At 38.0% G+C, this 144179-nt stretch overlaps 5 protein-coding genes across 5 annotated transcripts; 2 read left to right on the plus strand and 3 right to left on the minus strand.

The window, feature by feature from the left end:
- Positions 1-1222: 1222 nt before the first annotated feature.
- On the minus strand, positions 1223-65722 carry LOC139731827 (dual specificity mitogen-activated protein kinase kinase 1-like). Its single transcript, XM_071642703.1, has 12 exons — positions 65673-65722; positions 64949-65074; positions 58338-58572; positions 54191-54337; positions 47603-47686; positions 46122-46173; positions 11830-11954; positions 9078-9291; positions 8067-8140; positions 6457-6518; positions 5247-5292; positions 1223-3468 (listed from the first exon to the last, which is right to left on the minus strand). The coding sequence occupies exons 1-12, from the start codon at positions 65720-65722 to the stop codon at positions 3346-3348; spliced, it is 1338 nt and encodes a 445-aa protein (XP_071498804.1). The 3' UTR covers positions 1223-3345.
- Positions 65723-74986: 9264 nt separating this feature from the next.
- Positions 74987-81729, plus strand: LOC139731877 (large ribosomal subunit protein uL24m-like). The gene is made up of 5 exons (XM_071642752.1): positions 74987-75233; positions 76504-76599; positions 78710-78813; positions 79758-79894; positions 80278-81729. The coding sequence occupies exons 1-5, from the start codon at positions 75039-75041 to the stop codon at positions 80412-80414; spliced, it is 669 nt and encodes a 222-aa protein (XP_071498853.1). The 5' UTR covers positions 74987-75038; the 3' UTR covers positions 80415-81729.
- Positions 81730-93264: 11535 nt separating this feature from the next.
- LOC139731878 (uncharacterized) lies at positions 93265-99901 on the minus strand. Its single transcript, XM_071642754.1, has 3 exons — positions 99807-99901; positions 94856-94962; positions 93265-94009 (listed from the first exon to the last, which is right to left on the minus strand). Exons 1-3 carry the CDS (start codon positions 99841-99843, stop codon positions 93443-93445), a joined length of 711 nt encoding a protein of 236 aa, XP_071498855.1. The 5' UTR covers positions 99844-99901; the 3' UTR covers positions 93265-93442.
- A 3151-nt stretch (positions 99902-103052) lies between these two features.
- Positions 103053-114187, minus strand: LOC139731879 (DNA-directed RNA polymerase III subunit RPC3-like). The gene is made up of 10 exons (XM_071642755.1): positions 114041-114187; positions 111178-111433; positions 110181-110375; positions 109308-109405; positions 108007-108111; positions 106879-107052; positions 105513-105692; positions 104563-104798; positions 104063-104212; positions 103053-103445 (listed from the first exon to the last, which is right to left on the minus strand). The coding sequence occupies exons 1-10, from the start codon at positions 114185-114187 to the stop codon at positions 103361-103363; spliced, it is 1626 nt and encodes a 541-aa protein (XP_071498856.1). The 3' UTR covers positions 103053-103360.
- Positions 114188-114523: 336 nt separating this feature from the next.
- LOC139731828 (nucleoside diphosphate-linked moiety X motif 17-like) lies at positions 114524-121174 on the plus strand. The gene is made up of 6 exons (XM_071642704.1): positions 114524-114610; positions 115810-115932; positions 116543-116752; positions 118540-118632; positions 119823-120067; positions 120975-121174. Exons 1-6 carry the CDS (start codon positions 114524-114526, stop codon positions 121135-121137), a joined length of 921 nt encoding a protein of 306 aa, XP_071498805.1. The 3' UTR covers positions 121138-121174.
- Positions 121175-144179: the final 23005 nt, after the last annotated feature.

The following is a 144179-nucleotide window of genomic DNA, read 5'->3' on the forward strand; positions in this document are numbered from 1 at the left end:
CTGGCAAAACATATAGGAATGATGGACTTCTTCAATACAACATCAAATCAATCTGCCAAAAGTCTGCTCCACTAAACTCTAACTTTCTTATAAAATAAGCATTCCATCATATCAGTTTTATGTATATGACACAACAGCATACAATATGGGAATTAAAATATTCATAATTATATATATACAAAAATAGCCAAATATTCCCTTTTTGTCTGTGAAACCTCCATACATTTCTCACTCCTGCCTAATCCTGAAAACAGATTTATCAAAGTAACATTAAATGCAAAATTGAGGAAAATGTGTAAACACAAATTTTTGATGCAAAACAAATAAAATGTACAACACAACATTCAGAAATGTCTAACAGTCACATAATTTCACAAATAATATTGGTTGTTTTTTTTTCCTTGTTTCTTATTTGTTTGGCAGTGCCTCTTCAATATTACAAAGTTCTTCCATTTTTTTTCACAAAACAGTTCCAACAGCATTTAATTGACAATACTGCACTAGAAATAAATAAAACCAACAATTTTTTTTTTCTTCACGGCAAGAAATGTGAATTGGCTTGTGGAGCACAAAGATGAAGCACTACAAAAGATGTGTTAAGTTCACTGATAGAAGGCTTTGAGTCTGGGACTTCAACATTATGATATCTCTTGCAAATCGTATGTTGGATTATTAGCAGTCACTTTACTACTTTCACACTAATCCAGATAAAGAAATGGTGTGCATTACCTACGGGTTCCCCCCCCCCCCCTACTACTACTTTATATGATGATACATTCTGAATGCCACAAAGGCCACAAGAATGTGTATGTGATGTTACAGTGTTTCCACAGCAACTCAACTCTCGATTCCTCAGCAGTATCGATTGCCCACATTGACACATACCAGTATATTGTGAATTGTGAGGATCATGAGAGCATGAAGTAACATTAAATATCTTGTTACTTTCTTTTATTTTCTCCTAAGCTTTCAAGAGATTTAGAAAAAGGGGTCCAATGAGAAAGAATCTTCACAAACTTCAGGCAAATTCTACTCCTCTTATCTTGTACAGGCCATTTTTCTTATAACATCACTTCTTTGCACTCTGTGCTACCGTTGTGGGTGCAGTGGTGGTGAAACTTGGTATCCAATCAATAATGCACTTGACTGCTTTTACTTCTGAAATGTGGTCGCCAAATAACGACAGTGCTGGACAGAGCTGTGTAATAAAACATCTCAGCTTTCTAAATCGATGCATGCTCAATCATGCTCACAATTAATGTCATCAAAGAGTTGCCCTGCAAGCTGTTGTTGTTAGACAATCATCTCTGAATCTGGCCCATTTTCCCAGCTTGCACTGTATGCCATTGATTGAGGAACATGTCTTGACTTTTCTTGTCATTACATCACACTAATTGCACATAAGCTTACAAAAAAAAAAGAAGAAAAAAACAAAGGAAAAAAGAATCACTGGCTCCACAAATGCTAGAACGGACAAAAGATACTATCACTACGTAATGCCACGGGGAGGAAAGGAGAAAACTAAACTGAATGCATAAAGACAGCAGACAGATCTTCACATCAGGTCACAATGATTTGTGCATCTCATCAGCACTCTTGGCACCGAGCCATGGTGTGAGGGCTTGATATGATGTCTCAAGACGTGCCACCAGAAAGGTATCACCTGGATTTTATGTACTGACTGAAACTTGTGTCTGAGGTCCCGTCTACTTCTTGGTACATTTCTGAATTGCACACACACACACACACACGCATCGAGATCTCATTACGAGACTACGACAACGACAGAGTCCCGCTTAACGAGGCTTAATGGTGGAGTAAGGGCCTCTCATCACAGAGGAAAAGGAGAACAATGATGGCTTCAACAATCTTCACTTCTTAATCAATGGCCAAAAATAAAAAAAAAAAAATTACACACTCATGATAGTAGTTTCACAATGCTTGGCCATGCAATACATTGTGTGCTCATGACGTGAAGTGAGGTTTACACACATACACACACACACACTCACATACACGGGTGTACCAAGTCTGTGACACACAGATTTTGAACAGAGAGGTGTGGCTCGACGTACACGGTACTCTTGTCTACAGCGACTTCTAAGGCTGCACATGAAAGGTGGGGGCGCTGTACAGTGAGGGCTTACAAATAATTGTAAGTTTCTGAAATATTAGCTTCTGACTTATAATTGATAGCAATCTCATTGTCATATACAAGTTCTTAACCCTTTCGCATCTGATCCATCTGTGGCCACCCTAACATGAGTGTGCAATTATGAGTCTGTGCACAAATACCTGTTGCTAGTTTGTGTGTGTGTGTGTGTGTGTAATGCATGTTTCTTTGCCTGCATCATAGCATATCTACAGCACTCTCACGTGCAACTTAAAATCTCCAGAAATACAAGATCGGTATATCCAGACCCATGCAAACATAATGTGAAGACAGCTGCATCCTTCGAAAGAGGCTCAGAATGCAAGAAATCTCTAGGTGCCATTAAAGGGTGGGTATATTGGCTTCATAGTCTTCAGGTGTGGGAGATATTGACTGAACCTAAATACAATCAGTCAACAATAATACATATTGCATGAGGGGTTTCACATTTTGTTTCTTCATGATCAAATGGCGGTAGAATTTTTTGTAACCATTCGAGGACACTATTTTACTTGTAAACAAAACAGAGGAAAAAAAAATTATATACCGCGCTACCACAAAAAAAAAACAACAAAGCCTGATAATATACTTTAAATATTAACTACGTGTCGCTAATGAGATCTGCTAAGGGAAATTCATGATGTCGTGAATATTGGCAAGTCCGTGAATGTACAGTGTGGCACATATAAAGGGCCAGGCGACGTCACAGAACATGACCTAAATCACTTCTGTGAGGCTGTACATGCTCATATTTGGGACTGGAAGATGAGGAAATGACCACAAACATGGTGTCACCTTGTTCGCATCACTTTGTCTTTTACCGAGAAATGCGCTGGGAAAGGTCATATCAAATTCTCATTTACACACGCCCCAGTCCTACAGCCACTATTAGACACACGAAGCAACGACACATGGTACAGACGGAAAACTTGCATCCTGACGGTGGCTGTTGCGTGAAGTCGGTAAGTGCCTCTCGTAGCATCACATCATTCACCCATCAATCGTTTCTGCCATATGTTACAATGGGGAAGGGGCGTGGTGTCCAACATCACGTAAAGCTTGATCTACAGTGAGTTACATGCATTTTCTTCTTTGCATTTCAATAGATAGTTGATATTCTTCTGCTGTTTTTTGTTGTTTTTTTTCCTTCTTTTGTCTTCTTCTTCTCCTTTCTCCCATGCAGGTGCTATGTCCTAGACAGTGGTCTGCACAGCTGGCGTGGAGTCTGGGGGAGGGGGGTCGAGGCCCATCGTTGAGCAGATCCAGCCGGCAAAGTCCACCTTGGCTTCCTCCGACATCTTGGCAAACTTGTGTTTCTGTTGCACCGCAAATGAGAAATCCAAAGTGAAAAGAAATAGTCACGTGTGATGGGCATGCAATGCACACTAAAGCATGATTCAATGCAATTTTATTGTCCGTTTCTGGAAATTTCTTTTGTTTGCATGCAACCCCATTACATCGATACATTATACATATACAAAGCACACGTATAACATAGATACACAGACATGATAGACATACAAGAGATATATAGCAATACAATATCACTATCATTGTCAAAATACATACTGTAAAACGAGAAATGTTCGCGTGCATTTTAATTTCGCGAATTTCACGAGCGCCAAGATTCGCGAAATTAAAACGCACACGAAATTTCTTATCTACACTATATACATTGAACGCAAGAGGCAATTCGCGAAAATTTCTTGTCACGAAAAAGGCCGTCGGCTCCATTTCGCGAAAATTTTGTGCCGCGAATATATCATGTTTTACAGTAACATTAAAGAAGTATTAATCTGTATGAGTCAACATTGGATTGGATGTGGTGTGCATATGATATATACGGGTGTATAAATATATGTCAATTAATAATAACAGCATGGTCGACAGCGTGATCTTTATAAGTGCATTCAGATCACGTGAACTCTTGACTATCAGATGTACCGTTCACACACGCTGCATTTAATCTTCGTTTTTGGTAAGTTGTGAATTGTGTATGTCAATATCGATAACATGCTCTATGAAGTCTCATTAATGGAGATTGTCTTTAATGAGTTTAAAGTCTGGTGGCCCCTGGCTGTGGGCCCCTGGCCGTGGGCCCTTGGCCTCCTGGGCCCCTCGCCTCGCCTCGGGGCCCGGACTTAGGCCCCTGGCCTTGGGTCCAGCCATTGGCCCTAAGCCCTACTGTACATTGTATGTGTAATCAAACTTGTCTGTACCTGGTACCTTTCATTATTTGTGATTATTGATATTAGTCCCTAGAGTGGCTTGCCTCTCCGTATTTACTCAAAGATTAAAACTGAACGAGCAAAACATGTGCAAAACCTTCACTGAAGAAAGTGAAGAAAGAAACATAAGAAAGTTTAAAAGTTTTATATGTACCATGACATTGATCACAATCATATTATATTCACGGACATTAGGTCATGTGCTCTCTGACCAGTAAAGAAGATTTGATGCATAAAAAATATGCTTCCAAAAGATAAATAAATAAATAAATAAATAGATACAGAATACTGACTGATATCATTTACCTCAAAGTATTGTTGAGTTTTTGTGGGGATGGGGTTATCAGTAGCAAAAAGTGCTAACCCAAAGATACATGTATGATTGTTATGCCGTCATATTTCCTGACATTGTCATTTCTTCTACAAACCACAGGTAGAGCAGATAGCGCTACGAGGTACCATCAGATTTATGCTTTCTGTTTGGCTATATTCTGTGCATTTTTAAATTTAACTTGAACGTGGATGGGAGCTCCACTGAACTCTATTGTTCCTCACTACAGTTAACAGGAAGCACTCTATTCACACATCTTAACAATTACACACACGGAAATGTTCATGTTTTCAGTCTCGTCTTGAAATGTGTGTATCTGTACGAGTTTTCTGTACTGGTTCATTTTCTAAGAAGCAATGAATATCATCTGAGTCATATATAAATACACCTGTAAGCCTTGAATTTCACACAGATAAGGCCAGTCACCTATTCTAAGCGGAATAAAAGATACAATATGTTCAGTTTTTTTTTATCTGCCTGCACTGAAACATATAACACATGTTCAGAGACGGCCAGTTTGAAACGGCAATCTTACCCGTAGATTCTTGAGATCAGCTCTCTCACCAGGATTCTTTATGAGACTGCAAAGCAAGAACAAAGTTTTAAAAAGCAATGAATACTAATTAACCCTTTGTGTGCTTTGGCACAGAAAACCCCATAGCACTGTAGACACTGTCACAGAAATCACAAAAGTCTAAGTCAAGATTCATCCCCTTGTGGACTACCACTTCAAACATCTATAGACATTCTGTGCACACAGGCCTTCAGTGGTAATTATAGAGTTAAACTGCTACTAGAGCTATATTACATTACTCCTTATGTAGCTTGCCTAACCGAGTTTGCAAGCAAAGACCCTTGTTGGTTGTACAGGAGTCTGTGCCAAGACTACTACATGCACCACTACTGGCACTGCAGCCTCTCCCAACAAGGCTACAATACAGGGTCTATGGGACAGTGCCAGTGGTGCGAGTAGAAGTCTTGGCGCAGACTTACGACCAACAAGGGTTTGTACCTACAAACTAACCCTACCCCTCCTGTTGGGAGGGAGGTGACACACATTGAAACAAAGCTCATCTCCCTCAGTTCTGGCTTCCCTCTCACCCCTTCAAACCCATTGAGTACTGTCATGCAGCGTGACGTCAGAGCACACTGCTCGGGTTACAAGCTTACACAGGACCCTTCAGGTTAGGTTACCACTGTGGCATGCGGTAATTGGCAACAGGGGGATAATAAAAAAGAGTGGCAGCGCACAACATGATGCGCACATTGTACTTCATGAGCTCTGGTTGCAAGACAGATGTGACATCTTGATCTGCCAAAAGCCTTTCATTTCATAATGGGGAGCTGGTTGTGTCATTTCAATCATACTGACAAGTGTCCTTAACCTTCTTTTGGAATAATGTTTGCCAGTGACTCATACTTTGCCCCTCTTATTGCAGCATCAGCTGAGAATCCCTAAGCATGATCATTTTCTCAAAAAATTCTCCAGTACTCTGCAACTTTTAAAGAAATATTTCAGTGCTCCTATCTAATCAAGTGAAAACCCCACTGGTGATCATCATTTAGCCCACTTAAACAGCATCACTGTCCATTCGCTGGAAGTTGTAATCTTAGCCTTGAAAAAGGAAATAAAAGAAGTTGAGCCTATCCCTCAAAATGCTATCAACATTGTCCACAGGCATGTAACCCCCGGCAAAGGCAGATTTCAATTTTAAAAGAAGATTTAGACACTATGAACAACTTACCATTGGTCAACGAAGTCTACAAACTCAGCAGAAAATACCCTGCTGGGTAACCTGGGTGGTTGCTGTGCACATTAAAAGAGAAAAAGAAAAAGGGTAAGAAAATAATTCTCAAAGTGTACCCGCAGGGTCTGTTGTTATCATTACCTACATCCAGCTACTACAATTGTATTGACTTTCTATTTCATGTTGGCTAAAAGCTGTGTAAAGGTTACAGACAAAAACAAAACAAACAAACAAAATGAGAGAAAGGACATTTCATTTATAACTCCTCTATCACTTCACAACAGCACAAACAATACCAGTAGAGTTGTATGAGAAAGAGAGGTTTGCCATAACCCATGTAACCCCTAACCTCTCTTCCTCATTAACATCACAACGCACTCTTTCATACAACACCACCAGAGTTTTATTATTGTATGAATTGTATTGGGAAGGAATTTCTTAACTGCAAGATTAATAGATTCATTATAAGAAGTGATTTCTGTCATTCAAGTGAATATACTTACAAACACCTTGTCCCATACACTCATATTTTTGTTAGTAATTCTTGGTGTTCATGGTCTCCAAGCATGCTGATCTTTTTTTCTACTTTTCTTCTTTTTTCCAAATCTTCTCCACTTTCCTGGACAATATATACAATTTGATGAATTCAAATAGCTACACATTGGCATTTTAGAAAACAAAGGACATTAATGCCAAAAAAAAAGGAAAAAAAGAGAAAGAAACAACCTGCTGCTACAAATATTCATTCACAACAACATGGTGAAAATACTAAACATGCCAGATATGTGACATTTTCTTGGAACAGAAACTTTCGAATCTCACAAGGCACTGTTATGTGCCTTGCAGTTTAATATCATTTGATCTGATTTCCCTTTTCTTCTGCATTTCAAAATATGTATGAACCTTAAGTCCTCTTTGCTCAAAAAAATATTTAGAAAAAAAAAACACACTAAACAAACTTCTATGCATCACACTAAACAACATTATCATTGGATATATGTGGTGGAATTCATGGCCAGAACACAGCATTTCAACTTAAATTTGGTAGTCCTTGACCTTGATTATTGACCTTTCACCCCTGTCATATCAGGCAAGTACCCGATCACTTATTTCTAATCTTCTCATCAGATATTACCTAGGACATTTCTGGCTGCAGTTATGGCTGAAAATTATATCTGCAATATACATATGTGGTTTATACAATGTTGGAAAAGCAGTACTTTCCATGAAACCTGGAAAATCTTTGGCAAAACAAGTGCAGAATACTGAAAAAAAGTATCAGTTGGCATCTCTGTAATTTCTACCATGTCCCCCAATTTACATCACCACTGTCCACTGGCCATTCCTAGCTGGAGCTATGGCTGGAAATGACTTTTTTTGTTTTGTTTTGGTGCTAAAGTACAGTGATCTTTGATCTCGACCTTTTGCCACCATTAGGTTCATGCAATTAATTGTCTATGTTGTATGCTGTCTATGCTGTTGTATGCATAACTGTGAGTGACGTGCAATCCATTGCATCCAGACCGTTACACGGTGGCAAAAATTACAAGTCCATTGAAGGCGGTAAATTGCCAATGCACATTCCCTCTCGACTCAGGAGTACGCACCTCTTCTACGATGTAGTTGAGTAATTCGAAGATCGCCATTGGCCTGGGAGAGTCTGAAAACACGCCACCGACCCCTGGAAAGGAAGAGGTGAAGTCGTCATATGAGATGACAAAACTACAACGCTAATGTATCCAAAACACAACCTACCAACAATCATAACCACAGACAACCCTTACACAAATTAACCCTACACCTGGTGATCTCAAATGTTTGGCCCCAGTGTTTATTCTTCAGTTTTAGATTGCTGCCATGCATAATGTGTGGTTCCTCGTTTCCACCTTCTTGTTAAGTTTTTTTTTTTTTTTTTTTTTTTCCCAGCAGCAGAAGACAGAGAGGCAAAAGGAATGCTATGAACCCCACTTTCATACTCATTTTGGGCAACTCAAAATCACTGCTGGGCTACTAAAAAATAGGGACATACAGTATGTCTATTTTACTCCTTGCATGCTTGCCAAGTTCTTTCTTTCTTTCATTCATTCATTCATTCATTCATTCATTCATTCATTCATTCATTCATTCATTCATTCATTCATTCATTCATTCATTCATTCATTCATTCATTCATTCATTCATTCATTCATTCATTCATTCATTCATTCATTCATTCATTCATTCATTCATTCATTCATTCATCTTTATTGGTCTATGTCAGACATAGGCAAATAAGAAAAAAAGGAAAAGTTTCATCTGTATTTTATTTTGAAATCATAACAAGGAGTGGAATGTATTGTAAGAAGAAGGGGATTATTAGCTACTAACATCCGCCTATGGAAGCTGGACATTCATGAAATTTTAACATATTACCATTGTGAGGATATTAGCTATTTTTCAAGACTTTGCATATTTGGCTATTGGCAGTGGATCACTTTTTCATGAAATTCAGACATGTCAGTGAAGTCATGATGATGAAAGTTTTATACCTGTGACACAACAGAAATCTTCTGAGAAATACATGTACCATCCATCCCCCCCCCCCCCCAATCTTAAAAATGAGTTGTGATAACCCTCACCACTGATGGGTCTCGTTCCAACCCGGCCCCCGGACTGACTGGTTTTCCTGCTCTTGCCCTCTCCTGCCTGCAGCTCGTAGCCGAAGAGGGTTGCTAGCGTGGCCTCATCCGGTGCTGGGATGGGATATCTGCCGATGGCCATCTCCACTAACGATAGGCCCAGACTCCAGATGTCTGACAGTACTGTGTAGTGTGTGCCTTGCAACCGCTCCGGCTGCACAGGGGGAGCAAAGCATGGATAATGCAGTCCATCAATAGTCATATGATATAAATCAAAAGTAAATTTGCCATCTTGTTCACATGTATCAATACACATAATCTCTGTTTGTATACACTTTCTAGAGGCAGCACATGCAGCAACCAATAATATTCGAATAATTTATGAGTTGTGAGTGCATAGGGCACGAATATCGCACGAGGCGCGAGATAAGCCACTGGTCTATTCAACAAGACGCGTAGCGCCGCGTTGAATAGACCAGTGGCGAATCTCACGCCGAGTGCGGTATTACGTGCCCCAATGCACGAACAAAATCATAAATTATTCGTTTTATACAACACCTTGTCCACAATCACAGTACTAAATTAGTGACCGCTAACTCAGGAAGGCCCAAAAATAAATGTAACAATTAGGCCGAGAATTGTAAACCACCCTGTGTACTGCTTTCAAACACTCGTCATGATTCGACCACACAGTCACAGGAATCACAAACTCCGCAGGGTCTATACCCATTCTACGCTAACGTTAGATCGAGTTAGGCCTGACTGTTAAGCCTACCTGAGATGTCGGTAGATCTAGTAGTAGGTCTAGACTTTCTCTATTTCCGAAAATGATTTTGTATAAAAACACAGAAAAATAATCAAATTACGGTTTCTCAACTTGAAATGAAGTCTTGATTTTGGGATCACTGTGGTCCACATAGCAGATCAGAGTCAAAACTAAAAACACAGCAGTAGGTAACTAGGTAGGCCGCAATACATGCAACTAGCTAGGTAAAGTAGCTGCGCGTACACGTTAACGTTGCAGTACTCCGCCGCGACTGGTCTGTTTACCGGCAGCGCATCGCAGTGCAGCCGGCCAGCACGTACAATGTAGTTTGCTGGCGCTTTGCTGCTGTGAGCCACAGAACTCTGTGAGCGGCCATGCATTAGTAGCCCCCCACGAAGCCGTGCTATAGTACCTTCGAGCCATGCAATAGGCCCATGCCGGGGGCCTATTGTATGGCTGTCACTCTCAATGAGTTTGGTAGGTATTTTCTATTGAATGTCATGTGACATGTTCTTGGCCAATCACAATTCGACATCATTCTGAGGTGTTGTATAATATACAAATAATGAATGTTTATGAGTGCAATGGACCGAATATTTCATGAGGTGAAAGATGAAATGATCAAACATTTCATCTTTCACCGAATGAAATATTCTGTCCATTGCACGAATGAAAAACATTTATTATTTGTTTTATATAACGCCTAAAATAGATCATTGTCACTTGATGTTTTGTTAATTTAGAAACAAAAGAAAATCTGAGATTGCGAGAGTGCTCACTGAGCGCTTGACGCTATATAGCGCGCTGTCGCATACACACACTGCAAACGCAAGCGTTTTACACGTGTAGTGTGCAGGGCTCTCAGCGAGCGTGCAATGGAGCAAATCGTATGGATCCAAAATTGCACGGTAAATGGAGCCACAATTGCACGGATGATGACGTCATAGTGAAATGGGCTGAATAATCAATGTCAAACAACCAATCAAATGACAAGGATCTCTTCAGGCGTTATATAATAGCAAATATACACCTTAGAGCAAGCTCCAATGGGTCATAGCATGGAATTAAGATCCTTCAAGGCAATGATATCAACAATGCCCTGAAAAGCAGTTCATATCTGTATCATACAAGTTGGGTTTACCAGGGAGGTGAGACCTCCCTGGGTTTACTCACATCTACATGTACATACATTTCAAATGTTACAATACCACCTTCAAATAGGCTGTGGTGTCCCCAAGCTGCAGCTCCTCTCAGGCTAACAATGATTCCCTCTGACTAACAACGATTCTTTCCAACGAGCCCACACACCTTTCACACGGGCCACAGCTCCTGATGACATACATCACTGACTGGCCTTGTCACTTACATTTGTACCATATTATTATTAGCCCTGTTGCCCCAATACTTGCCCTTTTGCTTTCGAGCCCAGCCCTGCCATCTTCCTCACTTGCCCTGGTACCTCCACAAGAAGCATGGGTGCCTCACCAGTTCAGACAGGTACCTCATCGACTGGCTTTTCAGCCATTCCCACTTAAAAACCCTAGTACCTCTGCTGTAAGCTAAGACGCCTCACCGACTGACACTTGGTACTCCACTGACTGGCCATGCTATCTTGTGACTTGTTTGACCCTATGTCATCCTTGACCGGCCAAAGCACAACCCTGACCACTACCCACGCTTCCAACTACATGCTGTATCACCCACATAGCTAGCACTCATTCTCGACCACTGGCCCCTGCTACCTCTCCAGGACCAAGATATTACTGAACTTGCCTATGTGGGTCTCCCCATGGTCCTTAGAATGATGTTGTCCTTTCTGTAGAACTTCCTTCCATAGTCGAGTAAAATCCTACCTTCCTCCAGAGGTCCCCTTCACTGGCCTGGCTATTACACTTCTGTCGGCAACCTCATACATACAAATTGACTGCTCCTAAAGCCACTAAAATGTTCACAATGTATTTTGGTCCTGTTTAGCACACTACTTACCGACATGTATGACCTTGTTCCTACAAACGAGTTTGCCATTGAGTCAATGAGTTGACCGCTCACACCGAAATCGCACAGCTTAATTTCTCCTCTAGAGTTGACTAAGATGTTGGAGGGTTTGACATCTGGATGAGATAGGAAAACAGAGATAACAAAAACATAAGAAAACATGCACATAATGCTTTATGTCATTTACGACTTGAAGAAAGAGTAGCACAACCTGCGAAAAGAGATGAGATATGCACACAATTAAAAATCAAAATGCAACCAGTAGCCTTTACAATGGTCATCTGTTTCCAATCAATGCTGCCATCAAATCTGACTTCCAGTCAAGATTTGAATTAAGTCATCTGTAATTAGAAACTACGAACTTGCTTTGGCATTTTGTGTCTTTTGTGTTTTAACACTAAACAAATCTTGCACAAGCTAACCACACTTTCATCAAACCCATCAACCATCTGATATTTAATTTATCTCATTAAATAAGATTCTTTTGTATTGAATATATCCATGTACACTGTATCATCGGTCTGTTTACCACCTGGTTACTTTGTCATTTACGTCATACTGCTGTTGTTGACATTTATTACGAAATAAATGCTGGAAAGTATCTGCACACAAACAAAACAGAAGTACCATTTGCAGATTGCACTGTTACATTTCAGCATGAACTAATACTGGTACACAAAGTGTTTTTCTTTGTGATGCTTGTGGTACCTTATCTGCCCCTCTATCCCTGTTCATAATACTGTTTTTTTTTCTCAAACTTATATACGATTTTCAGAGTATTAACAGATTAGAAAGAACAGTTTTACATCAAGTTATGAATAACATCATTATTACTCAACATTCCATTGATTGATATGAAGTTCACAACATTCAACTGCCACCCAAGATGCGTAACACATCAATGCTGGGGTGTTTAATCTGACACATGTGAAATACATTTGTAGATGATATGAAATAAAGCATAAAGAAATTAAACACAAGGTTGAATAAACATGTGCTATAATTGATCCAATCATGATGCGCTGTATACACAACAGAATCCCATCAAAACTTCACAATGCAGAAAAACTGGCTTGTAACCATCATCCCATACAAACATTGGGGGGGGGGGGGGGGGGGAGCGGGGCAGTATCAATGCTGAACAATCTTCGACATCCATGTCATATAGTTCCACACACAACCAGGGCCCTGTTTCATAAAGCTGTTCGCAAAGTTACATGTACACATGATTTTACGAACGACTGGCATACAAAGTGCCAATATGTGTGCCCATAATTTTTTTCTTACATTTCAACAAAGAACAACTGTATGTCAATATTTCATTTACATTGGGGTAAAAATACACTCTGAACTACAAACAAGTGTTAAAATGTAAGAACAATCATTATCATTTGCAAATTTCAATGTCAGCTATTGAAATTAACAATGATTAGGAAACCGATTTGGCTTGCCAGATTTAAGTTGTTCGTAAAGTTGTGCGTAACTTTACGAACAGTCTTATACAACCGGGCCCAGGACATATTCCCCAATAATATACTGGGTTAAGGCATCTTCATTTTAAATACCACAGATTGCATAGATATAGATACTCTCTTTAAAATCCCTTAAAAATTTCATCCTTCGTTTTCTTGTACACAATAGAACAGATCAGGATATATTCCCTGCTAATATTCTGGGTTGAGGCATCTCCATTTACCACAGATTGCGTAGATATCGGAGACTCTCTTCAAAACCTGCTTTAAAATTTCATCCTTCGTTTCCTTGTATACACAATAGAACAGATCACGTCACAGTCAGATGCAACAAAAGTAAATGATTTTCCTCCATAATCTCTTATATCATAAAGACTGAAGACTTCTGTAGATCCATTCGAAGGACATATCAATACTTGAGATGATGGGTTGGGGATGAAAGTAAGTAAGGCCATTTGTGCACTACCTGGTATCTACAAGACTATCCTTGAGCATGAAGAAAAAAAGAAAGTTGTCAAAGAAAGATAAAAAAAAAAAAGACATGTCGCATACAATTTTATTTGATATAAACCTGACTGTTTTCAGCTGAATGAGCAATCAAGATTTTTATAAAGCTGATTACCTTGTAATTCTGATGCTTAAAGGTAATCACCTGCCCTTCATTTCCCTGAAAGACCGCAAGATGTTTTATATAGTTATGATGTCAAAATCATTCCAAAATTTATTGGTGGAATATTGGTGGTAGGGAGGTAGGGTTTCACTCGATCATAATTTTTAGTGCTGTGGAGTAATGAAGGAACAAAGAGACACTCACCTTCACTCCTACGATTCTCACTTTTTGAGGAGGCATACATGGCATGCAGCATATTTAAATAAAATTGAGCATGAAGAAATTTCCTTTCTACGGATGAATCATGTATGGTAAGTATGATCTCATGGCTACCATACAAGTATCTTGGGTGGGGTGAATATAATGTCTGCATCTTTTTTTTTTTTATGCACAGGCTTTTGTGCCCTTTTTCACATCACTTCATGTGCCAGTTGGCAGAGATGCCAGTGGCTGATTGTAGATAACCCAGATCTTGCGGAAAAATGTCTGCAAAATAGGCCGCCAATGAAAAGATTGTGGTCAGGTTAAAGGGACTGCATTGAAGGAAGGGGAAGGGGTTTCACTTTCACCAATCCCATTTGCGGCCTTCATTTTTCTTCTTCCACGAGTCAATAATCTACTTAATCTGAGCACACATGGGAAATAGTGGAATTATGTTGGAGAGATCTGCATGTCTCTAACTCTACCGCATCTATTTTAGCTAAATATCATGTGGGCTTGGTTTCTTTTAATGCTTGGATAAGAGAGCCATTCTAAGAATGATGGACTAGAATTTTAAGACAACTTGTATTGATTTCTGTTTATATTGCACATTCATATCAATGCCACTTGTTTTCCCTTGCATGCTCTAACAACTCTTGTGCATAATAGGCCTTATATTGCCTATGTCATTCCCTTTCACTACATGTATATAACATGTCAAACACAAATACATCAATCATTAACTTGTTCTAGTACCTTAATGATTTTTTTTTTTTTACAACATATCTTTTCTAACTAAATATTTTTCCCATTTCATATTGACTAAGAACCAGAATGAAGTCCACACAGGCCAAATCAAGTGTCCAAGCTTATAGCTTGCTTTTTTCTCTCTCTCGTCTCCTTGAAACTGCCCATTTCCTTGATCTTCAACTCTCTCTCTCCCTCTATTAACGAACGAACACACAGTCTCACACACAAATACACTCCTACACAAACCCCGCACCAATGTATAGGTGTCTTCAGTGACAATTCCTGCTGCTTTAATTCAGTTAGACTTCATACAGTGCACATACATGTATTCACTGACATTGAGGGCAAATGAAGGGAGGCCAAGAGTAGACCATTGAGTACCATACAAGACACCCATTCTGAAGGACACTTCCGCACATGGTATGCATGCAATTCATTGAATCAATTCTTCCTCTACTTCCTGTACCTAGTTGATGCCAGAACATAGTGGAAGAGGTCATCCCTCCCCCCCCCCCCCCACCTCTTCCTTGTTCACCAGCTTCCATTAAACTTGATTTCATGGAAATGGATATTGGTGCGAGAAAATTATAGTGAAGGTCATGCTTCCGTGAAATATACCATCAACACATAAGCTTTTGTCATCCAGGATGTTCAGACTGATGGCTAAACAGTATGCACATTATCATATTTAAAGCTTGCTTTTTAGTGTATAGGCCTACTACTATTACTAGGAACTACTAATAATGGACTACAGACATCTTAGATCCTATTGGTGATTTATGTTCACAAAGAAATCTGATAACAATATCTGGATTGGACAAACAGACAGCCAAACCGAAAACATAATTCCATCGACAACCCTGGGGGTGGGGATTATAGGAACATACATGATGATACAAGTGCATACCACATTAGCAAGCAACCTGAGACACAAGCTGACTTTGAATGCTGCAAAATCGTTTCATGCATATATCCTTCCTAAAGGAGACAATCTGCTCCATGTGAGAATGTCATGGATAATTTACCGCTCCTAATTTGTGGAAACTCTGAACACGTTACAGTTTCAGTTACTCTCGGAACTTTTTTTTTTCACATTACACTTGCCATGAACAACCGCCCTCATATCAGGTGAGTCAAAAGCGTGCCACCTGGGACTACCTGTACTAAAGATTAACAATTAAAACTGAAAGCAAGCCTTAGATGATCTATATATGCCCTATATACAATAAGAAAGACCGCTGAGCAACTCGCATGGCTCCCAAATAGCTCAACACATGAGTCACATTGTCTCTGACAGTGCCGACAATCTATGGTCACAGGATTCTTAGTGTGGAAACATTGAAAATGGACCAATTCAACTGCAGTGACTCACATGTCTATTGTGTGACCCGAAGAGAGTGGGCTGGCTCCACTTTCAGAGAAAACTTAAAGAGCATTTTCTTGTGGAACACACACTCTCACGACAAGCTGGGTGGATCTGGGAAAATATTTCATATGGGCAGCACACCTACTCACTTCGTGTACCTTTTTTTCTCTTTTTTAAAAGTCAATTTTGAGAAGAGAAGAGTGCTAATATTGAAACTTGAAAGAACACAGTTTGCATTCTAAATATAGATGAAATGAGATGTAAAAGGCCCCACCTTCTCCCCCCCCCCCCAAAAAAAAAAAAAAAAAAAAAAATCTGTGATGGAGTGGTAATCACAAAGTTTATTAATGAAGATTTAGATGATAATTCACAACTTCTGTTAGTGTTACAGACATGGTACTGTATCGACGTTTAAATATGAATTCATCTCTCATTCAATGCTTATACCTTCTTCTTGCATTATATATTGAAGGTGTGATCTACTGCAGCAAGACCTTTTTCAGAGTTGTTATTACAACATGTACTGCCTTTAAGAAAACATTGTTATGCATTTTTTTTTAAAGGGGACTATTTTCTCATCATATACCAGTAGTATAGACACACAAAAAAGGAAAACAAATGTGATATTAATAATCATGTCTGAAAATGAAAAATCTTACTTAAATACCAGTTATCTTCTCCTAAAGACCTGCTATAGTTTTGATATTCCATCTAAACCTTGTTTTGAATAGGCAGGTATGAACACCATCCCATCAATGATTTTGCCCTTGTGTTTTATCAAGTACTCTATCACCAATTCATTATGGAACAAACATGAATATTTGCTTTTTCTCTAGAACTGGTCCCAAATCATGTAGGCCCTACTAGCCAAACTCACATATTTTGACTAATCTGCCAGAGCAGTCTTTTTTCTTTACAGCAGGAGCAGCTCCTTGACCCACAAAAGAGCCATGCCTCTCATTCACAAACCCAGTGCGTGCCAAGGCACTTACATATGTTGTACCTTAACTTGCTGGACTTCTTCATCACCATTCAGTAATTTGTCCAGACTTGACCTTATGGTATATCACATTCACAAGGTTCCATGACATTTCTTCCTGCGACAATTGCTCCCATGAAATATCTGCACGCTAAGCCAAATATACATTCCACCCACAAAACATAAACCAAACCCTAATGCCAATCCTCACATCAAACTTACAACCCCAACCCTAACCACACATCCTTGGAGAAAATAAGACTGGAGCATTTTTAGAAGTGTAAAACAATAATTCTTCAACACTGCCAAATCTTGATCATTTGCAAAACTGCATGCGTATGCCTTCTGCTCAATACTTTGGCCAAATCCCCAGAGGAAACAGTTACCATAAAAGAAGATGAATGTCACAGACATAAAGATACTGAAAACAGAAAGTTTAAATGTCATCAGAATAAAGGTTGGAATGCACTGCCTGTCCTCCCACACAGTATTGGTCTAAAAACCCATGCCATCCCGCCTTTTGGTTGAATAAGACACCTGCATCCCAATATAGTTCTGCATCAACACCTTTAATTACTCTAGTCTGAATTCGGGCTAGAGAGGAAACATTTGGCTTTGAAGCAAGTAAATGTGATCTGAGAATTTGTTGAATTTCGAGATTCCCATCGGGGGGGGGGGGGGGGGGGGGGGGGGGGATGCACGTTTCTTTTAGCCCAAATGTCAACGTTGGGAGGAAGGAAGGGAGTTGTGGCAGACACAACAGTCCACGCCCACAAGATCACAGCAAACGCCGGCTTCAAGAAACCCCTGTCTGTCTTGGGCGGGGTACAGCCGCTTTACATGGAAACCTTCATCCTACAAGCATATTTCATACCGCCCACTGATTGCACTTTTGAAAGCAAGTTGCTTTCACTTTTATTCTTCCCCCTCTCAAAGGATAAAAACTGTGTGTGTGTAAATGGAACAATTCATACCGCAAATATGCAGGGGTCAAGATGGACTAAGGCTGCATCATAGAGGGAGGTTATACACATAATTCACACCCCTACTCCCACTGGTGGAGTCACATTCAATTTGCTCACACCCTATTGCATATTTTCGCTCAACAACAGAAAAGGTAAAATACACACATAACAATTCCAAATGAACAATTTCACCAATTAAATCAGCAAAAAAGAGACTCATTATTGAGAAAAACCAGTAATTTTGATAGGAAGCGATGAAAAAAACTATATCTTTGATATTCAGTCAACAGTCTTAGTTGATTAAGATGAGATGTGAACAAGGTAGGGTGAACAAGAGAATCACAGGACTCTTGAATCCAGCCAAAAGTTGTTTTTTTTTTTTTGACCCCCTTCCCAAGGTTGGCAAGAAATTGCAGAGATTTGCTGGAAACTCTTCAAGAAAAAAAAAGAAGAGGAAAATTAAGAACCAAACATGAATATAATTGAGAAGATTGGTTACTTAGGCTGCGTTCATGCGAAACTAGAATTGCATTTCTAAACACGTTTAGTCGCTAAACGTGTTTAGTTGCGTTGCGTTCATGCGATTTTTCCATTTAAACGCGTTTCAAAACGCCAATCTGAAACGCGGAAAAAAGGGCATTTTGAATCATGATTCTGCCAGAATCACGATCGCAGAAGCCGCATGAACGCAACCGTGATTTCAATCATGATTCTATGACGTCATTGTGCGCTGTGCGCATGCGTGTCTAATAGGGTATCCCACAGCTTCTTGTTCCGTTCGCGCGCTTGTGTACATCTTATGAATCGTGTGTTTCGGTATCAAACTTGCATTTGTTGGTTTACATCAACGCCACACACCGATTCTATGCTAGTATATAGCTGTTTAATATAATAATACATGTAATTACTCTCCGATTGAGTTGAAAATAGCAGTGGCTGCAGCGCTGTGTCTACCAAGGGAAGCAATTGGAGAGACGAAGAATTAAGATTTTTCGATCTGTGGGCAGAGCCTGAATGCCACATCTTATTGAAAAGTATTCACCGAAATAGAAACGTAAAGGCCTATAATAAGCTGACTGATCAGTTGGCATAAGGTGGTCTGGCTCGAGTTGCAGAGACAAGGTCAAACTGCGTAGTATGCTGCGCAATGGCAAAGAATGAGCAGAGCCAGAATCAGCGTCGCGAATGTCCGCATGAACGCTCTTCCGCTGAGACCGTGATTTGAAACGCCGTTTTGAATCATGATTTATGTTTGTGATTCTGGCTACGAAATTCGCATGAACGCGGCCTTAGTACAACACAGTTACACCACAGTTACACCACGCTTTATCAATCAAAAAAGCTCTGAAGTGGAACTTGCAGTGAAGTTGGAAAACAGTGCTGTCAGATGGCTATATCAAATAATTCAGACTTCAAACTTAGAAATGCCACACACACCCTTTACAGTCAAAGATCTCTTCTTGTCAACGTATTTCTTTTTTTGGGGTGGATGGAAAAAAAACACAAAACAAAGGGGTCAGTCATTCTCTCCACCAAGTGGTGACAGGAATGATGATACTCACATTCATTTTGATTTCATAACCACTTGACCAAAAGAGTTCCAGCTCAACGATAAAAGTTCTTTAGAGTCACTCTGAAATGCATCATTAGCTGGGACACAACTAGGGAGACTATAACTCTGTTTATCATAATATCCTCTTGTTTGTTTTTTTTTGTAATTTTTTGTGTGGCTATTGTCTTACACTGTAAGTGCATGATGTGCATCATGTATGCATTTGGCCCTATATGTATGTGTACATACATTTCTATAGATGTCTATGTGTGTGACACACATATACATACATTACTGTGTGTGTGTCTCATATATATAAAGATGTGTGTTGATTGTCTATGAATGGTCTTTCAAAATTATCTTTCAAAACAAGATTTTTAATCACAGCTCTGTTGTAAAGATAGAAATATTTTCTGACGTCATTATCATCATCAATGATGAAAAAAGTAGCCTGTCTGCATCTATGATCATACATATTATGATATCATTATAATCATTATAAATTTTTGAATGGTATCTTTATTTTCATGTATTCAATAAAAATAATTCTTTGCAGTTTGATGTACGTAGATATATACATGCATGTTGTAATGTATGGAACGAGACAATTTATGATGGAATCTAATCTATATACTGTATAATGTAACAAAGTATCATTTCAGGATCCTTAATTTCTATGAAGACAGCTTTTGTGCAGTAGTATGTGTGATTAATATTTGCATTTACAGAGTTTGAATACCCAGTACTGTACTGTCCATACACTTGTTTCATTTTAATACCCATAAATCTTATTGGTCTCACTATTGATCCCACATTATTTGTTACAAAGTCATTCAAATTGTAAACACAGACATTGAAGCATCACACATTTCACTACATGTGTCAGTATACTTTTCTCCTATTTCTTCATTTCTAACACAAAATTCCTGCAGCCCCATATTTTATCTGTGGATAAATAAATCATATTAATAAACTCAAAAACTGAATTGAACCATAATATTCTTCTTCAGCATACAATTGTTGATGGACTCTTGACTAAAAGATCTTACTTTGTGAAAATATGAAGATTTCGTTTTGATGTCACATCTGACTTCAACAACCGGTAATCTCCTTATGAATCACTCCTCGATATATAATGAATCTTTTAAGAATAAATCTGAAAAAAAGAAAATCTCAAGTTAAAGCTCTTTAATCCCAAGCACAAATCCCATGTAACAATTACACTGTCACCACCTATCACAGCGAGTCCCTGTCAGGACTGAAGTGGCGCATGCTTCCATTTCATCGTTTGCAGTAAGACTCTGGAACAACATCACGTTCATGAATATGGCGAGTACGAAGATTGACAGGCTCAATTGCACCTTTCAACCAGACAATGTGGCACTCAGCGGTTCCTTGTCCCGGTGGCTGCCCAACTTGGACCTCCTGTCCAAGTGTAAACACAGCCATTGGCACTCCATATATGGCCAGCATGGAGAGGACTAAAGCGTGATTTCTTAGAAGCTGAAATGTCAAGAACTGAGGTATAAGGTAGAGGACTACTAGTAATCATTTTCACAGGATTTCCCACCACTATCCCCCCCCCCCTTCCCTTTGAAGCTCTGCCATATAAATTTGGTTCAATGACAAACATACTCATTCAGTCAGTAACAGTAACATATAACCTCCTGAATTACAATATATACAGAAAGTTCAGGCACTGAGTTTTCATAATAAGGTAATGAAAGTGAAATCTGAACATACGTAACAAATTTATGATCCATGGATGACTGCATACTTATTTCAACCATCTTTACATAGGTTATACAAGGTAGTGATGACATGAGCCAAAAGTGGACAACAAATCTCATTTCTGCTGTTTTAACCTGGCCTGACACTTTTCTTAGTTCACGACATTCACACTTTGTTTGTGCTCCTTAACTACTTTCTTATCAAGCATGTGATATCACACAAGACCAAGATGATTCATTGTTTGTGATCACTTGACTCAGGTGACTGCAGTCAACTGATAATAAGATCTCATGAACGAAAACATCCATCCACTATCATTCTCTGTTGATTTGAAGTCACATGCTTTTCATGTCCTCGTCACTTTATTACAGCAGTAAGGGTATAAAATATGGGATGATGCAAACCAGCGTAGAATTTGCAAACGTTGGCCCTAACAGGTGCATAACCTCTAAATCTCACTGACACTGCCTACAAAGAGGTAACTGATGGTAATATTAGAGTTGAATAAGGATCATTGTATCATGGCTACAGAGAGATCAGCTCTACAGGCAATACAACCAGATGGACCCCTCAGACTCTTGAACTCAGACTTTTACTATCAGGAAAGTGCACCTGTAGTAAAAGTAAAACCTGAAAACTTGGGGTTGAGGTCTGAAAAATTACTGATACACTTTCTTTGACATGGGGTGAGTCAAATCTGCAGAATGTGACATGAAGTCTCAAACGAGGTTCAAGAGGGGGGAAGAACAGAACACAGCAGTGCAGATCAGACTGTAATATATGTCACTCACATGGTGGTGGTCTGCTTCTGTAAGGAACAATGGGTGACATACGGAAGTGAGTTTAACACAGCCTGAACTGGGATTGACTCATTAAGTAAACATACCCTAGAATTCAATTTCTCGTCATGTCGTAGTTAAAAAAAGAAGAAGAAGAAGAAAAGCAGTTGATACCAAGAAAGAATGGAAGAAAGAAAGGGGGAGGGGAGGTAGAGAATCATGAAAAACTCTCACTTCTACTATAGTCCTGGAGAAGAATCTGGCATATTACGCCGACGGAGGCTTTAAAAAAAATGAAAACCTTCCTAGAGACAGTACGTAAGATTTCTGTGTAGCTGCTAGCTTTGGTCCATTGGAGTGTTTAGCAAGTAACCTTTTTAGCTGGAAGGTAACAGGGAGTATCATACTCCCATAAACATAAATTGTAGCAAAATTTGTTTTACAAAACATGCAATTGTATATATTTATCTAAGTTGCGCACCCACATGAACCAAGGATACTCTGAGCAGCAGCTCATTTAGGGTGTGCTAATGCTCAATTTGAGTAGGGCAGAATCAGCGTTTTGAAACGCTGATTCAAAATGCCGCTCACAGGGGTGTACTGTTTGTGCTCAATTTTTCTGAGCTCAAGAAAGAGCTGCAACCATGCACTGTGCATGGCTGAAATACAATGTACTTTAAACCCCTATTCTAGCAGAGTGTTCAGCATACACTACTTCATGTGAACTGGAAAGGCATTCAGATGACATCATTATAAAGTCTTTGTATGTGTTTTGCACTTATGCTTCCCCTGCGAATGTGATTAGAGCAACATGCTGATCATAAATGCACGAATTTTTGCACTTGGAATCAGCATTTTGAATCGCTGCTTATTTCGAGGTGAGTCGGGACGCAACCATATTTCACTCGGTTTTAGGGCAATTACCCCAGACCCTTCCCCTGACCTTAACCCTAATCTTAATCCTGAACCTAATCCTAACCCTTTATCTCTGCTCTAACCTTATCACTTACCAGTATTGGGGGGGGGGGGGGGGTAATTGCCCTCGGGGGATAATTGCCCTGATACGGTTTTGCTCTGATCACGTTTCAAAATGCTGATTCCCGTCCCAAAAAAAGTTGAGCATTAACACACACTCAGTTGCTTAAAAAGATTTATTTACACTGTCATGTACCATTTGAGTCTCATAGTAATTTACCTCTTTCAAGTCTCTTCCCATCCCAAGAGTATAAAAGAAGAAATGAGTACAGGCATGAGAAAAATATAATACACAGAACTTGTTGTCAAGATCAGGAAAAAAGTATGAAATCATCACAAATGTCTTCCAAACATGAAGGACACCACCACCACTATAGAAAAATGAATAAATAAACATATGTATATATATATATATATATATATATATATATATATATATATTTATATATACACATATATACTTTTAAGGTTTCTTGGGCATATTTCTGCAACTCTACAGTACATGTATAAAGTATTTTTCCACTTTACTAAAATATTTCACATTTCTGTTTAAGAACAAGTTGATCTCAAAATGCTTGAGATATGACTGAAAAACTAATTCTCATTTGCTTGTCCTTCATGAAAGATGTTAATTTTGGCAAAGTGAAACTAAATGAACTCATTTTGGGCAGTTTACAGCCATAAAAAACTCACACATATTGAAAGAGACTTTAAAAATTAACCAGGCCTGCTGCTATTTCAAGCACTGACATGATGCCACATTTAATTATTTACAAACAGAGCAACTAACATTCATTACTACTTTCTATGCACTCTTAACTTTCACTAATCTTATAATACAATCCATTCACTTAAATGCACTACACTTTGCTGCTTGCTCTTTCTATGATTCTTCTTTGAGACAAATCTCCTTAATAATTGCAAGTACCTGTGGAAAAGTACCAAAATTTTCCATATCAAAGTGGGCTGATTTGTTGGGTCCCCTTCTACAGGCTTCATACTGAGGAAGATAACGCTGAATACTGTATAAATGTAGCAATCGCTGCCCAGAATAGATCCAGAGCATCATGACATAAAGGGCAAAAACAATGCAGTGGCCCACACAAACAGGATCTTTTTAATTTTTGTCACGATAACATGATGGTCTTGGTTTTGCATTAGTCTTTAAGAAGAGAACTTGACACTGTTTTCCTTACTCTATGTAGTATGGCTTACAAGCCATGTAGCTCACCAGGATTGAAAAAAAAGAAGAAGTTATTTAAAAAGGGGGGGGGGGGAGGAGGAGAGATATACAGTGTAAGTGGTTTCTGAATATCAGTTGACCGATCCTGTAGATTCAGCAAAGTGTATTCCCTTCAAGCAGAAAATGAACACCCATGCCCACCATCATGAAAGTTGTGATAGAGGTTAAGGATAGTTTACATTTCAGCTGCTTTATAGCTGATGCCCGGTCTTTACAAAACTTCCTGAGTTTGTTGATTATACAAGAAAATGATCTCCCCAACCCCCCATTTAAAAACAGAAATCATAATTACCCTCGTTCAAGACCAAATACATGCAATGGGTGACATGAATTACTTTTCTCCTCTCCGGTGTCTAACATTTTCTGGCTTGGTCTTTATTTTCTTCTTTTTTCTTTGGAGGGGGGGGGGGGGGGAGGGGAGTCCATGGTCTGTTAAACAGGTATAGTGAGCAATGTCTGAACAAAAGTCAGTAAAATTACTATAAAACCAGATACATTAGCAGCATGAAACTTTTACAAATTGCTGACCATGACAGTGTACAGCATTGTAGTACAGACAAAAACTTTCAAGGGCACCTTATTTTCACGAATCTTGGCTCCATGCGAAATTCACGAAAGTTTCATGCACAAGATAATTTTGAGTCTTACAGTACAGGGAAATATTTAGCAACTAAATACAATGATTGTTTTAGCCAATCAGAATGCCAGCAAATCATCCTTTACCAAGTACTGTTAAAAACCAGAAATGTTCATGTGCATTTTAATTTTGTAAATTCCACGAAGAGTCAAGATTCGCGAAATTGAAATGCACTTGAAAGTTCTGGTCAACACTATATGCAATGAATGCCAAATGGTAGCAATTTGCAAAAATTTCATGCTGCAAATATTTCTGGTTTTACAGTATTCAGAGGTTACCTGCAAGTGGTCTTCTTGATCATGCCACTATATCATTGTGTTGAGAGGGGGGAAAAGAGGTTATTGGTTTCACATTTCTTCAGTCTTTCCTAAATGACTCAGCTGCAGTATTTCCAGGATACTAGACCATCTCATAACCTTACTTTATACGAGGTAGAGGACACCAGCTCCTTTGTCAATACATTTTAGCAAACCCTTTGGTGTTATTCTGTGAACAAAGGAGGATTTTCATAGGCTAGGAGTATTTCACATTCACATGACCAGGATGGTCGCTTATAAACCCCTAAATAATGATTTCTTTTTTCCAATTTATTTGCATTTACACTGTAAAGAATTTCTCAATACTGATCCAGTTTCATTTCACAAGTACAAGTTGTATTTTACTCACTTAATGAGCTGAAGCACCAGGTGATGCGATATTTGGGGAGGACTTGTTGAAATTTCCCTTTTCATAATCCCATTTTCATCTATGTACATGTACTGTAGTTTTGTAAATATTTTTCTATAACTCACAAATATGAATTTGCTAGGATTTCCTCTGTACGATAAGATGGATATTATCATTGTACTGTTTTCAAGTTCGGCTTTCATTTCCTAAGAAGTACACCTTTGTAGGTAACACCTTGAACTTTACAAATTACTTCATAGAACTTTGTGTCAAATAATCCTGAACTCACTGAAGGCCCGAGTATGAATTTTACAGCAGAATGTACCTTGAAGAGGAAAAGATTATATTTTGATCCAAATAATTGAAAATTATTTAGGATTTCTGGACACTTTTGATTGCACAAATCAGCATATGTATAATTAATCCATTTCAAAAGTTTGATAAAGGCCATACATACTAAAAGGTACAGATGGGTATGTGAGATAGCCACAATATCTTTCAAAAAAAAAAAATAGAATTTGAAAGAAGAGCACACTATATCTGAAATTTGATTGCGAAAACGAGTTCTCTTCAGGAATATTCCCTTCAATCCCGACTTATTCCCAACTGTGAAGGGATATTTCACAATTTTCCCACGTCAACCTGTTTTCTTGTGGTTTCCCTGCAGCTAAACATCTGGTCTGGAGTCCCCTTGTTAATGCAAGTCTAGCAAACAGTGAAATTTTACATTGCTGTCTCTCTATCCATTCAAGCTGTTGGTTCTGATTTGTCTTATCCATCCATGATTCATGTGTAATTCATACATTCTGACAATATCAAGGTACTGTTTAATAATGTTTCCAGTTTAAAAATCTGAGCTGCATGTTACTAGATATTGGGAGTATCATGAATCTATGAAAAAAATGGGATTTAAAATGAAAGCTAAATGCTTCCAAACAGTGAGCGACTGGATCGACTATATTAAGTATTTCTTGAAGACAGTAAATGTTAGAGTAAACCCCAAAATAGCAGGATGACATCTACCTCTTCAAAGATCTCTCGATTGTGACAGTATTACTCCATTAACTTTTGCATGTGTATTGTTTTTCATTGCATTTGAAAATAATTATTATACAGTTCAGTCAACAAAGCTTGACCACTTTTGACACAGAACCACCACTACAGAGATATAAACCTAGGAATCTGTTGGGCTCATGGTGAGTCATTATTACCTTCATCAAGAAGGTTATCTTTTTGTTGCAGTTGGTATGTCTGTTTGTTTGTTTGTTTGTTTTTTATTTGTTTGTCTGTCTGCAAAATAGCTCAAAAGTTATGAACAGATCTGAATGAAATTTTCAGGAAAAGTTGATAATGACACAAGGAACAGATAACATTTTGGTAGTGATCTAGATCACCGTCTAGATCTAGATCTTTTTATATTTCATTTTTGAAGGATTCTCTATCGTTGGGGAAATAGGGTCAACAAACGAGGGAATTCATGCTGCGTGTATCTGAGGCACACATAAGCGCACTGAACGCACACTCGAGGTGCGAAAAGAAGCTGAGGTACTTAGAGACACTAGAAAGGCTTCTTCATCTTCTCCTTCTACTTCTACTGTGCTTCTCATCAAAGCCTGTTCAGCAACTGGACGAGGGTTTGTGGTGTAGTGTTTTTTGACAGTGGATGCAATTTGTGATTTGTGCCCTTTTGAGTTCATTGGGAAATAGGGCCATTTTCAGCATGTGTGTATTGGTGGAAATGAGCTGCTTGGAGGAGGTCTGCGCTCTCTCAGTGTTTTTCTAGTTTTTAGCAATCTCCTTCCCTCCTGCCCACTAGGCTCTACAGTGGTTGCTTAAAAGACTAGATTCCTGCTTGCAGGCATTGTCAACATATTTGTTTTATAACAAATTGACAAACATACAACTGTACCATCAATACACAAATTTATTCTTTCTTAAATATGTTGCCATCTACAATTGTATTCATATTGTGACTATTGAGTTTTTTCAATGTATTTGTTTTCATATCATATGATAGATCAATAGATCTGTTATTCATAGAACTCTATGGTTTCATGGAGATTGTAAGAATATACATATCTGACTGTATGATATCTTGATAGTTTGATGCAAAAGTATGTATCAAACATTAACATTACATTACAAGACACAAACTACATATCGCACACAACTTCAGTTCAAGGTCATCTAATACAAGGTTCAAAATTCCTTAACAATTTCGTTCAGTTTAGAATAATCTTAAAAGTACAAAATTTAATAATGAATTGGATATGAATCAATGTGATACTGCTACAAAGATTACACAAATCATTATTGGTAGAAGTTTGATGAAATCAATACAAAATTCATACACTTGCTTTTCAGATCATATCAATGAAACTTGTACATGTAATGCTTCTGTACATGACAATCTGAATAAGGAATTAACTTTACTGACACAGTCTGCTCAACAAAACATTATAGGAATCAATTCTTAGTGTCCTCACTTTCTTTGAAATAACAATATCAATAAATGACAAAATAGCATACCAAGGCACCTCTAAATGAATGCAATATTCCTAAAATCACTGCTGGAATGGATGATGATAGTAATTATGACAACATATGAGCACACATATTTTCTTTTTAGGTTTGGTATTTATCAAACTTGACACATCTTTCATCCAAAACAGCTGCATGCATAACTTTGCATCCAGCGCAAACATGAATGACTGTTAGGCAGCAAACTGTGGTCCATAGCAGCCCGTGTGATCACATGGACTACACGTGCTGCTATGAGTTGCAGAATTAGTTCACCAGACTGGTAATCAATTACCGAATCAATAAACTTGTGCATATTCCAACCTAGCATGTTGTGTGATAACCTATCTAATGCAAAAGTGCATGCATAGAGGGTTACGGTATGTAGGGAGGGCATACAAACATACATGTAACACAAGAGATTATTACATGCATTGCTATACATGTACATGTATAATGATGATGACAATACAATTGTATATGTGTGTGTGTGTGTGTGTGTGTGTATTACATGTAGGTGAGTTTACATTTGTGAATGCCTGTAACACACTGCACACAGAGAAAGCATACAATGGCACCTTTCATGCTACATAGTAGCAGTGAATATTTCCAGAACAAACGAACACACATAATGATCTCAAACTGATCCAGTCTTGTATATTACAGAGGGTAAAAGGTTTGAAAGTGCATAACAATGATTTTGAAAGTACGCATGTTTATATACACAATTTCAACTCTTCTATCCCCTCCCCCCCCACCCCCCACCCCCCACCCCCAACACACAAACAGACATTTGCATGGTTTGACACTGTAAGCAACAACTACTGCTCTGATTCATGTGAAAGACTTTGGTAAAAACAAATCAGTGTTGTGATATCAATGTGTGCGTTTCTGTCCATCAGTCTGTGTTTGTGTGTGTAAGTGTTGATACTGGGTGAAAAAATTAATTATTTTGTTTTTCTAATTTTTCTAGTTTTTCCTTGCCAAAATTAGACAATCAGCAATTTCTGGGCAGATGTGGAATATAGGGCCTACATAGTGATACAATCACAAGACCAGATCTCTTGAACAAACTTTAACCTACATGTACGTCAATGAAAGATACAGTGTATCTGGCATTATAATAGCAGCAGTACACGACATAAAATGTGGGTGGCTCTGCAGAATGTATGGTATGTCATTCTTGACAAAGGTGTACAAGAAACAACTTAAAGGGCCACACTAGACATGTTTTGGTTAGCATGACCTTTTCAAAAATTGGTATTGGGTTAAACCAAACAAAATCAAATAAAAAAGAACTAGATAAATTCCAGCACCATATTACAGTCACACTATCCCCAGAACATTACAATATCATGTGTAGATTACTAGCTACCATTCTTTCAACATGTTATCTCGTTGTCATATTCTTAACCACAGTGTACAATGTGTGCCTGAATTTCACTAAATATTTCCATCACAATTTTAATTCACAGTGTTATGAACTACAATCATTGTGTTCAGGTAATCTTCTGTAATGGAATGATAGCTGTTGCTATCTATAGGAATCACATAACAATTCAGGTTTTCCAATTCAAGTGTGACATTATCTGGCAATTTAGTGGCCAACCTGGTCTGCCAGAACACGAACATACAAAATGCATTCATGCAAACCTCAGCATATTTGATTACCTCAGTCTGCTGTCACAAGTTCGGGTGATGAGCCATTTTCTCATGGGATACACAACTTATGTAGATTCAGTACGTTTCCGTTCCCATGTATTTCAAATTGCAAGCTGTGAAGTGCAAATCTTTTTGAGTTGCAGAGCCATTCACCCAATATATTTCACAAGGGCTGTCCCGTTTGGCAGAAAGTCCTGTTCATAACATGCAACTCCATCACTGATGAATGACTCATTCTAAAAGTTGGGAGCCAATATTACAGACATTCGTCCCCCCCCCCTCTCTCTCTTTCTGATTCATCCTGTTCATGCCCTTACTAAGAAAGAACACAATCTGAACATTAATTTGTCAGTGGAAAAAAGATTTACGAGACCTTACAGGAGAACTCTGAAAGATTTTCAGATTTTTGCATTTGAACATATATACCTGTAAATTTGTTATACTGGGTACAGAGTTACAAACTAGAATTTATAGTGATTGGAATAAGGAATAGAAACGTTTTCAAAATTCATAACAAATCATAGTGAATGAGGATGATGGCATAGCAACTTCACATAAAGAATGTATGATCAGGTGCTCATGAAAACAGAACAAAAGAAGAAACTTGAAAGCAGGCACAAGTTCTACACTGGTGAACTTGTTTATAAAGCAAGTGGTATTGTAATGGTTGGTTACAATACATCGTTGTATCACTGGAATATATGAACCTCCTATGGCACTGTTGTTGTGTTTTTTTCCAATGTATTTGTTTGGGGGTTTTCGGACTTGGGTATTGGTTTATCCGTTCAAGGACCACAATAAATTAACAACTCTACATCTGTATGCACGGCACCATCGATCTATGAACTAAAACATGTAGTGCATGACGTGAAATTATGAAAACTGTCTGGAATTCCCCTTTAACTTGCATGATCTCCTTCACTACTGTACCAGCACATGTCATTCATGAAGTTTGTGGGTGTTTTGGTGTTGATAGGTTGGCTTTATGACTGCTGTAGGCACCCCTTACCTGTTGATTATTACAGTATGTCATGTAACTTCCTCAACTCCCCCACAAGCACATTATTTTTTTCCCCGCTAAATCTTATTTACGCCAGTATTGTCTGTAAATGACCAATTTACAATATTTTTTCCACTAAGAAAGATAATCTACATCACATAAATTTGTTCAAAGGCTTCTTTCAAGCACAGAGCCTATCTCTTTTTTTTCTCTCTTTTTTTCAGTCCACACAGGATTTGGAAAGAAATTAAGTTTTAATAATCTTAAGAAGAATTTGAATAACATGCTTCCATAGAATTATGCACAAGCCATCATTCAAGCACAGATTCATTTGTTCATGTGCACCTATGTATTGCACTTCAAAGTATGATCTATAGCATTTCAAAGGCAATGAACTTGTGGAATCTAGGTAGAAGCATCAAGAATGTGAGTGAAATTTAGTGCTTGAATCTGACCTTTGCAGTGTGTTACATACCAGCACGATACAGTGGAAATACTATACATATATGGACTGTTTTTATTCGGGCAATAATATCAACCATGCCTGAAAAAAAGCAATTCATCTGTTTTATATACCAATAAAATTTAATGAAAGTCTATAATTGGTTGATCGCCTAGCACGAGCCAATTCACACACTATCATATTATGAACAACAGAACACATTTAAACATTTGCAGTGTAAGCATATCGAACAAGGGTCACCTCTCGCACAATGGAAGTCAAGTGTTCACAGTACAGTACGTGTACATCATGCCACTACGTACCAAAAGTGAGTGACCTGGGACTGTGGGGCAGTTTAGTGCTATGAGGCATTTGGGTACTATAGGGCAGTTCAGTACTATTTTTAAATAATTGAAGGCAGCTGTTGAGTTTATGCTCCCAATATCAACCAATCCGAATCAAGGATGCATCTAATGAGCTATACAAAGCGTAGTGCTTTTAATCACATGTACAATGTAGGTCAATATCAATCAAGGCAAAATAAAACAAAATAAAACCAGACAGGGAGCTGAACTTGAGAATGAAATTCAAAAGGTGATTCTCTGAAAACAAAAGAATAAATGAGTACAGTCAATCCAGTTTTGATTTCATTTGTACTACTGTTTACATGCTGAGAAATTGGGCCTAATCTATTCGGCAGGGGCATAAACAGGATACAACATTCCTACTCTAACAATTTCAGAAAGAAAATTCATCACAAATTCAGACTTTCAAAATGTAACAACAGGCATTGACATGTCTGCAATGAACCCCACACTTACAATGCCACATTGTATCGAGTTCAAGTTGACTCCCACACATTGAGTAAAGTTAAAACAAAAATAGCAGTTTCATAAAAGTGAACAATGTTCAAGTTTCACATTATCTTTATAAATACCCACAAATGGAAAGACTCAATGACATCATAAAATCTGCCTACTGGGGTAGGTGGTTACAAATAATGTCACCGATTCAAAGAAACATGGAAAACTTTGAAGTTCCTAAGCCTCCCTGCTATATGTAGGTTTGATTTTGATCAAACCTTCACAAATCAGTACCATTCTATTTTATCTGATTTTACTATATTCATTAGAGCCAACTTGAAAATCGTTTGGAAATTAAGGCAGTTCAGGTGTCTTCAATGACCTGAAATTCAAAGACAATTGATCATTTACCCACAGCGCACAGCTGGTAAACTGAAGCATTTCTAGATCAGTAGTCAGTCATCAATTCAAGGCCTTGCATACATCCTGTATAGTCACTTCGAAAGATAATCAAGATTATTCTCATACAGGATGGATACGCATCCAACAGAAGTTATGCCCTTCAGACCAAAAGAAAGTACATGTAAACTGCCTTGACCAATAGCCAGTGTCTGCATTTACAGTCTATTTTAATCATCCTTGAACTGGTGGGGGAAAAGTGGGATTTCACCTAAGCAAGTTCCTGGCCTGCCAGTCAGGTAAACGTACCCTGGGCTGATGATATTTTTAAAATGCCTCTCAACAAAGCATCCTATTTATTACTCGTCTCATGTCTGCAATAAATTTAAAAATCCTTTTGCCCAATGTGTTGGTAAATAGCAACACTCACCTTTTCCCCCAAGTGCTTTTACCAAGAAGTGGGTGTTGTAGATGAATGCTACCTCATACTGTAGGTATAAAATACCCCTATGACACCTTACACTCTCCTCAAAATGATAGGGTGTAGGATTTCACCACTGAACACATCAAGGATGTTCACGGTACTGATCAGGAATTAAGACTTGGAAGGTATCATGTGTGCAATCATAAGCTATGAGGTAATAAATCCTAATCCATGTTGAAAACTCGCTTTCTCTTTCCATCAGTTGTGAACTAAATAAATATTCCTGTAAAAGGCTAATTCATAGCAAAACATCCATCCACACAGCTAGAGCTGTATTTTTTTTTCTTTACCCACCCCCCCCCCTTCCTATTTATCTACATGTACATTCATCACTTTCCTCATTACCTGATGCCTTACAGCGATGGAAAATGACCTATTCAGATTTTTGTCAATTCTTTTTCGAAAGTTCTCTCAAATATATACATTTTAACTTCTTAACATACAGTATGTTCACCTTCATGTTTTGTAACTATCATTACATAAAAGAAAGAGTTTTTTTTCAACAAATACATTGTAGACACAAAAATGCAGTGAAACAATGTTAAAATTTTAATCCTCCCCCCCCCCCCCCAAAAAAAAGGACCAACTTACATGTACCACCCCACTCTGTTTAAGTTCTTTTTAAAACTACAACCAACACAAAGCTGAGGAGTAGGAACTTTTTGTAAAAGGAGAGTTTGTTCAATATTGAATTCCTGCAGTGTGCTAGATTTCACACAATTATCTTCTCTTGTTCCATACTCCCAACATCCTACACGTATATTCATGGCCTTGGTGAATCAACTTCCGAAACAAATGCCTAGAATCTTCCAACTGGAATATTATGGTAATTAATAACAGGTAAACTAAACTGCACATATTAGAAGTCTCAGAGAGTAAAAAGAGGTAAGTACTGAAACTCCAAGACTGACTTGACAATCACATGATGACCACTCTCTTATATGACATGGATTTTTTTCATCCAACTATTTTCTTTCACATTGTGGATAAGCCGCAGAAAAGAGAGAGAAAAAAAAGAAAAACTAACTGCATGGTTAATCTACTGTTATTTTCCCCAAGGGAAGATGTTTCTCAATGAATTTGGGGCATTTATTTCCAAAACATACAGCATATCAAAAGCAAATACCAAATAACCCATTAGATTTTTTTTTTTTTTGGGGGGGGGGGGGGTGGGGGTTGTTGACTAATTGTGAAACACAGTACATGGGTGCCTCATTATCCCTCATGAATGACCTTCTTTTGCCCTTTAATCTGCAATTTTCATGCAAAGTGGTTAGACATGTACATATTCAAAAATAAACAACACACTGACATGTTTTGAGTGTTTATAAACAGTACCTGCTTCTTCATATATATGGCAAAATGTGCTAGGCTGGTACTAACTTCTTTTGACAAGGCATGTATAAAGTGTGAACACTGAGGCCTTGTTGAAAGCTTTACGCACGCTCTCGTCACTTTCCCAGCGTTTCACACACTGCTTCACCAGGTTTCCACCCTATTCTGTCCAGGAAATGAAGCAGGAGCTTCCACACGCGTGACTTGCAGCTCTCTAAAAGTGAAGTGGGGCCTTTTACTGACAATACATTGACACATTGTGTTCTCTTTTTTTACATGGTGCATGAATGCAAAGGCCTGTGAAGTTCTGCATTCCAATGTATTATATATACATGACAAGTATCTCGCAAGAAAAGCATAAAACTGAAAGAACAAAATGCAATCACGGATCAAAAAGTCTTTAAAAAATATTTGGCCTTGAAAACAAATTGTCCCACTCAGCACGATATCCTACTTCCTCACTACCTTTCTTGACAATGGACGATCTTGTCAAATAGATTGCATTAATGCTTTCATTGAACATTTAAAGGGACATATACATTTTGTAGTTTTGGTTGAGATGGGACTCCAGGTTCCCAACTTTTTTTTGCAAGATAATAAGAAACCCCTTTACCAATATGAAATATGAAAGAGTATAAAATTCTAAGAAGAATTCAAAGTTTATTCGATGACAAGTGGTTTTGAAATGTCTGAGATATCCACACATATTGATATCAATAAAAGGTGGGGCCCACCTTTTATTACGATCGCTTTGTTGTACCTTGTTTTTGAATATCTCAACCATTTCAAAACCAATTTTCCTAAAATAAATTCCTACTCCAATGGTATGCTCTTTAACATTTTATAAAGTGGTTTTTAAGTATCTCACAAAATGTTAAAGGTGAATCCTCATCTCAACCAATACTCTATCATCCCGTTAAAGCAATCATTAGTTAAAACTGCTAATGTTCCTCAAATTTTCTTGTATTTTCATTTTGATTGCTCACCAGTCTTCTGGTTCTTTCTGGCATTTAAGAATTTTGAAGCATTTTCTTAATTCAACATTTCAACCATAAAACTTCTCAATATTTATTATCTTGGTTTGTTATTCCTTATACATTTCTTTCCCTACACTTGTACAATATAGCTCCCACAAAAGGTGCATTCTGCTGTCAGCTACTTGATCTTGCCCGAGTTATAGTTGACGATTACCCAAGCACCCTTCATGTATCAAGCGCAATTGAACATATAATCATGTTGATGAAGTAGCTGTACACCATGAAGACAAATATTTCAGAGTTGGCATTTTTGGACATTTGGCGTGATGTTGTGACATGTGAGACCAGCGTGAAAGTAAACACATGAAAATATTTCATCCATTCAAATGGCTACAATAACTAAACAATAGTCTATGAAATAACTAGATATATCGCTATGGTGACTGATATGCCTCCGCCATAATGCATGGTTCTCCTAATAGGTCTATAGTACAATGTCTTGACAATGTGTGATGACAGTTTCACACAATTGGCAAAATATTAAAATGACAGGTTTGACACAAATGTGCTGAATGTTCACTTTCCTAGAACTAGGTTCAATTGGATGTATGATTAAAATGTCAGAGTGCAGGTATTTGGGGAACTGATGATTTTTACTTGACTTTTGACCCTTCTATGGGCATTTCCACGGTAACTCACGTTACATTTTGAACTCAAAATTAGGTTGTTGAGATCAATATCCTTAAAACCTAATTAGTGATATGAGTTACTATATGTGAATGAGTATCATGCACCTCCATCCTACCTCACAGCAACATTACATCCACAGACTCTTATGAGAACTATGAGAAAAAACACTACAAATGTCGGTAACTCACGTTACATAATTTGGACATGCGAAAATTTGGCATGTCTTATATTCAAAAGTTTCCTCAAACAAGAAACAGAGAGACTTTAAAGTCTATTGTGTCAAAGTCATGGACTAACAACATACATCACCGAGTATAGTAAAAATTCAAATTGTCTTACATTCTCCAGGTATCGTCATGTGAAGCAGTAACTCACGTTACAGTTTGTCCACATGATCACAAGACGATTTTTTGTCTTAATAATCCAAAGAAAACTTACCAAGACAACCTTTTTTCACAAACAAACTCTGTGAATAAAGAATCTAAATTGATTTGAACATTGATCTGACAGTAATTAATCCCATTTTATCCATGAGATTACCAAAAGGCAGGAAACTTTACATTTAGAATACCAACGTGAAGATAAATTTCATTTTTAATTGAGTCGTTTTCCAAGCTTTCATTTGTACTGAGACAAAAATTGTATTCAACAAAATGATATGAAACAAGTCTATTTCATTAAATTACACTCTTTTCCAGTTAACAAATGCATCAGAAATTGAGGATTTAATTGAGAATTTGATTTGATTGTTTTTTTATTTTACTAGATTTAAATGGATTTCAGGCTATCTAGATAAAACAAGTCATCCATAAACTATTCCATTTAATACACTGAGTCACAAGACTAGAGACCTGTACATGTAGTCTGTGGAGAGTTTAAAGGTTCAGAAATGAAATATTTCAATAAATCTTTTAACTTTTAAACAATGCAATTAATATTCCAATTATTTGATAATTGTTTGAATTACTCAATAATCAATTGTTTGTATGTTTGATTTGTTTACAAATTCTTATATGAAACTGGTACAGAAATTAGACTTGAATTACAGAAACTGCAGATAAATTTTAATTATCTGCTACCAGTATTGATCAGTTTAATAAAACATGTTCATAAATGTTTTAGCCTTAAAAAACAATGGCTTTGGTCTATGAAATGTCAAGTAGCCATTATTTAAATTGTACATACATGTAAAAAATATATACCAGTATTTTCTAGAGTAATCAAGCAGACTGAAGCAGTAAATCCCAATGAAAAACATGAATAGTAAATATTTTGTGATCAGGAGGCTAACTATTAATGTCACAAAATGTTGATAGTTTGCTTTAAGGTACAAATGTACATGACTGTCCACTTCTTAAAGAAAATGTCTGATAATGAGGTTCACATTCAACAAGTTTTTGGTAATAGATCAGCATGTAAAGTAAATTATAGTAAACATGGAAAAGTTTCATTGTAGGATTTTGCAACAATATAGCTAAAACCTCAGAGTAGAATAGTATAAAACACATAAGCATGTCAAATTCACAATATTCAGTTCTCAAAAATCTCAGAAAAAACAGCAGGAAGCGAGCTCCAATCTTAAAATTCTGTTCATACATGTAAATGTTTCAGCCTCATAAACAATGGCTTTGGTCTATACAGGTAGGTATAAACTATGAAATGTCAAATAGTAATCACTTGAATTACAAAAACAAGAACTTTTCAAGAGTAATCATGCAGTGATTATCCCAATCAGGAGGCTATTAATAGTTCTCACAAAATTTTGATAATTTGCTGGAACAAGGTCCATGCAGCTTTAGAAGAAATGTCTTTTAACAACTTTCGTAACAGATCAGTATACATGCACTGTAATATCAAATAGTAAATATGGAACAGTTTCTTTCAGAAGTTAACATGTGATGAACATGTGTAATCAATACATTGTACATGTAGACCAGTTGGTTTGGTGATAGAGAGAGACCAAGAGAATAACAATCTACTGGAAATAGAATCTTAATACAAGAGTTCAGTAATCATGTACACTCATTGGTTACTTACAATCACAACCTTCATATCATTTCTTGGTATTAAAGAAAAATCATGTCGGTAACTCACGTTGCATTGTGGTAACTCACGTTACATGGTAACTCACGTTACAATTTTAAGACCTCTGTTATGAGAATTTGAAGCAAAGACTATAAGTCCCATCATATTTCTTGGATGTGTGCTGCATAGTTATTTGATAATCCAAAATACCATGTCTCAGTTGGGCATAGTAAAATTGCTACAGTACGCGCAATAAGAAACGCCTCCGTCAATTTCGTTTTCCAACGAAAGTTCGTTATCGATCGAGTAGCAACGAAATTTGGACGAAATTTGGACGAAATTTCGTTATCGATCCAGTAGCAACGATTCTGACGCTTTGTGGACGCATTTCACGCACGACCGCCCGCTCAATTTCGTTCGGCAAATGCGTTGCTCGTTCGGAAAATGCGTGTTCGGAGCTCGGCAGTTTCGTCCAAATTTCGTTAAAAGCGTCCGTGATCCAAGGCGCACATGGAATACAGTACACATGTGTGTGTGTAGTGGCCACATCCACAGCCGCTAGCCGGCAAGAATCACTGCAAGATTAGACTCAACAAGTACTAGTAGTAGCACAGCGGTCGGGAATGAGAACAGTAGACAGGCGTGGAATTCACCTGATTCCCATAATACTATTAAGAATGGTAACATGTATACATACATCGATGCCGTTTTCATTGAAGCAATTTGTAAAAGTTTTAGTTTCCCTTACCCTAGCTGTAAGTACGGCACCGTTAGCAGATTATTCACTGCATTTGTAAGTCACCTGATACATCACATGTTGGTATGCGGGCTGCATGTAACCAGGGAATGTGCACGTGTGGGAAAGGCGAGTGCGCCGTATGTGCGTCGCAATTGCCATGGCATGGCTCGCTCGGCTGAACGAAACAGAGATGTACGATACATGACAAGACCCAGTATAAGGCCTACTAATTGTTCACGTGTTGTTTTTTGTTTTTTTACAAGCAGAAAATAAACAACTGTTGATCATGAAATAGACTAAATTACCAATCAGAGATCATTCGGGTTCATAGTATTTAAGAGAAATCACGCAATTTTGGCGAGGGTGAACCCACAGGAACCCACAGGAACCTTATCGTAGAATGCCGACCAAAAAGAAAATGGTTTCACTAAAATTGCGTGTACGTAAAATCCATTTGAGTATAGAAAGAAAATTAACCCCCAAAAAGAGGAAAAAAGAAATTAGAAGGATTTGTTCGCCGTTGTTTGGTCATTAAATATATTTTCTTTCTTCAGCAATTGCGCGTTACATTGCCCGTTTTTTTATTGAATCAGGGCCCTGTTGCATAAAACCCTTACCGCTGGACTTACCGCTCCTTTCTATGCGGTAAGTCTTAAATCAGCGGTAAATTTTATAATCATTGATGCTGACGGTAGTTACTATTGAAATTCAATGGTAAGTTTTATGCAACGGGCCCCAGAAAAGCAAAAAAACAGAGTAATATTCAAAACAAGACAATAAGTTTAATTCTTAGTTTGATATCGTTTATTTCTTTATTGGACAGAGAGATAATTCAGACGGTACGTGGAATTTTCAAAGCGACTAATTCAGACTGATTCTTAGTTTGACTTGGCTCTTTCTTTCTTTCTTTTTTTATTTTATTTTTTTTTTTTGGGGGGGGGGGTTGAGGTTCATGTTCGTTGTACCCATGCACCCATAAGGTTCATTAGGACGAAAATGAAACATTCAGATACACGCGACTTCCCTACACGAAAAATAGATGTTCGTAAATGTGATAGTCAAATTATGATTCATAATTCGAAAATGCACGAATGTTTGTGATTGGATAGGTGCGTTATTGTCGGATTAGCAAACCTTCGGAGTACTGTAGTATCGAGCCTGTTGTATTCAAGGATAAACGAACTTTTGAAATAATGAATTTTATATTCAGAGTAAGACAATAAGTTTAATTCTTATATACCTGTAGTTTGACATCGTTTATTTCCTAGTTGTGAAGCGGGAAGCGAGAGATAATTCTGAAAAGAAGTATATATACAGTCATGCAGACGGAATGTGAAATATTCAAAGCAGCTATGAGATTAAATCTGAAGTTGTTTATTTGTTTGTTTGATTGCTTGTTTGTTGTTATGCTCAAGCGTTGGTGTAATTATATATACATTTTTTTTTTTTGGGGGGGGGGGGAGGCATTTTTGTAGTACCCAATGCACGTAAAGTTCGCTGATGCGAAAGTGATAAAATGTTCCGTAACACGCAAATTCCTTACACCTTGTAGATGTTCGTACCTAGTGTGAAAATAAAATGTATTACTATTATTTTGTTTCCCCCATTGTTCGATGGGTATAGCAAACCTTCGGAGTGTCAATCCTTTCGTTTTCGGATAAACGAACTTCCTTAACTCACAACACCATGTTTCAGAGTAACAAACTAGTCATTATTTTATTCGGGCATTGGGAATAGTTCAGGAATAAAATATAGAAGGGAGGAAAATCTTTAAGGCAAGAATTACGATGGATTCTTAGTTTGAAATCATTTATTCATATCCGTGGTGTTCATTATTCCGAAAAAAAGAAAACGGGTGCGCTATTCCGATGGTTACGGCGTTATTTCGAATCCGAAACACGCATATTCCTTGTGCCTATCCATGTTTGTTGATTCGAAAATGTAATCATGCTGCGGGTAATTGCTATAGGGGGCCATATATTGTTTTATTTCTGTCTATTGTTATATTATTATTATCATTATTATCATTATTATTATTATTATTATTATTATTATCATCATTATTTTTATTATTATTATTATTATCGTCTTTAACATTATTAACCAATGTTTTGATTAACGAGCATTTTGTGGGCTGTTTTTGTTTTGTTTTGTTTTTTGTTTTTTTTTTTTTTGGGGGGGGGGGGGCATTGCCCGATTAGCAAACCTTCGGAGTGTCAATCCTTTTGTTTTCGGACGAACGAACTTCCTTACCTCAGAAGAAGAAATCAGTGTAACAAACTAGTCATTATTTTATTCGGGCATTGGGAATAGTTCAGGAAAGAAATATAGAAGGGAGGAATCCGAAACACGCATATTCCGTGTGCTTATACGTCATGTTTATTGATATGCTGCGGCTAAGGGCCTATTGGAGGTCGTTATACCTTTCGTTTGGTGTACGATTTCTTTCGTTTCATATCACTTTATTTGTTCCTTTCATATTCTGAAATATTTAAAGGTAATCTTTCAATTGCCTCGCACTGTGTATATATACATGCATTTTCGTAACGGCGATTTCGCGCTTTGCTGCAGTATTTCGAAGGGTGTTTGATGCCAGCCGCTTCGGTGTGCTCTGTGGTAATGTTTATGTGGTTGTCAGGGAGGTTGTTGATACTTTGTCTGTTGACATTTATTTTCGTACAGGCATGGGCGGATCCAGGAATTCTGTACAGGAGGGGGGAGGGGCGCAACTAATATTTCTGGTGCCACTTCCGGGTTTCACTTCTATTTTTTTTTCCACGATAAATAAAGGGGGCGTGCGCCTCATGCGCCCCCTCTGGATCTGCCACTGCTACGTGTTTATCTCGAGTGATGGTGATCGTGTTTCTAAATGTTTATAAAAAAAAAGGACAAAATTATCCGAGTGATGCCTGATGATAGTGCAAGTGATGATAATCAACGATGCTGATGTAAAAGACGGCTTGCTGTGGATGCTGAGCGTACGTGCCCTTCGTTTATTTAAATAAGTTTTCCCTCTTTTACTCTTCTTTCCCCTCCCAAGAATGATAAAAAAAGAAAATACCTACACCTCACAACAAAAGGAACCACGTGTGAACAACCATCGTTAAGTTCAATCGAAATGTTCATTATTAGCAAAGAATAAGGGGAAAACACGAGTGACGGAAAATGATAGAAGCGACGAGATTGTCTTCTTGTGTATAATGCGGTCTCTTGGGATTGGAAAAACCCCACCCTCTCCCTTTGTGGAAATTTCCACAAAACCAGGTGCGTGCCAGACCCCAGGTGCCAGACGAAAGAATGCGCGCATTTGGTGTAGTATATCGATCGAAGAAATCGCGGGTGAGTTGAGTTAAAGGAATCATTGCAAAGATGTTCTGATGTTCTGGTTCCCGAACTGTAAAAAGGAATTGATTAATCACTCAAAAATGCAATCACAGATTTATATGAAAAGTCTCATATGCCTAGACAAATTCACTGAGATGTCCTATGTGATGCAGCCACCACCCGAGTAAACGGCAAAATCATGACAATAAAATTTCACGCTCATCAAAACTGCCTATTACTTTTCATATGAATTTTGGTTATCAACACTCGTTCGTGGATTTGTTTGTTTGCATGTTTTGTGTGTATTATTCCTCGATCCTGAAAGACGTAATAATTATTCGCATCGAACGTAAACTGTTTACCGTAACTAAGCCTATGGCGCATTCGATCCATTCAACTTGCAGTAACCTTTAAGGCAGTACAACTGTAAGTAGCACATGGTGCATTCTTTTGAACCACGTGTTTCGCATATCGGCACATCCAAACACATTAGCGATCGTCCTTATGGCAAACTTTCCGATTACAGTCAGGGGAGAAGAAATCGTAATACTGTACATGTACTTACGAAAGTGATTATGCTTAAGATCAAATAAAATGAAGAAGTTTGAAAACAACTTGGCAACACTCAATCAAGTTTTGCATTCTCTCACACAAAAGCTCTCTTGAGAAAATGAAAGCATTCCCTCTCCCCTGCTAGATAATGGAAGTTTTCATTACTAGCCCAGCAAGTTTTGGGAGTGTACATGAATGTTTTTAGGATAGAGTCAAAAGGGACCTAAGTTTTCGATCATAGCAGAATCTTCGTCAGAAGCAAAATGGCAAATAGGCAGAAAAAGCAACCACACACATGTAAAGCGACTTCACACAACAAGAACAGTCAGGAACAGGCAAGGGACAAGGAACAAAGAAAACAAAAGGAGAGGGTAGGATGTCATGGGCAAGGAGCCCAACAGGTAAAGGGAGGGGGATTAGAGCAGGAGGATGGACAGACAAAAGGCAGGGGAAGGTTAGTAATGGTCGTGAGGGCCAGGGGGCAACCATTGAAGGAAAAGGATGAATATGGAGGCAACATCAAACAAGATAAGGAACAACAGAGAGACAAAGAAAGGTAAAGAGTGAAATAGCAACAGCAAAGGGGGGGGGGGGGGTGAGCAAACAGCAAGCCCTAGAAAGGATCTGTACAAGTACCAAGAGGAGGCAACAAAATGAAAGTTAGAGTCAATCAACAAATGCAATTAACCATATCAAAGTATGGTAATATTAATACAGCAATAATGATGATATTGACAAAACAAATTAGAATAATCATTAAAGCACATAAAAAAGGGGGGGGGGACACAAAGTCCATGGGAGAGAAAATGTATACTTGCAAAGCAAGTATCAATAGGCAAATTAAATACGTTTCAAAGAGCTGGTTCATATGAAATCACCTTTGATTTATGATTTTACAAACAAGAATTTTCATCGCTTACTTATTTCTTTTATTACTTTAGTAATGTCATGATATTTCATGATGGTATGTGTTCTGTCTTTACATGGCAAGATAGGGTTTTTTTTTTCATCCAGGGTCAAAAGAAGAAAGTGAAAGAAAGATAACTGAAAGGATAGAATGGAACACCTACTCAGCAGGCAACACTAAAACAGCCCCCAGGGCCAGGCCATGTCGTCAGTGTCACTCTCGTCTTAGATCATTACAGGCCTACATTGTACATGTATAGGCTACTCGTTTCGTACTCGTCATCGCCAACGTCATGATGGTCGGTCACACGAAATAAATTGCATCATCATAAGAGCTCTTATATCAACACCACTAGATAGTGTAGATTCATTATCATTATCACTATCATTCCAGTCGATCTCATCCACCGCGAAACCCTCAAAATCCTCAAAATCATCGTGGTTAATACTCTCACAAAACACATCTGTAAACGATTCAGACATCGCAGACCTAGCTACACATCTTGCACACAAAAATGAAATGGAGGTGGAAAACTACGATGAATACACAAAAAATATCGACGATGGCATTTTACCGTAGCAGAAAATACACAGAGTATCTTGCACCGGAAAAAAAAAATGGATGTGGAAAACTACGATGAGGAAAACTAGGGTGAAAACCCGATGCGTGAAGACGAACGATGAAGACACTTTACGGTAAAAATACTTACACGGAAACAAACGAGTGGGTACGATATTCTCGCACACACGAAGATAATCGACACATCGTTCAATCGAAAAACTCAACAAACACTCGAACAAAAACTCACCCCAAATTGTGGCAAACACGGTAATCACTTAATAAAAATGAGAAAAAATACTCTCTAAAGTATGATTGTACTCTGAAAAGAAAGGGATACAATGATACGAAAGCAAAAGAGAGAAAATGAGAGAAATGGACGGGAAACCTAGAGAACTTCGACGAAAGAAGAGCTAGCAATTCGCGATTAGAGCTAACTTTCCTGTGTGTGTGTGATCGCGTGTAAAGGGTTGAAAGCGTTGAAAGCGCTGAAAGCGTTGAATGCGTCCACAGCTTCGGAAAAGCGTTCGGGGATTTCGTTGAATTCGTTGAATTCGTCCAAAATCCGTCCATGAAGTCTGGACGCAAAAAGCGTTGAAAACGTCCCCGACGAAATCAACAACGAAAAAAGCGTTGGGACGAAATTTGGACGCACTTTCGTCGGGCGTTTTCTATTGCGCGTACTGTAGGTTAAAAAGTTCATGTTTCGGTAACTCACGTTACAGCAGCTTCTCGAGCTATGTAAGAGCACGCTGGTGTCCGAAGTACATATCTTATATCGAGATCTCCACTTTATTTTCTGCTAGATTAATATATTTTTGATTTGTAAAACCAAACAAAGTTTGATTTGAGCCTCAAATATAAAAAATAATCACAAAGAGCAACAAAAATGCATTTTTAGGGATTTTTAGGTCAAAGAAATGCTTTCTGGCTTCAAAAGGTATAAAAATGCACAAAAGGGAACTTTTCTTAAAGGTAAAGTTGGTTTCACACACTTCAAACTATGGCTAACAAAGTAAGATTATCAGTTGTCCTGAAATATGCGGGTAAAATTTTGGTGGTCATGTCGCACAACTCACGGAAATGCCCCTATACGTTTATGCATTGAGTAATTTTCAAGGTATTGAGAAAAAGTATAATTTCAGTATCAAATGGGAATATAGCATTATCTAAACCTGGCCTTTGACCTTTGACCTCACAGTTCCAAAGAGAATCACTGTTAGGTTGAACATGCATAAATATGTAAGTTTCATGATGATACCTTGAGTTACTTTTGAGATATGGAGGAAAAAGTGCAATTCAGCACTTTCACTTGACCTTTGACCTTTAGGCAAGAAACTTCCCACAGAATATATATTGGGTACTACATGTATACATCAAGTTTTAAAAAAAAAAAACCTTCAGGCATTGCATAAATAGGAGAGTAGTGATATTTTGAAGAGTTGATCTTGACCTTTGACCCCCTGACCTTTGAACCATGACCCCCCAACTTCCCTAGATAATCACTGCCCATTGGAACAAGCATATATACTAAGTTCCATGAAGATACCTTGAACCATTTGCGAGATATGGAGAAAAACATGAATTTTCAACCTTTTTTTTCCACAAAATAACCTTTGACCTTTGACCCCATGACCCTAAAATCCAAACAAAGTATTATCCCCCCAGGATATACCCTCATACCAAGTTTGATGTAAAACCACCACACGGTTCTTGAGATATCGACAAAAACAAAACGGGACGGACGTACGTACGGACGGACGGACGACCCGAAAACATAATGCCTCCGGCCACTTCGTTGGCGGAGGCATAAAAACCACACAATATCAATTCTTACTCCCAAACTCACAAATGACTTGCGCGCAGGTATCCTGCATGCAGCTTTTGTGTAACTCATGTATCGTAAACTACTGGAAGAAAAGTTTCATTTATGCACTTACCTCTATGCATGATGTCATGCACATCTCTTAAATAGCTGAGACCTTTCAAAACCTACAGGACAGAAGAAAGAAAATTATTTACTAGTATTATCCACAGCACACTGTATCATTTGCATATGCTTACAAGCTATGCAAAAAGTAAAAAAGTACACACATTTGTTTTCAATGAAATAAGCTCTTACAAATGAAAACACTGACACATACAATGTAGTGACAGTCTCTTTAATTGCCACTGTTCATACACGTGTTGTAGTTTCATAACACTGATTATTTACTGGGGCAACATTAATTATTAGACAAAAGAGGCACAAGTATTATATTCACACATTAACCACACTTTTATTGAATAATCAAAGGGCTATGTATAAAGTCAGTGGGTCTTTTTGTAACCCCCAAAATTAAAATTACTTTCATACAAAGCTGGTTGAGGTAGGTAATACAGACCTTTCCTCAGAATAACAAAACAGTAAACTTCTTAATGATTGGGGGGGGGGGGGGGGGGAATAAACATTATAGATTTCCAGTAAATTTTCTCAGACCCCGAGAAAATTCCAACCATTATTCTCAGTGCAAAGGGGGAGTACATTCTTAAAGGACAAGTTCACCTTCATAGACATATGGATTGAATGAATGCAGCATATCAGCAAGAGTTGAGGATAATCCGACAATCCATTTAAAGTGATAAATTTTTGAAGTTTCTACTCAGTCACTGCTGGATGAGAAGACTACTACAGCTAATGATGTGGCATGTATACAACCATATAAAGGAAATATAAAGAAAATTTAACATATTTTCACTTTTCTTGCATAATAAAAGAAAACTTGACTTTCCTCTTTCAGAAGGCAATGGGGAATAATATTACCCTTAACATACGTCAGTGACAAGTTGAGGAAATGTGCACTTTTTTTCAAAAAGAAAAATTTTGTGAAATTCTCTTTATATTTTCCTTGTAGCGTTGCACACATGTGACATCATACACTCTAGTAGTCTTCTCATCCAGCAGTGACTGTGTAGATACTTTAAAAATTCATAACTTTTGAACGGATTATCCGATTTCCCCATAACTTTCACTGATGTGTTCTACTAACATTGCTGCATTCACTCAATCCACATATATGAAGGTGGACTTGTCTTTTAAGTGACGAGGGTTTTTTTTTTTTTCAAAGTGCTTTCTCAGAAATACTAAGATGTATCATGTGTTCTGATGATATACAATTATGACCCAATGGGAAAAAAGGGGGAAAAATTAGATTTTATACACGATGCTGGGTGACATTATTCTTCAACCATGCAAAAATTTGTGATATTTGGAAAGGGGACACATGATCTTTAAACCATATCAAATCTGTCCCTGGCATTAATCAATTATTCATCTAGGAAATAATTCACTTACCTTCTCCAAAATTCATCTTATCTCTTGGTTCATTTATTCATTTAATTTTTTGAGTCTGGTTATAATTCACTGAACAAATCTACTTACTGAAACTGTGACTTTGCCAAGAATATTTTCCGGAATCCTGCTATTTGGTGCAGATTTCATTACTTGGTCTAGGGAACCTCCATCCTGTATGAACAATAAATAAGACACATACAACAACAAACAGTTATTTGGTAAACTGCCATGAGTCACAAAAGCTTCTGTGGAAGCAAAATAAGCGGTCAGGGGTGTTCAAAAAGTGCAGAAAGTGAATGAGAAGTGTCAGAAATTGTATGTGCTCATGCATTCTGAGAGAGAGAGGAAAAAAAAAACCAACATTCATGCCTTTGGACTTTACCCTTGAAAAAAAAAAAGACACCTTTTCAAACTTGCATTTCACACTTCATCACACAATGCTCATACATGTGCTTTGAGTGGTTTTTCACCAATTGAAAGGGCTCTCTGTGGTTGCCCTAGAAAAGTGCTAAAGCCATAAAGGACACAATAAATTGTTGAATGTTTACCATCATGCTGACATTCAGAGTTTCTTCAATGCATTTGTAGTGTTTTGCAAAATTGAGCCTTAGCAAGTCTTGGGATTCAGGCTTGCTTTGACCTGCAACATCTGATAATACTGCCCTACACACACTTCCCTCTACCAATATTACAATCTAGTAATTTGGCTGAATTCCATCTTGTAAAATGCTTGAACCTGTTTTATGAACACAATTACAAATGTAAGGAAAACTCCAGGAATCACAAGAGTTTGCAGGGAGAACAAATCTTGACCTTTGCATTGGTATGCCAAGTGCTGGGTACACAGAACGATACAGATATCTACAATGTAGCTTTTGATCAACGAGATTGTTTTCAGTGATGGAGTCATGTGTTTTGTGTATATTTGTTTGCGTATTATCATATAAAAGTCTAAACATCTAATAGATTTGGCGTAGAGTTATTTGCAAGCAGGGGGGGGGGGGGGGGGGATAAAGAATGTGATATGTAGCCTGTAAGCTCAAGTAGTTTTTTTTTCTTCTTCTTCTTCTTCTTCTTCTTCTGTATGATTTTGTGTATTATGATGTTTTTGTATTACGTGATGTTAATGTTTTTTATTAAGATGCACGGACTTGAAACAAGTGACCATGTGGAAATAAAATAAATGAATGAATGAATGAATGAATACACTGAATTACATACTGTATCTCACCTGTGCATTACATGCAGTATAACACTATGCAGAGCTCGGTAAAAATCAATAAATAATCACAGTTTTGATTACGCATCACCATCATTTAAAGCAATAAATACACTTTTGGAAATAAATTTATTTTGTAGGAGAAGAAACAAACTTAAAAGTTCAAACTGCAATGCTGAAAGCACTTTGCATCACTTCATTCAAAGTCATAACACTCAAATAACCATAGAGGATTATACAGTGTACCTGTACTTCAAAGTGTGGAAAATTTTGCAAATTTCTACAGATTCTCTATAATGCCTGCGCAACAAGAAAAGAGCCAAGTGCTATACATTGTAGTATTTTGTGTTTTGTGTGTTCTATACGCTTGCGTCCAGAGATTTCTTAATGAGTTGAATATCACCAGTCAGTGAAAGTAAAAGCATGAAAATAGTCTCAAAAGATCAAGCTTGAGAAATCAATCATGCAAAAATATTGCATACATTAAGTGTATGAGTCAGGAAGTACACATGGTGTACAATCACTGTGACAAAAATCTGATGCTAGAATTGCATATTATTCAATAAAATAGCACAAGCGGACACAAAATTTCCCCCATTTCCCCCTGACTCAAACTCAAACCAGATATTTGAGAAATAAACAGACAAGAGCAATTTTGTTGATATCAAACACCTGTAGAACAAGACTAGTATCTGGAGTCTAGACAGGTCAATATTTGCTACCTTGTTCTAAAATACAGTGTAGGTAGGTAGTAGTTTGAAATGAAACAACTACAAACTGTACAAATGTACTTGCCCTGGAGCAAAACATGGCGACAGTGAAGTTCATAAATCCTCAGAACACATGAAAAACTACACTGAAAGCAAACTATATCAACAAAATCTACGGACTTCTTGCGTTAATATTGCAAGTCTTGAGAGCCAACAGGTCATAGTCCATTACAAGAATATGTGATGCATTTGAAAGCACTTTACTTGCCTACAGTGGGGTCAGTTGCACTTGGTACAAAGAGGGTACATGTATGCAGCACCATGTAATGTTCATAATCACTGACACACGCTTACACAATTTACATTGCCTAAGAAAGGAAACTTGAAGGGATTTCCTTCAGAATTCATTGTGAAATTTAATTTTGGTAATTTTTCACCCAAGATGCATTTTACTTGGGTCTGTTTATTTGTAATCACATCATTTGCTTAAACTACAACGTCTGGATGACACAACAGTACAAAGTTCAAAATGTAAAGTTTGCAACCAATTCTGTGTCTAGATTTTACATTAAAATGTTGCATTTTATGACAAAAAACACGACAGAACAACAGTGTCTGCAACTGACATACATACACTTGTCCACTATTCAAACTTTCACATCTCAAAATTATGCATGATGATGAATAGAAGTAAAATGATATTGAAATAGTGTGTCACTGCTATCCTTTTCTGCACTGTATGGGTGGGAAGAGTATACAGTACAATTGTGCATGTCTAGTGTATCAGTAAGAGACACTGTAACACCCTGCAGTTATTTCCTTGTCCTGCCAGCCCTATAGTGTCATACAATAATCTACACTGTGGCTGTACAGCTGTACACATGCACACATACTTGCATTTCTATCCAGGGGTCACTAGAGCTAACAATTATATGTTTTATCATATGAATGTTCATAGAATATACCTACTCTTTATGATACAGGTTACTGCGGTCATTCAGAGCCACAACTATATAGACCTGGACGTCATATGAAGGTCACATTATGATCTGGTCGAAATCAACTTTGAACAGGAGACATATTCATAGCCCCTCTTTCCACGAGACAAACAGTAAAATTCTAACAAATACCACTTTATCTATATGGGTAAAACTATCATCATATGGCATTATAGAATGGGTAGCGAGAATCCTGCGATCTCATTGGTCGAGAGCTATGTGTTTATTTATACTGGCCGCACGCTGAGTCACAATGGTAAACATGTTATCGCGCCCTTGTAGCAAGAGTACGCGCACTTGTAACAAAGGTTCGCGCATTAAGCAAGCGTTCGCGCATTCAGTACGAGACGCCTATTGGCTAAAACAACCATGCATCAGTTTTTACCGATGCATGGTACTGATGCATGGTTCTGAAGAGAAACCATGCATCCACTAAAAACTGATGCATGGTTTTCGGGCTCTCATCTATGGCAAGCCAAAAGGAAATGCACCCAGTAAATTTGTCATAGGGTAACATGATAGAAGAATGGGTTTTTGGCAAGAAAATTACCAATTCTATAAATAAATGATGCACATGTCTTTTCGTGCCTCAGTCGGAATATAGTGTGCATGCGGTTACTATGGAATTTAGCCCAAACCAAAGCATTCCATAGTTACCTTACAAAATGTATGCACACAATTCCGACTGACACACTCAGACCTGTGCGTCATTTGTATAGTAAGATTGTCACATATTGCTTCCTCTAGTCTCATAATCCAACAGCTCAACAGAGAGTGTCCATTAGTGGAATGATTACAAGTACTGTAAAACATGATATATTCGCGGCATGAATTTTTCGGGAATTGGAGCCGACGGCCTTTTTTGCGGCATGAAATTTTCGCGAGCTGCCACTGGCATTCAATGCATATAGTGTAGACAAGAACTTTCGCGCGCATTTTAATTTCGCGAATCTTGCCGCTCGCGAAATTCGCAAAATTAAAATGCACGCGAAAATTCCTCATTTTACAGTATAATGTGATAACAATTTACAATATTTACCTTTATATGACTAATAATGCTATGATCCTTTCGCATACCGTAGAAGGAATATTCAAATCATCTATATTGCATATGGATCAACATCTGTGTTTAAAACTATCAATATTCAGAATGAAAACCTGAGAAATCTGATTTAAATATCATAACATTGGCCATAAATATAGAAAGGTCTCTTCAAACACATGCATACAATTGAATACTCCTCCTGTAAGCGAACACATACATACACACACACACACATCCACACACACATGCACAAACGCACACACACACACACACACACATAAATACACACACACACATACATACACACACACACACATACTCAGCCCCTCCTTGGAAACAATATTAATACACCACCATTGTATTTACTGGGAGCCCTGTTTATTCAAGTGCCTGGGAATTCTAGAAGGTAGTATTCCATCCAGGGCAGTATCGAACAGCAATAATGCCAGCATTACAGGGCAGCGAGTGAGTATCAGACAGTACACCAAGCACTATGACTGCCACTTCTAACCTGGCTGGGCAAGTGAAGGTTACATACAATTTGTATACAAATGAATGTCAAAATACTGCTTGCATTGTCTCTGCAGGGGTTTAGGACACAGAATGAAAATGCTGTACTGAGACAACCACACACAGCTGCACAGTGTGGAATCATCTCTATCATGATGAGACCACTGATATCACCCTATAGAAGCTGTTGAGAACTGAGTGCTCAGGATAACACACATACAGTGTACAGAACCTGAATATATGCACCATGTAGACAAGTATGACTCAGTACTTCCCGTGCAAATGTTGGCGCTAAATGAGGGGAAAAAATTGGGATATACTCCAATACACTACACTGGCTAGTTCATGTCTGCAGACCTCTACACTCAATTTTACACAATTAGCAAGCTGTACATATCTGCACATGTACACAAGCTTAATCATTTCCTGATGGTTGGGGGGGGGGGGGGGGGTTGATTGGTAGTTGCATAGAATGTGTTCATGTTATTCTGTTGTTGACAGCTAAACTGGCTGGCCTTTTCAGTCGAGTTCTTAAAGTATCAAATTTTTTGAATTCCTCTATTGACATCGAACAATGCTCATCTTACCACGCATTTCATGCATCAAGTTTGATGGGGAAAAAAGGTCAAGCAAAGAAACAGGTCATCTGGGCTCAAAAAAATTTTCAATGCTGAAGCAAACGACATTCATAAATGGCATTCATGATTACATGCCGTGACCTCTGCTAGCTATGGCTCTCCTTCCTTTTCAGCAGCAACTCACACGTTTCATCATATATTTAGGTTACTCTAAATTGTTTTGAAGGTCTAATTTCAGCTCCCTTGAAAAGAAAAAATGTTGTTTTCCTGCCAATACTGTCACACACACTCGACTTTGAATGCAATCTTCATAGATGTTCTGTGCCATTATGTATACCGATACGGTTTTGTAGCTAATGGAATGAAGTACTAGTTATTGCACTTGTGATACCTTTCCATGCATCAGCAGCATTGCATAGCTTAATGAACCGCTTGTGCAAAGCTACATGAAAAGAGGTACTGTCTCTATGATCCGCGGCAGAGAAAAATTTCCACCAAAATCTGGACCTCATTTTCTCACTTTTTGGGCTGCACAAATGTACTCTTTGTGAATATGATGCTCTGAGCCAGATTGCGGTTGATCTTTCCGCGCAGGCCGGCGAGATATGATATTACAACATAATTTGCTGTACATGTATGACGAAATGGGCACCGCCGGTTCAACATTGCGAGTTGGGGCGTTTGCCTGTCCCACATAACCAGAGGCAATTGCTAGCATGTGTTTCCCTGGTGCGAGTTATGCACTAACAAGATCACTTGCAGGACAGCAAAGCTATTAACCCTGTCACTGCTAGGCAACCTGTTTGCATTACATGAAGTCAGTGGTACAGTACCTGACATTGTTGGTTCATAGAGGGTTAACTGCAGTAAAAACTCTCATTGGCAATATCTCTGACTGCCAACAATTTCTATGAATTTCTTTGTTGAGGGCATTGGGCATGGGAGGAGCAAGGCTTAATTTTGACCTTTAAACTTTCTCAAAATGCAATAATTATATCTCATAGATGCTCGATTAAAACCAGGGACAATTCAAAGGGCATGCCTTTAAAAAGGACATGAAATCTAATCTCTGAAAAGGTATGGCAATATGACTTTTAATCAAATTCACTGAATAGTTTGAAGAGATACATTTCATCTAATTACAAAATGTACTTGCTCCTCAAAATTTTAGAGATGTAAACTCTACATTGTCGATCTGCCATGCAAATTACTAGTAACTCATTTCAGGATCATCTGAGCTGGATTCACATGTGAAATGGCACACTTATAAGAGATGTTTTCCTCATTAAAGAAACACATTGAACATATAATGTTCTAGGACAAAGAAATGTGTTTATCCTTTTATATCTGATGAATGAAAAATCATTGCTTGGGACCTACAATATCATCATACAGCATGCAATTGTATACCTAGGGTAGGAAAAACAATACATAAATGATAGAAAATAAGTGATGACTCTACAGTAACAAGATATCTTCTATGACAGCTTTTCCATGAAATAAATGTTATAGCCATACATGTACACATGCAGAATAATATAAAATGAAACACTTTTATTTTTGCCCCCCCCCCCAAAAAAAAAAAAAATGCACAGAAAAGAGATGATGAACTTACCATGTGCTCCATACACATGCATATCTCTCCGTCACTGTAGTATGCTCCATAGAAGCCGACAATATACGGTGAATTGCAATCGTGAAGTACTTTCAATTCCCTTATGATCTGATTCCTGATGGCAGCCTTTATTTCCAGTTTGATGAGCTGAAGGGATTAAGGATTACCGTATATGTAAATGAGATTACTTTCATTAGGGCTAGCACACTTGGGAATGCTGGCAATTCAATCAGTGCATATATCAGACCAAGAAATATTCATTGCACATAAAGGCAATAGTTACGTTCAGACGACAAGCCTTAACCTTGAGGTTACATTGTAAGCTTGTAGTTAGGGACCGTGAAGATGCACTCGTAGTTAGCTAACCTCGAGGTTAGCTCGATGTTAAGAGCCAAGACAAATCTTATGGTTAGCGTTCTAACCTCGAGACGCGGGGGGTCCCCACTCGTAGATAAGCACCGTGTGGACACAAAAATCAACGCACTCAAAGGATCAGATACAATGTATTTAACCTCGAGGTTAAGATTCGTCGTGTGGACGCACTTCGAAGTTAGGCGGCAAGAGCTTAACCTCAAGGTTTCCTAACCTCGAGGTTAGGGCTTGTCGTCTGAACGTAACTACTGTCGCCAATTGCCCAATTCTCATTATGATGCACACTCTATTTTAAGCAAAACAAATATTGCTAGAAATTGAAACTATATATTGTATGCAAAAATGAAATCACAGTATCAACAGAAATGCATTTGGCTATCTCACTTCATTTAATGTGCTTGCAGTGACAAGCCTGATCAATCTGTAACTGCCTTTCATGCTCCATTAAGTTAAATATTAAGGCTGATGATTAAAGAATTCATTCAAAAGACCTCAATACAATGTATTACCCATTATCCCTGACCCCAGCAAATTTATAAATTTATCAAATCAATATGTGGTTCTTTCTTCATACACATGCATTTATGAATATCCTTCTCAAAGCTCCTGGCAATTTCCTCCATAGTGTCATCTTCAAATCCTACTAGAGCTTTGAACCCCATCATTTGAACGTCTCACTCAATTTCATAACAATGTCTTTGTAATTTGATTGGTTCATGCAGAGCTCGACATTAACTTGTTTGTCCGTTGGCCCGTTTGGGCCATTAGATTCTTTAAATCTGAAATTTTAGCGACCCCACGTAAAAGCAAAAGTAACAATCCATTTTTACTCAAAGTTGCCCAATCAGGCCACCAAATGATAAACTTGGTGGCCCAACATCAATTCTTAGTGACCCCAGGCCACTGATAATGTCGTGCCCTGTCATACATGTAGGTCCAAAATTTTGAAGAAAATTTGGACTTTCAGACAAAGTTTTAACTTTAGATTGTCCAACATATCTAAATCTAAAGTCAATTGCAGACTTGCTCTGACATAAAAAGAATAGCTTGTCTGGCTAAATCTCATCAACTGACTGTAGGCCCTATATGGAGTGAAAATCTAAAGTTGAACTTTGACTTGTGACCTTTCATCTCAAGGGCCCATTATGACCTTGGCATGACAGGAAAATTCATCTGAAAGGGTAACATGTGTTGAGAATGAGATCGTTGGAATTACAAGCAACAAATCATCAAACAGTAAAATAAGCCCAATAGAATAAGAGTACACAAGCTGGAATGGCAGTACTTTAATCTTCTACCAATGTTTACCAACAAGGACCTTAAAACCAAAGATACCATCTTGGGTCATGGGACCACTACACTATGCACATGATGCAAAGAATCACTAATTTTTTAAAAATGTATCTGTACACAAAAGAACCATTTCTTTTCTGAAATCTGTGTGATGGATACTATCAATTGGTTTGAGGACAAGTGGAAACATGTGATAGCAGAGTCAAACATGCAAACTGCTATAAAAATTTTCTGTAAATGAGAAATAATATGCAGGTGAAATACAGATATATCTGAGGGCAGGTCCAAGCTTTTGTCCCCTCCAGGGGAAAAAAAAATCATCTTTAATAATCATCTCTAATAATGCCAAAATATTTTTTCTTAATCCTTCAAATAAGGAAATGCCATGTGCAGTCATAATCTGAGAAAATAAGTATTAATCATTATGACGTATGGGACATCATGTATAATTATTATTATTTTTTAACTTTGTAACAAGAAGGGCGTTATTAAGTAGTCTTGAACACTATGGGTTTTGTGGCAACTTAACGCCCTTTTCATTCTCAACTGACGATTTGATGCATGTACATAAAGAGCAACATTCAAGTAATATATATGTGAACTACTTCATTAAAGTCATGTTTACACCACACATGTAGTACAAGTGGCTCAAGAATTTACTTATAATGATTTACACTTCAGGCTCAAGAATATTTAATGAAGTAATTCACACAATACTTGGATGTTATTTGTGTGTATGCATCACTTAGGAATTGAAAAAAAAAGTGTACCTTCTAAAAATTGAGCTATAAAACAAAGTGATTACCTATGTGTGTCTTAAATTCACTTAAACTATGAAAAATAGATTAATTTGGTGAATTACTGTACTGCTACAATCACAGGCTACAATTGCCTGATCATTTTCTTTTTCATAAAAACAAATCTGCAATCTGAAAGTGTGAAGCATACAGTATTTTCTTCCAAGTTTTGATCTTTCCTTTTTTTTCTTAAATAAAGCACTGACAGTTTAGCAAGTGTATGATGCTCACTAATGGCATGAAGCATTAATTATCTAAGCTCTGCCACAAACAAAAACATGAGCACTGACGAAAATATTGTGAGGGTCTACAATCAGCAATCAACAGTATGGAACACACTATTTTCAGTAAGAATGGTAATAAACATTTGTTAACATCTAAGTCTGTCAAAGTTAAATCCACTTGCACACATTATAGCAAATGCATGACTAATGTAAAAACCCAATACTTTCAAATAAATCAAATTAGGACAAGATTCACAGCTAAAACCTCTTGACTGATTATGTTGAACACATTGACCAATAGGAGATTAATTTGTGCAAGAGTAGTTATCATCATATTGAACAAACTCTTATTTATAGTCAAACAGTCAACTTTTGAGTGCAACAATATGTTCCTTTCGGACATAGGGTAACAAGCAATTTCATTAATTTCATCTGAGCAACAACAAGTGCCTGCACTGTACAGCTATATAACTTCATATTTTGTTTCTTATTAGGCACCAAATATAAGGTGAGCTTGTAGCTCAGAGTAATTTTATATTGTAGGTCTCTTTGAAATCTCAAAATAGAATGTGCTGGAAATAATTTTGAAGCACTGGACACTAAAATGTATTTTTAGAAAAATACAATGAAACATGTCCACTACATGGAAAAAAACAAACAAACAGATAGGTGCAGAACTACCTGCACTATCTGCAGAGGTGATTCCATGGCTGAAGACTATCTGGAGAATATTATACAAGCTTGTCAGACACCTGTTCATCTTTTGTAGGTTGATGCTACAGCACACGACTATTTCATGGAACTGTTATCTGTAACATGCATTGTTCTGCAGTTACAACTTTTCCACTGACTTTTCCTCGATAACACTATTGTTAGTTTTCACTAGCCCCATCTGCCATGGTAGGTTTGTGTGTGTGTGTGTGTGTGTGTGTGTGTGTACCTGTAAAATGTAACACTGCTGTAATTGTAAAACAATAAATATTTATACACAAAATGTGTGAATAGCTCTGATTCTTCATTTTTTTAAAATCAAAATTGCATGGTATGCAGTCTGTGAGCTCCTTCCTGCAATGTAAAATGGCATGTCATTTCAACTGCATCTTCACCAGCATGGTACCAGAGAGTGCTAAAACAACATTAGTAAGATTACAATCATGACCTAGTAGAGAAGCAATTGTACACTTCTCCAAAATACAAATGTTGGGCTCTTTGCCAAGCTTGAGTTGACTTAATGACCTATCAAATGATTGAAATTTGAGGGGTTGAGAAAATCTGATTATAATCATGGTAGGAGTAAGGCAAGCAGGTAACTAAGGGGGAAAGGGAATAAAATCAAAGAGTTGTAGTTACAAACTTTTTGATAATCACATATGATTACATTACCAAATTATTCCACTTCATCTTAAAATATGTTCCATTTGTTTTACATGCCATTCTTCTTTAGCCATGAATGATACATACCTTTCTCGCCATGACCATTTCACTTGCTTTGTGCTGCACCTTGGTGACCACACCCCCATTGCCGGCTCCAAGTTCCTTCAGTACTTCAAAGTCTTCATTGCACAACTCTCCAATTTCAATGATTTTTCTTTTCATTGTCAGGAACCTGTCCAAACGCTTCCTTTGGTCTTCATCCAGATCTAGATTGTCCAGTCTCTTAGATATCTCGTCAACGTTTGTTCCTGATGCATTTTTACTATAAGGCAATTCACAGATGACAAAATAATACATGTAGTAAAAGTTGTTTATAATATTACCACCGCAGTTAGTTTATCTCAGGATCTGGATTTGGATTTACAAGTAAGGAATACACAGTTCATCAATAAAGTCATTTCTAATGAACTAGACAAAACAAAGTTAAGATTAACACATGCATTCAGAAATCTTTATTATTTTGTATAATGTGTGTACATGTGGGTATGCATACAATGTACATACTGTACACTGTTTCCCTTGACTTACTCACACTGTTTCCCTTGACTTACTCACAATTTGCTTTGTAAGTTAATGTAAAATCAGCATTGGAGCTTGACCTCTAAAGTTCACTAATATTAAAAAAAATGTAAACCTGTTTGAAATGCTTACTTGCAAAAGATCTTTACATCTTAACAATCATAGAATGTCATTAAGACCATTTTTCACATTGTATGGAATTTTAAACTTCACTTTGGAATCATGATAGTTTACCTCTTAATCCTACAGTACATGTATGTATGTTAAGTTTCAAAAAATAAGAACCATTTATATTCATCTTTGTATCCTGGCCAAAAAATGAAACTTTCACTGACCTTACACTGTATATTCATGCTCAGGCTCATAATTACACTGTATATTTAAAATGCATTGCACCTGTTAATCTGTAGGGACAGAGTGGTATAATAGTCATGTTTGATTTACAAATGCAAAAAAAAAAAAACAACCAACAACAACAACTCAAAGACAACATGTTAATCTACCCAAACAAAAAGTGGGAATTACTGCTATACTGTAGGAGCTGTAAATCTAATGTAAACCCTGTTCTGTTTGTCAGCTGTTTTCAATTTTAATTCACTAACCTTTTGCTACTAATTACTACTCACAACTTACAACTTCAAAACAACTTCAAAGCAGTTATCATTCAGTCTGATATTAAACCTCAATTTTCTAAACTTGTTTGTAATAATTTTCCATCCGACTAAAATATAGACCATTTAGGGTCTAGTCAGAATTTTAGAATCCACTGTCCATCATCTCCTAATTACCTACACTGTAGATCTACATATCATTTGTAGATTCTACCCCTTGGCCTATTTTAGTAGTTATGACTTGCTTGTGTGAACAAAGATGAATATTTGCATTTGAGTGAAACTAAAGTCCAGTAGTAAAGGAATTTTCGCCATTTTGACACTTTTATACTGAGGTCCGAATATATCGATCGAAGTGCATTGCATAGGAGCAGACGGTGCAGCGCACAGTATACATTGTACAAAACATGTTCACAGTGAGAGCAGCGATTGATCATAATGTAGCGATCTCATAGCGATCACTGCGAGTTCTATGGTACAACATGTATCTTTAACAAGATAAACCTGTTTTTTTCCGCCTTTCCCTCACCTTGTACTGAGTCTTGCAGTAGCAATTGATTGAGGTTTGGGGTTGTTGTTTGTTTTGTGTGTGTGTGTGTGTGTGTGTGTGTGTGTGTGTGTGTGTGTGAGGGTGTGTGCACATGTGAATGACAAAAGATTTTGAAAAATGTGGTTATAAGACATGGGTGAAATATACAGAGAAAGGATAGGAAAAGGGGGGAAAGGAAATGAATGAAAAGATACTAAAAAGGTAAACCTGGAAAAATTAAACAAGGTTTACAAAGTAGAAAGTACAACTAGAGTCTAGAATAAAAACAAAAGATAATAGAAGGAAAAAAAGAAGAGAAACTTGCATTATAAAGGAAAGCAAGGGAGAGGTGAATATGTTTGCAAAGAAAAGAAGAATACTAAATGTAAAAAAAAAAGATTGACAACAAATAAGTACTAGGTAGGATAATAGAATGAGAGATGAAGCAATACTGGATGAAAGTAAAGATGAATAGGAAAGAAAGAAAGAATCGTACAGGTTGTAAACAAAGTGAAGAAAAGGATATCAGAACGAAACACAAGATTATAAGAAAAAGATATTGAAGAGGAAAGAAAGGAAAGGTAGATGGAGGGAAAGATAATCCATACTGCAGGGCTCGACACTAACGGTGGCCCGGTAGCCCGGGGCCACCAAAAATGCGCGTCGGGCCACCAAAAAGTCGGATAATTGCCTTTACTTTTGTAGATGGACAGAGGTAACAATCGGCTCCGTAAGATGCTAAAATAAATGTCAGATATTTGCTTTTTATTTTGGAAATGAATAACGGTAATATTTGACTCCGTATGATACTAAAATAAGTGTCGGATGTTTGATTTTGCGTTCGGAAATGAATAAGGATAACATTCAGCTCCAGAAGATGATGAAATAAATGTGGAATGTTAGCTTTGACGTTCGGAAATGAATACTAATAACATTCAACTCCGTACGATGAGAAAATAAATGCCGGATGTTTACTTTTTATTTTGGAAATGAATAACGGTAATATTCGGCTCCGTATGACACTAAAAGAAGTGTCAGATGTTTGGTTTTGCGTTCGGAAATGAATAAGGATAACATTCGGCTCCAGAAGATGCTGAAATAAATGTGGAATGTTAGCTTTGACGTTCGGAAATGAATACTAATCATATTCAACTCCGTACGATGAGAAAATAAATGCCTGATGTTTGCTTCTACGTTGGAAAGTAAATAACAACAACATTCAGCTCCAGAAGATGCTAAAGTAAGTGTCGAATGATCCCTTTGACATTCGGAAATGAATAAACATGATATTCAACTCCATATAGATAGTAAAATAAATACAGGATGTTCACGTTCAGGTGAATGATAAGAATAATGTCTCATGTTTGCTTTTATGTTCGAATGTATATAGCAACATTATTCAGCTCCGGAAGATGCTAAAATAGATGTCGGATATTAATTTTGCTCTGACGTTCGGAAATGAACAACAATAATATTCAACTCCATATAGATAGTACAATAAATACCGGATGTTCACGTTCAGGTTAGTATACAAATATCGACTGCTGCAGAGGGAGATGGTAAAACTATTTGCACCGAGGTGATGTCTCAACAGTGCTATGTCCCGAGACGAAGTCGAGGGACATGGCACTGTTGAGACATCACCGAGGTCAAATAGTTTTACCATGGCCCGAAAGAAAGCAGTCGATATTTGTTTTATATCCCTCTCGAGCATTTTACTAGAGTAATGACGGTTCCCTTTTGGAAAAGTGTGCAGGTTTCGTGAACGATAAATCTAACGTTAGGCTGTAGCAGTGCAGCAGCAGTGCGTGCAGCGCGTAGCGAACGACACCGCTGCGCTGTTGTTGATTCCTACACACGAGCTACACTACAGCGTGCAAAACTCCGAAAGATCGAGGTCCAGGGGGGCATTTCATGAAGCGTTTTGTCAGATATTTCGTCTGACAAAATGTTAAAAGCTACTGAAATCCTTGCATCTGATTGGTTGAGAGCAAATTTGTCCGACAAGCTGTCGGACAAAAATGCTTCATGAAATGCCCCCCAGGACTACGTTAGAAGTAGGCCTAAAGCGGCTTCGTTTCCCAAATCATCTTCAAAATCGGTTTTAGTTTATTCCTAATTCGTACCTGATATGGTGTCCTCCTGCGATCATTCTTCCGTTACTGGAAGCAGTCACTTTGTCAATTGAGCTGAATGCATTGATCACGTATCACACGTCCACACGTTACACACCGACCGGCCACGCCATCGCACCACACAGATTTCTGTAATGCTGTCGCACATCACACCGCGCGCTCTCTTAGCGCTAGCTAGCTAGCTACAAGCCACAGGACTGTCGCTCAAAAGTATCGCTACTACGCGCACTGCGTACATTCTTAAGTGAGAAGTGTAGATATCGATCACACGATCACGATGGGTGCAAATCGTGGATTCCCAAAAGTACTATATCACGCTGGCTAGTAACCAATTGCACCGCATCCAGCTGCTCGTAGCTAGCTAGTAAAACTACACCATGTTCGTGCTCTGTACAATCCTATGGCAAGAAGCTCTACATGAGGGATATAATAGTAAATAACAATCAGCTGCGGAAGATGCTAAAATAAATGTTGCATGATCCCTTGCCCTTTGACGTTTGGAAATGAATAACAATGATATTCAACCCCGAATGATGATTAAATAAATGTCGGATGTTTGCTTTTACTTTCGAAAGTTAATATGTAGCAATAACATTCGGCTAAGGAAGATGCTGAAATAAATGTTGGATGATTGCTTTTACATTCGGAAGTGAATACAAAACTGTAGCAGTAATATTCTGCTCCATATGATGCTAAAATGAATGTCGGATATTTGCTATTATGTACATTTCGAAATGAATAACAGTAACTTTCAGCTGCGTTTGATGGTAAAATATTTAATGTCTGATGTTTGCCTTGACGTTCAAAAATGAAAAACAGTAAAATTCGGCTCCGTACAATGCTAAATTGTCAGATAATTCATTTCACTTTCGGAAGTGGACAGCAGTAACATTCGGCTCCGTACGATAATAAAACAAATGTTGGATGTTTGCTTTTTTAATTTTAAGATGAATAACGGCAATATTCTGCTCTGTACGATGCTAAAATGAATAACAGATTATTGCTTTTACGTTTGGAAATGATTAACGGTATCAATCGGCTCAGTTAGATGCTAAAATAAATTGGGGATGTTTGCTTTCACGTCAGAAATGAATAAGGATAACATTCAGCTCCGTAAGATGCTAAAATGAATGTCAGTTCTTTGCTTTTACATTTGAAAAAAAAAAAAAAAATTAATAGTAACATTCGGCTCCGTACGGTGTTAAAATACTAGTAAATGTTGGATAATTGCTTTTACAATCAGAAATGAATAACGGTAACTTCCAGCTCTTTATAATGCCAAAAAAATGTCAGATGTTCACAAATGTCTGCAAATGCTCCCACTCTATCGTTTCAAACGTAAGTTTTGACCACCTAAATAGGCATCAACTTTTATAATAATCTATAGAAGTCTAAGCCTATTTGCTAAATCTTAGAACTCAGAATAACGGTAAAATGATTGAATTTTCTCTTCATTTATTTTAGACATGGGTACATGTATCACTTCAGTAATACTTAATATTTCATTTTCTATGTTCAGTAGGACCGATTTAGTATTTCTTATGTTTTTCTTGATTTTTTTTTTTCGGGCCACCAGATTTTACTTTCGGGCCACAAAAAAATAGAAATTAATGATTTTGGTGGCCCGATCGGGCCACCAAAAATAAAAGTTAGTGTCGAGCCCTGCATACTGGCATAAACAAAGGACAATTCTAAAGGCAGAAAGTAAGATTGAACAGGAAATTTAAAGAAAGTTAGACATGAGGAAACCCAAAGATAGGATTAATAGGGAAGACAGGGAAAGTGTGGATTACCTGAAAATGAAAGAAGAAAAGATAGCAAAGAAAGAGAACATGTAAGGGGCTGCACACACACGCGCACGAACTCAACCGCTTTGTAAAGAAGCTCCAACCTCTACGGAGTCTACCACAAGACTTGGCTAAGGAAAAGGAAAAAACAAATTTTAGCTTTTTAAAGACACCATATTAAAGCTGCTGTGATTGCTACATTCAGATAAAACAATCGTCCCTTACTGCATGCACTGAACGCATTCATACTGTGCATATTGCTTGTGTACGGAGCAGCATTTCAAGCGATCAAGATTTTCCGACACTTGTGAAAGTGTTAAAACTTAACTTTTATTTGACTTAAGGCAATACATTGTAAGGGCTCAGATACAATTATTGTAGGTTACTGAATAACTAATGTTAGGGTGAGTTTGTGCATGTTCCGAAAGCATTTGACGAGGTCCGAAAGTACACTAGCAGTAGCACCGTGTTTGCCCACAAATATGGTAGGCCTCGTTAGGCCTAACTATTTGTTACTTGTTTTAGTTAGCTTCCCTAAAAAAAATAAAAATAAAAAAAAAACTACGACCTGTTGTTAACTCATTAACCTTAGCTGTGAGTTCATGTTCATGTAGGGCTTTGTCGGCATTTTGGTCAGACTCAGTGTGGTGTCAAAAAAATAAAAATAAAAAATACAGAGCAGTGCAGACACAGAGCATGTGAGCATCTCTAACTTTATAAGCATTAAAGAAAGGCTGCACTTTTACCACCGGAGAAGAAGAGTTGTCAAGACGTCTAGACTCTAAAGTTAGTAGCATGCAGTCTCTAGACTCGAGACGTCTTATTATATAGCCAAGCCAAGCAAGGGTCGAACGTGTTAGTCTAACCGATAGTCAACTACAGTCTCGACCTGGCTATTGAGTATGAGTCGACTATGTCGATGAAATAACGTTACAAATCTCTCCAACATTACTCAACACTCCACAGTGCAGTACCTCCACAATCATTTATGATTTGGAGAAGAATCGAAGAAGAATCGGACAAAAATATATAACACTATTAGGCTATAATGGCTTACTCAGTTGTGGTGTTTGCTGTCAGAGGCTTGTGCCCTCCATTGGATTCCGTTGTGGGCTTCAAAGTCAGGTTCTTCAAGTTCTTGTTCCTTCCCTGCGACATTTTGACTGTCTTCAATATGAGAGGACTGATCAATACATTAGTTCAATCAAACACAGCGTCAACCCTCTTTACTCCGTAGGAACCAGCACTTCTCTACGCCGAGCAGGCTAACGTTAGAGGGTTGAAAAATTATTCAGAGAAAAACAACCGAGGCCCTGGCGAAAAAGACACAGCATGAACTCACAGTGAAGAAACACACGTCCACGTACGGATGTAATGTTGGTTGACTATGGCTGGACGTCGACCAAGTCGGCTAGTTATCGTGTGGGTAGACTTTCGTGATCGCGACTAGCAATTCGGCATCATCGCATCGCTAGGCGCACGACAGCAGCTCGCATATAGCACACACAGAGGCTCAAATCGGGATCGTACCGGAACAGAGAACGAGAGTAGCGCATCGCAGCGCGGAGCGTGGTGAAACGTTCGCTGACCGTGCGTGTGTGTCCGCTTTCATGTGTGCACCGTAACCTTGCTGCAGCTGCAGCTGTAGTCTTCGTTCGCAGGAAACTATGTCCCCGAGAATTTTCCTTTATTCATCCCATAATGCTCCACTATTGCAAACTACGCATGCGCAGTGAATTACGGGCCTGATTTAGACTGGTGAATATCCATAGTACCTCTACCGAACCGTCGCCCCCAGCCCACTAGAACCGTGGAGCGTTTTAGGCTCCATGGATGAACTCTGAATGGCGGTAATACTTCGCGGTTGTCGTCGAGTAAGGATGAGGGGGAAGGGCCAAGAAAGAGGACATAATCTTCTGATGCTGAAAAATAATATACAAATATACTTTGCCTTGAGAGTTGTCCTGTTGAAACTATGGGCAGAGGTGACTTCGATTTTACTATTCACTGAGGGGCGCAGCCCCGAAGTGAATAGTTCTTTTGGAGGCACCGAGAAACTCGAAATTAGGCAAAGTATTTTTGTTTTATATTTTGAATAAAAAAATTTAAACAAAAGAAGGGGAAATGGAGGATGCAAAGCAAAAGTCGTATGGTGGATGCAATTTTGTGAAGGGGTCCTATATTTACAATACGAAGCATGTAGCAGCCCACGATGTCACAACTGCTTTGTGATGTGTGTGAAAAAAAAAAAAACCAAAACAATGTTACATTTTACAAGATCGACGGGTTTTTTTTTTAACAAACTCTCAAAGCAAAGTATATTTGTGTAATAACAAGGCACAGGAGAGACACCAGAACGAGTAATCACTTCTATGAGACCTACCGTACACTAGTCTCACGAACATGACCACAACAACAGTACAAACGTAATGATATAATGATCCTATACACGTAGTTATACAGATGAAAAGAATAAGTTCCACTTTTCAGGTTATCTCGTTTTGCTCTTATCTCAGAGTCGAGGGGTATGGAGAAAAACTAGAATGTTGAGGATACAAAATTTATCAGAGACATCAGAGGCATTGGAATTATTTTCTATCGTCAAAATCGGAATTGAAAAAAAAACTGGAAGGAAATTGAAGTTCACGACTTCTGTTATAAAATACTTACAATGAGAAATCGATACTCTAAAGTATTATTCTAAACGTTGACTCCAGCGAATTCGACACAAATTCTTTATTCTTTATCATTCTTTTTGGCTGGCTGCACTGTGTCCTGACTTAAATAGACACTTTATGACATTGAGTGGCCGTGTTTATAAATTGCGTTTTAAAAGATTGCTCATACAACTTGCATTGCCCGATATTTGTAAAATCTCAACAAATGCGTAATTCATTTCCCAAACAAAAAATAAAAACTTTAAAAGAAACTGCATCAGACGTGTTCTCTGCATGTTCTGTCTAAGAAGAAAAAAAAACGTTGATGCTTTACACTTATGGCACTCAATGACAGTGCAATTCAAAATCCGCAGGCATCAATTTTTAATTATCGTCATAGATTTATTGTTCTTTTTTGCGTTGTATGAGCCCAAAACTTGTTTAAGAATTAATGTAACCTGAAGACGTAGTTATACTCCGAGTTAACGATTCATGATTGTATACATCCAGGCCCTATACGCGCGGAACGTGACATGTGTGATAGTGCACGGATAAAGAACACACAAAAGTGGTTCTTTTCAAGTAAAGTCTTTTTCAAAAATCCTATGGTTTGTACAAAAGAAAAATGTGTTTGCTTGTATATTGCGCTTGTCATAAATTTGCAGTAATAGATAAATATGAAATATCAAATAGAAAATAGAAAATGTGAAAATGGAAAAAATTAGGCTCACCCTCAGGTTACGCAATATTTTGATAATCGTCTTTTTTTTTCTTTATAAGCTATACTAGTACAATAATATTGGTATATTCCATTTGATGAATCCTCGATTCTGCATGGTCAAAGGTGCAGTCACAAGTTTTCGCTCTAGATAGAATGCCTGGCAGTCGGCTAGTGGATTTTCATGATGCGCGTATTTATATAAGATCTTGCACGCGTGCAGACCTATGCGCATTGTAAAATTATCCTTACATTGCAGTGCGGTGGGACATTCCAGTAGGCTCCCCACACTTTTTTGCACCCGTGCAGAAGAATACATAGGATGTCATCACTTTGCCCCCCCCCCCCCACACACACACACACTTTTTTTTTTTACCCCGGAAGTGGCTCTTTTGGTTTTTTTTCGTGTCAGCTGAAGAAACCCGGAAGTGGAATGAGAAAGATGCGCTGAAGACCTTTTTTCTTAATTATTTTGCTTGTCAGGTGAAGAAGCACGGAAGTGACACCAAAAGGCTTTTTTTTTTTTTTTTTTTTGCGCGCGCGTCAGCTCATGAAACCCGGAAGTACCCCCACTTTCCGTGTATAGGACATCAAGCTCTTCATTGGCAATTATGTGACGAGGTCCACCATCGGATTCAGCAGAAAGCAAAATGTTTTGTCATCCAGGGCGTCCATGACCACAAAGTCACACACACTGTCGCTCCTTGCCGGAGTTTTTTTTAATTGTTATTACTAAGTGAATGGATAGATGAATGTATGAATTAATCAATTGATGGATGAATGAATGAATGAATTAATGAATGAATGAATGAATGAATGAAAGAATGTATGCATGAATGAATGAATGAATGACGAATGAATGAATATGGAGATAGATAAATTAGATAAATGATAAGTGATTGAACGATTGAAAAAAGAGTGAATACCTATACATGCATAGGGCCTACCAGAGGCGGATCTAAGAATTCCGTAAAGGGGGTGGGGCGCAAAGCAGTTTATATTTGGTGCCACTTCCTGGTTTAATCAGCTGACAAGTAAACAAAAATGACCTCAAATGGATAGTACAGGTTTTGTTGAGATGAAGATTTTGCGAGACGATTACAAAACCATATTAAGGAGCATACAATTTTAAGAGGGATTCGAAGTTTATTTGATGAAAATCGGTTTTGAAATGGCTGAGATGTCCAAAAACAAAGTGAAACAAAGCGATCCTAATAAAAGATAAACAATTATAAATACATCGATAGTTGTTCACTATTCCTATACTCTATATAATCTAAATATAACGGGCAAAAATATCCCTCTTTCATCTGGATAAAGTCAGCGTCATAATTCAGAACAGGGAGGTCACACTAACACGGTGCATTGCTTCTTTGGACTTGCATGGAATGATTAACTCCCCCCCACCCCCCACCCCCCCCCCCCCCCCCCCACCACCACCACCACCACCACCCAACCAGTCTCTCACCGAAGGAAAGAGAGATGAGAACAATCTTCTGAAGATTGCTATAACTTTCGTACACATTGGGCCGCGGGTCGTCGAGTCGCTCACCCAGACGGAGAGCTAACGTTGAAGAAACGGTCGTGAGTAATATGACGATGTTTCTTCTTTGTAAATTTGTATCAATGTAGATTACTCTATTCTATTCGTTTCATGTAATGTAATAAGAGGAAAACGAAAGATATAGCGAAGAAGCATAAATTTCTGAAGAAGTTTTGAAGTGCTCCAAGAATTAGCCCAGTCCCATACATAAACTATTTTGTAAGGAATAACAGGGAAAAAAGGGAAAAAAGTCTAGCGTTAGGCATAAGGGGCTTCTAGAAAAACTCAGAGCCGCCCACTTGGATTGCAGCACGTACAATATCGTCCAAGACATGTACGATGGCATGACAAGCCGAGTCCTCTGGAAAGAGAGAACATCACCACCCTTCCCTATCACCCAGGGAGTACGACAAGGTGGAGTCCTCTCGCCCTCCCTATAGAGTAACTGCGTCAGTAAGCGGCCGTGCAGCCGTTCGCGGCAGGTACAACATACACGGTAATATACAGCTAAACACAGCATTGCACTGTCACATGCACACTACACATATACTAACACACTAGCAATCAACAAAAACCAACCGATAAAATGGGCACGATCTCTGACGAAAGTGAAATTTTCTCACCTAAATGACAACATATCGCATCCAAAATGAAATTTTCGGTACTTCTTAACATAAGAGTTAAGAAACAATGGTCCAAGAAACTGGATTTTTTGTCGTTTTCTCGATGTTCCTGGATTTTGAAAACATATCCTCATGTAAAATAGAATTTTCGCGAGCCGATGTGGGCCGCCATTTTTTTCGGAAAGTGGATGTTACCATCGAAAAAAAATGAGAAAAACACGAGAAAGACATCAACAACACCGCCAGAATTGCGATCTTGTTTGCGGCCAATGCATGTGCGCACGCTATTTTCATGTGCTTTCGCAATGGGAATTGGCGCTTACGCAATGTTCGCGAGACATGTGAAGGCGTTCAGCCAAAGATCGCGGGGCACGCGCGTATTGCATAGGGATTGTACATCGTGCCGCAAGCAGAAATAGTACGTCGCATATCGCCTTTATCGGCGAAAATTGTGCCGGGTTTTGCCCTGGTAAATCATGAAAACTGCGTTGGTCAATGGTAAATTTCTTTCATGAAAACAATTGCGTTAATGAATGATCTTGTCTATGATATATGAAATGGTTGAAAATAATTTGCCTGATTTGTTTACAAGTTGGAAAAACTCTTAACAATGCTTAAACTGCCGCAAACGGGATATTTTACTCTATACCCTATTCATTGATGACCTCATCAAAGAACTAGGCAATAGAAACCTTGGATGCACCTTCCTGAACAGATATGCAGGGGTCATCGTCTTGGCGGATGACGTAGCATTACTGAGCTCTTCACCCAACGAACTCCAGGAGATGCTAAATGTTACACAGACATATGCAGACAGATGGCACTACAAGATTAACCCCTCAAAGAGCGCAATAGTCATAACAAACAGGAAAAGATCAGACAGACAAATGGAATGGACAATGAACGGCACTCCCATTGAACAGAAGACCTCCCATGAGCATCTCGGAATTATGAAATCTGGAACGCGGCTCGACCCAACAGACACCATCATTGCAAAAGGCCTTAAAACCTTTTATGCCCTCTCTGGAGTCGGAGCCCACACTTTAGGTCTCATCCCCACAATATCCGCACACCTATGGAGTACTTTCTGCCTCCCCCGCATGCTTTATGGGGTCTCCATATGCCACCTAACAAAAAGCATGATAGCCAAACTCGATCAGGCGCAAACACACCTTTTCAAACGGATCATCGGTCTACCCCTGTCTGCTGCAGATGAAAGTATATATCTCCTCACCGGCCTACAACCAATGTCACGACGTATTGATCTTGAAACACTCCTACTGCTTGGCCAAACCCTCAACCTAGACCACACAAGGTTTGAGCGGCGTACCTTCTTCCATGCAGTAAGCTGCAACACCCCACTCATCCTTACTCTAAAGACCACCCTTTCCAAATACAACCTACCTAAACTTGATGACCTTATGAACTGCTTCATGCCATATCCCCGCTGGAAACGCCTCGCAAGAAATATCATCTCTGCAGCAACACAAAACGACCTCACAGAAAAGATAAATCTCAAAACCTCACTTGAATTTTGGACACATTGGAATCACAATAACCCGAGGATACTCTACCCTTCAAACCCTCCATCCCATATCATCCGCCAGGCCCTGACAGCAAGAGCTCAACTCTTAACATCCACATACCTCCTACAAACAAGACTCCTCAAGATTAAGAAGCAGATGGACCCCATATGCCCCCTATGCAACGAGGGTGATGAGACCACCGTACACTTTGTGGCTACCTGCCGTCACTCCACTGGAATCCGTCATGAATTTAACCAACAGAATAGAAAGAGCCTGCTAGACCATCCCTTTCCTTCCAACGACTATAACACCCAGACTGCGCTCCAATTTACATGCACCACACTCTTACCATGGTAAGAGTGTGGTGCATGTAAATTGGAGCGCAAATTGGACCCTAACCTCCCACAGTCAGCCAATGACAAAATCCTGCTATGCTCCCTTCACTTTATATACAAACTCCATATTAACCGACTGAACCACAATCTTTCCAACCCTGCCCCCTGATTTCACCTATCTAACAGGAAGGTGCCCATTCCTGAACACATCTCTGCGATCCACACTCGCCAATCTCCAACATTAACGGAGGGAGGAAAACAAGAAGAAGAAGAAGTTAGGGCCCCGTTGCAAGAAAGTTGCAATCAATTGCAAATAATTGCTAATTTTGAAACAACCATTCTGATTGGCTCAGGGTCTGCCCTATTAAGAAGACATGCATGCAACAATTATTTTGATTGGCCAGTGACAATCAGTTGCAAGTTGCGTTTAAACGCAAAGTTTCTAGCAACGGGGCCTAAGAACGGTAAGGCATGCAAGGCGAAGAAGGGGCAAGGCCGAGCCATCCTTGATCCTCTGCCTAGTATCGCTTATAGTCTAGCTCACGAACTATTGTCGTTCTTTATATGCTTCGTTGCATAGACTATATAGATCTATGTACGACATGTACAATAGTAGTGTTTTCGCTGACAGGCGTAGTAGTGCTAAAAATTATATTCGTGGTTTTCGGCATGAATTTCGAATGTATCGACTATCGAGGTCTATTGACTTAGCCTGCATCTGTCTACCTTGACCGAAAGATCGGTCTGTATCTGTCCGTCGGGGAATGTTCCGCGGAGACTACGTCTGGCTTAGCATTAATGGCAAAATATAAAAAGAGTCCTCCGGACAGACAGATCTTTCTGTCTACTGTCTATCCCGCCCCAGTGAGCAGCGAATGAATTGGGCCACCCTGCTAGTGCTACTCCCTCAAACAAGTTAGACCGATAAATCTGCCGGCTAAATCGTGATATTATCAGTCCCCTCTTGTTCTGCATGTGCACTATGTAATGAGCGGGTCCTACTAAATGACGCAAACTAGTATTAAAATGCAAACAATGTTTAGGGCCATGCAAACTGATGCAAACTAATGGGTAATGCAAACTCAAAGCAAACTCATTGCAAATGACTACTTAATGCAAACTAATGCAAAATATTAATTAATGCAAACTAATTCAAACCCTTAGCGGTGAAAATTATGTTGAATTACAGCACTTGGACCTGGCTCTTCCTAGGCTAGGTCAGTTACTAACACTGTAACACTAACAGTTAGTAGTTGTCTCGAAACACAAAGTAAATCCATCCTATAATAATATATCGATGAATGATTAATGTCATGTTTACTTCAGTACTTCAAGCATCTCACCTCAACGCCAACAACGGTCAACAAAAACTCTGAAAAATCATTTTATAGAAATGTCAGCAAATTCATATTTTTTGACCAAACAGATGTTGTGTAGTTTTATTTTGCTTTCAAAATTCAGAAAATTTAGAACAGAATGAAGCACAGAAATAAGGATTTTAATGATCGATCATTAAAGACTGAAATAGTACTTAAATGCAAACTCAACGCAAACTCCAAGACACATCGCTATCCTATTGAAAACCACGTATATCGATTACAAATATCGGAAAATGACACTCCGAAATACTACTTAATGCAAACTCCAAGACACAATGCTATCCTATGTGAAAACCACCTATATCGATTACAAATATCGGAAAATGACACCCGAAGTATTCTAGTAATTACCATGCAAACTACAAGGTCGATGTTACGTGGTTTTCACATTGGATAGAATCGTGTCTTGGAGTTTGTGTTGAGTTTGCATTAATTAGTATTTCGGGATGTCCTTTTCCGGTATTTGTAATCGATGTTACGTGGTTTTCACATAGGATAGCATTGTGTCTTAGAGTTTGTGTTGAGTTTGCATTAATTAGCATTTCGGCCTTCAATGATCAATCATTAAAGTCCGTATTTCTGTGCTGCATTCTGTTCTACATTTTCTGCATTTTGAAAACGAAACAAATCTAACCGACATCTATTTGGTCAAAAACGTATTTCGATAGAATGATTTTTCCGAGTTTTTGTTGACTGTTGAAGTGAGATGTTTGAAGTACTGAAGTAAACGTGACGTTAGTCATTCTTCGATAGGTTGGATTTAATTGATTGATATCTGTTTCGAGATGACTTAATGGCGTAGGAAGAGCCAGGTCCGGGTAATGTAATCCTCCCTAATTTTCACCACTAACGGTTTGTATTAGTTTGCATTAATTAGTATTTTATGTAATAGTTTGCATTTATTAGTAGTTTGCATTGAGTTTGCATTGAGTTTGCATTGAGTTTGCATCAGTTTACGTCAGTTTGCATCAGTTTGCATTAGTTTGCATTAGTCTCTGTCAATTAGTAGGATCGCCATGTGCAAAGTCTATGGAGGTTGAAAGCAGTCACCTTCAATGATGAAATGAATGGCGGTGAATGGAGTGGTGGACTATTTCACGATAATGCCAATCTGCCTCTTGTTCAGTGGCCTCATGTTAATGGCGAGCCTTGGATGGTCGTGCCGACCATATCAGTCCAGGAAATGCGCTTATGAGGCATGAGGGGGGCTCCATCTCACAAGGCACTCTCCCCCTCCTCGTGAGCACCTCTGAGGTACTCAAGAGGCTCCCTCCCCGCAGTGCTCATGAGGCCTCCTCTTCACTTCTCATCCATCTCCCATCTGATATATAAAGGGTCGCAAGTTTGCACTGTGATTTTTTTTTAGTTACACACACATGTCCACTCTCCGTGATGAGAAGAAGAAAAATTCTATCTACTGTAAAAGTGGATATTTTCGCGCGACTAATTTTTCACGCTCAGCCGGGTAAGAAGAGTTTCTCGTGTTTTTAATTCTGCGGAATCCAGACAACTACTGGAACATATGGGAAGCAAAAATATTTGCGTGCTTTTATTTTCGCGCTAGTTTCTGGTGGCGCGAAATGTGCGAAAATTTCAACACCACGAAAATGTCCACTTTTACAGTATTTGTTTTGATTAAAACTCAATTTTTGATCTTGACAGTTCTTGATTTGACACTTGTGATGCATGTCTGCATTATAGCTATACTCGCTATAGACGAGTTGAAAGAGTAAAAGACGTGCACCAAGGTTTAGCCCTCTGTGTAAAATTTCAACCACACATCAAAAGCATAGGTTTTACATGTAGCTGGCGGTCAAATTATGGAGGGCATTCTGGTCGAATTATGGGCAGCTTGCTTTATTTAATATCATGATGATAAGAAGCACACTCATTTTGAGTGGATTAGAGTTATGGAATTAACAGCACCTTTGCTCTGACCTTTGTGTGTATGTGGTGATGGAGTATATGGTTCTAGTGGTCTCAGAACCAGGTCTACTCTAGTTGTTGAAATAGAAAGCATATCAATCATTTAAAAAACCAAAAACTTAGCAAAGTCTTATGACTAGACTGCCATTTACAGAATCCCATTTTCCTTTGCCTTGGCACACCATTTGTTCTACAAGTTATATGCCTCTCTGTTTTGATAACAATGGGTCAATTTGTGTCTCATGTGTAACATCATATATGTATGATGTGAACATGTGTTTACAGTGTTGTTATTTGCATACCTGTGAATATATAGTTTTTGAGAAGGAAGATTACTTTCAGCTTGACTAAAGAATCCATGCTGTGAATTGATTTTTCTCAGAAAGTACTAACAGGAGAAGAGGAAGGATAGATGAGGAAGGATCTGACTGGACAGAAATATGGTTCGGCTTAGTGACCTCCTTCTCAAGGTTGGGAGACAGACTCCTGCATGGAAGAAAGCCAACCGTCACTACCGCTATGGTATGTCAAGGCCATGGACAATACAGGCACAGATACAAAACCTACCGGGGCGCGGTCGACCAAAAGTTCTTGTAGAACCCATCAAGGAATGGAAAATCTTCAGAGGTGACTTGGTAGGTGTGGATGTATGCAGTTTAACCATGTTTAAGAGAAGTCTATTTAGAAAGTGATAATAATGATTATGATTAAAAAAAGAATATTCTAAGTAGTAGTAGCAGAGCAGCAGCAGCATTATTAATGATAGCAGTTGCAGTAGTAGTAGTAGCAGCGATGGTGGTGGCAGCGGCAGCAGCAGCAGCAGCACCAGTAGTAGTGGTAGCAGCAGCAGATGTGGCGATTAGTAATGATACCAATACTTTATATTTGGTCTTTCAGAACCTCGCCTTACTTTTGGCCATGTCTCCTGAATACGTCTCTGAAAGTACAAGATGTGAGGGCAATCATTGCAGAATTGCATTGACCTGTAGAAACTGACATTCTGCCTGTTGAAAGAAGACAATTTCGGGTTGATTTTTGGTAGATTCAGTTTTACCAATTTACACCCATTAAGTCTGTAAACTTTTATAAAGCTTCAATACACTGATTTAAATAGCATCATTCTGTTGGCATGTAAAAGTTTCCTATCACAGTCAGACACCAATATAGAGAAGGCATCAGAATGAATACCATTGGTACTACTTACCCTCATTTTTGTTGTGTGATCCTATGAAAACAGACATGACAAAATGTATGTACAAGTGAAATTTAGGTAAGGAGTATTACCTCTGACTAAAATTGAATTACTTCACAGAACGTCTCCTTTTATAATACAGGTATATACTTATTAGTTTTTATGTCATGAACATGTTTCTAGTTTGCTTGTGTAGTGTATGTATGTCTGAATTTCTAGGAATTTATGTCATAAACTGTGTAAGTCAAGTCCATGCAGTGTCTCCTGCTGTGTAACCACTAAACTGTCTGTTTCTAACCATGCAGATCGTGATTGTGGAAATGTGTGACCACAGCATAGATAATATATTATACTGGTATACCAAAAAGAAAAATGAAAAGAAAAATTGAAAGTAAGAATGGGTATCACCACAAACACTCCACAAGAACTTGATCTGATGCTCAAGACTGTGTTTGTTTGTTTGTTTGCTTGCTTGCTTGCTTACTTGCTTGCTTGTTTGCTTGGTACATTTTGTTATTATCTAATATTCAACATTCTTACCAAGTCTGTCTATTCAAGGTTTTGTGAAAAGGAATGTTTTCCTCAATGTATCAAACTTTTATATGAAGGTACTAACTTGATTGGCTAAATTTGCAAGTTTTCATCTAGATGTATTTTATGGAATAATGCATATATCAATTTGATGAACGAAACTCTTTGATTTTATTGTCCAGGTAGAAGTGCTGAAAGGGAGAGACACAAACAAACAAGGCATTGTGTCTGACATCATCAAACAAAGAAACTGGGTGATCGTAGAAGGTCTCAACTGTGTAAGTTAGTCTCACTTCCAGGCAGGATTGCTGTGAGCTGCATCCTCCAACTAAAAGCTGTTTGGAGAAAAAAACCCAAAACAAACTGTTTGATGTTTAGGAGCTGTGATGATGTAGTGGCTAAGACTACGGGCTATCTCTCACAAGGTCACTGTTTTGTGTCCCCAGGTAGCAACTGTTTTTGCCCCTTTGCAAGGCACTTCATTCTCATTTGCCCAGTCCTTACGGAGGGAACTTCAGTGTATGTATCCATTCAGCACAAAGTCTGAAGTATTCTTTGACACCAAGCCATCATTTTACCCCAGCCATAATGGCCCCCCCCCCCCCCCCCCTCGACAAATTCCGCGACCATTCCGGCTCGCAAAATTTTTTGACCGTGCCGCTCGCTGACTTTTTACTTTCAAGTCTTGCGCAACTTTTGAGACCAAATTTGTAACGCCCGGGCATACTGTTCCGAAACCACGCCCCTTCAAAAAATTTTCGTCAACCCCAAAATTGCTCAAAAACGTGATTTTGTGTACAAAGTCAATACAAATTGTGTTTTTTCAATTAATTCATATAAAGATTCATATTTTTAATTTTAATGACTGAAATCAATTTATTTTAGTATAATTATGCTTCAAAAAATGTGAATGACAAATTCAGCTGAAAAAAACAACAAAAACAAAAGTTTGAAAAAACAGAAATACGTAAGAAATTGATAAAACAATAAAAAACATAAGAAATTAATTTTGATACTGAATCTTTTTTTATGCACAAATGTTTGGAATGCCACTAGGAATATTTACACCAAAAATCAGCATTCCATAAGCTTTTATAAGCCAATTACAGACGAAAATGAGGTTTTTCCATATATTTGCATAATTAATTGATTTAAAATAGAAAATGCAAATTTTTTGAAAATCTAACTTAATAGTCTTGTAGATTACATCCGGCTTTATGTTCATGCAAGATTTTGCGGCGATCGCGCGATCAACAGCCGAGATCTGAAGGGGGGCCATAATGCCCCCCCCCCCCCCCCAGGAATTCAAGCTCGCTAAATAGCCCAGGTAAGTGAGGGTTAAAGCTATCAGTCCCATGGTTTCTTGCTTGGAAGCAGTCATAGCTTCATTGGCTTCCACATACAGGGAATCATAATTCAAAGTATCCGTATTCATGTATACAGGTATCGTATATGATTTTCTGATGGTAGCTATCACTACATGTATGCTGCTAATTGCCCAAGTTGGTAATTAATGGGATACATAAGTTATGTTGCTTTGAAAGCAGAATGTTGACTTGGTGTCTCAGAACAGTTCTGACTTGGTGGTGAATGGGTATTCAGTGCTGATGAATTACTTTCATGAGGGACATCTACAATTCAGAAGTAATGGTCTCTCCACATTCTGAAGCATGCTTTACTTGATCATATGATCAGGGAGTGCAATAATGCTCCTCACCTCATAGAAGGCAAACTACCATTTAAGTTTGCATCGCTACCATTTTCATATGCACCTATTGAGTACCAACTCAATTAAAATACAATGTTTCGTTTGATTAAATGGTTTGCATTTTGGCTTGGTATTACAATCTTAATGCATGCAAGGTTGTATTCAACTAAGGAGCGATCAGCTGTAGCTAAAAGATAATGTTTATAACTTTATGCTACGTTTGGAAAGTGTTTGAAACTATCATACTACCAGCTCAAGTAGAACATACTCCCCAGCAGGACAACATCTGTTGTTACCTTTTAATGATTCACAATGGAGAGGTTTCATACAGAAAAAGGTGTCTTTCTGTTGAAGAATAGAAAAGATTGATCAAAAACAGCCAAACATTTTTAAAGACTGTTGAGTATAGGATTCAGAGTAGATTAAAATTCTATATAAAGTGAAAGCTTTCCGGCATTTAAGTTTTTATGCTGGACCGATTTGAGTGAACTTAGCTTCAGTGAACCCTTCAAAACGTATCATGTTTACAGTATTAAGATGGGAGAATGATAGAATAGTAATAATTTTTTTTATGTGTTTGGTGTGGAGAGATTAGCATTCCACAGTCGAACCCCACACCATCTCCACCTAATCTTTCACGAGCTTTTCTGCCTTTGCTGTTTGTTGATAACGATATCCAGCACTACCGGAGGATAGGAAAGATGCCAGGATACTCAGGAACAATGATTGTCAGTGAGGGGCCCCTCAACATCAGAGATGTGGCACTGGTGGATCCTTCAGACAAGTAAGATTGCCAATTTGATCACAGGCTAATTCCGACACAGACACAGACACGGATCTTTCAGCGCTGTGAAAGAAACAAATAGATGCATCCACAATAGCAATGCAATCAAGCAATGTGCAGAACTACTTCTTATGTTAACTACATGTAGATATTGTGACTAATATACAGTGCAGTCCTGTTATAATAAACATGGTTGTAACAAAATTTTCGATACAAAAAAGTAAAAATTCAGATCCTAAAATTATCATTTATACATAACTTTATTAACTTTACTGTTCGGCATTGACGAAATTTCAATATGATAAAAGAAAACTGCCAGTCCCAAGGACTTTGTTATAAAGCAGGGGCGGATCCAGGAATTCCGTAAAGAGGGGGCGCGTTTATAAAAATTTTTTCTTTTTTCTTTTTATTTCTTTTGTTTAAGGGGGGGGGGGGGGGGGAGTGTGCGCCGGTTGCAGTCCTCCCTGGATCTGCCCCTGTAAAGGGAGTAGCCTGTACCTGTCAAGAGCAATGAAAGTAATGTGGTGTGAACTGACTGTGAGACCACACCCAGACTAAGCAAATTGCTTGTTTGGCATGGTGCACCATTTTTTTTTTTTTGTTCACAGCAGTTAAGATATTTAACTGAAAAGTGAAATAATGGGTATAGTATGTGTATTAGAACAAAGCACATGTGTTAAACTGGCAGTGAGGTATGCATGTACTGTAAAACATCATATATTTGTAGCATGAAATTTTCACAGATTACCATTGGCATTCAATGCATGCTATGTAGACAAGAACTTTTGCATACATTTTGATATCATGAATCTTGGCTCACGAAATTTTCAAAATTGAAATGCACGGAAACATTCCTTGTTTTACAGTAATTGTAAACTACTATAAAGGAAAGGAATTTCACACATGTTTTACTCAACCCTCTTAATGACACAATCTTTCCTCAGCAAACCAACAGACATTGAATTCCGATACACGGAGGCTGGGGAGAAGGTCCGGGTGTCTCAGCGGACTGGACGTATCATCCCTGTACCCATCGTAGACTCGGACTCCAGAGATTACAAGACCAAGGACACTTATATTGGTGAGGGAGAACAAAAAATCAGCAGAACATGCTTTTTTTTTCTTTCCTTACGTGCATAAATTCATAATCTATTTTATAACTTTTCACATTACAAAAGATGACATCAGCAATATTTTCTTGCTTACAATTTACCCTTCATGACAAGATTTTAATGAATGTTTGATGCCCATATGAGCAACAGGTAGTCACTTTTATTTTAGATTGCTATTAGTGGCATGACAGATTGCAAATAGAGATTAAACAATTACTAAGAATACTCAAAATTCTGATAGAAATTCCTTCTGAGAAGTAAAGAAATACTTATAAAATCACGCTATCACCAGATTTATGTAACTATGTCTTGATAGTTTGTTCGTTTTGTTGATTTTTTTTTGTATTTTCAGAGCAACCAAAGGACTCAGTGGCTGAGGATGTTTGCAAAAAGACTTTCACACCTTCCCTCAAAACTGTGGAAGCGGAACTCATGGAGGCGTACAACATCCAGGACCCAAGGACACCGAGAAAGACCTACTGGTATTGAGAACTGCGACCTAAGATTTGGTGGACCTATTGATGAGTAATGTGATATTTTGCACGAGGATGTCTGTTTGTGCATCACTGTCTCCTCTTTGGTGGTGGAGATGACAAGGTGAGCATGGTGAAGAATACAGAGTGCCAGATGTGGAAGAACCAGAGAGAGTACTTGGACCAGTCCATCTCAAAGATGCTGAAGATATCTGGAGCAGAATGTAGAGTGCAGAGTGTTGCTTATGATACTGTGATGCCATAAGAGAGCATGTCAACAGTCTTAACCCGTTCAATATGGGAACCTGGTGGCCTGTGTATTAAGTCTATGGGAATTTTAGAATTCAGTATGGAATGGGTTAAGTCCTCTTCTAGCTTCGATTGGAGAAGTTTCAGATGGTGAGGAAATGTGATTGGGATAGGGCAAAAGGGGACGCTTGAAGCCGAGACTTTGTCTCTCCAACCTGAGGTTGTTCAATTGTGGAATGAAAAAAAATGGTTCAAGTGATTCACATAATGCTCTTGAGCTCTCAATTAATCTCAAGTCTCGAGGGAAAACTCGAGACATTTGTACAGTGCACTCCCATTATAACGAAATGCTCGGGACCGGCGGTTTTCTTTCGTTATAATGAAATTTCGTTATAACTGAACAAATACAATATATAACAACAACAAGGAAACCATGCATATATCATATTCTGTTTCTTGAATACTCATCTTACACTGTGAAGATATGTGAAACGGAATGGTACACTGTACCTTTTAGATTTCGTTTGGATATTACATTAAAGAGAGCATAAAATTGACGGAAACTGTGCGTGAAACACAGAGCGAACACACCGTGATGTGAAGCGTTCGCCCATGCTTGTTCTGCTACGTATTTTCGAAAGCGATCTGCATTTCGTTATAACAGAGCACATTTCTTTTGTTTTTCTTTGTCCGTGGGGCTCGGAAGAGACTTTGTTATGACGAAAATTTCGCTATAACCGTGTTCGTTATAAGCGAATTTTATGCCATAGACATTAATGGCGATAATTTTGGGACCAGAAGTTTTACTTCGTTATAACGAAATTTCGTTATAACCGTGTTCGTTGTAATGGGAGTCCACTGTACAATGATATTGATTTGTACAGATTACAAACCACAGAATTTCAACAATTTTAAACTGACATCAAAGACTGTGGAAGTTATGTTGTACACTTTGGGCTGCATTTACCAACTTTCTCACATTCGAAATTCGTTTCAATACCCACAATCAAAACGTGTTTGCAAACGCCTTTGGGATCGCATTTCTCAAATTGTTGTGTTTATCAACTCCACTGTGAGTCTATTGGGAGGCCTTGTCACTGCACCGCTCCATTGTGCAGTTTGTCCTGAGAAGTGGAGATGTGTTATTGGCAGTGGTTGACATGGGCAGGTCCGAGCTTAAACATGCAACGGAATACGACTTTGCGTTTATCACCTCTACAGAAACACATTATTGGTTCAATGCTTTGTGATCGCACTTTTTTCAGCTTTTCAGACACGCATTTCTAACTCCATAATCAAAAGAGCTGTGCATTTATCAACTGCCCAAAACTCCCTGAAAGTTGTTTGGAAACCTGAATTCTGTGCCAGAAGTGAGTTGATAATTGTACCTAATGTCTTCAAAATATATCTTTCACAGTAAGCTATGGATGTGGATGACATTGAGGAGATTCTGGAAACCTCTAGAAAGATGATATAAAATGTGATGTGTGTCCAGGTAATGCTTAGATCAGAGGATTTCATGACAAGCGTTTTGAAATTCATATTTTATGATTTATGTCCATGGTATTGACTCAGTTAACTACAGTATTTTCATCAAAACCTTTTTTCTTTCTTTCTCTCTTCTAACAGACACGTACTTTAGCAAGCTCATATTCTTTTTTCCACACAATTCAGAAAGCATATCAATGATAGTTTTTATGATTACTCACTTTTAACCCTGGAAATAGTGTCACACCACTTGACTGTGATGGTCCTAATGCTTAAATGTTTCTAGTGTATTTCATATTTCTTGAGTTTGCAAGATGCAAACTCCAGAGGGCAGTTGTCATCTATTCATACCTGCTGGAGTAAAGGCCCTTGCATGAGTAGGAATTGTATAGAGAAGTTCATGTTTGCACAATTTCTTACATGGAGTTTGTACATTGTGCAATGAGTGTTTAATACATGATTAATGTGATACACACAACCCTTGTGAGACAGTGCATATGATGTACTGTACTTCCTAAGTCACCAATCTAACAACATTAAAGATGGTGTCAGCAAAATATCAAGTGGATTTTCTTAATAGTAGATTTTCCATCAGACTGGAAAAGTATATCACACGTGTGACGCTGCAAAGACCTTAGTCATCAAAGTCTGTGGAGAGTTCTGAGAAGCCAGGCTACACATTATTACCAAGATTTGTTTTTATTTCATATCCGTGTTTGTAGCTGTCGAACCAAGTTCTTCAGCTAGTTTATGTAGTTGGGCTTACCTGTGACTTTTTTTTTTTCAGTTACTTTGTTGTTAACAACAAAGAGCAACATTAAGAGCGGATTTTAGATGATTACTCTCAAAATAAATTATTAGGATCTTCAAAGCGACTTTTTAATTCCTTCAAGTGTGGTATGAATCCTTTTAAAGGTTTACTAATAGTGTGAACTTGAAGGTCTGAAACTGCATTGTAAGTACGTATTCAGAGAAAAGAGTTATTAATGCATTGAGAACTTCTGAAAATGTCGTAGATATGTCTCTAATTGATGGGCGTACAGCTACATGGTAAGAAGACTGCACTGCATTGTTAGCATGAATTTCTCTCTGAGTACTCTCATCAATAAATGTTTCTCCGAACTGGCACTGACTGATTATTGCATTCTCTGTGTATTTTTTTATTTTTGTAGTACAGTACCATTAATGATTTTGCTATTCAACACTGGTATCCCGTTCATTTTGGCCAGTCCAGGAATTTCTGAGGTCTTCCCAGGACATACCATGTAAAGGCCAATATTTTATTCACTGGCATTATGAATGCATCCAGGTGTGTCTTGGTGTGGCTTGACCCTAAGTTTAGTGTGGACAGGAAGTTGTTTTGGTTTTTATGCCTCCGCAACGAAATGGCCGGAGGCATTATGTTTTCGGGTCGTCCGTCCGTCCGTCCGTCCGTCCATACGTCCCGTTTTGTTTTTGTCGATATCTCAAGAACCGTGTGGTGGTTTTACATCAAACTTGGTATGAGGGTACATCCTTGGGGGATAATACTTTGTGTGGATTTTAGGGTCACAGGGTCAAAGGTCAAAGGTCACAGGTTATTTTGTGGAAAAAAAATTGAAATTTCATGTTTTTCTCCATATCTCGCAAATGGTTCAAGGTATCTTCATGGAACTTAGTATATATATGCTTGTACCGATGGGCAGTGATTATCTAGGGAAGTTGGGGGTCATGGGTCAAAGGTCAGGGGGTCAAAGGTCAAGGTCAACTCCTCAAAATATCACTACTTTCCTTAAAATGCAATATGCCTGAAGGTTTTTTTTTTAAAACTTGATGTATGGCATGTATTACCCAATATATATTTTGGGGGAAGTTTCTTGCCAAAAGGTCAAAGGTCAAAAGGTAAAAGGTCAAGTGAAAGTGCTAAATTGCACTTTTTCCTCCATATCTCGAAAGTAACTCAAGGTATCATCATGAAACTTACATATTTATGTATGTTCTACCTAACAGTGATTCTCTGTGGAACTGTAAGGTCAAAGGTCAAACGAAAGGTTTAGATAATGCTATTTTCCCATTTGAAACTGAAATTATACTTTTTCTCAATACCTTGAAAATTACTCAATGCATAAACTTATAAAAGGGTCAAAAGTCAAGTAAAAATCATCAGTTCCCCAAATACCTGCACTCTGACATATTAATCATTCATCCAATTGAACCTAGTTCTAGGAAAGTGAACATTCAGCACATTTGTGTCAAACCTGTCGTTTTAATATTTTGCCGATTGTGTGAAACTGTCATCACACATTGTCAAGACATTGTACTATACACCTATTAGGAGAACCATGCATTATGGCGGAGGCATATCAGTCGCCGTAGCGATATATCTAGTTTTTTTCTTCTTTTTTGAGGAACACAAATTTAATAGTTTGTCCTTTGGTAGTGGCAGTGTAAATGTGTCCTTACCTCGGCTGCACTAGATGCAAGCTGCCATTTTGCTGTTATGGTCAAAATCCATATTCTAGATGCTTGCAGAATTGTAGGTTTGTTTTCTTTCTGTTTTGTCTTCTGTTGTATCTCTACCACTAGTACATAATACAATTGTATATTCAAACTTACACAACAATCACAAGAACAAACAAACAGTGCATATAGTATCAGGTATGTCTGCTGCAGGGCCGGCGCAGCGTTTTCAAAAGTGTGGGGGCCCACTTCCAGGTTTCATGAGCTAACAAGCAAAAAAAAAAAGAAAAGGTCCTCAGCTCATCTCTCCCCGTCGGATTTCTTCAGCTGACAAGCAAAAAAAAAAAAAAAAAAAAAAGGTCCTCAGCTCATTCTCTCCCCTTCCATTTCCGGGTGTTTTCACCTGACAAAAAAAAAAAAAAAAAAAAGGTCTTCAGAGAAAAAACATAACCTTACCGCCGCCATACTTCAAGATCTCTTTCTATATTAGTGCCACTTACGTACTTCCGTGTTTTAAAAAAAAAGTGTGGGGTCCAAAGTGATGACACCTTGTGTATTCCTTTGTATGGGTGCACAAAAAGTGTGGGGGCCCGAGCCCCCACGGCCCCCACGGCTGCGCCGGCCATTTGCTGCAAGTGGATGGTAGAAAACTAATAGTTTCAGGGGTAGAGACATACTGCAGCTTCTCTATCAGATGTTCATGACGTGCCTATCATCACCTTGCCTTTTTCTTTATATTAACAATGTGTGGTATCCTGAAGGCCAGATATATGAAATTTCCATCTAGGCATCTTGTGCGATTTGCAGCACTAGTGATAGCTTTGCATGTATTCATGTACAATGTACCTCCTCTAATTCTCTTCTCTCCCTTGCTGATAATGTTTCATATTCAATATCATACCAATTCTGGAATACAGTATGTCCCAAAAAAAATTACAACGCGGCCTTCCGCAATGATATCTTTAAAAATAGTGAATGAATCTTAATAAAAATTCAGGGTATGAGACTATAACTCATTGCCCACATCTTACAGAAAACCCCATTCGATTTGCTTCAGTGGTCAAAGAGAAATACGGAATTTTGTAGAGGATATCGGGAATCTCCTCTGTCCAAGTTCTGTCTATTGTTCACACACAAGATCATCGAAATGCTAAACTCAGAAGAATCCGATTCATGACATGCTTTACAACAATCCACATTTTTCTGTGACCGCTTAACCAAATTGAACGGGGTTTTCTGCAAAATAGAGCTAAGATGTTATACCTTAAGACTCTGAAGTAGCACGTACACAGGTTGATCATAATAGATGTTATCAATTCGATAATCTGATTGTAATTTTTGGGGCGACCTACTGCAGTATGTCCCCTAAAAAATTACAATAAGATTTTCGCATTGATAATGCCCAATATGATTAAATTTTTCAAATGCTACTTCAGGGTCTTGAAATATAACATTTTAGCTCTCCTTTGCAGAAATCCCCATTCGATTTGGTTAGGCAGTCACAGAGAAATGTGGATTGTTGTAAAGCATGTCATGAATCAGATTCTTCTGAGTTTAGCATTTCGATGATCTTGTGTGTGAACAATAGACAGAACTTGGACAGAACAGATTCCCGACATCCTCTACAAAATTCGGTATTTCTCTTTGACCACTGAAGCAAATCGAATGGGGTTTTCTGTAAGATGTGGGCAATGAGTTATAGTTTCATACCCTGAATTTGTATTTAGATTGATTCACTATTTTTAAAGATATCATTGTGGAGGGCCCCGTTGTAATTCTTTTTGGGACATACTGTATAGATCACCAAGGAAATATGAAAACACCGCTCTTACAACCTGCTCTTAGAGTTCCACATTCACTTCATTTTCTAACCTCTTCACCTTCTTCTCTTCATTGCTTCTCCAGTTTTGGCTTTTCATTGATCATTTCAGTTTGTCACTTCAACATATATATATATATATATATCATGGCTCGACACTAACTTTTTTGTTTGGTGGCCCGATGGGGCCACCAAAATCCTAAATTTCAAATTTTTGGTGGCCCGAGAGAAAAATTTGGTGTCCCGAAAAAAAAACCAATAAAAGACATTAAAAGTCCTGTTTTTTTTAAATGAGTCAAATATTTAAGTTTTATGATAGTAAGTATTAAAAAGTTGGACATATCTACTCATAAATTAAACTTCAACAAACTTGCAACACTCACTCTCAGGCACTCATTCAGTCCTTTTCATCCATCCTTTAAACAAATTTAACTGCTAATTTCCGGCGCAAAAAGTTATGAATTTATTGACATACTTTTCAAAAAATTGTGGTGGCCCGAGGCGGGCAAACCAAATTTGCCCTTTTTTGAAATTTGGTGACCCGACTTTCATTTTTGAAGGCCCCGGGCCACCGGGCCACCGTTAGTGTCAAGCCCTGTATATATATATATATATATATTATATATATATATATATATATATATATATATATATATATATATATATATATATATATATATATATATGCACCTAGGTCTCTATTTGTGGCTAGCACTATGTGGTTTTAGGGTTGTTGTTGTTGTTGGTTTGTTTTTGTCTTGTTTGTTCAATTGTTTGTGTTATTAAGTGTGTTTGTGTTCCTGTCTTGGTCTCTATTTTCTCCGTCTTTCATTTCCACTGATTGAAATCTGCATACCAATAGATTTTGGCTGATCAGAGCTCTGTATGTTCAAACATTCACTTGTTTCCAATGTAATTTCATAGATTATTCATGGTTTTGCTCATAGGGAAGAACATCACCACCACTTACTACACTATGTACTACAATATACCATCATAATCAACACACACCACCACCATCATCGTCGTCGTCATCATGATTATCATCAACATTCCTCACTATTCATTTCTCAGCTGCATTGTTACTTAAACAGAAAATGCTAATTACAAGACTTCTGTTTTTGGTGATATGAAATTTTACTTTCTAAAACATGATAAGAATTTACTATACAAGTGACTCTGTACAAATACACTAGGATATAGAAACAGTCCCGATGTTTGAACTCAACATCTTCACCGACGTTTCTTGTACATACTTCACTGAAACATTGTACATATGTGACACTACTGGGATTCACAAATGCAGAACAAAGATTGGGCTGTGTGTGCAATTATTGTCTTGATCGAAACCAAATTGCAAGAATCAAGCATATTTTGAGGTAATTTGTACTCTCACTAATTGCTCACAACAGACAGTGCATTGGTTTCTTTATAACATCAAGCCACCACAGCTGGTACCAAGTTTTACAACGTGACAGCTTTAAAATCATAGAAGTTTATTAAAAGTGTATCTGAAGAATAATAATAAACAGAAACCCTCCTGTTTGAGCACACTTTAAAATGTACACTTGGCAAAATGGTGCAATACAAATTGGCCATGCGTCAGCCAAAACCACTGCAATATGTACCTTTTCACTACAGCTTTATTTGGTTTTGTACCCCCCCCCCCAAGCAAAAAAAAATGTGCAAATCTCGTACACCTGTTATCCTTAAGTTGGACAAAAGAAGCGTACAACCATATTTTTCCTGTCAAGAAATACGAACAGCACATGTGCAGAACATATCAGCAGAGACTACTACATAATTTCTATTCAATCTCCTCATCAATAACATCTACACATTTCTCTTCTCTTTTATTCATACATTGTATATGCTCCACTGTTAGCGTCTTACCTAATGCTACTCACAAACTGCAGCATGGCTTGGCAAATATCAAGTGAGGTTCCTGTACACATCAGTATGTATATCTCTTTTTATCTTTCTGCATCAATCTATTCATGCTTCACATCATCATTGGGGTTGAAACACAGGATCAATGTAGACTGCACAGACCAACATTTACATGTACCATCCTAACACATGAATATAAAAGACTCAATACTATATACACATACATTGTACCTGTGCAAATACACAACACATTGAAGTCTCAAAATAATATGCACATCAAATTTCTCTATAGTCGTTTCAGTGGGAAGACTTGTTCAATTTGGCATCGTATTTCAAATATTTCTCCTTTTTTTTTCTGAGCATGGACTCTACTAGAAGGAAAGGGAGTATACAATGAAACTACGTGAGCATTTTCTTCCACAAAATAATGTATCACTACAAACATATTTCAGAAAATGAGTACAATGTACAAGATAAGCTCCAGATAGAATACCACTCATCTCCACCAGTGCCATGATATGTGCAAATACCAGAATATGATACTGGATTTCATAATTTCGTGATTTGAGAGACGACATCGACCACTCACTATATTTCTGAAATCCAGGGCTGCTTGATTTATCAGGTTGTATCTATCATTGCATTTTTGGGGGTTGTTTTGATTGTTTGTTTGTTTGTTTGTTGTTGTTTTTTTTTTTGGGGGGGGGGGGCATTGGGCGAGGAAAATTGTGTCATTAGAAAAAGAGGAACACCAACAACTGAACAAAACATCAGGACATTACATAACACACAGGACATTGTCACATACTAATACAGTGTATTCGTCAACAAGACACACAAATACACTCACTTGTGACCAGGCATTCCTTGGACAGACTTACCCCATTCACTGTTCACTGTGAGTTTCTAAATCCCCCCGCCCCCTCCCCCAGGGGTTAAGGGATTGTATTCTATGTTGCAGGAGATATACTGCCAACAACACTGGCCAAGATAGGGAGGCTCTCAAACTCCTCCAGCCTCTCTAGCACTTAGAATTATCCATTTACAATGATCCCTACAGCCATTCATGATCACAAAATTGGCAACTCCCAACCTTCCAAGTCATTATCACTCTCCTGTTTAGTTGCCTTTTATCACTACTGTAGCAACGCTGACATTTATCCTTTTACGAATAGTACAATGCTCTGCTCTGTTGGAAATATGAAGCAATTACCTGGAATATGCATTACATATTAACTGTTTATCAACACCATGGTTTTAGTTAAGATGTCCGGAAAATATTTCCCAATCTAGTGATCATAACACGCAATACATAGGGGTGTGTGCTCGCTTTATTTTTGTCAGATTTCCTCGGGAGAAGTACACATATGGTGAAGTATTAACATTTCAGAATGATCATTAGCAAGGGTCTGGTAAAAGCAGATGGTAAGAAAAATTAGCACAAAGAGAGTACAGGCATCCAGATATATACAGATAATCACAGTCAGGGATAAGGCAGGCATAAAGGTATGCTTAAAAGGAACACAATTATAAGTGCACACGAAGTTACAGAAAGGAGAGAAAGAGGAAAAGGGGAGCAAAATGATATAAATTGAACTTGTGTAGGAGAAAAGCAGACAGAGAGAGAAAGAGAGGGAATTACTTGACTTCATATCATAAAGAGGAGAGATGCAATATTGTGAGAGGGGGGGGGGGGGGGGGCTGTGCATACACTGTAGGCAAGAGGTATGACAAGGACAGTCCAAAGCAGATCTCATAAGTCATGGCAGTAACAAAATTTGTGGCCTTTACCTGCCGACAGTCAAAATCAACCCATGCAGCATAGCAAATGTACATTCATGTATAATAATCTCTGAAAGAGGGAAGAAGTTCCTACACCTGGGCTGGACCATGTAGGTAGTGCATTGCTTTTTCTGTGACACTAAACAGAAATAGACACTTTACACAAATGCTCGCAAACCTCGATAGTAACCTCACCCCCCCCCCCCCCCCCCCCCTCCCCGAACAATTACTGCATACCATATCAATAACATTTTCAGTGGGTGAAGAAGAACATTGTGCAAAATGGATACAGCAGTTGATTAAGTTTGACATACTTTGGAAAAACTATTCCGGCACCACTTTAATGAGGCCTCTCAACAAACTGTAGATGTCACAAGAGTGATGGGGAGATATCATAACACTTGGGACAATGTCAAATTCATGGTGGACATTTTCTCGATTAGGGCAGTGGACATGTTACACAACATGAGGTGTGTGCACAGCTTCAACATGATATAACTAGCAGTCCCCTATGTCAATATGCAAAAGAAAAATAACTTTACACTTACCATTATGTGTGCATACAGGCTATTGACATAGGTTTTTATCCACTTTTGTTTCAAAAGAAGGACAAAGGGGGCAATAAATTGGCACTGAAAGAAGTACCTGTATGTGATTTACTAAGCCATACTCTGTAAAAATAGGTCTCTGATAAGACAGTGTAATCTACTGTCTTAAATCACCATTCTAAGGACTGTTTTTCAAGACTACAATGCTCCAGAACTGTGAACTACATTCAGGTATAAACTTATACCTGAAGTCCATTTATGGACTGATCAGGACTTCCATAGAGCAGTTTTTTAAAGAGTTGGCTACCTACAAGCCGTTTGTAATGTTATGTTTTAAGTGATTCACCATTAATGAAATTGCCAATACTTTCTTGATATATTTGTCTCATGTTGATCACATTGTCACTTATCTGTTGTCTTTGTGTACTTGAATACAGTCAGCATAGGATATTTTGTGGTGATGAGTCCATTTGATACCAACAAACAAACAAACAAACAAACAAACAAACAAACAATAAATAATAAATAAAAAGGATTTACGACATTTAGTCCACACAAGTTTATGCCACTGAAAGTAAAGGTGTCTACAGTGAGCTCATAAAGGACATACAAACTTCATCCTACTGGACTGAGTGCAAGAGATTAATAAAGCACATTTTTCAATCTTACAGCAGAAGTCTTTCTAAATATGGATTCTTCTTTTACAAATAAATCCCATAATGAAAGAAAGATATTATTCAGAGGGGTGAAGGTTCAGGTGTGAGTTTCTTCAATTTGTCTCCCTCTACAAATTAAATTTGTAGAGGGAGAAAAATTGAAGAAACTCACACCTAAATCCCATAATGTTTGGAGTCACACAAGGACCATGTTAAATGGGCTATAGTTCCTGTGGCCTTTTCCATTCTGATAATTTCCAGTCATGTAAGGAATTACACATCGATCAGAATATGACACGCGATGTCACATCTTTTCGATAGGAGTCCTGCTCATATGATTCACAGCAAACACACTTTACAACCACCCTAGGAATCGCGACAAAAAAATACAAATATCTCTGTTCACAACAGTCAATATAGCTTCAATCTTTGAAATATGTAACTGCTAATCTTTTATGCCATTTAGTTTGATGTTTACTCATTCTCTCTGAAATAAAAATGGGGGTGGGGTGGAGAGAAAATGAATGCACCTGCAGCAACATTACTTAGAAGAAATTCTACTATTTGATTCTATTCATCACTTACTGTAGTAATCTTGTGGGTTTTTTTTCATGATTTTATCTACAGTGTTCACTTTAAGTAGAATCTGCAGAATGAAAGCACTTGTTCCAGTATTTTAACTAAAATTTCATTTTTTTAAACTAAAATTTCATTTTCTAACTAAAATTTCATTTAAGCTCCATTATCACAGGGACGCATACAGGACAGGGGAAAATCGTAACATTGTTTTACTTTTCTGCAAACTGTGACAGTCTCATAAAAAAATAAAACAATAAAAAATGTCACAAATAGGCTGCAAGCAAAGTTATTTCACTCTGTTATGTTGTACTAATAAAATGTACATTTTAAGTACTTGCTTGACAGTGATACTTATCTCAGAGGCAAGCCCTGATGAAATGTCACCTTAATTCTTGTTTTGTTTTGAAACATTCATACACCCTCACAAACACACTCAAAATCAACCATGTTTTCTTTAAGAAAAAAAAATGCAATAATGATGCAAGTACTTGTTGGGAATCACTTGGCTGAAAAATCTAAAGCACCATCCTTAGAACAACCTCTCTGTCCAATATTAGAGTAACTTGCCAGAATTCCCGTCATCCAGAAAGATACCATTGAATATGATATCATGTTTAACACTGTCATGGTCCTTATTGACTGTTGTCACCCATACCTCTTGTTGGTCCAAACTTAATTATTTGACATGACCACCTTTGGCAGAGAGAGCTTTTCTCCTACTTTTGCAGTGCATCATTCATAATATATCTTGATTTTCATCAGAAATAAGTTTTCTAACTCATTCCCCTTCAGAGAGATATTTTACTTCCAAGATTTGCAGGAGGGAGATAACAACATAGACAACATGTGTACTTTGACTGTACAAAATATAAAATTCAAAGAGATATGACAGGAATGCACTGGCCAAATGCACAATATTTTGTCAAGGTAAACTATGGCCATCAATATCATACATCAACTGTGTGACAAATGGTCCTTATTTTGACACAAATCTGTTTTTGGGTTTTTTTTTTAATTTCCATAATACAAGCTGTCTAACTGTGAGGATACATATGAAAAGTTGTTGTATTTGGTCCCTTGCATTTGATTTTGATGTATTCTAACCAGCCACACCTCAACAGATATGAGTTCAAAATGATTTAGCTCTTGCTTTCACACATTTTAGTACCACCTATTTCTAAGAAATTGGAAACTGGAAACTATATTCAAGACCCAACTTCAAGACGATGTAGACCTTCACAAGAATAGGACTTCTACAAATGTTGGATTAGGATCAGAGAAAACTACCAGTAATCTTCATTTCAACAAGAGGCACGAATGTTCAAAAAAAAAGAGAAGAAGAAAAGAAAAACAAAATGCTATGCACATAACATTCCACTGGCTGGCTGTAATGTAAAAAAAAAAAAGAAGAAGAAAAATCATAATAGTGATAAAATATGAATGAGTAAATTAAACAGAAAATGGGATAAAGGTTTGTGCTATCGTAAGTTTTTTCTTTTCATGTGTACAATAATACATACAGTGATAATCCAATATATACAAAACAATGCAACCGGGTAGGTGAGCTAGCTTTGGCCTGCAGATGTGCTCCCAGCTATGTGATTGGCTGCGTCTTGAGCCGGACGAGGGGGATCTTCTTCTCCCGGACACAGCGGTCGCACACCCACTCTGCGGCCTGCTCCGAGTTGAGCAGCGTGTAGGCCGTGGTCGTCATGCCGGTGCAGATGCGGTGGTACCAAGTGTGGCAGCTGCTGACGCAGATGACCGCATCCTCGGAGTCCTGCACTTGCTGGTGGCAGATGCCACACGCAAACAGAGTCTGTGGGTTGCTGTACATCATTGGCGGCACGGGGCCGTTCGAGTTGTGGCTGTTGGCCAGGCTGTTTGGGTACGGGGCGCCCCCGCCCCCTCCGGCGCCGATGCCCGGCGGCATGCCGTGGTGCTGGTGGTGGGCGTGGTGGTATGAGTTGCCGTAGGGGCCAAACTGATTGTTCATGGCCGCCGTGCGGCTCAGGCGGCGCGTAAGCAGATTCAGGCCCCGGGTGGTGGCCGTAGCTCCACTCGGGTCGTCTTCAAAGGGGTTGGCAGCTACAATGTTGTCACCACTTGGGTTGGGTGGGGGCGCCAGGTTGCCCGCTGCGCATGCACCACTCCCGGCACCCTACAGATCAAAGAAAAGGTGGAGCAACCAAAGCAGAGAACATGTGAATGTGCAGACGTTCGTTGTGCTGTAAACATGAACACCAATCACTGTACAAAATTATGGTATACATAACTGGCTACCTCAGTTTGCATCATATCACAAGAATATCAACCTACTGGCAATAGTTGTCTATTGCAATATTCAGAGTGCTTTTAATGAGATATACATGTACTATCAGTTGCTATCTGCAGTACCAAGCATACATTGCTAACATTTATGGCTAATTACAGCAGGAGTGATGAATATAAAGACTTACCTATCTACAAGGTATGTAGATGCTCTACAGAGATATGTACTGACAGTTAATTAATCTCTAGCAAAGGCTTTCAAATCTTTATCCAGAGGCAAGTAAAAGTGTTCATTTCTTCTTGAAACTCCTCCATATCTCATGTTATGATTTCATTTGTTGTTTGTTACCATTTCTAATATTTGTCTGAAGGCACTAAATGAATTTTACAGGAAGATGTGACCACTTTTAAGAACATCATCTACATATATGTCCAGAAAATCAGTTCAGGACTGTAAATCTGTAGTGCCACTAACTTGGGGCAAGTCACTGCAACCAAGTTTTGAGCTGGACAAGTGAACTCAAAACACTTGCCCAGTTGGGCTTGATGAGCAGAGTATATATCTGTAGCATCTCAATTTAAATAAACAAACTGTAGGTACATGTAGCTATTAAAATATAAATAATGCACACTCCTTTTTTTAAAAAAAAGAACAAAAATTGAAATTAGGCAGTGGGCAAATATGTTACTGTTGACCTAATCTTATGCTGGCTTCTTGGTGAACTCTGTTCCTGACCTTTGAGCCGGGAGCTTTCTTGCGCTTCTTCGTTGGGCTGGGGGGCTGGCTAGTAGATGAACCCTTGCTGCTGTCCGTGTTCTCACGCTCACTGTCTGTTGATGCAGCTTTCATTGGCAGGTAAAAGAAAACGTTAAGAGGTTAAAATGGAGATGGGATTATTAATACAGCCATCCTACATTGAAGGAAGATATGATGCATCTGTCACCTGATGAGATGGGAACACGTTTTTCTTTTCTAAATCTTTTACACAAATGGGCATTTCCACGGTAACTCACGTTACATTTTGAACTCAAAATTAGGTCGTTGAGATCAATATCCTTAAAACCTAATTAGTGATATGAGTGACTATATGTGAATGAGTATCATGCACCTCCATCCTACCTCACAGCAACATTACATCCACAGACTCTTATGAGAACTATGAGAAAAAACACTACAAATGTCGGTAACTCACGCTACATAATTTGGACATGCAAAAATTTGGCATGTCTGATATTAAAAAGTTTCCTTGAACAAGAAACAGAGAGACTTTAAAGTCTATTGTGTCAAAGTCATGGACTAACAACGTACATCACCAAGTATGGTAAAAATTCAAAATGTCTTACATTCTCCAGGTATCGTCATGTGAAGCAGTAACTCACGTTACGGTAACTCACGTTACAGTTTGTCCACATGATCACAAGACGATTTTTTGTCTTAATAATCCAAAGAAAACTTACCAAGACAACTTTTTTTCACAAACAAACTCCATGAATAAAGAATCTAAATTGATTTGAACATTGATCTGACAGTAATTAATCCCATCTTATCCATGAGATTACCAAAAGGCAGGAAACTTTACATTTAGAATACCAACTTGAAGATAAATTTCATTTTTAATTGAGTCGTTTTCCAAGCTTTCATTTGTACTGAGACAAAAATTGTATTCAACAAAATGATATGAAACAGAGTCTATTTCATTAAATTACACTCTTTACCAGTTAACAAATGCATCAGGAATTGAATATTTAATTGAGAATTTGATTTTATTGTTTTTTTATTTTACTAGATTTAAATGGATTTCAGGCTATCTAGATAAAACAAGTCATCCATATAAACTATTCCATTCACAGGACTAGAGACCTGTACATGTAGTCTGTGGAGAGTTTAAAGGTTCAGAAATTAATATTTCAATAAATCTTTTAACTTTTAAACAATGCAATTTATATTCCAATTATTTGATAATTGTTTGAATTACTCAATAATCAATTGTTTGTATGTTTGATTTGTTTACAAATTCTTATACTAAACTGGTACAGAAATTAGACTTGAATTACAGAAACTGCAGATAAATTTTAGTTATATCTGCTACCAGTATTGATCAGTTTGATAAAACATGTTCATAAATGTTTAAGCCTTAAAAAACAATGGCTTTGGTCTATGAAATGTCAAGTAGCCATTATTTAAATTGTACATACATGTAAACAGTATACCAGTATTTTCTAGAGTAATCAAGCAGACTGAAGCAGTAAATCCCAATGAAAAACATGAATGGGTGATTAGGAGGCTAACTATTAATATCACAAAATGTTGATAGTTTGCCTTAAGGTACATGACTGTAAAATGTCTGATAATGAGGTTCACATTCAACAAGTTTTTGGTCATAGATCAGCATGTAAAGTAAATTATAGTAAACATGGAAAAGTTTCATTGTAGGATTTTGCAACAATATAGCTAAAACCTCAGAGTAGAATAGTATAAAACACATAAGCATGTCAAATTCACAATGTTCAGTTCTCAAAAATCTCAGAAAAAACAGCAGGAATCGAGTTCCAATCTTAAAATTCTGTTCATACACGTAAATGTTTCAGCCTCATAAACAATGGCTTTGGTCTATACAGGTAGGTATAAACTATGAAATGTCAAATAGTAATCACTTGAATTACAAAAACAAGAACTTTTTAAGAGTAATCATGCAGTGATTATCCAAATCAGGAGGCTATTAATAGTTATCACAAAATTTTGATAATTTGCTGGAACAAGGTCAATGTAGCTTTAGAAGAAATGTCTTTTAACAACTTTCGTAACTGATCAGTATACATGCACTGTATACCGAAGTAAATATGGAACAGTTTCTTTCAGAAGTTAACATGTGATGAACATGTGTAATTAATACATTGTACATGTAGACCAGTTGGTTTGGTGATAGAGAGAGACCAAGAGAATAACAATCTACTGGAAATAGAATCTTAATACAAGAGTTCAGTAATCATGTACTCATTGGTTACTTACAATCACAACCTTCATATCATTTCTTGGTATTAAAGAAAAATCATGTCGGTAACTCACGTTACATTGTGGTAACTCACGTTACATGGTAACTCACGTTACAATTTTAAGACCTCTGTTATGAGAATTTGAAGCAAAGACTATAAGTCCCATCATATTTCTTGGATGTGTGCTGCATAGTTATTTGATAATCCAAAATACCATGTCTCAGTTGGGCATAGTAAAAGTGCTAGTTTAAAAAGTTCATGTTTCGGTAACTCACGTTACAGCAGCTTCTCGAGCTATGTAAGAGCACGCTGGTGTCCGAAGTACATATCTTATATCGAGGACTCCACTTTATTTACTGCTAGATTAATATATTTTTGATTTGTAAAACCAAACAAAGTTTGATTTGAGCCTCAAATATAAAAAATAATCACAAAGAGCAACAAAAATGCATTTTTAGGGATTTTTAGGTCAAAAAATGCTTTCTGGTTTCAAAAGGTATAAAAATGCACAAAAGGGAACTTTTCTTCAAAGTAAAGTTGGTTTCACACACTTCAAACTATGGCTAACAAAGTAAGATTATCAGTTGTCCAGAAATATGCGGGTAAAATTTTGGTGGTCATGTCGCACAACTCACGGAAATGCCCAAATACTGTTCTACTCAGAACAATTTCAGCATGTTACTGTTAATCCATCTCCTCCTCAATACACTATGAATACATAGTTTCTATGTGCTTTAAAACTTACAAGTGCGTAGTCAAGTTAGGTATCATGAAGAGGCATTGTGATGTCAGTGACTCCCGAGATCCCGTCCTGAGAGCCCTTTTTTTTTCAAAGAGGATTTTAAGAGTGTGAGACAGATTTTCAAGGACATGCCTTGTCATACAATGCCCGACAATTTCCTCATTCCATGCCACTCATCTGATGGCTAGAGGAAAGTAAGCTTGTGTAAATCCTATCAAGACTGTCTTCATTTAGCATCATAAAGGGGCATCAAGATGTGTCAGTCTCCCAAAGACAGCCCCCTTTTGCGCGGATTTTAACTGAGTGAGAGGCAGATTTGACTCGTTGAGGACGGACTGATTTTGCTACAACACAAATTTCCCATAGACACATGCCTGAGTATACTTGGGACTCATCCTCAACGGGTTAAAGTTCAAGTCTTATCATTTCTAATGCCTGACAGTTTTATTATTCCATGTAATTGGTCTGATGATACAGAGGATTATCAAGTAGACATACAACCTGAACATCAAACACAAGCTTTCTTGAATCAGGAACACATCCAATCATATTTAGACAGAAAAATTTGTCTGTTTGGAGGAGTTTTATAATTTTTTTTTTTTTACTTTGACGGTTCTTCTCCATGGAGAGGGATTCTGTGAAGCCAGATGTAGTCTTGGTGCTGGTGTACTTTTGCACCACCTCATCAATTGATCTCCAAACAAGCACAAACCCATCCTAAATATTCAGCAACAAAGAATATTTGCATCTGAGTGAGTCCAAAGTCCGGCAGAAATGGAATATTTGCTGTTTTGACCGAGTGCCACTTTTACAGTATGTTGATTACAGCTACAATATTTGTAGTTCACTCTGCACTGCGTTGTACAGAAGCAGAAGGCCTGGCATTGCATACAAAATATGTCCACAGCAGTGAGTGCAGCGATTGATCTGAATATAGCAATCTCACAGCAATCACAGCAAGTTTTTCTATGGTATCTTTAAAAAGATTAATTAGGTACTAACTAAAGCGATGGACTTCATAGTATAGTATCCACAGAATATATCCTCAACCGAAACTAGGCGAAAGATCGGTCTGTATCTGGTTGTCGGAGATATGTTCTGCAGAGACTGCATCTGGCTTCACGGATCCCCTCCTATACAAATCTCCGGAGCTCCGGAGGAGAGCAATAACTTCAAAGTATAAAAGACTCCTCCGAACAGACGGATCTTTCTGTCTAAGCATATCCCTGACAATATACAGACTGAAATTTCGGTCTACTTTGTAGGCCCTAAGACGTATTGTAGAGTTTCTACCTTTGAAGCATTCATTCCATGACATGGTGATACAATTTTAAATGCCTAGAAGAATAGACAGGAGTCATACCTATCTGCCTATTACGCTCTAAAAATAATAACAAATTATTGCTAATTTTAGGCAATAAAGCTTTTTAAAATAGGCCCTAAATCAAGTTAGAACTAGACTAGGCCCTACTGCTAGGCTCTAGCAGTAGGTCTGATCCGAGTCAGTAACGTTAGAATGGAAGGTGGCATATGAAAACGCATTGCCATTTTGTCCACAGGAAAGCGAAAGTCGGATGTGAGTTATTAAATTATAGAAAGCCTGTGTAGAACGCTACGTCGATCTTCGCACTGCACTGTAATCAGGTAATCAGTAATTTAACTACAAACGCTGATAGTGCAGAGAAGTGCTTAAACTGCTACGTGATGCGATGTGGTCTCCGCAACTGACTTGAATTATGACTAATTAGTGCATAGTGGAGCAGTGTACCGAATTACGAAGATTACTGCTGCATGCACACCATCCACCACTTCCAGGCGAGGCGGTGACGCGGTAAGGCATACGCGAAACGTTGCGGCGTAGCGGCTTACCAGGGTAGTGGAAAGCAAATCCACGTAGTCCGTGCACAGAGGCAATTTAGTCATACAGATCTAGTCCCATATCACTACTTACTGCGGAGTCTTTTGGTAGGTTTTTTGTCCCTTGGCATCGGGTAGCTAGTTGCAATAATGTCGCTGTGCAGATATGGTGTTCCAGCTCACGTTTCGTGCATTTTAATGTCACTATTTCCGTTCTTAGCTATTTCTATTACGCACTGGCCGGGGTCACGTACATGATTTTTTTCCTTTGCAGCAATATCATGTTACTGGCTCTAGAGGGCGCTATAACTATTTCACTGTTTCTAGTCATTCCTTTATTTTTCAGCAGGCAGATCGTGTGCTCAGTATCTATTCATCGAAAAAAAAAATACAAAATTAAAAAAAAAAAAAGATACGTAAGGCTACGCTCGCTCAGTAATTTAGACATTTCATGACTGAATTCACGCTGGAAAAGGAATTCAAAATAGGCATACTAGCAGTGAGAATTTGGGGCATGAATGTGCAGGTGCTGTTTTGGTGGAATTACATTATCACCTTTAAGAAAAAAAGAAAATATTTCTTTCATGCATTATTCCTTATATATTTCTCTTTCATGCATTATTCCTTATATATTTCTCTTTCATACAGTCACATGTCATATTTGCGATGATATTCTCACACAGACTCACGTGATTTAATGTGCTCTGAGATTTCTCAGGCACTGGTTTGGCAGAAGAAGAAAAAAAAATGAGAGTGAAAAAAAAAATCATATGACATAGTCATTGTAGAGATACAGGAATGGTAAGAGCTGGACAAAACAAACAAACAAACACACAAACAAACAAACAATTTTCACACACAGTCACCACGCAAACACACTCAACAGAGTTGAAACTAATACCAAACTCACTGCAGTATGTGCAAGACCAGGCTCGAGTTGGCCATTACTTGTCATATTTTTGTGAGGAAACTTTACGAGAGAGACTACAAAACTGTTTAATGACAAGAACTGTTACACTGTAATGTTGTCATCTGCAAATATCCATAAAGAATTTCTTCCTCCTCGTCAATATCCACTCATTAACATTATACATACATTATTTTGCCAGCCTCCCTGCTCTGTTCATGTCTTCCCCTTTCCTTTCAACACCTTTCTCTCCCTCTCTCTCTTTATATCTCTTTTTCTCATACACATACACACACACACACATACGCACACACTTTCTCTTCTCAACATGGTAGCACTTACTGCTATCTGTACATGACCAGACAGTTGTATCGACTTCCTCTCAAACACAGTGAAACTGAATTTAAAAATGAATTTTATTCATACAAACATCATTTACCCATTTTGGGTTATAACATCTTCTGTAACAGACAACAGAAATATTTCATTTGGCCAGGTAATTCTTCATACACAACATATGAACACCCTTTTTGTCAGTGGTGTTTGCATGACGGAATATATTTCGTTTGGGGAGGGTGGAAATGGTGAATAGGGTTGGGGGATATGAGAACATGTTTCAACTGGAAACAAACAAACAAATAAACAAACAGAAGGCCATACTTTAGAAATATATGAGTTTAAGGACTTGAAACATTGACAGATAGAGATTGAAACCCTGTTTTATCAGACCTTACCCTGACAACATCGTACATCAGGAGAACAAAATTCCTTGCCTCCGGCAGGAGAGAGTGAGGGGTACCCTTTTTAACAGACACACACCAAAAACCGTCTCTGGGTAGGCTTCCATAACAACCTACCCATTCATGTGCAAAAGGTGGTGTGGTTACAATCCATGCATGTCATCGGCGAGCGGTGTGTCATTCTGTTTGAACTATTGCGCATGTGTGTTTGAGTATATCAAAAGAATGTTACCGCAGAGCGTTTTAACAGAAGGGTTGTTGGGGTAATGTCAAGGTACATGTAATTACCCTAGCTACCCAGGGTAGAATTTGGCAAAAGTTACCGTGACAACGTCCCAGCAACATTTTGCAGGGACTGTTTTAATACGCAGGGTAAAAAAAGATTGCCCAGATGTTGTTGCAGTAACTCTGGTTTGAAAGGCTCTGTTAAAATGGGGCTTGAAAAAGAAAACTGTCTTGCATTTAATCTACCAGTTGGTATTGTCGTTACAAAGGCCCCCTTCATTCATACTCTCATCGCTTGTACAGGCTTGCCAGATAAGGACAAGGATACAAATAAATCAAGGCACAGAAATACACAAATATTGTGGTTATGCTTCTCTTCTCCTTTGTTTCATGGTGAAAGAAAATCTTCATACCTGCAGCAGTGGTACAGGTCTGGAAAAGTCCAAAGTATTCCATAACGAAGCTGAATGTGTAGAATTTAATGTGCCCATATATGTTCATATTGCATTTACAAAGAGGGTATCATGATCAATATGGCATCTGAGGACACTGACTTGTCACTTCTTTATCTGTACATTGCTGACACAGATTGCTTCTCATTGTAGAGATAGCAAATCAAATTGAAGCTGTCCCCACAAGAAATCAAATGACAGCCTCCATGATTGCACAAAGAAATACGTTAACCAGTACACAGGTACCATGTTAACCTGTTAAAGATGAGTCCCGAGAATACTCGGGCAGGTGTCTATGGAAAATGAGTGTTATAGCAAAATCCGTCCATCCTTAATGGGTTAATAACCCTATGTGTCCTCCTGTCGCTCTCCCAGATATACCCTGTACCACTAGCACACCTGTGCCCTTGTGTACTGTCAGTTGCTATGACAACTCATGAGGAAACTCCACACCACTGGATTCTTGATAACAATGCGACATGACTTTGGAGGTCTGAGATTTTCTCCTAACACCACATGCAGCTCATCTCAATGTGGAGTGAACATCACAGAAATAACGCAAAGTCCTTATGTGTTACAGGAAGTAAATGTTGTGTGCTTGAGCATGGGTTGGAAACTTTCTGTCAGCTCAATGTGTACTAGGATATTGATATGGTTTGAACAGGGAGGTGGAACGAGAGAGTCTTTCCACCTACTGTAAAACATGATATATTCGCGGCATGAATTTTTCGCGAATTGCAGCCGACGGCCTTTTTTGCGGCATGAAATTTTCGCGAACTACCACTGGCATTCAATGCATATAGTGTAGACAAAAACTTTCGCGTGCATTTTAATTTCGCGAATCTTGGCGCTCGCGAAATTCGCGAAATTAAAATGCACGCGAAAATTCCTCGTTTTACAGTATTTGGTTTGCCTGTGCCCAAAATACTCTGGACTGACTCATGACGTTGATAGCTGAGATCTAAAAAAAAATAATTATAAATACATAAATAAAAAGAAGAATATGCTGATAATTATGAAAACTTTGAGACTTACACTTTCAACTCACAAACAATGTCTGCTAGACATCATCTGATAAAATGTCTGTGTCTTCCTGGCAGGTCACAGAGTGGTGGTAATAAATAGCATTCCTGGTTCTCCGTCCCCTTCCTTGATATCTTTCAGATGGTTTTTAAACAAACACTCTCATTGCTTGTTCAGCTCCATTTTAATTGTGTGACTGTCCATGCATAACACAAAAATAAATACATGGGTACAGAGTGAAACATATGCACTCCTATGATTTATCGCTGCATCTAAAAAGTACTCCAATGCACCTGCTGTGCTATGATCTCCCACTGGCCTCTTGCATGATGAAGTTGTTCAGAACGAGCGCTGTCTGGTCCACCTGAAGCTCACTCTGTTCTAGTCTGGTGCCATGGAAACGGGAGAAAAAGAGATGCAAAGACAAGATTGAATGGGGGAAAGGCCTCCTTGTTCACAAATGCCGCTGCATGCCTGACAGTTGCATTTGACAGCAAAATGCTTGTACAGTGGACTCCTGTTATAACGAGGTCCTCGGGCCCGGCAGTTTTCTTTCGTTATGTCGAAATTTCGTTATAACCGAACAATAAAAATACATAGAGTGAATAAAGTTACAGCCTGAATTTTCATTTTGTTGAAATTGGGATTTTGTTATAACCGTGTTTGTTATAACGGGAGTGCACTGTAGATGTAAGCACAAGATAATTCACGACTTACTTCCTCAAACCTAACTCCATTCTATTTGTGAGTAAACACTTGTCACACATTGTTGATGGTCCCTGCTATAGGTTATAGCCCTATGTAATAAGGACATTCGCATCTTTGCACTTTTGTCTACTACATGCCTTCTTCAACATAAATTAATCACAACCTACTCTTCTATTGTTGGACAACAGCAAATATCATATATCAAAACAACAACTACAAAATAAGGAGAAGAAGCAAAGAATAAGAGCAACAGAGGAGGAGAAATGACAAAACAGTAAAAGGTCATGGCACTCACTTTGCTATCCTCCTCTTGTACTTCTGGAGTTGCTGCTTCTCAAGGGGTGTCATCATCTTCTCAATCTCCTCCACCTGGGCGGGGTCGGCCCCAGAGCCCTGGAGGGAGGCAGTGATAGCCTCCACCCTCTGCTCCTTCTCAATTAACCTCCTGGCAAATGGAAACAATTTTGGGCAAGTTATAACATTTTGGATTGGCATGGTCTTTGAATTCATCAGTCAAAAGTCACTGCACTATGATTATATGGGCACAAGAATACAACTCACATTAAAAACATGTAAGTTTAATGCCTGGTTCATTTTATCTTAATCCTGTTTTAAGAATAGATGAATAAACAGACAGACAGAAAAAGGAAACATAAGAACCAAATAACATCTAGCAGAGGCCATATGTCAAATAGCATTTGTACAGTGGATTTAATTGGTGAAACATTTTACACTTAGTCCCACCCATGTTGATTTTTGTATGTGAAGTGTCCTCCCTGGTTTAACCCTATTTACCTGTTCTCTGCTGACTCGTACTGCCTCCTCAGCATGGTGTTGATGAGGGACTTGTAGCAGCGCTCCATCAGCATGTGGCTGACCTGACACAGGCTGACAGTGAAGAGGTAAATGGTGCGGGACGGGGCGTGGTCAGGGGTGCGCGGGATCTCCTGAACACTGAGAAAGTTCTCTGAGAACATCTGGTACACCAACTCCTTGGCCTCCTTTGCCGGTATCAGGGCAAAGTTTTCTATCTAGATAGAAATAGAAAAAAACAAAACAAAATCTGGTTCATTTGATCATTTGATTTCTTAATGTCAAATTGTTTGCTTAAAGTGAATGTAGAGTTTGTGACAGCACAAACTCACATGTTGTGTGTTCAAAAATGTTGTTTGCTCATTACTGGCATTCATACAATCAAACTCTCCCTCAACTCACATTTCTACTCTAAATAATCTCCACACTCAACAAGGACATTGTTGTTATTTCAGTAGCAATATTAATCATCTAATCCATGTTTCATTAAAGCACTTTTTGCTCAAATGTAAAATTCCTCAAACTCGCAAATTACAGAGAAATGTCTATGACATGTACAGATCAAAAACCATCAGATTCCTGCACTAGTTTTTATTGCTCGGTAGTTTCTATCATTTTTATCCAGATCACTTCTATTGACCATAAGAAAATCATCTCTTCTTGTTAACTGAACTTTACCATTCTCATTTGTTTGGAATCCTTTGATCTGATACATAGCACCACTACACTTTGTGGTTCCACATTGAACAGCAACACAAGAGTACAATTTTACATTTGTTCAAATTTGCAATAATTTGCGTAATTTTCTGAAAGTTTGCAAGTCTAGACCACATCAATCGGACAGCAGCAGAATCATACCAAAAGTGACCTTGACATTTGAATGGGAGGTATCAGAAGGGGGACTCTAACCCCCTGAGAGAGGGCACACAAACCTCTTTCTGCTCCAAGTACTTCTTCATCAGAAGGGTCTTGAAGATGCGGTAGCTCTTGGAGCCAAACCGCTCCTGGACGACGGATTCGATGTTGGCCGTGCAGATGATGCGAGAGGCCTGCTCCAGGTCGATGTCGTAGGTGCCACCGCCGGCGTCACTAAACTTCCTCACGATCATGGTCTAGAAGAGACAGATAGAGCCACAACAAAAGAACAGAGAAATGATGGTCAGAATTCTCCTTCTTCATCTGGATACTTGACTGGACACTCCACATACACTAGGTTTACACATCATATATCCTATATTCTTACTACTTTCTTATTCTTCACACATGAACTTATGTACTGATCACTCACTCGTGGATGCAATCTATGTTTTGAACAGATTAACACGTGCACTGACATTTCAATTTTACAAAGACTGGTCATAACTTTGTTCCTTTTTTTTTTCTACTAAGCCCACTGCTTAGTGCATTCATTTTTATCTATTTGTAACATCTCTACACTGATGACAACTGTGCCTTTTTGCACGTACCCATTCACAGCTCGTGCACATGTATGCATGGTTTTCCTTGTTGAAATTATTCCATGACTTTAAATTTAACTTGCTACATCATCTGACTCATAAACAATATTATTCTAGCATCTTCATGCAATGTATTTGCCTCAGCATTCAATCTGATTTTAAACATCATCTCATTCATGAGGAATACCATCTTAAAGGCATGATTTACCATTTGCAGATGAAACAAAAGCCCAGCATTAATGCTTTAAAATAGTTCTAAAATGTGAGTAGGGATAGAAACAATCACTGTAAAAATTTGAATCTGTATAATCGATGTTAAGTATTGTTAAATGCACAAAATGGGAACAATAGTTATAATAAAATGTTCCTGCCTAAACAGTATACAGCTATGGTTTGTTGAGAAAAATACTGATATCTCTTTCTATCTTAGGCTTTACTACAAAAATTTGATATGGTAGGATGTTTTGTGATACAGCAAACCTAGACATATGCATCAAATGTGATACCTTGAACATTTTTAAAATCACTCCCAAAGGTGAACAGAACCTTTAAGTATCTTTGTGCAAAGTAAATACATTTTTGCATTATTTAAGAACCTGACAAAGTTTATAATGGATCATCTCAAAACACAAAGCAGAAGGAGTGCAAACATCAAAGCTTAGTATCCTTAAATCTGAAACATCTTCCTCACAAGATGTTATGAATACATGAATCACACTTTAAATCTGACTGGGCTTCCCTACATGAAATATCTACTGACAATAGTGCATAGGCACAGGGTCACATTCTTTAGTGTTGTCTTCAGGTAATTCAAATGAATAAACATTAGAAGCTACCATACCTGATCATCTATGAGTAGTTTCATGTACTGCTCCAGGCGCCGGTGATCTAGCTTGCACTCACTGGGCAACTGACGGGAGATCTCGTGGGAGCTCAGTGGCTTGGTAGATCTGGCCATAAAGTCAGTGGTCAGTTCGCTTATCCTCAGCATGGTCCTCACGACCTCACCTGCTGTCTGGAGCATAGATAGAAATATGAGACGTAACCAGGGCTGTCACTGACAAAAAAGACAACATCTCCTCTTTATAACATCATCATCACCATCATCAGACTCATTAGGCCTGCTTACATGCAAATTCACAGTGAATGATCATGTTTCTGGTAGTAATGTCAAATGATAAAAGCTTTGATTTCAAGTTTCTTATCATCTGGTAAAATGAAATGAGTTTAAGAAGCATGAATTCCATGTTTCAAATGTGGATAAATTATATGCCAGTGTAATGTAGTGTCAGTAATCTTTGTGCAGGAAGTACAGACAGAGTTTGACTCTGTCAGAAAAGAGAATTGTTTTCATTCTCCCTTTAACATCAATTTCAATTTGGGACACAACTCGAACAAATACAACTTGCAGCACTGAAATAGATGCAATGCATTTGTGCTATAATGAAATACCAAATAGTACCAAAGTTACATTAATTACAACCTAATCAATTTAGTTCTTCATATTCCTTTTCTTTTTTTCATCCACTATCTCGTTGTTCTTATCTACCTGAACTCATCGACAGCGACAGTTGACATCATGGTACAAGGGAAAGAAACTTGACTTCTGTTCACAATATTCATGCATGTTATGAATTAAATGCATTCTGGCTCTGGAAAAGGAGTGAAATGGCAGGTCACTGTGCAATATGAAATTATGAGCAAATGACAGGGGGCGAGACAAGCAGTACAAGCAAGAGCACAGTAAAGAAATAATTGTTTCACGAAAATATATTCTTACAAAATCACTCATTTTAACTTGACATCTGTGTTTTGTTTTGTTGTTGTAGTTTTTGTTGTTGTTTCTTGAACTTTATTGAATGCACCTTCATAGCATGGTGAATCTCAAGGTGTTCAAGGCAAATGTGACATAGCTTTCAAAGAAGTTAGGCCAAGTATCTACAGACTCTGGAGTTTACGTGAAATGTACCTTGTCTATTCTTTGCGTGATGGCCGATATGATGTCCTGATCCCTGAAGTACCGGTGGAAGCGCTCAAAGTTCACCTGCCAAAAGATGCCATCATCTGGAGGAAGCTGCCAAATTTATGAGTAAAGAAAAAACAAAAACCAAAACTATTGAAAATGAAAAACACACACATACATACATACAAACAAAAATGCTGCCAAAACTCCTGAAAAGATACACATGAAACCGAAGGCAGTACTATGACTGAGAGAATGTTTCATATCGATTCTAAATATCCACCACATATTGTAAGATCAGCAAGCCTGAATTATGTTGCCCTGTCACAAAGCACCCTTTGTTTCATCTACTGTAAGATCATTTATGATTGCAATGCTTGTTTCATATACCAGGGCTCGACACTAACGGTGGCCCGGGGCCACCAAAAATGAAAGTCGGGCCACCAAATTTCAAAAAAGGGCAAATTTGGTGGCCTGCCTCAGGCCACCAAAATTTTTTGAAAAGTATGTCAATAAATCTGTAACTTTTTGCGCCGGAAATTAGCAGTTAAATTTGTTTAAAGGATGGATGAAAAGGATTGAATGAGTGCCTGAGAGTGAGTGTTGCATGTTTGTTGAAGTTTATTTATGAGCAGATATGTCCAACTTCTAATTCTTACTATCATAAAACTTAAATATTTGACTCATTGAAACAAAGGACTTTTAATGTTTTTTATTGTTTTTTTTTCGGGACACCAAATTTTTCTCTCGGGCCACCAAAAATTTGAAACAAACAAAAAAGTTAGTGTCGAGCCATGCATATACACATCACTACATCTGAGTGGGCTTGATGACTTTACAACTCTGTCAGGTTTGGATGGATTACTAAATGTTGATGACAAAGTTTGGCAAATTAAGCTAAATACCTGGGCACGTAAAGGGTAAACTTAAAGGGGATGGCTAGTAACCGATCAGTGGGAATCAGTGGGAATGCTGAGGGATGATTGTTCCAATCCTTGTGGGATTTATTTAAGAGTACATTACATATCTACTGTTGTGTGAAAATTATTTGCTTCAGAACGGTCTCATATTCAAGTAATGTGCAGATTAATGCCCCGTCACTGACCAGGGACGCTTACCTGGAAACATTAAACTGCACATTACTTGAATATGAGACCATTCTGAAGCAAATAATTTTCACACAAGAATAGATATATAGTGTACTCTTAAATGAATCCCACAAGGATTGGAACAATCATCCTCCAGCATTCCCACTGATTCCCACTGATCAGTTACTAGCCATCCCCTTTAAATGAGGGCAAACATACCTCTTTGCCATCAGCTGAACTTGTTGATGAACTCCTTGCTCTCTTGCTGCCTTCTGCTTTGCCGACATCTCCAGTTGACCTCTTCCTCTTCCTAAACCCTGATCAACATCACCAAAACATGTTTCAGTTCAAGAAAGTAAATACTGTAATGTGCTGTTCTTCTGTATTAAAAGCATTCACTTCATCTCTTCATGAGAACTTTATACTCCTGTTTCGGCTTCTGAAAAGTAGTGACATATGGAAACGGCACATGCCTTGGCTGGGTGTCACCTTTCAAAGATATGACACATTAGAATTCCCCCAGTTAGTCAGTTTTGTAAAGGATAAGGGTTCAATGTTCATCCTCAGTTACGGTTTACCAATGTCATCATTTCCGAAGGCCTTGCCATCATTACAATCACAATATCTAGGTATAGCCAGATAAATCATATTACCACAAGGATCAAGTAGAGGGACAAGATGAACAAAATGCCTTGTCCAGGGATGGCTGCACCATGTAGGTATTGAACTCAAGAACTAACTAAGGAGTCATTGAGCACTTTCTACTCCCCCCCCCCCCCCCCCCAATTAAGAATGACTAAAGCCCAATCCAAGTTTGCAATTTGTTTGTGTCATTTGGTTTCATAAAAGGAATATCGCAGAGAAGATTATATCTGATATGGTTTCCTTAAAAGTGCTTTACCAAATCAGATGAAAAAGATCACTATGCTATATTGACTCAATAGCATGAGATACTGGGCATTACAAACCACACACATAAACAGTCGTGTTGGACAGAAATGCACAGCATAGCTTTGTGAACTCTGCCTTGGGTGCATTCCAAAAGTGTAAGCACATAAATATGATCAGATTTGGCATGCTGCTCTTGTGTACCTTCGGTGTGCAGATGGGCTGGCACTGTGTAAAGTTCTGTGTCACTGATCTTCAGCTGAGGTATGGCTGGCAACGTCTTGTCATCCCCCTTGGCCTTATCCACAGGGTCACTGCATGCCGGCAACCGCTGGAGGAAATGTGTGTGTACAAGTTCAATGAACTTGTCCCTGATGACACTGGGATCAAGCTGATTCCCTGCCAAAAAATAGCAACAAATATGAGGGCATGTGATTATAAACCTGCACCAGCATGTCTACTTTTCAGCATATTTTGTGAGTATATCTCTGTGAGCAATGTATTACAATGAAATCTTGCACACAAGAGGACTGTATCAATCAACTTATTATTTTTTTTTTTTGATAATCACACCCAGGGCAATGCCTGGGTAAGTCTGCATATATTTGCAAAATCAGTGTGCTCATAAAGAGTTGATGCTGTTTTACTCAAAGGCAGGCAAGTCATCTGCTGAGTTTGTAAAATGTCATACCCCTGCTCTGGGCACATCTGATTCTTAATTAATTTTGCCAAAGAAACCAAAAGTCAAATAAGATTTACTGAACAGTCTTTCTTTCCTGCCATAGCCTTTTCCAAAGGTCCTTACAATGTCAGTACTAACAGTTGTGAGCACAGAGACTAGAGGCGAAAGTGAGTGCATCTGCCAGAGAGTCTTTTGGAGTGTTTTGACCTTTTGAGATCTGCGAGTGAGATTATCATTCACAAGCAAGTAGCAAAGCCTAACCAGCGAACCTCGTGAACTATTTGGCTCTGAAAAGTGGTCAGTTAGAGACTAATGTATTGCTACATTTGACCATCAGCTGTATGTTTGAAATGCAGTATGCATGAGTGTTTTTTAAGCAGAGGCCCACTGATTGGTTGTTGTTGTTGGGTTTTTTCTCTATCAAATGATGGTAGAGAATTTGGTAATTCAAAAACAAAGATACAGCAATTCCCTCCGCAATTACTACAGAGAAAAGGTCTGTGACAAAGGCTATGATACCTTCCATTGCCTCCTTGAGTTTCTCCTTGACCTTCTCGATGACTGTACTCATCAGAATCTGCCCATGATGCAGCACCTCTTCAATGATCAGCTCCCCAACGTCACCATATAGAGTCTTTGCGCAATAGATGTACTGAGCGTACCGAACCAAGAGCAAGGCTCGTTGAATATCCGCTGTGTACTCTACCAGACCTCGCCGACTGACAGCAAAAGTCACAATGTTGTGCTGTACCAGGACACATAGAGCCTTCTTGACCTACAGAAATACCAAGGACATTTTCATATAAAAAGCAAGCCCCTTGAAGAATTCAGCCTAGAATGAAAAGAGGAAAACACACAAATGGCAAAACTGTAACATTAAAGATGTGATTTGCATGTCACTGTCGCACAGGAATCGAACACTTCTGCATGATTTGGCCTTGACTTCGTCCTCCCTAGCTATGGATATGAAAAAAACTAACTTAATTCAGTGGATTCACAGTGAAACAGTGTGCCAACTATTGGCTGTAGTGGACAGACCAATTTTCAACTTTGGTATCAATATGCAGAACCCAGCTGTCTATACTGCCTATCTAGACTATAATATATAATATGTGACCGTGCATCACAGAATGAACACAAAGTCGCAGCCCTTGATTTTGCGTGAGGACCTCAAAAGGGTGAAATACGTCAACCAAGTCAATCTTGAGTTTTTCATACTTTCTAAAAGAGCTATTCTTCGTCTACATTATTTATAAGTTTGGGGTCATAAAACGAACAGGAAAGTGTGTTTTCAACAGTTTTTCTACAACCCCTTTTTTGTAGAGTAGTGCGATTAGTTACGTCTTCAGAGGTCCCTTTTTATTTCTTTAAAATCCTTTACACACCCTTCAGTTTCAACTCCAATACTAGTAACTTTTGAATAGAGCTACCACCTTGAAAAGTACGGAAGCCCATTCGTGCCACGCAGGAGAAAACTTTCCATGGAGCTAACTGGTGGCTGCCACATAATTAAGTGGCGGCCCCCAGATAATCAAGTGGCGGCCGCCAGGTAATTATCTGGCGGCCGCCACTTAATTATCGTTTAGCGGATTATGTGGTGGCCACCAGATAATTAAGTCGCAGCTGCCAGATAATTATGTGGCGGCCGGCAGATAATTAAGTGGCGGCCGCCAGTTAGCTCCACTGCAAGTTTTATCCTGCGTGGTACGAATGGGCTTCCGTAGAAAAGTGACATTATGGACAGAATGTGTTGAGCATGCTCAATTTCAGCTTAAACTGATAATCCCTTCATTGTTGCTGCTACGGTGGTTTACATCCTGTGTTTTCTCTCATTCATCGCACAGCCAGCACGATTTCTAAAGATTAAGCGCTTGAATAGACCCTTTACTTCAGAGCAAGGAGCTTCAAAGCTCCTTGTTCAGAGCCTCTTTTCTCCGTTCACACCTTTCCAGAGTGTGTGCTTTCTTTCCAATATTTAGATAGGTTAGGAGAGTCCATTTGAATTGAGTTATACATCATTTCAAAAGCTTAGAATCTGTTCTTTCAGAATCTGTTCTTACCTAAAAATCCAACATTGGCGACTTTTTGTTGGTTTTGTGATGCAGGGTCACATATGGTGTGTATAGATAGGTGTGTGTATGTTCACTGGCTATCATGCGAGAGTCTTAAAAACTTTTGGAGTTTTGAATGTATTGTATGTATATCCATGATTTTCATTGACATTATCATGCATGCACTTGTTGAAGCCAACAGTGTTATCTTCCCAGTGCATGTGCATCTCAATCTGGCAGTTATCTCGACATGTCATGTCTGCAGTGGTGTCTCCTTGCATGATAATACAATTAGTAGCAGAGACAAACAGACACCGACATAGGGTTTTACGTGCAGTGCAGATTTTCAGATGGAAAATTAATTCTATATGGGGGTTTCTCTCCAAAATTTAACTTAAAAATAGACCTAAATGGGTTTCTACACATCTCCTGCTTTACACTGCGCATCTTGTTTTCTTTAAATGTACAGGTAGAGTAGCTACCTGGTATAGATAGCTGGAGCATTACATTAGAGGCACACCTAGACAGAAAGATTCGTCTGTCCGGAGGAGTCTTTTATATTTTAGACGTGAGGGGATCCATGAAGCCAGACGCAGTCTCCGCGGAACATTCCCCGACGACCAGATACAGACCGATCTTTCAGTCAAAGGCACACAAAGCCAGACCACAGGGCAGGGATTTCAATGTCGACCATTTCCAATGCGGCATTTCGGATTGCGGCCTGTCCACTGGCACTGCAACTGATACTAGGTGGCGCACCATATTGTGAATCCACCGAACTGCTCTGGCCCAGCCAGGTCAGGCCTCAAGGCCTTCCTCCGGAGTAGACATTTCTATACTCATGTCAATGGGACAATGCATCTGATTTTTAGGACTGCCCTCGCCCTGCGCCCAACCTGCAGATCAACTAACATAACATTTTATTAACAATGTTATTGTTATTGTCATTGTTATTGTTAAAATTTGATTCAAACAAGTAAAAATGAAAATGACAAATGACATCTTTGAGTGACTAGAACTTGGTCTAGTTTACGTAAAGTTAAAACTTTAAAAAGGCAGGATGAATTACGGTACAAAAGCACATTTAAAAGTGTATGGCCCGAGTAGTTGTCGGTTGATATGCGTATGGTTGTAAGGAGTATTATCAGAGACAATTCACACACGCACAAAACGCATTTACAACATGGCAGAATACTAGAACATGAGAGGTTTGTCATTTAGCACACATAACGTTAGGTGTTCTAGTTGTAAAAAAAAAAAAAGACAACTAGAAGTGCTATATATGGGACTGAACAGTGCAGTGGTCTCGACCTATTGGCCTCGGGACTTACCTGATCGGCCCTCAACTTAGTTTCTGCAATCACTACTCGTGAGCTATTTGAGCCATACTTCAAAAGGTAGGTGCAAACGTTTTCAACAACATCGCCGAAATGTTCAGCAATAACGAGAGAAGCCAGTTTGATTTGAACATCTGACATGGTGTTCGTCTAATATGAAGATAGGGCCTGGTATGCAGCACTGTACGACCAGGGAGGTCACCTACGTAAACCTCACTACGTACCCCTCCTCGTCCGTCCGGCCTCGATCCGATCCGACTCCCGGTCGCGGCCTGGTATGGTACGTGTATGTGTTACGTGTACTAGTACGTGTACGCACTTCCTAGTATGAAGCTGTGTTCACTGGTCATCACACGATCCTAAAAGGGAGGTGTGAGAGCCTCTCTCACACCTCCCTGATCCTACTCAGTATCTACTGCTACGCTATGCATGCGTCGTCTGCGACGAGGTCCTTTTGCTGTGCTTTACCGGTGCATAATGGCGAAATCGTCGATCCCGCAAAAGGTTCTCGTGCATCTCCGTCGTAAATCACAGGGATTTTATGAACGCGCAGTCTTCAAGCAGGTAATTCAATCTTTCGAATCTTGATTGGAGGTCTTTGAATGGGAACAGCAGCGAATAAGAGTAGCTGTGGTGGTGGACTGAGCAAACAAATGTCACCACAGTCCCATAAATACCCTAAGATGTTGGTTTTGTATTTAGTCCATGCGTGGTGGCTAGAAAGCTAATGACACGAAAGTAATGTTACAACTAGATTACAGCTGGGGGTGTCCAATACTTCCAAAAGTATAACTAACATAAGGTTAGAGGTCTACAAGTGAACTGCTTGTACGCATTTAGATGAAACTGAATTCAGCTGGGTTGGGTTAGGCGTTAATACTTATAGGTTAAATAGTAATTTAATACAAATTAACTCATAACTGTTCAGATTGTGCGACAAAAGACTCGGCATGGTTTAATTGTTCCACTTGATTTGATGTTTTGAATTTGCATTTTTGCAATTAAATCTTGGCCTTGGTCTAACTCTAGACCAATGTATTAGTAACAATAGTGTCCAACAAATCCACACTATAACTTACATTGTCATTGAAACCGACACCCTTCTATTTATACTATAGGCTAGCATCGCGCGTAAAGAACGAACTTTCACTACGTACGTGCCGCGCCAGGGTTTTGCATTCTTCACTGGGGATTTGAAGCGTTGGTGCTGGTCGTAGATTAATAGATTTGAAGAAGTCAAAATATTACCAGTAGATCTACTGAAAAACCTGATAATAAACAAGATCAACAGCAAAACAATGATACCGGTACTGTAAACTTGTACCGGTAGATTATAAATGCACATTGGAAAAGCATTACAGGCACTTCACATGTATGTATTGTCAATAGAGGATAGATAGGGGTGTTGGTTTCAAAATACGGCGCAACTGAGTGCGTCAAAATAACAACCCACGTGTTCGAAGCAGTTATCTTGGAGCGTGTGCAGCAAATCGCATTTTTCATGTGCGCTTGTGAATTCAGAGTATTTTTTTTACATGTGAGTTAAATTTCAGGCAAATTGTGAGGTAGAAACATTAGGATGTCGATGTGTTGACACCCAACTATACTTACATGAATTGCAATAAAATTTGTTGTGATAGGATAAGTTCTACTAGATGTTTTTCTCCACCAACAAAGATTTTTATATTAGTATTACTGTCACATATTGCACTTTGACGTCCTAATATCTATTGTTTTCTTTGTGATGTGGTGCTTTGTTGCAGTGCATACTGGATTATCTCGGCTTTACAGGGACCAGGGGTGAAGTTACCTGCCGCCTGGAAGGCAATCAGTTGATGCTGTCACCTGTTGATCCTCAGACTGATGAAGACTGCATTTTGCTCAAGGTTTTATTTCTGTTAAGATTTTGTGATAAGTGGTCTTTCAAGCAAACTATTTGTATTTCTTGTAATCACTAAATTAGTATTTTGTGGGTTTTTTTGCAAAAGGATTGCCTTTGTGTTTATAATTTGTAAACAATATCTCACTGTACCGGTACTGATATTATTTTGATATTTGTTTTGTTTTGTTGTTGTTGTTGTTTTATTTGTTTTTGTTTTTTTGTTATTTTTTGTTCTGTTTTTTAGTTCAGAGGGTTTTATCAAAGTGAGGATTATGCCATTGTACTGTTTGAGGGGATAGATACTAACGTGTATCATATCTTCTTGGATCCCCTTTCAAAAGAAATTGATTAGGTATTCATATGTGAACCCATGGCTTTGTTTCATCTATTACCATGGTCTTAGATCTGTAACATGCAATAGTGGAAGCTACCATACCGGCTACTGAGCTGCTTGCATGGCAAATGATTGGTCTTTGTGTTGTTGCGGCCTTTGTAATTTGCATTTGTTCCAAGTTGCACCCATTACTTTTTTTTTTTCCTTGTCTTTTTTTCTAATGGTGATGTAGGGTCCTGGTTGCATTTGCTCAAACAAACTTCACTTCATTTTTCACCAGCATCCTTCATTTTGTCCACTGCGTCATCTGTCGCCCGATGATGTCCCAAGCATACCAGAGGAGATTCTAGAGCGTGGTGTTGACTGTGGTGTGGCCACACTCCTGTGGTCTGCAGATCATTATTTGCTACTAACCAGGAGAGCTTCTCACCTCCGCACCTTTCCCAATGTCTGGGTGCCTCCAGGGGGTCATATAGAACTTGGAGAAACGGTGAGGCACCAAACTCTCTCTCTCTCTTAATTTTTTTAAAAGGATGGTACAGTATTGGTTGAGGTGAGGATTTGGCTTTTAGCTTTTTTTTTTGAGAAACTTAGAAACCACTTTGCAAAATGTTAAAGAGCATACAATTCTAAGAGGAAATCAAAGTTTGTTTGATGAAAATGGGTCGTGAAATTGCTGAGATAGCCAATGCAAAGCGATCAGGATCACTTTGTTTTACTTTGTTTCTGGATATCTCAGCCATTTCAAAACCAATTTTCATCAAATAAGCTTTGAATTCCTCTTAGAATTGCACGCTCTTTCATATTTCATAAGGGGTTTCTCATTATCTCCAAAAATAATAATAAAAAAATGTTGGAAACCTGAAACCCCATCTCATGTCTGTATTACATATTTTTACAGTCAGTGGCACTGAAGAAAATAATGCCTATATTTACAGGGTACACTTTTAATTCTTTATGTAAAGATCAACAAGCAAATTATCAACCCATTTTATGTAGGCATAAAGTTACTGTGAATAACTTCCCATCTGTCTGAAATGCTACCCTACCTTTGTAGACATATTCTCTTCAAAGAAAAACAAATATTCATCATCAAATAAATACTTGATATGAAATGGAAAGACAATGTGTGCACAGCTGTAATCAACCTAAAATGAACGAATCCCATCTGAGGATGTATGTGAATTTCATAGATCAGATTGCTTTTCTTATATATATGAGATCAGAAAAGCAAATGCGTAGGCCAATCTTCCAATGCATGAAGCCAACAAAGGAGACAGCATTGGAGAGTGCATACCTCCTTCATATCATTGTCCAATTCATGACTTTCAGGGACATGCAGTTATAAGCTTTGCTGCAGTGAAGCAAGTTCATATACCTGCTACATGTATACATATGCCATCTGATCTTAGGTTTGTCAATTTGAAGTCTTCATTATTTACAACATACCAAATTAAATACAGATTTTGGGGAATATAAAAGAGATACAGTTTCATTTCTCATTGATAACAAAAAGCTGGTTGCTCTTTCTGCATCATGTTTCTAGCTCAGTGGACTACATAGTAATATGTCTTAATGAACACAAATACAATGTATGTTCTGTGGTTACTGGTATCTATGTGAGTATAATTCTGCACACAGCAAACTACCACATATACCTCCAAATTTGTTGATAACAGTCATTTTGTGAGCCAAGATTGATACCATCATGTTAATCTGCAGCTGTTACCTGGAAAGACTCAACTCTCTTGGTTGAGGAAGGGTGCCATCTGAAATAGATTGAGATAAAGAAGAAATTTAAAAAAAATGTATTTTCTCTACAAGGTTTAAGCTTTGCTTTAAATTCTCTGTTATAAGGCCACTTTGGATGATTCTAGTGTGGTATGCTGGCCTTGTATTGAAATTACATGAGAAAGAAATGATGCAATAAAGTATTCTCAAAATCATTTAAAGTTAGGTGTCTTTTATGTGGAGCAGATGTTACACAATCTGACCAAAATAATCAAATCAAAACAGTGAAATAGTTATTTCATAGTTCACCTATGCTTTGCTAACAGTAATTTCATATACAACAGTTTGTCAAATAAATTTTGCTAATTGCATTATCTCAGTGTAATCTACGACTCATTTCATGATAGAGTATGTTTTCCCTAGATGGAATTCAAAGCCCAGTAGTAATATGACTTGACATATATTGCAAATGATTGTCATGTGCTGTCCTGCTAGAATTGTTGGAAGTTGAATGCATTCTAAGCATGCTGACTGTGCCTCTTTCAGTTAATTGAGGCTGGTCTAAGGGAACTAAAAGAAGAAACTGGACTGCAGGTCAATCCAAAAGAATGTCGGCTGGACCTTGTGGCTCTCTGGGAGGTGAGTGGTGAGAAGAAAGGGTGAACTCTGTGAGAACTGTGTAATGTGTGGTTGGAAGTACGGGTGCTGTTCGTTATTCCGAAGGTTCGCTATTCCGAAGGTTCATTATTCCGAAGGGTCGTTAATCCGAAACACGCAAATTCCCTATACCTACAGGTTCGTTAATCCGAAAATGAAAAAGGGTTCGTTAATCCGAAAATTTGTGGCGTTATTCCGAAGGTTCGTTATTCCGAAGATTGATTAATCCGAAAATGAAATTCGGAACAGTGAACCTTCGGAATAACAAATCTTAGGAATAAAGAGCCTTCGGAATAACGAACCTTCGGAATAACGAGCTGTAACCGGAAGTACTCACACAGACGTTGCAATTTTCTTTATGTATTCTATGTCACTCTTAGTTTGTAAGTTCACATGCAATCCTGTCTGACTTGGAAAATTGATGTCCCTAACTTCTGATCGTCAGAGCAGAGAAATGATAAAGGAGAAATGTCTCACATTGTACTTGCTTCTGTTCCTGTGCTACTTAATGTGTAAATGGACATCAGCAAGCTTGTGCAATCTGTCGACATTTTTTGCTGGTCTTTCCATATTGTTAGAAATTTTGCCTAGTGAATGAATTGATTGCAACTGATTAAGAATTTACCCTTCACTGACATGAATATGCACCAATTATTCAGTGTTTTTGTAGTAGTCATGATGTAAAAACAAAGAATAAAAATAATGATATTAATAATGAATAAGTAAATAATAAATATCATTTATAAAGCACTTATTACAATGTTTCTATGCGCTGAGCGTCTCGAAGAAAAAATTAGAAAAGAGAAATTCAATTAATAATGGGCATACATACCAGTACTTGGGTTGGACCCGAAGTAACAATCTTATTCTTAGACAGGTGTTGTATCCTCTAGACTACTGAGCTTCCGCCCAACAGCCAGTGCTGTATCAAATTAAAATTACTGAGTAGTGAATTCTTGTGTAGAGTTGTGTTTATAATGGAAGCTCAGTAGTCTGTTTTCCTGTATAAAATAATCTATTGCATGGTACATGTATAGCATGTTGGGAACTGTATGTACTTCTAAGGCACCACGCAGGAGAGACTTTTTGCCTAGAAGGCAATTTTTGTTCATCACATTTAGAATTTTTGTTGCTGTGCATCAATAATTTCAATTTCATTTTTGTTTCTCTAGTCAGTCTACCCACCAATGTTGTCCAGAGGACTTCCAAAAAGACATCACATAGTAGTCTACCAATCAGTCACTTCTTCAAAAGATCACCACCAGCTTGATCAAGAGTTGTGCATAGATCCTAATGAGGTTGGTGCTGCAGCCTGGCTGGAGGAGTCTATGGTCAGAGCTTTAATGGGGATTGCAGACAGCAAGGAAGATGAAACTGATAACACAGAGCAGAGGAGAAATTTTCCAGACTTTATAAGGTAATGTTTTCAGTCTCATGTTTTGTTACTAAGTAGCAACAAAAATGCATTCAGAATCTTTTGTTGTCATGAGTCCCACATGATATTCAGCATTCAGTAAGAGCACTTGTTTCCAACAAATGTCTTGTCTATACATGGTTATATATACATGTATATATATCACATGGTTCGTGAGAAAACACCGCATCATTTTTACATTGTGGTCAAGTTGGCCAAGTCTCTGTTTTAGTGCACCCAAGTGCAAAATTGATAAAGAAAGAGTGGGACAGTTTGCTTATTATTGAGAATAAATTGATAACAGTCTTGATGAATGGATGACGGATGACAGTATTGCCTAAGGGTTTGTTCAAGCGCTCTCTTAAAGTGTATGAGGCTGAACTGTAATAGTGCCAGAGGAGTGCTCAAATGCTCCCGAAGTGTACCGTACTGTATCGGTCCAGAAGTGGATCACTTCCCAATGGGCTCCAAAAGCGTCCTCTACCGTACCATGCTGTGCCACAGAGCACTCGAACTCAAACTGGTCCTGAAGCTAACTGTACAAGAAATTGACATGAGAAGAGGGCACATAACACACACTACATGAAAGATCAGATTCTCTTTATTAAGGACGCCTGTACCGGTATGTAGTGTAAGCGCGAGAGATGAATGTGCATGTTGCTACAAAACGTGTCGCCCATCTGACTCGAGTCAAAATACAACTTGTGAGGTACACCATCTCTAAGCTCCGGGAGCACTCAAACTCTCCCAATCTTGCATGGTACAGTATGTTGCAGATCGTTTAAAAAAAAACAAAAACAACAGCAACAACAACAACATGTTGTGCCAATCCTTCTCAAACAAGCAAATAAACAAAAAAGGAGGAAAGTCTTCAGTGTTCTCTCTGGGGTTGGTTTCATTCCCCCTCCAGAGCTACAGTGGTAGATCCCTCCTCCGGCCAGACAACGTGCCAGAATGTGTCCACAGTCATATTTAGTGAGAGAGCGCCCCCTAGTGGCAATGATGTGGAGCGGATAAGCACAGGAACTCTATTCGCGATGGAGCAGTGGTGTAGCAAGAATACCAAGAGATGATAGTACAGTGTACACGGCTCGGACAGCCGTGGGCAAAATACGGGTAGCTCACAAGGACTCGAAGCAAGCTTTACAATCAATATAATGGATTAATTGAATTCTCCACTGATTGCATTCACTGCTGAACTCAATGTGTCTTTCTCATTGTGCAGCAATCTGGACAAATTATTTGATCATGTATAATTCACATGTTGCTGAATATAATGGACATGTGAAGTACAGATGTGTGAAGAGTCATAGCAGTGTATGGATTTCCAATCATGTTTGCAGTGACTGGCAATGAAATTGCAGACTTGATTTGCAATCTAATAGTAATCATATATGATATACATTATCTTCAAATGACTAATACATTGCTCGTCATTGTGATTTAGAGGGAGTCTATGTGATCAGGTGCCTGTGCAAGATTCTATTAATGGGGAACTGCTGGAATACAGTTCAGTTAATGACCAGTCATTTAATGTCATTAAGTTGTTAAACCTACATATTAAAATATTGATCTTATGTGCTTTGTAAATATCAAATGAATTACCAAAGATATGATGAAGACAGCACAAGATATATATTTTATGCAAAACTGTCAGCAATTTTACTCTCGATCAATATATTATGTCAATCTTAAAGTGAATTTCTTGTCGTGAAGGAGACCAGATGATTTTTAAACTTCTGCATTCTTGCATCCATATATTAGTTTAACTGGGTACAGAATTTGTAATGATTGGGATGAGGAATAGGAATGTTTTCAAAATTAATAACAAATCACAATGAACAAGGACGATGACAAAGCAGCTTCACATAAAATGCATGATTGGGTGCTCAAGGAAGCAGAACAAAAAAAAAAAAAAAGAATGCGTGCATAGCGTTAATTCTATACAGGTGAACTTGTTAGGCAAGTTGTATTGTAAGTGAATTACATTGCTACATTTTACAGTGGTATGTGTAAGCCTGCTAAGTCATCATCCTTGTTCAGTGTGTTATGTTTTGGGTTTTCAGAGTCTTGGTTTATCTGCTCAAGGACCAGAATAAATTCTACAGATTTGTAAATTGCACTATTTATTTATGTACTACCATATGTGAAATTATATAAACTGTCCGGAATGCGCCCTTTAAATTCACTTACAATAAGTGCTCATGTCATGTGAAGTCTGTTTACATCTTCTCTAGTGATTGTCATAAGAGGGCTTCTATCTTGAGAATTACTGAGAATGGCAACACATTGCACTGCATACGATAAAATATGAATGAACCCACTGCTTGTGTTAGCACAAAGATGGTCAGCTAAATCTTTTCTCATTCATCACTCTTTATATGCCTGGTACTACAAAAGGGCAAATATAAATAACATTGATGGTATACCAAGAGTTGCTATACACACATCTTAGCTGGGGCGGGGCAGATACTTTCAGTGGCCCTTGTCCTTCTGTGAAAAGCTATATAAAATCATGGTATCGGTGTCACGGACAAAGTTTACATGGCCCTGTTTCACAGATGCTGGTACCCCAAGAGCAGCCAGTGCATTTGTATTTTTAACACAGAGATTTAGAGCTACTGGTATGTGTGTATAGTATGTATTATATACATGTATGTATGCTGTCAATCAAACTTTAGAAGGGCACACTTGTAGTCTAGGAGTGGGGGCAGTAAGAACATACTCTTTGGAATAGTCCATCGAACCCTGTCAAGTGTAATCGTGCCTCTGTAATGTCTTGGTGAGCTGTCTGGGGCATGTCCGTGATCAAAATAAGTATTGAGGGAAAATAAAGACTTCAGTACAGTACCACATTGTTGTTATTAAGATATAAACATGTTGTCTTTGCCAGCCTTGAAAACTTTTAGACTCACGTGATGATCAAGCCAATGTTTGGCAAAAGCACCACATCACCAACTTGCTTTGTTTTCACAATAACTCAGTCAATTGATGCGTCCGAACAGGCAGTCGGGACATTATTTGCAATGTTCCAAATGCACCTTTGTTCATTGCTTAGTCTACCAAAAGTAAATAAATGGTGTGATGTATTTCATTCTGATGAGCCATGATGAGAGATTGAATGTTTGAACCTGACTACATTGCACCTAATTAGCAGCTCTTTTTGCAATGGAAACCCATTTTCTTTGCTCAAAGTTTTCACTATTTACCATTAATTTCTGGTCAGTTTTCCCATTGTTTGTTATCATTATATATACACTATATATATATCGTCGCTGGGGCGACAAGACCTCGTATCTACGAAATGTCAAATGTTCAGGAGAGCCAAAAAACATGGCGGCCAAAGCACTGTGGCAAATGGGATAGCCTTTCCTTTGACATGCCGTGGTGGCTTCATTTTTCGAGTAAGACAGTTGAGATTTGGACAGGACATCACTTAACCCATTATTTGACCATTAATCCAAAAAAGTCATTTTCACCAAAATTGCAGACACAAGGTCTTGTCACCCCAGCGACGATATATATATATATATATATATATATATATATATATATATATATATATATATATATATTATGTATCTTTGTGAGTTATGAGAAAGGAAGGAGAAAATGGTGCTAGCTTTGCCATCATTATATATATATATATATATATAAATATATATATTCATACCAATATTTATATTTAGGATTCATGAGGTATCCAGTTGAACACATTAGTTGTGCTGTCCAATAATTTCCACCTGTCACTGGTTTTCTAAATTCCAAACTCTCCCATTGCAAGGTGCATTTTATGATAGTATGCCCCAAGTCCCTACCTAAAGTTCTGGCTCAACACTCTTTGTTGTTGTTGTTGTTGTTGTTGTTGTTGTTGTTGTTGTTGTTGTTGTTGTTGTTGTTGTTGTTGTTGTTGTTGCATTGATGAAAATTTTGCACTCCCTTCTCTCTCTCCAATTTTGATCTTTTTGCATACATTTTTTCCCCAATACCCAATGTAACTGGGAACCTGATATATCACCTTACCTTTGCTGTTCCTCATTTCATGCCTTGTTTGAAAGGGTTTACATCTTGCCCAGTTACTAAAAGTACTCAGCACAATGTCTGAGTGATTACTTTTGTTTGTTCTATTTGGCTGTAAGCAAATAATGACTTTCGTATGCATATGTGTGACCAGATTTTAGTTCTTTTTTTTTTTAATGAAATCTTGTAGTAAGAACTGTTCTCTATTTCTCTATCGATTCAAAACCAACAGATCAATACTGACGTACAAAGAACTTACATTACTTTATGACCATTGGTGTTAGCACAAACTGAACAATAAATTTCAAAGTGAATATCGCTTTAATCTTTCTCTCCGTCGATCTTTCCTAGTTCTGCCCTCCCCCCCCCCCGCTCTGTCGCTCACTCCCCCTTCTGTTTCATACCCTTTTACGTCTCTCAGTATACTACAGTTGTATGTGTATCTCTTTCCGTCTTCTGTGGAGATGAACGAGAGAACATTAATTTACTACTCGTGACATTGCATGTTCTTGCATCATGAGACAGAGATAGTGGCCGCTTAACCGATCATGTGATGTGACGTCATAAACTCACAAGACATGTGTGGGCTACTCTCGCTAATAAGCAAAGCAGTCGCCTTCATGCAGTCTGTTACGCCCTTTGTGCAGGTGCAGCCGTGCGTGAATGATTATGAATACGCCAACTATTATTAATGCCGCAATTTTTTCCGCCTTAATCGATTAATTTCCGGCCGCAATTAAAAAAAAAAAGGAAGAAGAAAAACAATGATAAATGCTTATTGAGTTTGTAGCTTGGAGCGGGGGGGGGGGGGGGGGATAAGAGCAAAGTAGAGTATACACATGAAAGCTATGTTGGTGGCCTTATTCGTAGCGAAGACACCCCTATATATGACTTCACATGTCCGTGTTGGCCCTTTGCAACCCTTGCTGTCACGGCTCATGTCCATCTAAACAAACAAACCTCAAAAGGAAACACTATGTTTGCTTCCTTGCCTGGCAGAAAAAAAATGCTCCAGTGCTTGTTTATCCAGGTCACCATTCCCAGAATACTGACTTTTTCATTTTTCTGGCATCCGTTCATGTTCATATCATTTTCATATATTCTTTTATCATTTTACTTTTTTATTTTTTTCTTATTTTTTAATTTTTTTAGTTTTTAATTTTTAATCTTTTTTTGGGGGGGGGGGTTGATAGATGGTAATTGTAATAACTTGTACATAAATATAATAGAATTTGCCACTGGCCGTGATGTCCTTGTTTTTATCATAACTTTATACACTCTCTATACACCTATTTGAAGAATGGCGTCATTTATGGGCTGTTATACATGTACATTATTTTAATTGATCCCATTATTTTTCCGTGAAAACAGATCGTATACTAGTAACTTCATCTTGCAAATAGTGCAAGAAATGTAGATGTAAAGCAGAACAAAACAAAGCTCAAGTCATTGAATGGTCGAGCTATACATGTACATGTATATGTTATGGTTACTGCCGTTTGAATGACAGACGAATGTCAGACATCTGGGTGGAGTGAGGACGAAAATAACAACACCGGACACTGATATCCTTGTGCCTTTTTTTTTCGTCTGAATGGTCAGTCGTTTGACCCATCCTAATCAGTTCCCATGCATTATCACAATGGTGATTACGCCGTATGAATGTGTGGCGAAGGGACCAGAGTCACACGTGAGCGCGCATAATTAAATTTCGACTGCCCACGCAGCTATATCCCCTCATCATGTATACCTGATAGGCCTACTTTTTCACGCGTAATTCAGAGAGTTGACCAATCAAATGACTGTTGTCTTATCCAACTCTGCAGGAAAGGATATTATTATTTGAGTAGGGAAATATTGGAGAAGGAGTGGAATCTTTCGCAATTTGTGCATATTTATGCTAAAGTTCGAAGTTATAGTATGCTTAATTTTCCACTGACTTTGCCCTGGGACCTTGATGTTCCCTGCGCCAAGACACTCTTTCATAGACTTTGGATAATTATGCTTTACACCAAAGAAGGGGTTCTGACTTCTAAATTTATGCCGCATTTCCGAGAAATTAGTGTTGAAATCCTGAGTTGAACTTCCTTGTTATATTGTACAGAACCCTTCAAGTTTTCTTCGTGTTTTGAATGCCGCAGAACTGGGGGAAAAGTGTATCATTGTCTCATAAATAGTTACATTATAAATACATTATGCATAATGTTGATACCTGAATGTTAAGTCTTTCGGATAAAATGAATGTATATGATTGGTCTTTCTATGTGTTTAGAAGCATTGGAAATGTAAAGAAGTACAATTTTCTTTGACTGATTTCCCTTCGCGTGCCCTGTTCCTAGCACCCTAGATAATGCGTGAAACATAGAAAGTGACGTCTATAACTGCTGCTCTTAGGTTCATTGTGATTTAGAAACGATGCATACTTATACAGAAGTGATCTCTTTTGTCAAAGCAATTTACTGACTCTCGCGAAATAGAGCGCATAACTTTTACGCGGCACGGAGCTCGGATACAAAGGAGAAATTCAGGTTTCTTCTCCTTCTGTGACACTTCCCTGATTTGAGATTTCTAGGACTCGCATGAAATGTTAAATACAAGTTATGTCTGCCACAAGGTTTCCGCTTGCAAACTAGTGCATATCACATCTTAGACGTTCATACAGACGACGTCGTTTCCCTATAAGCAATACACGAGGCGTAACAGAGGCCCGCTCCGTTAGGGGCATCCTTAATACGATACTTTTACTGTTCAACCTAAATACAAGTAACAGTGTGACACAGCTGATTAAATGTTGTTCTGCTGCTGTCATAGTGACTATACATACAGTCACTGATCCATCAGTTCTTAGGAAACACTATTTGCGTGAGAGTCCCGGATGTGTTTTGCATTGTTGAAAGACTGCAAAACGTTCGACATCCAGCTTGTCATTTGACTACATGTTGCTAAAAATCTTATATAATATTGTTCATTTAGTCATGTGATACAAGAATCAGGAAGGTCACAACATTAATCACCTATGAATTGTATACTGATGGACATATTCTTTGTGTCTGCTGTACTGTTTTTTTTAACTGATTGCCGTATACGTATAATCATCAATTAGGTGTAGATGACGCAGGAGATAAATTCCCTATGGGCACAAAGAATAAATATTATACAATGCGTGTATATACTACCAATCTCTCTCTCTCTCTCTCTCTCTCTCTCTCTCTCTCTCTATATATATATATATATATATATATATATATATATATATATATTATATATGTATTGGGTTAAAGAAGGGGGGAAACTGACCAGAAACAAATAATAGATAGTGAAAACTTTGAGCAAAGAAAATGGGTTTTCGAATCCCGATGAAAACCCATTTTCTTTGTTCAAAGTTTTCAATATATATATATATATTACGATAATAGCTATATACTTTGCTACTTTGTATGGCAGCTCTCCATAGCTCAAGCGCTCTTTTTCGTTTTAGCTGATATCCTTTACCAGTTTGTGCAATATTTTCTTTTGTTTTATATACAGTACGTATAACGTTTAACTAAGGTAATACACCCTGCACAAAATCATGCATGTATTTTATTGATATATAACGATATACATTGTTTTGTTGTGGAAGTGCTGTTCTGTGTGTCCATTTGTATGTGTGAAAGAAAGAGATAAGAAACATCGAGTTGTTGAAGAGAGCTCAGTCGTGATGACACGCCCGGCTTGTCTTCGCTGGGTGATTACAAGAAATGAACATTAGAGATTGAAGGTCCAGACATTTCACCTTCTGACAGTCGTTCGTAGTCCACCGACCCGTGTAAACTCTGGCACTTTTGTTTTCTCTTTTGTCTGTTTGTTTCCTTGTTTATTTTTTCGCGGAAAGTCTCCCTTTTTGTTGTTGTTTTTGTTTTTGTTGTTGTTGAAAATGATAGCAGTGGTAATAATTATCATCAGTAATACTGGGCTTTATACGTATATACTTCAAGCACGTTTCTTCAGTCAAAACAATTTCATCTGGGCGGGTCCTGTCTTAACCAATGCCGTCAAATCTTACGCTGTGAGTCAGAAAGCACAAAATGGGGTCGTAAAATATCTTGTCCAACGACTTGGTGTACAGGTTACACCCAGCCCAACTGTAAACCGGATCAGAGGCTCGTTTACTATACCACATCTCTCCCAGATCTTTGTTCCATTTTTGCACATAAATACGACAATGTTTCTTTGCTTTATGACAACTAACTTTGACAAAGGATGTGCAGAAAGTACAATAGCAATATGAATATCGAAAGACGTGAGCATATTGAGGTAAACATGAGGCGTACTCTCTAAAAAAAATCGAGTGAAAATATTCACTCTTAGAAGAGTGAATACAAAAAAAGAGTGAATTTCGAGTGAAATTGGAGTGAATTTTGAGTGAAAATGTTCATTTTCACTCATTTTGGAGTGACGTCAGGGATCACTCCAAAATCTTCGAGTGATCCCTGACGTCACTCCAAAATGAGTGAAAATGAGCATTTTCACTCAAAATTCACTCCAATTTCACTCGAAATTCACTCTTTTCTGTATTCACTCTCTTTAGAGTGAAAATTTTCACTCAATTTTTTTTATGCCTCCGCCACGAAGTGGTGCCGGAGGCATTATGTTTTCGGGTTGTCCGTCCGTCCGTCCGTCCGTCCGTCCGTCCGTCCTTCCGTCCGTCCGTCCGTCCTTCCGTCCGTCCTTCCGTCCGTAATGAATTTTGTGGACAAGGTAACTATCAAAACCTTTTGAGGTATCCTAATGAAACTTGGCATGCATGTGTATTAGGGGGTGAAGTTGTGCCTATTAACTTTTGGGTGCACATGCTGAAGGTCAAAGGTCAAAAGGTCAAGGTCAAATACATAAAATCTCACTATTTCCATCATAACTATGCAATGCCTGAAGATATTTTCTTGAAACTTAGTGTATACAGGGAGGTGCTCCTGGTGTATACATGTATTACCCAATTAAGATTCTCTGGTGAAAGTTTGGGTCATGAGGTCAAAGGTCAAAGGTCAAAAGGTCAAGTAAAAATATTGAAACTTCACCTTTTTTCTCTGTACCTTGGAAATTGTTCAAGGTCTCTTCATGGAACATAGTGATATACATGTACTGACTGGCAGTGATTATCTAGAGAATTTAGGGTTCATGGGGTCAAAGGTCAAGGGCAACACTTCAAAATTTTACTGAATATTTCCCTCATGTTTGTGCAATGCCAGCAGGATTTTTTCTTTTTTTTACACTAGGTGTATGCATGTTTAACATAATAGAGATTCTCTGGAAAGTTTTTTTTTCTTTTGTTTTTGCCTCAAAGGTCAAAAGGTCAAAGATCAAGTGAAAGTGCTGAACTAAGTTTTTCCTCCATATCTCTGAAGTGGCTCAAGTTATCTTGAAACATACTACATATTTATGCATCTTCTGCCTGACAGTGATTATCTTATGAATTTTAGGGTCAAAGGCCAGATGAAAATGGTAACAATTTACTATTCAATACAGAAAGTGCACTTTTTCTCCATACCTTGAAAATTACTCAATGCATAAACATATGAATGGGTCAAAGTCAAGTTAAAGTCCGTAAATCCCAAATACATGCTCTCCTATTCATCCAATTAAACCTAGGTCATGGAAGGTGAGCATTCAACACATTTGTGACAAACCTGTCATTTTAACATTTTGCCAATTTTGTGAAAATGTAATCTCACATTGTCCACATGTACTATTTAGACCTATTAGGAGAATCATGCATTATGGCGGAGGCATACCAGTCGCCATAGCGACATTTCTAGTTAGAGAGTAAACCAGACAGTTTTTCAATCATCATTTTGTAATATCATGAATGAATTTTACCACAAAATGAATTATGTATATAATCACACTATATAGGGACCATTACAAGCATAAGCAGGATTTGAAGGCATAAGAACCCGAAATAGAGAAATGAGGTCATGACTGTATACATCCAGTGAATCCCAGACTTTTTATCTCTAAATTTATAATGTGCATGCAGTTGAGACAATGCTTGCCATATTATTTTAACACTTAGGGTTGGTGATACTACACTGTAAAAACATCGGTGTTAGATTTAACACCACGGGTGTTAAATCTAACACCGATCAAACTTCAATAGAGGACCACACCCACAGGTGTTAAAAATGCACTGTGATGGTGTTGAAAAGTGTTCACCTGACACTTCGTCGTGTTAATTTGACACTGTACCTGGTGTTATTTTGACACTGTACTGGTGTTAATTAAAAAATGACACCACATGGTGTTGATTTGATATTTGTTGGTGTTAATATCAATGGTTTAACACCCGTACAGCTTCAATAAGAGACCACACCAGCTGGTGTTACTTTGGTGTAAATTTATTTTCACATTTTTTCAAAAATCTAGTATTTTAATGTAAAATTCTTGATCGTCTTGTTTAAATTAAAAATCAACAAGAAGTGCAGTTACTAAGAAACTCTTCAAAAAACAGTTTAAAATTTGGAAATGACACCCGGAGGTGTTAATTCAACACCATAAATGAGCACCGAAAATTTAACACCAGCTCGGTGTTCACTATTTAACACCGGACTTTTTGCAGTGTAAGTCCAGCATGTTTCGTTTATACTGTACAGACACGAGGTACGACACTATAGGTTTTCCCTGCCAATTTCGTAGAATTGTCATCCATTTTCATTTTATGTGCATTCAAATTCGTATGTTTGCAGCGGTGCGGTGCAGTGCAAACGATTTCACACTTACATACTCTCAAATTCATTTTAGGCACCCAAATCAATGGTCACAAGTTCAAAGTCGGATATTGTACATCTAAGCATTCCATTTCGTGTTTGAGCATGGATTTCCAAGTTTGTGCATTTACACTTGTGCGATGGACTCGATAAGCACTTAAAAGCACTTTCAATTTCGATTTTGATGAAGCGATTTTCACAGAATTGAAGGAGCATTCAATTTCGTATTACACATATACATGTACTTATATGAGGAAGAGGGATTTTGTCCATCTGATCGTTGAATGTGACTTTCACATTTTATCTTAGATTTCATCGTCATGTTCAGCACTTATTTGAACATCCAGACTTTTTCTTTTGCTAAATGTTATTTATAATTAAACTCCATTATGAAATCCTCATTTCGTCTTGTCATTGCATGGCTTCCTCAATCTGGCTAATTTTCATCTTTATTTTCATTGAGATCATTATATTGTGTTAGTCCTCTTTTGACATCTTTATTTTACTTATCGTACTGCATACTTTATGATCTTCATTTCACATACTTATTTACATTATCTGTGTGATCCATGTAGACGTTTTTTACCATTCAGTTTATAACGCAGTACAATTATGTATGTACTTTTTAAAAGAAATCGCACAGATTTAATTTGAATGCTCCTTTTATGAACTTGTTTGCCCATGTGCGAATTTGAAAACTCGGAAAGAGCTGGCGACAGGTGAATGATCTTTGCCAAAAATATATGCGCATTCAATCTGTTTGAATGCGCGAATGGGAAATCGGTTGCCAAAGTAATGAATTTGAACGAAGAAAAACGATTTTGAATGACGGTATTTCGATGGCTGAGCAAATTTGACGATAATTAATGTTTATAATGTGAAATTGAATGACAAACAAACTAAATTGGAAGGGAAAAACCTATATTATACATTTTATACTTCTCAAATGATGAGGGTATGGTGTACATGACATGAAGGCCCCATCTTCCGTAAACATTACAAACGTTGCTGCGTACGATTTTCTCGCCGATAGAGGTAAACGGACTTCTTTGTTCTGATCTTAAAGTTGATTGGCTATTGCCGTCATTTGCCCGCGAAAAACGAACAAAACCGAAGATAAATATACCCATCAAACAAAAACAAACGAAAGCGTGTATGGGGCACGGACGTCCAATACTAGCAGACCGGTGATCTCAACTCCCTGGTTCTGTTAAAGTACATTGTCCCGTCTATAGAGATATCTATCTAGGTAAAGGCTATTTCCGACTTCATAATGGAAACCGTGTGCACGCATCTATAGCGGGGAGATCGCGCCCAAGGACGCATAATGTTCGGCATACATTCAGTTTACGTAAAGGGAATTCATTACGATAAATTTTAGATACAGTACTGTACTGGAACGACTATGAGAGCAAGAAGACAACCAAATTACACTGCATCTTTAATGTATATGTCGTGTCGTATCAATGCACACTCTAAGAAAATCAGGTTCAAACTTGAACCTTTAAATGATCACACGGGGAGCACCTTTACGGGTGGGTGCAACTTTGTACCGTTCAGACCAGTGTCACAATGGGAACACCTTTATGCAATTTGAACTTTTCTGGTCTGAAAGGTGCAAAGTTGCACCCGTCAAGGTGCTCCTATGCCATTGGTGTGCACATTTAAAAGGGATGGTACAGTATTGGTGGAGATGAGAATTGGGCTTTTAACTTTTTGCGAGATACCAAGAAAACACTTATGATATTAGTACAGAGCATACCATTTTAAGAGGAATTCAAAGTTTATTTGATGAAAATCGGGTTTGGAATGACCCAAACATCCAAAATCAAAGTAAAACAAAGCGATCGTAATAAAATGTGGGTCCCATTGCACACTTTATTAGAATCGCTCTTTTTTTGGATATCTCAGCCATTTCAAAACCAATTTTCATCAAATAAACGTTTAATTCCTCATAGAATTGCATGCTCTTTCATATTTCATAAGAGGTTTCTCATTATCTCACCAAGAAATGTTAGAAACCTGAAATTAGGTCTCAACCAAAACTATACGATCCCTTTAAAGGTGCAAAGTTGAAGTGAAATGGCAAAGTTGCAAAGTTGAAGTAAAGTTTTATAGTTGAAGTTTATTATCTATATACACATGTGCACATGGCGTAATACATCTCAAAAGACACGCATGCATGAATACGGGATAAAAGGTAACAGAAAATAGCATGAATGCTAATCAAGTCCGATACCTGTCTGATACAAAGGTTTTTAAAAAGTGATAAGTACAGTACAGTGAATAACTATACAAATTGTAGTTTGGAAATACATGAAACATGAACATATTTACCACTATGTACATAACAGAAGATTTGAGTTGAAAACTTGACATGATGATACATCTTTTGTAAGTGTAAATAAATGTGTACATAGGCAGGGAATATTATATCTGGTTATTCTACAACAAACAAAAAAACAACAACAAAAAACCACACGACTGTCGCTGTAGTCATTTGTTTCCTTGAATCGAGCAAAATACCATGTGAAGCTTAAACTGAGATTTTTAGTTAATCTTCTATGTGAAATTGAGACCCGTATGATGCAATTAGCAACTATAAGCCCTACCGGCATCAGTATAAATACAGGACCTGGGCATAGTTCTTGGAATATGAAATCAAACAGACTTAGAGGGCAGTTTGGCATGAAGCCAAACGTGTAGCCCTACTGTTTCTCCGTCCCCACCCACCCCCCCCCCCCTCTCTCTCTCCCTCTCCCCTCTCTCCCTCTTCCTCTGCTCTCTTCTCCTTTCATTTCGTTTCCTATTATAGTACTATGTATATATATATATATATATATATATATATATATATATATATAATATATCGTATATATGTACATATATATAGATATATACATACATATATATTTGTATAATATGCATATTATAATATTATAGACGATGACTGGCGGGGGAGGGAACATACCGAATGTTCCACCGAAGGGTATGAAATGCTATTGAGGGAGGTTACAAGTCCCGAGACGATGTCGAGGGACTTATAGCCTCCCAAAATAGCATTTCATACTCTGAGGGTGGAACGTTTGGTAAATGTTCCCGACAGCAAAAGTCTTCTGTTATATTATATGGGTTAGTCAAATTTGCTTTTTTAAATTGTATGGAATAGACAAATTTATTCTATCAATTGCGTGAAAAATATGATCGTTCAATCGTTTGGTATCGTTTGTCATTTATTACGTGAAAATGTTTTCCCATATGAGAGAACATTACAAAAATGTTCTGCCCATGGGCGAACATAACCAATGTGCCTCCATCACGTGACTGTGTTTAGCCAGTCACTAACCGGTATATGACTAACCCATTTAATATAAATATAATGTGTGTATGTGTGTTTATCTTTTGTACGTGTGGCTTTGAATTGAATTGAATGACGGTTTGTTTTACATGGCAGTCACGGAAGCAATGGGTGCTTGCAGGCAAGCAGCAGTGTTACTGTGAGTCACATATAGGCCTACCCATCACGCCCATTAAAATTACACATAATTACATACAGGGTTGAAATTTGGGTGGTCCGAAAGAAAAGAAAACATGGAAATCCACTAAAGTTGCCTGATCACGCCACCAAAAGGTGACCGTTTCGAAAATTTACTGGCCACTTAATTTTTAGATATACACAATAATAATTACTATGTTCTCAGATGAGAAGATGAATAACGCAGTGTACAACGAACCAAAATAATCTGTAACCATATCGAGTGCATGCTCCATTTGATAACACACAAAAATGTTTGCTCTCTAAATGGCAGTGTTTTGTGCGAATTCTTCAAGGTCAATGCAAATAGCATTATTTTTGTGTAGAAATTCAATGGATATGTATTTGCGGACTCTCTTACTAATATTCTCTATAGGCTATTTCAGTATACAGCTGTATTGTGATAGTGAATCACGTTTACCGTGCCCTTGACAGTTCGGTGGTGATAAATTTGTAAATATTTTTAGCGATCGTATAAGCCTTTGCTATTAAATTATGATTATAGTGCCTGGAGTATAAAGAAGTGCATGTGCAATCATTCAGGTACAAAGCATAGGCCTATTGGGTCATGCATTAATTTTCTCCATCTTCATATTTATTCGTCTAAGAAGTCTTTCAGTCAGCGTGGTCACTCATTGACTTATTCTCTATTCACTGCACCGTTAATTTCATTTCATTTTATGTACTCATGAATTCATATTCCAACGTGAAAAGCTTTCGTTCGACGGGGGCCGCGTCAAACCTCATCACTCGAGGTTATTGATTTCTTGGCAAGATGCCAAACTGTTTTTCCGCGTGTATATACGATAACGCGTGTCGCTTTTGTGTGTAGTTTATCTGGAGCCACAAAATTATTATCGTTTATCAACTACAACCGGAGGGAAGTCACCTGGTATCATACACCCGCTGATGTTGCTATACTTATTTTTTTTTTTGATCGTTTCTGTTTTGTTTTGTTTTGTCTTGTCTCGTTTTGCTCTGTTTTGTTTTACTCTGTCATGATTGTTTGTTCCCCTTTGGTGATGCGTAAGGCGATCCCATCATAATCACCAAGAACTTTTCCTGCGAATCGACTGGCGCAAAAGCAGTGATGGCTCTTTAGTGCACAACGCTCTTATGTAGAATGGTTATTGTATCTGTCTTTTGTATATAAAGTTCAATGAGATTAATAGCGAAACACAAAATCAAAAGCTAAAACGAAACAAAAGCAACCCGTTTAATCGCTGCTATCAAGCCATATTCGCTTTTGATAACACACATGGAATCTATACACTGTAAAAAATTTGTTTAGTTTCTAAACACCTAACTAAACACTTTTCTGTGACAGTTTAAAAACACTGCGACGCGTTTATATTTTAAACATGTTTAGGAACTAAACACATGCTGTGTTTATTTTCAGCACACCCTAGGTGTTTATCACACACACATGTTTATGTTTTAAACGGTTCTGATGTTTAAAAACTAAACACCTGCTCTGTTTATAGCCTAAACACCAAACGTTTACACCATAATCACTCACAGTGTTTAAATACTAAACACCGCACAGTCACATAATCACCCACAATGTTTAAGATCTAAACACTGAACCAAAAAATAAACATGACGCAATGTTTACAATGTAAACACTGCGACATGTTTATTCGCTGTGACAGATTAAAAACACTGCGACATGTTTATTTGCCATTTGAGTGTTTATTCTCAGAACACATGTCTGATTTTTAGATCGATCACAAAATTGCATACACTAAACATGTGACATGTTTACATATTAAACATCGCAATTTCTCAGTGTTTATATGATACATGTTTACACGTTATACATGCTGAGTGTTTATATGAGACATGTTTACACATCATACATGGTAATTTCCACGTGTTTATATGAGACGTTTACACATCATACATTCATACATGCTAATTTCTACGTGTTTAAATGAGACATGTTACTCATCATGCATGTTAATTCCCATGTAATTATTAATGTAAAGTGGATTGTTTCCACTTTTGCATGGAATGAGATAAACGCATAACATTATATAGAATTTACCCAGTGATGTACCAAATCATCAGCACACTTACATCGCATAATACCAGGGAAGACCTGGGTTAGCTTTCACAAACATTTTGGCTACAAGAGTCAAATGCAATTCTCTGAATGCAAGTTATCAAAACATCAGTCAAAGCTTGGGCAATATCTGATGAATAAAAGTTAAAATCCTTTAAAGGGGAAATCGAGTCCAATAAATAAGATTAAAAAGAGTAAAATCTTTTAAGTTTAACAGTAAAAATTTGAATGAAATCGGATGAAAAATAAGGAAGTTATAAAATTTTGAAGTTTTGCTAATTTCTGCAAAGCAGTTAAAAGTGGATATGAATATGCAAATGAGTGAGTTGACCATGTCATAACCTCACAATTTTCCATTGATCGTATACAAAAAAAAAATGATGAAATTCAATGTTTATGTTAATGAAATGTGAAACATTATGGTATTGCTGGTTGAATAACTTCAGAAAGTGATCAGTTAGATATATCAGGACTTGAGCCTCGGGAATGATTGCGTTTGAATGAAGAACTTTAAATTAAGTAAGTTGTGAGGGAATGACATGCCCATGTTGCCATTTGCATATTCATATTAACCATTCAAGAACTGTTTCCTCAAAAATTAGCGAAACTTCAAAATGTTATAACTTCCTTATTTTACATCAGATTTCGATCAAAATTTTACCAATGAACTCTTAATATTATACTCTTTCTTATCAGACTAACTTGTATTTGGACTTGATTTCCCCTTTAGATATTGCCATGTTTTGCTATACGACACCATTCTGAGTTAAATGCAAGATACCTGGGAGTCACTGGCCTGTACACGAAGACGTAAATGAAATTCTCTCCTATACACACAGTAAAGTTTATATATGCAGGAAATGGCATACAACTCATTTTGGAGAAAAAAAATATTGCATTTAATAATTACTTTTCAGTCACATGTAATTCTTGGCCTACTTTCAAGAATTGCCGTCTTTCTACTGTATTCAGAACTGTATTGTAAAACAAACTAATAAACTTGTTGATTGTGAATTGCAACTCAACGCTTCGGAAGCTTGACATGTATGTAACACCTCCAGGAACATAACTGCAGTCTGTGAACAAATCCATGCCGACCTTGAAGATTGCATCAATTATTGGTAAAGTGCTTTGGGTACCCGAACCAGATTAGGCTCACGGCAAATTATACCATGCACAACACTATGGTCGTATTGATACTGATCAGGAAGTGTAGATGATGCACTCCATCATAAAGAGACAAAAAAAAAAAAAAAGTTTTCACTGTATTTAGCCTGTGGTGAACATCTGCACTCCCTGGTCAGTACCAATAATGTAACTTAAATACATACATGATATTGTTCTTTTCACTGCGACGATCACTGAAAGTACATGTAAGCTAACAGTACTGTATGGATTTTTCACTTTTGCTATTTTGAGAGAAATATTAGAATGTTAGTGGATTTCAAGGGGTGAGTGAGAAAAAACTTCTACAACTGTACCTTGCTAGAACCTTGGAGAAAGAAGTCAAACCCAATGGGTATACATGAATAGTCTATTAGAGTCTAATCAGTCTCATCATACTTCACATAATCATGGTATGGAGGGCTACTTTCAATCTCGACACAGCAGAATTTTTGGTAAAGACAAGAGGATATGAACAAAGAAAAAATAATGCATTGCAGCTGGAGGAGGGAGGGTATGCAAGGCTGTCATGAACACGCAATGTGATCAGCAAGACTCCTCCCTTGTCAATTTGTCAGTCAGTTGCAAGACTCCTCCCTATTCTCCATACATGTTGTACTACATTTCTAATACCTCTCTCCATGTGACGGATTTCAAGAATATCTCAGAAAGAAAATATTAACTACCGAATACTGCATTTCCTATCAGGTCTACAAGAAAATTGCAAATAATTCCAAACAAATACAACTACTGGCCTCTTATTTGCGTCCAATATCTGCTGATTGTATAGGAAGCACCTGAGGAAAAAAAAAATGAAATGGCAGATATTTTGATTTGATTTGTTTTGATTTCTATATTTCTTTCTGCACAATCTAAACAGAAAGCCAATCGAACAAAGTTCTTGAGTAATACCATTAACAGTGAATTACAAGGACATTGGTTGATGAATAAAATGAAGCGAATAAAACTGTTTTTCTTAATAGTGCAAAACGATGTCGAGCAAGTGTCTTTACATATTAGATAAAATTACAATTTTACGTACCAGCTGTTAAAGAAAGACAATTACACATATCTATGAGCAATAAGAATGCAGGTGACCATTATCGTAAGCACAGAGGACAATAGAATCGCTTTGTTTTGGATATCCCTCCCATTTCAAAACCAATTTTCATCAAATTAGCATTGAATTCCTCTTCGAATTATATAGGCCCCCTACCTTCATATTTCTTTAGAGGTTCGATCGTCATTATGTAATACACACACGCATACACACACACGGAGAACTGAAGCCCCATCGCATACAAAACCCTATCATCCCCCATATGATTAACTTTACTAAGTATTCTAGTATACAGGTTTACATGCACACTGTCAGTGAAGAAAGAAAAAAACAATAGAAAGGTTGCTCTAACAGGTGGGATACCTCCTAATAAGTCTGTAGTGCATCATGACGATGTGAGACATCACATGGCTAGCGGGAAAAAGATCATTAATATTCAAAATTGTTACCCATGGTTCATTTCTTTCATATGGCATGTAGGCCTATATATACATGTATACTGTATATCAGTATATCTTGCGATGTCCTTGTAATCCTCAGATGTTTGCACTTTTAGACGGGTTGTATAGAAGTAAGCGCATGCATCTTTCATTCTAATCCAGACAGGTTTGGCGTGATCCCTGATCAATTCTTCCACGACGTGCTGGTGCTGGTAAAAGAAATGATTACACAAGGAAAACAAATCAGTTGGCTCTGCAATACAATGGACTTAACTGCTCCCATAGATTCTGAAAATGAATGGGTAGCAAAGAAGTTGACTGAATCCATAAGCAAGTTCAAATTAAAAGGAATGACAGAATCCCTTCGTCACATTAGCACTTAGTGTCTTGCGTCAGTTTTTACTTACCTTGCTGAATTTTCTGGACATAGTTCAAGTCTTTTTTGTTGTTGTTGTTGTTACTTCTTTCTTATTCATCATCATTATCAAGCAGAGTTACGACCATTACTGTATCCTTTGTCTCTTGGGTGAAGATTTTCACATCTGTAATTTACACTTTCAACAATATTTGCAATAAATCAATTTTCCATATTTATTTTAGGTAATGGAATGGATTCGGGAGTCGGGAGTAGGTCCCCCCCCCCCAAAAAAAAAAACAAAAAAACAAAAAACAAAAAACCAAACAAACAATTTAACAAACAAACAGACAAACAAACAGAAGAACTTAAAGCATCTAAAATCTGCATTTTATAGAAAATCATTTACATGCCCTTTAAGTAGCATTGGGGTACCACCTATCGTAGGATCTGTAGCTTGTTTATTCTAAAAATATAACTCAAATATGCCATAAATACTGCAGTTTTGAATGTCGTGACCGTCTCGTTGATTATGAATCTCCGTTTTGAAATAGCGCAATTTTAGTGCGTGCGTTCCGTTTTCTTCGCGCAGCTAAAAAGGGTACCTTGCGATCGGCACCTTATTATACAGGTGAATTTCACAGCCATGCGTCGCTACTGAGTGGATGTGTAATTGGAACGTTTTTAGCGTGGTTTGTTAGTTTGTTTTTGAGTTTGATTCTCGTTTCTTCGTTTTTATTGTCTTCATAGCTAATGACACTTAATCCCGCGCGTACCTTTTCGTTCTATACGCAAACAGCCATGATACGCAGGGTGCCGATGGGAAGGTACCCTGCCGATAGGTGGTACCCCTACCATACATAATATTCATTGATTTAGGCTCTGCAATTTTGAGTACCGGTACTTACTTGATTTCCACTTTCCACATGGGTAGTATACGGTGATACTATCCCCAGTTGATTCACTCTGCTGACTGCACCATGCCTCGTTCTCTGCCAGCAGAGGTAATGTCTTGCAGAATTTTTATACAGTCGTCAGGACATCATCGTCACCCACTTTGGTGCCATCGGCATCCCTTTCCAAGACATCCTAATATGGATGGGCTTTACATTCAATTTTCACCACCTGTTGAGTTATGAAGAATTTACAGGGAATAAAACTGAATTTCACTCAAAATATAGTCACTAACCCATCGTCATTCACATGAAAGATACTTCATAACTTCGTAAAAGATACAGTGAGTTTACCCGCTAGGCCGAGTTTACCCATGTACCGGTAATCTGTAGTGTAGGCCTATTGTAACGTTAACAACACTAACACGTTACAGTTAGAGCGTTCCCCGTTCTATAATAAACGTTAACGCTAGATTTAGAAATAGAAAACTAGAACAAACGAGCAAAATCTTTAAGGGCGTAGCCTATTTCTACGCCTACTAGTACAGTTTTACATTAAACGAGGGCAATTTTGCAATAAATCTTGTTATTCACCGACTTAGCAGGCTTAGCAGACTTACCGCTTTCATGCAGGCCGGCCAGGCTAGAACTTTATCGCTTCGACGCCATCTTAGCTAGATCCGCTCCTTGGCCTTTAGCTAGCTTTATGCAGTACAGTATACTCCAGTAGTGCAGTCGATCGAGCGAGTCGTAAGTACAGTGTGCATGTAGTGTACCAAGCAAGTACCAAGCCTAAAACGAATGCGCACGTACTGTAGGCCTACGCACATCACGCTGCTAGGCAGGGCAGCACCAGCCAGCCAATCAGACAGATCCATCCGTACAGGTACGTATACTAGTACGCGCACATCTCCTTTCCCGCCAATTGTGCATTGATTATGGTCATAATATGCATAGCACGAGTGTGCGCTAGAAGCGCACGCACAGGGCACCACTGCGTGCGTTGTGGCCGCGGCCGTCATGTCACATGCGCTGCTGACTTGTAGAGTACGAGTATCACAGTGTTTATGTTAAACATGTGCGGTGTTTAGAACGTGTTTACGAGGCGTTCTAAATGTAAACGCGTCTGTTTACCCTGACAGTAGAAGTGTTTAGGCCTAACCAACAAACATTTGGGTAATGTGCTAAACCATGAACGAAATCATTAAGAAAGGCAATTCCCATTATTTTCTAGCAGTTAAAACATAGGACTGTACATGCGAAACCAAAATATAAATTTATTACAGTTGTATTACATATTTTTAGGTTATCCTTTTGCCTTATTGATTAGGCATTTCCGTGAAAGGCCTAAAACATGAATTATTTCATAGTGCATCTTGATGTCGTCACAGTTTCCACTTTCTCGTGCTAAAGGAAACTAGAAATTGCAATTTACACACCATTTCCAACACTTCTCCATATATATATGGACATATTGAGATTAACATGGCGTGACCAGAATAAACACTCCAACTAAACACTCCAAGCTAAACACTTTTACTCTCAATACTTTACACGTGCTATACACACCGGGTGTTTAGATGTTAAACAAAGTGTTTAGATTTTTAACACTGTGTTTACTTCATAAACATGTCGCATGTCGCATTATTTACAGTGTACATTACTATCAATTTAGTTGAAATAAAACTACCCCTGTTCATATATATATATATATATATATGAACAGATATATGAACACACACACACACACACATATATATATATATATATATATATATATATATATATATATGTGTGTGTGTGTGTGTGTGTGTGTGTAAGAAATTTCTTTATCATCTCTTTTTTTTAAACGGCACGTGGTTCATGTTTTGCAAACATCGTGATCGCATATAGGGCTATCGCGTAATGTAAATACATTCCCCGTCAAAACAGTCTAATCTCCAGCTGTGTTATCTGTGCGTTATGAAACATTTTGACTGTGGAATGTGAAAACATGAAAACAAAGGGACGTACGCAATCATCATAAGGTGAAATAGAGGTCATAGGCTGTTTTGCTATAGTTTCAGTCCATGAAAGTCAAGAATGTCAGAGATAAAATCACAGAAGTTGAATCACAGAAGTTGAAATTCAACAGGTTGCCATCTGTCGGAACCACACTCGACTTTGCCTCGTGTGTTTCCAACCGTTCAAAAGATACTATCGGGTGGATAGTTCTTACTGTGTGAAATGTTCATTATTTCTCTACAACGTCAATGATTATACAACAGACTGGCTAAAACATCGCTGCTGAAGTTGCACCCTTCTCACAACTCGATATTAATCGATAACGATTAGACAATCCGGTATACTTCCGATGGTTCCAGGCAGATATCCAACCATTCGGAAACGATACCAGTATTATCTGATAACTATATATTCCCACTGGTTTTAATGTTGAACATGATTGTTAAAAGTATATATTGGTAGAGATAAGGGAGAAACATCCGCCTCTATCTGCTTCCTGTCTAGATATCTATTCCCGTTGGTTAGCATCTGGGGGTCTTTAAAAAAGTGGCTAAAAAAACAACTTACGCATGGATAATCTTTTGCTATATATACTTACTCGCATTTCTTTCAACCAACGGAACTTGGTTCCCTTAACTTACCAGGAAAATGTTGAGCTATATATGTTGATTGCCAAAGGGGTATGGAATATGTTTTGCCAAAATCAATTCGTCAAGCAGATTTGCCAGAAATCCCTTCTATTTACATAGTCGCCATAATCGTGATAATGATCAAGGCTCGGGAAAAATGTTAAAACCTCGGTTTAAAACGCCGCACTGTGAAAGTTATTACAACTTTCGGCTGAAAGTGCTGCAAACTCTTGCCTTATGCGTATTGCCTTATATGCATATTCCATTCGCGTACTATTCTTGTACGCGAATGGGCGAGACACATAGTCATTATGGCACTTGCCTTGTTTTTATTCAACAGTTAGGCCCTATGCGTTGTTCTTTGTTGTTTCACGTCAAAAAGAGGATAATTATTTAGTGGCAATCTGATGATTATGTACTGTTGGGGTTTTGAGGGGTGTAAGGCGCTGTTAACCCTCATCATGATTGTAATGGGCATATATTGCATTATAAAAATATACGTAATATATTAATTAACGCCGTTAACATTTCCTTTTCTTACCAGACGCTTGAAACCTTTCCCAAATTTGATGAAACTCCTCGTCTGATTTTTACTCTATCAAGCCATAACCTGACTGTGTGGTAGAATAATTGAACCTTGATAAGGTCACCGTTAGTTCACTTCTGTTTAAAATGCTCAAGCTATACTTAAAATGACAACTGTGTACCCTGCACAATGACAGGTTATGCTTCATGAAGTGACATTTGTTTGAACTTTCTCTGGTCCAAGGATGATGTGGTGGACAGTTTCCATAATTGACCACTTCCTCCCCGACGATTTTAAGCGGACAAACCTTTTCTGATTCACGCTTGGTTAGTCTACCCCCGAATTAACCACCTGCGATTTGGTTTGGGTTTAGTTTGGTTTGTTTTGGTTTAGGCTTTGTTTGTTTTGTTCATCTCCATAATATGCAAGTATACAAGAAAGTATCGATATAGGAAATATGTGTAACAAACCCAAATAATAAATGGAATATCAATCCCACAACATCACAGACGATGATGACATATTTCACGAATGATAATTTTAAAAAATCATATAGTACAGCAACGTAGGGTAAATACATCTTATAATCATAATCCAGTATATTCTGATTCTTATAGTCTAATGATTATTAAGTAAAAAGGAAAAGAAAATGAAAAGAGGTCGCGCCACCATTATCAGAGT

This window comes from Diadema antillarum, unplaced genomic scaffold, assembly GCF_040938485.1.
Source record: "Diadema antillarum isolate AM-2024a unplaced genomic scaffold, OU_Dant_1.0 seq00000386_RagTag, whole genome shotgun sequence".
NCBI classification, from domain to species: Eukaryota; Metazoa; Echinodermata; class Echinoidea; order Diadematoida; family Diadematidae; genus Diadema; species Diadema antillarum.

Excerpts from the sequence above, each read along its gene's own strand:
- LOC139731879 (XM_071642755.1), bottom strand. The coding sequence starts at position 114,187 with ATGTCAGATGTTCAAATCAAACTGGCTTCTCTCGTTATTGCTGAACAT. Across the intron at positions 108,112-109,307 it reads GTTCAGCTGATGGCAAAGAG|CTTCCTCCAGATGATGGCAT; the intron begins GTATGTTTGCCC and ends TAAATTTGGCAG. Across the intron at positions 107,053-108,006 it reads TCACGCAAAGAATAGACAAG|ACAGCAGGTGAGGTCGTGAG; the intron begins GTACATTTCACG and ends TCTATGCTCCAG.
- LOC139731878 (XM_071642754.1), bottom strand. The coding sequence starts at position 99,843 with ATGCCAAGGGACAAAAAACCTACCAAAAGACTCCGCA. Across the intron at positions 94,963-99,806 it reads ACCTACCAAAAGACTCCGCA|CTGCATCAACAGACAGTGAG; the intron begins GTAAGTAGTGAT and ends TGCCAATGAAAG. Across the intron at positions 94,010-94,855 it reads AGAAAGCTCCCGGCTCAAAG|GGTGCCGGGAGTGGTGCATG; the intron begins GTCAGGAACAGA and ends TTTGATCTGTAG.
- LOC139731828 (XM_071642704.1), top strand. The coding sequence starts at position 114,524 with ATGGCGAAATCGTCGATCCCGCAAAAGGTTCTCGTGCATCTCCGTCGT. Across the intron at positions 115,933-116,542 it reads AAGACTGCATTTTGCTCAAG|CATCCTTCATTTTGTCCACT; the intron begins GTTTTATTTCTG and ends ATTTTTCACCAG. Across the intron at positions 118,633-119,822 it reads ACCTTGTGGCTCTCTGGGAG|TCAGTCTACCCACCAATGTT; the intron begins GTGAGTGGTGAG and ends TTGTTTCTCTAG.
- LOC139731827 (XM_071642703.1), bottom strand. The coding sequence starts at position 65,722 with ATGGAGCCTAAAACGCTCCACGGTTCTAGTGGGCTGGGGGCGACGGTT. Across the intron at positions 47,687-54,190 it reads GCATGTGTATGGAGCACATG|GATGGAGGTTCCCTAGACCA; the intron begins GTAAGTTCATCA and ends TTGTTCATACAG. Across the intron at positions 8,141-9,077 it reads TGGAACGAGACCCATCAGTG|GGGTCGGTGGCGTGTTTTCA; the intron begins GTGAGGGTTATC and ends CTTCCTTTCCAG.
- LOC139731877 (XM_071642752.1), top strand. The coding sequence starts at position 75,039 with ATGGTTCGGCTTAGTGACCTCCTTCTCAAGGTTGGGAGACAGACTCCT. Across the intron at positions 76,600-78,709 it reads TCGTAGAAGGTCTCAACTGT|CACTACCGGAGGATAGGAAA; the intron begins GTAAGTTAGTCT and ends AACGATATCCAG. Across the intron at positions 78,814-79,757 it reads CTGGTGGATCCTTCAGACAA|CAAACCAACAGACATTGAAT; the intron begins GTAAGATTGCCA and ends ATCTTTCCTCAG.